The sequence below is a fragment of the Chiloscyllium plagiosum genome, unplaced genomic scaffold (assembly GCF_037043375.1).
Source record: "Chiloscyllium plagiosum isolate Xiang-an unplaced genomic scaffold, Cpla_swu_hap1 HiC_scaffold_30, whole genome shotgun sequence".
NCBI lineage: Eukaryota > Metazoa > Chordata > Chondrichthyes > Orectolobiformes > Hemiscylliidae > Chiloscyllium > Chiloscyllium plagiosum.
In genome coordinates this window covers 56,415,104-56,559,282 of record NW_028270168.1, presented here as the reverse complement: position 1 = coordinate 56,559,282, position 144,179 = coordinate 56,415,104, and the positions used below count along the sequence as shown (strand labels likewise).

At 44.3% G+C, this 144,179-nt stretch overlaps 1 protein-coding gene and 1 long non-coding RNA gene across 5 annotated transcripts; both read right to left on the bottom strand.

Moving 5' to 3' along the window:
* Positions 1-30,891: 30,891 nt before the first annotated feature.
* LOC122563774 (uncharacterized) lies at positions 30,892-109,339 on the bottom strand. Of its 2 annotated transcripts, XM_087976968.1 has the most exons (4): positions 109,228-109,339; positions 106,802-106,934; positions 103,945-104,066; positions 30,892-31,522 (listed from the first exon to the last, which is right to left on the bottom strand). In XM_087976968.1, exons 1-4 carry the CDS (start codon positions 109,326-109,328, stop codon positions 31,417-31,419), a joined length of 462 nt encoding a protein of 153 aa, XP_087833094.1. In that variant the 5' UTR covers positions 109,329-109,339; the 3' UTR covers positions 30,892-31,416. The 2 variants fall into 2 exon arrangements, with proteins under 2 accessions (XP_087833094.1, XP_043573931.1); XM_043717996.2 differs by lacking the exons at positions 30,892-31,522; positions 103,945-104,066 and adding an exon at positions 89,229-90,829 and having other exon boundaries at positions 109,228-109,320.
* A 2,170-nt stretch (positions 109,340-111,509) lies between these two features.
* Positions 111,510-143,298, bottom strand: LOC148142206 (uncharacterized). 3 transcript variants are annotated; one of them, XR_015752191.1, is made up of 3 exons: positions 143,080-143,298; positions 117,166-117,263; positions 111,510-115,017 (listed from the first exon to the last, which is right to left on the bottom strand). It is a non-coding gene; the product is annotated as an uncharacterized LOC148142206 (long non-coding RNA). The 3 variants fall into 3 exon arrangements; XR_015752190.1 differs by lacking the exon at positions 143,080-143,298 and adding an exon at positions 128,038-128,064; XR_015752189.1 differs by lacking the exon at positions 143,080-143,298 and adding an exon at positions 127,853-128,015.
* Positions 143,299-144,179: the final 881 nt, after the last annotated feature.

The following is a 144,179-nucleotide window of genomic DNA, read 5'->3' as shown; positions in this document are numbered from 1 at the left end:
CGATCCAAATCCAGTGTGTAAACCTATCGCCCAATTTCTAAGGATCTATATCCCTCTGTTCCCCACCTACTCATGCATCTGTTCAGACGCATCTTAAATGAACCTACGGTGCCTGCCTCTACTACTTCTGCTGGCAATGCATTCCAGGCACCCATCACCATCTGTGTAAAGTATTTGCCCTTAAACTTTTCACCTCTCATCTTGAACATGTGACCTCTTGTTATTGAATCCATAACCCTGGGAAAAAGCTTATCTCTATCCATCCTGTCTCTACCGTTCATGATCTTGTAGCCCTCAATCAGGTTGACCTCAAACTCCTTTTTTGAATGAAAACAATCCTAACCTACTCAACCTCTCTTCATAGCTAGCACCTTTCATACCAGGCAACATCCTCGTAAACCTTCTCTGCACACTCTCCAAAGCGTCCACATCCTTTCGGTAATGTGTTGACCAGAACAGTACACAATAACCTAAGTGGGTGGCACGGTGGCACAGTGGTTAGTACTGCTGCCTCACAGCGCCAGAGACCCGGGTTCAATTTCCGCGTCAGGCAACTGTCTGTGTGGAGTTTGCATGTTCTCCCCGTGTCCGCGTGGGTTTCCTCCGGGTGCTCCGGTTTCCTCCCACAGTCCAAAGATGTGCTGATCGGGTGAATTGGCCATGCTAAATTGCCCGTAGTGTTAGGTAAGGGGTAAATGTAGGGGTATGGGTGGGTTGCGCTTCGGCGTGTCGGTGTGGACTTGTTGGGCCGAAGGGCCTGTTTCCACACTGTAATGTAATGTAATCTAATCTAATCATGTGGCTGAACTAGATTAGATTATACAATTATCTTGTATAAGTTTAACATGACCTGCCAGCTCTTATACTCTTACACCATCCGATGAAGGCAAGCATTCCATATGCCTTCTTGACCACTCTATCCATCTGTGCAGCCACCTTCAGGGTACAATGGACCTGAACTCCCAGATCTTTTTGCTCATCAACTTTTCCCAAGGCTGTTCCATTTGCAGTAAAGTTCGGTCTTGAATTAGACTTCCCAAAATGCATCACCTCACATTTGTCTGGATTGAACTCCATCTGCTAATTATCCACCCAACTCTCCAGTCTAACTATATTCTCCTGTATTCATTGACAGTCCCCTATGCTTTCTGCTACTCCACCAGTCTTCGTGTCATCTGTAAACTTGCTGATCAGACCAACAATGCCCTCTTCCAAATCATTTATGTATATCACAAACAACAGTGGCCGCTGTTGGAACTGATCGCTGTGGAACACCACTGTTCACCTTTCTCCATTTTGAGAAATTTCCTTCAACTCGTACTCTCTGTCTCCTATTGCTCAACCAGTTCTTTATCCACCTAGCTAGAACACCCCGCACACCCTGTGACTTCTCTTTCTTCATTAGTTTACAATGGGGAACATAATCAAGCGCCTTACTAAAGTCCATGTATATGACATCAACAGCCCTCCCTTCATCTATCAGCTTGGTCACTTCCTCAAAGAATTCTGTTGTAAGGCACGATCTCCCCCGCACAAAACCATGTTGCCTCTCACTGATAAGCCCATTCTTTTCCAAATATAAATAGATGTTATCCCTCAGTACCTTCTCCAGCAACTTTCCCACCACTGACATCAGGCTCACTGAACTGTGGTTACCTGGAATTACCTGGAAGGGTGGTTACCACTACCCTTCTTGTACAGGGGGACAACGTTAGCAACCCTCCAGTCCTCCAGCATTTCACCTGTATTTCAGGATGCTGCAAAGATATCTGTTCGGGCCCCAGCTATTTACCTGCCTCGCCTCCCTCAACTACCTGGGATAGATCCCATCCGGCCCTGGGTATTTGTCCACCTTAATATCCTTTAAGCTACCCAACACATCTTATGTCAATGTGATCCAGAGTAAACAAACTTCTATCTCTAATTTCACCATTCATCACCTCTCCTCAGTGAACACTGATGCAAAGTAACACTGATGGGTGCATTTTTGCAGGGTCGACTCATTTATATCTGTTTCTCTTTTACCAGAATTAAAAGCCTGTTTGCCTTTTGCACTGTGCTTCCACATTCCCTGTTTCTCGTCACCACTTCCTCCACCTTTGTCAAGGAATTAAAGAGCCCATTTTGGAATCCATTTCAGTTCTGAAGAAGTGTCGAGTTGAAACACTAACTCTGTTTCTCTGTCTCTGCAGATGCTGCCAAACCTGCTGAGTTTCTATAGAAATGAATAGGCATAGAACAAATTTTCAGTAAAACAAAGAACTGTGGAGACTGAAAATCTGTAAAATAAACAAAAAGTCATGGAGAATCTGGGAACAGTGAAGAAGGGTCAGTGAACCCAAAAGATTAACTCTGCTTTGACTCCACAGACCATTCTCCAGCAATGACTTCTCCAGCAATTTGAACAAGTTTTGAAGATATGTGTCCAAACTACTCAAATGCCCTGTCCAACATGGAGTACCATACACTGGGAAGTGAATGATACACGGTTCACAAATTCATTGGTTCTGAAACGTCATGAGAATAGCATCACTGGCACCACAGAGCTCTTACTCATGGTCAGGGATAGAAACAGAGGAAAACACATTCATTTTAAACACAGGTGATTGCATTACTGAAAGCGAAAAGATTCAGGTGAATATGTTAAAGATTTTAAGTAATGTAACAAATTATAGATGTGACCCTCAACAGAATGAGAATATTAAAATGTTAGTGTTACTACATTCGAAACCAGAGTTGGTCACTGAGGAAAAAAGTGATGAGTGAATGGGTCTCGGTGTGATTTGGGAACTGGCAGTTTAATTGAATTGCAGATATTGCAGCTCAAATGGAGCATTCCACAGCAGCAGTAGAAGCAAAATTTTATTCATCCACAACCTGTAATGTTTTGCCAAGGATAATCCCTCAATCTACCATTGCCATCAAGCTGAGTGCCAGTGTCAGAACCACATGTACCTAAAACTGATGACAAACCATTTAAGCTACCACACTGGAAAGCTTGCATTCCAAATAGCAGAACTTGCATCTGATAGAGAGGGTGAGATGATTTCAAACATTTCAGATCTAAGATCAGTCCTGCCACACTTAGTCATAAATGGTGATGGACGATTAAACAATGCACTGGCTGATAGGGCTCAACAAATATGTGTTTTTAATTCATTCACGGGATGAGGTTGCCACTGGCTAGGCCGGCATTTACTGGCCATCCCCAGTTGCTCAGAGGTTATGTAAGAGTAAACAACATTGCTGACAGTCTGGAATCACATACAGACCAGATTAAGTGACAATGGCAGTTTTTTTTAGGTAAAGGGCATTAGTGAGTCAAATGTGCTTTTCTGACAATCGATTCCTTAATTGCACTGTGGCAGGATTTGAACTCAGGTTCACAGAGTCTTAACACCCCAGCAATAATACCACTCAGCTATTTCTTTCCATGCTAAGTAATGGAACATTCCTGGAGACCAGTGCACCATCCACAACCAGAAATGTTGAGTGTTTGATGTCAACAGAATCACAGATGCCAGTCTTCATCCAATTCGATTCACTGCACGTGACATCAAGAAATAGCTAACACAGAGGATACAACAAAGGCAATGGACCCTGACACCATTCCTGCAATAGGACTGAAGACTTGTGCTGCACAACAAGCTAAGTTCATGGGGAAGCTGTTTCTTTCCAGTTCCAACTGAGATGTCTCCCTGACAATATGGAAAATTACTCAAATATGCCCAAACCCCACTTAGGGAATAATTACAACCTGGCCAAGTGGCCTCTCTCAGTCTCATTGCAATAGTCAAATTGATGGAGGAAGTTATTTTTGACAGAGCTGTCAAGCAGCACAGAAATATCCTGTTCAGTGTGGTTTCATTTAGGTCCCCATGTGGAGATGGTGCTGTTGTGGATATTACAAATCCAGAACAGGCTAATATTCTGGCAAGTGGGGGAGGTTTAAAAAACAACAAAAGATCAAGATCTCAAATCCGGTGTCAATAACTGACCTTGAAGCCAATGTGATTACAAACACCAATTTGTTTCACCAATGTACTGTCAGGAAGTAAATCTACAGTTCTTTCCTGGTCTGGCCTAAAAGTGGTTCCAGATACACAGACATGTGATAAACTCTTCAATGGTCTCTGAAATGGCACTCAATTGTATCAAACGGCTTCGATTTGTTAAAGGATAAAACCTGACAGAACACCTGGCACCAGCCTCGGTATCGGAAAAGGGAATAGGAGACACAATCCTGTCGACCCTACAGAGAATGCCTTCCTAACATCTGAAAGCTTGTGACAACATTTACAGAGCTTTCCCACAGAGACATCAGGAAAGGAGGAGGCCATTTCACTCATTGAGCCTCCCCGACTCTAGTTCATGGCTGAACATCTCCTCACTGCACCTTTCATTTACAAGGTGTGAAGTGGAGAAAGCGCAATAAGCGGGCAGGAGTTCTCAGCTTGCCTCAGAAACCCAACCTCCAGTCCTCGGCCTCACCTGATGCTGGTGACCGGGTGTTGAGACATCAGAAGCATTGTGCGAGGAGGCGGAAGCGCACTCAATGGGCAGGAGTTCTTGCTCGGTTAAACCGACCAGCTCTCCCATCCAATCTGCTCTCCAACGTCTGCTCCCTGGGCAATAAGTTCGACTGCATCTGACTATGGCAGGCTTCTCAGCATGATTTTAGAGACTGCTGTGTCCTTGTTTTCATGGAAACATGGCTGAGCAGCAGAGTTGCAGACACCGCCATCCAGCTAGACGGGCTCACCGTGCTTTGCACCTACAGAAATGCAGCTCTCTGTGGTAAGGCTCAGGGAATTGGGTGGGCAGGGGAGGTCTTTGTGTCTGCAACAACACGAAATGGTGCAAAAACTCCGTGTTAATCTCCAGTCACTGTTCATCACTGGCAGAGTTTGTGATTGTTAGATGCAGACCACTTTATTTGCCATGGGAATTTACTGCTATCTTATAATCAGGACGTATATTCCTCCCAGTTGCTAGTGCTAAGGAGGCATGCTGTAAATTGTATAGGACTATTAGCAGACTGCAGAATGCATACCACGATGGACTGTTTCTTGTTGCTGGAGATTTCAAACATGCCAATCTCAAGTCTGTGTTCCCTAAATTCCATCAGCAGTGTGGACTTTGTGATGAGTGGGGAGAATGTGCAGGATTTTTATACAAACATCTCTAATGCATACAAGGCAGAGCCCTAGCCCCACCTCAGCCACTCAAGCCACATCTCTGTTATGCTGATCCCGGCAGAAGACCTCTCATCAGACGTGTCAGACCGATTCTGAAGCAGGTGAAAACTTGGCTAGCAGGGACCATTTCTGCTCTTCAAGACTGCTTTGAGCACACTGACTGGTGCATGTTTAAGGAGATGGACACTGATAGCAACTCCATCAACTTAGAGGAGTTTATGATATCCTGTGATTTGTTACATTAGCAAGTGCATTGACAACATTATTGTGTCCAAGACCATCACTTCTTGCCCCAGTCAGAAGCAGTGGAGGACTGCAAAGGACCAGTGATTTTGCCCTCAAAGCAGATGACAAGGTGATTCTAATAACAACAAGGGCCTGTGGCACAGTGGCACTGTGGCACTGCTGCCTCACAGCGCCAGAGACCCGGGTTCAATTCCCACCTCAGGCGACTGACTGTGTGGAGTTTGCATGTTCTCCCCGTGTCTGCGTGGGTTTCCTCCGGGTTCTCCGGTTTCCTCCCACAGTCCAAAGATGTGCAGGTCAGGTGAATTGGCCATGCTAAATTGCCCGTAGTGTTAGGTTAGGGGTAAATGTACGGGTGGGTTACGCTTCGGCGGGGCAGTGTGGACTTGTTGGGCCAAAGGGCCTGTTTCCACACTGTAAGTAATATAATCTAATCTAATCTAATCTACCAACTACAGAACAGCATCACCTGCTTATGCTGGTGATGCCTCCCTCCCGGATGAGTTGAACAACTTCTATACATGGCTTGAGGCACAAAATGACATGGCAGCGAGGAAGTCCACCCCCATCCCAATGTGCAAGTGCTATGTCTTACCACTGCTGACCTGAGGAAGACTCTGTGCAGAGTTAACCCATGTAAGTCTGCTGTACCAGATAACTTTCCTAGCAGACTGCTCTGACGTGCTGGCGGATGTTCTCACGGACATTTTCAACATCTCACTGAGCTGCATCATAGTTCCAACATGCTTCAAGAGTGCTACCACTGTCCCCATGCCGAAGAAGTCTTCAGAGTCCTGTTTGAATGATTACTGCCCCGTTGCTCTAACACCCATCATCATGAAGTGTTTCAAGAGTTTTGTGATGAGGCATATTAAGACCCTGCTGTCCTCCTCACTGGACAGTTCATGTATCATCCTAAGCGCTCAACAGATGATGCCATCTCCAGCACCCTCCATCTGGCCCTCACCCACCTGGATAAGAAGGACACCCATGCAAAATTACTGTCCTTAGGCTTCAGTTCAGCATTTAACACAGCACCTGATTGGAAAGTTGATCTGCTGGGCTTGAATACCTCCCTCTGTAATTGGATACTGGATTTCTTTATTGGGACTGCTCAGTCAGTCCGGACTGAGAACAGAATCTATAGCACCATCCCACTGAGCATGGGGTCTCACCAGGGCTGTGTGCTCAGTCCACTGCTGCTCACCCTGCTGTTACACGACTGTGCAGCAATGCACAGCTTGAATCGTATCATTACAGTCGCCGATGACACGATGGTAGTGTCTCATAAGCAGAAAGATGAGTCGGCATAAAGAGAGGAGGTGCAATGGCTAACAGGCTGGTACAGAGCCAACAATCTGTCTCCAAACGTGGACAGACTAAAAGCAATGGTTGTTGACTTCAGGAGAGCATGGAGCGATCACTCTCTGCTGGACATCAATGGTCTCCCTGTGGAGATCGTGAAGACCACCAAATTTCTTGGTGTCCACCTGGTGGAGAATCTTACCTGGTCCCTCAGCACCATTCCTGATGAAGGGCTTTTTCCAGAAACGTCGATTTTCCTGCTCCTCAGATGTAGCTTGACCTGCTGTGCCTTTCCAGTACCACTCTAATCTTGACCCTCAATACTACCTCCATAGCCAGGAAAGCCCAGCAGCGTCTCTACTTTCTGCGTAGACTGAGGAAAGCCTATCTCTCAATTCACTTCCTCTTCACATTGGAGAGAAGGTACATTAAGTGTACACTGAGGAGCTGCATCACTGCCTGATTTGGGAATTACACAGTCTCGGATTGTAAGATCCAACAACGGATAGTGAGGGCAGCTGAGAAAAATATTAGGGTCTCTCTTCCCTTTATTAGAGACGTTTAAACCACACACTGCATCCGTGAGGCTAACAGCATTGTGGAAGATCCCACACATACTTTATTTAAATTCTTCTCACTCCTGTCATGTGGCAGAAGAAGCATTAAGGAGCATTCAATCTCTCATAGCCAGTCTGTGCAATAGTTTCTTCCCTCAGGCCGTTAGGCTCCTTAACACTCTATGAACAAATTCTATTCCATTTGCAATTTTCAAACGACTTTTGGAATTGCTGCTAAAACAATGTTTTATTAATGATCATTCACCGTTACATTGTAATTTGTCCACCACTATGTTTTGTCTTGTCAGGCATTACTGTGCTATTTTTTACTTTCCTATGCAGTTTATGTGTGACTGTACACTAATGTAGTCTGTGCGTTCACATTGCACCTTGCTTCTGGAGGAACACTATCTCCTTTTATGGGCGGCACGGTGGCACAGTGGTTAGCACTGCTGCCTCGCAGCGCCGGAGACCCGGGTTCAATTCCCGCCTCAGGCGACTGACTGTGTGGAGTTTGCATGTTCTCCCCGTGTCTGCGTGGGTTTCCTCCGGGTGCTCCGGTTTCCTCCCACAGTCCAAAGATGTGCAGGTCAGGTGAATTGGCCATGCTAAATTGCCCGTAGTGTTAGGTAAGGGGTAAATGTAGGGGTAGGGGTATGGGTGGGTTACGGTTCGGCGGGTCGGTGTGGACTTGTTGGGCCGAAGGGCCTGTTTCCACATTGTAAAGTAATCTAATCTAATCTTTTCATTGTACCAGCTGTATATGTAAAAACGACAAATAAATCTACTCTACTCTCTACAAGAATCATAGAATTCCCTTTGGCCCTTTGGCCCAACTGGTCCACACTGACCCTCTGAAGAGTAATCCTCCCCAACCTATTCCCCTACCATATTAATCTACATTTACCCCTGAATAATGTACCTAACCTACGCATTCCTGAACACTATGGGCAACTTGGCATGGCCAATTCACCTAATGTGCACATCTTTAGACTGTGGGAGGAAACTGGACCACCCAGAGGAAACCCACACAGATACGCGTGTAAGTGCAAACTCCACATTCGCCCGAGGCTGGAATCAAACCCGGATCCCTAGTGCTGTGTGGCTGCGGTGCTAACCACTGAGCCGCCTTCTATTCTTTACTCTCTACTTTCTACATGGTACCAGCCTGTTTTCCTTGTATACGGAGAGGCTCCTCTTATAGTGTGGGGACTTGAGTATGTAGGGGAAAGAAAAGAGCTCGGGTTATAGATGTGTAGCATTACCTGCTGTGCAAAAGGGTAGTTGACAGTTAATTTTACTGTCAAAGTAAGCCTTACTTAATTTCCTTTTGGTCCCTAAACTGACAGCTGCTGCTAACTGAATGGCTTTGATACTCTGTGAGATGCTGCACCGCTTTTCTGTCGGTGAAGGCAGTAAGGACAAGTTCTGTGAGATCAAGGCTAAGCAGGTATCCGACTCCTTTCATGAATTGGGCTGTCATTAGGGTATGGGGAGTATTCCCTGTGGATTGGGAAATGGTGTTTCATGCAATCATGAGAACAAATATTGTGTCCCAGGCTTCATTATATCGGTTGAAGGACCATTTTCCCATTGATCCCTTTTGGGGTTTGGTTCATCCTTTTCACGATCCGACTGGATTGAGTGTGGTATGCAATATGGAATTTCTGCTTGATATTCATCACATTCTGCATGAGTTAATGGGTTCCCTGATCTGATTAAATACTGCAGGATAGACTCTATCTGTTATATTAGGATCCATGAAGTTGATTTGGCTGTACTTGCTTTAATGGGAAAAGCTTCGACCCATCGACCCATTTTGTAAAAGTGTCTATGATGGCAGAGATGTAGGGTTATTCATTTTTAAATGATGGTAGGAGACCTATATAACCAATTCACAGGTATGTCCATGGCCCTTCCACTGGATGGTTGTGCCTCTGTTCTCCCTTTCGAACGTACCTGCCTGGATTATCTTGGGTGCACACCAGACACTGTATCTTTGTGTAACTCCGGACCACCAATACAGTCCTTTCAAGCTATCTGTATTGGCCTCTATTCACTAGTTTCCATGCCTGTCATAATATTGCAGTATAATCTGGTTCCTGTCTTGAGTCAGGACTACATAGGCACCTGCTTTGAGGGTTAACTCGTCCCATCCTTATAGGGAATGTTTCCATTTAGCACAGGCATCTGGATAGACACCTCCCATAACTTGTTTCAAGGAATCATCGCTCTGTTGTGCCTGCCTAACCTCCTCAGTGTTTGTCTGACTGACAATGATTGCATTGGCCTGCTTACCTATGGGTGGCTGCCAGAATTCTCTCACAAAACAACTTCTTGGTAATTAGATGAGCAGAGACATTTCGATTTCCATGTACATAGATCCCTGAAAGTTGCCACCCATGTTGATAGAGTTGTTAAGAAGGCATATGGTGTGTCAGCTTTTATTAGTTGGGGATTGAGTTTCTGAACCATGAGGTCATGCTGCAGCTGTACAAAACTCTAGTATGGTTGCACTTGGAGTATTGTGTACAGTCACGACATTATAGGAAAGATGTCAAAGCTTTGGAAAGGGTTCAGAGGAGATTTGCCAGAATGTTGCCTGGTATGGAGGTCTTATGAGGAAAGGCTGAGGGACTTGAAGTTGTTTTCGGTCGAGAGAAGGTTGAGAGGGTGACTTAATTGAGACATATAAGATAATGAGAGGATTAGATAGGGTGGACAGTGAAAGCCTTTTTCCTCGGATGGTGATAGCTAGTACAAGAGGGCATAGCTTTAAATTGAGGGGTGATCAATATAGCACAGATGTCAGAGGCAGTTTCCTTACTCAGAGAGTAGTAGGGGTGTGGAACGCGCTGCCTGCAATAGGAGTAGACACATCAAATTTTAGGACATTTAAATAGTCATTGAATAAACATATGAACAAAAATGGAATACTGTAGGTTTGGTAGGCTTCAGATAGGCTTTACAGTCGGTGCAACATCGAGGGCCGAAGGGCCTGTACTACACTGTAAAGTTCTATGTTCTAAGTTCCCAATGATCAATGGTTAAACACCATGAACCACCTGGTTTCCTGATTGGCCAAACTGGAGCAGCATTAGAGGAGGCTACAAACCGCAGCACTCCTTGCTGTAACAGAATGTCAATCACCTTGGTCACCTCACTCTCTGCTTGTCTGGGGAAACTGTATTGTCTTTGTGGTTTTTGGTTGGGCCCCTCAATTAACACCTCAGGAATTCTCTATTCCTGATTTAGGGCTTTTGCCCGAAATGTCAATTTTCCTGCTCCTCGGATGCTGCCTGACCTGCTATGCTTTTCCAGCACCACTCTGATCTAAACTCTGGTTTCCAGCATCTGCAGTCCTCACTTTTGCCTAGTAACCATTTGCAGGCATTTACTCGATCAAAGATAAGGTTGTACCGAGACATGTATTCGATCCCTGATGATGTGTTCTCCCCCAGGTGAAGGTGGAATAAGATAGCAGGTTGCCGGCATGTAATCTCATCTAGTTTAAAGTTTATAGGTTCAGTAACGTGCCCCTCCTGTAATGGCCAGTGTACTTACTTTAACAGTATTCACTGTGATGCTCCAGACTAGATCATTAAATTTCGAGGTGTTCAGGTTTGTGTGGGAACCTCCAGTGTTCTAAACGAATTCTACAGGACGGCGTCCTGCCTCGTCATTGATGAGTGGTTTAGAACATAAGAACTAGGAGCAGGAATAGGCCATTCGAGCTTGCGGCATCATTCAATAAGATCATGGTTAATCTTTTTGTGGATGCACCGCATCCCTTAATCCCTTTATTGTTCTAAACATATTTACCTTCGCTCTAAAAATGTTAACTGAAGTAGCGTCAACTATTTCACTGGGCAAGAAATTGCTTAGATTTACAATCCTCTAGGTGAGGAAGTTCCTTCTCAATTCAGTCCTAAGTCTGTTCCCTCTAATCATGAGGCCATGCCCTCTTGTTCTTGCTTCACCTGTCAGTAGAAACACCTCTATTTCTAACTTATCTATTCCCTTCGTAATTTATATGTTTCTTTAAGATCTCCCCCTCATATTTCTGAATCCCAATGAATATAATCCCAATCTAGTCAGACTGCTCTCATAAATCAATCCCCTCAATTGCAGAATCATCCTCTGCAACTCCTCCAGTGTAAGTAAATCCTTTCTCAAATAAGGAGACTAAAACTAAGCACAGTACTCCAGGTGTGACTTCACCAGTGCCTTGTACAGCTGCAACATAACGTCCCTGCTTTTAAACTCAATCCCTTTAGAAATTCCATTTCATTTTTCAGAATTCCATTTGCCTTCTGAATTAATTATTGTACTCGCAGTACCTTCTGTGATTCATGCACAACGACACTCAAGTCCCTCTGCATAGCCACATATCTTTCAAGTAATAACCTCTTTTACTATTACTTCTACCAAAATGGATGACTTCACATTTATTTACATTGTATTTGATGCCAGATCTTTGCCGACTCATTCAATGCATCTATGTTCCTCTGCAAAGTTTCGCAGTCTTCTGCACACTTTGCTCTGCCACTGATCTTCATGTCATCTGCAAACTTTGACACCTGACACATCGTCACCAACTCTAAAACATCTATATAAATTGTAAATAATTCTGGTCCCAATACCGATCCCTGAGGCACGCCACTCATCACTGACTGACAGCCAGAATAGCACTCATTTATCCCCATTCTTTGCTTCTTGTTAGTCAACCAATCCTCTATCCATGCTAATACTTTACCCATAAAACCATGCATCCTTATCTCATGCAGTAGTCTCTTGTGCAGCACCTTGTGGAAGGTCTTTTGGAAATCTAGGTACACCACATACACTGGGTCCCTATTGTCCAATCTGCTCATAATGTCTTCACAGAATTTGAAAAGATTTGTCAAGCACAACCTGCCCTTCATGAAACCATGCTGTGCCTGCCCAACAAAATAATTTCTATTTAGATGCCTTGCTACTTCTTCCTTGGTAATGGAATCAAGCATCTTCCCAACTATAGAGGTCAAGCTAATCGGTCTATAATTTCCCAGCTTCTGTCTGCCTCCTTTTTAAAACAGTGGTGTCTCATTTGCTATTTTCCAATCTGCTGGGACTGCCTGAGGGTCAGCAATTTTTGGAAGAATACCGCCAGTGCACCTGCTATTTCTCCCTCCATCTCTTTTAGTACCCTGGGATGCAGTCCATCAGTGTCAGGAGATGTCTCTCTCCTTAGCTCCATTAACTTGCCCACACTACCTCTTTCATAATCATAATTGTTTCCAGGTCCTTACCTACCTTCATCTCTTTGTCAATCACTGGCATGTTATTCGTGTCCTCCGCTGTGAAGACCGATACAAAATACCTGCTAATGTCTCGGCTATTTTATCATATACAGAACTAAATTCCCCTTCTCATCCTCTAAAGGACCAATGCTTGCTTTAGGCACTTTTTTTCATTTTACATATTTATGGAAACATTTGCTATCTGTCTTCATATTCTGTGCTGGTTTTTTTCCTCATGTTCCATCTTAGTTTTCTTTACAAGCTCTTTTTGTGGCTTTCTGTTAACCTTGAAAGTTTTCCCAGGCTTCTGGCTTCATGCTGTTTTTTTGCCACTTTGTACTCTTTCACTTTCAGTTTGATAGCCTCCCTTATTTCCTTAGACACTCATGGCAGATTACCCTTTTTTTTTACAGTCCTTCCTTTTTACTGGAATATACTTTTGCTGAGCACTTTGAAACATTGCTTTGAAAGTCCTCCATGATTCGTCAACTGTCCCACCATAAAATATTTGTTTCCAGTCTACTTAGTTTCCAGTCCCTCATTCTATTGTAGACTACAATGTTCCAGCATGGAACACTCATGTAGATTTTATGTTCATATTCTCCATCTGTATTCTAAATTTACCTGCTCTATTCTACTTCGTGTTGCAGAGGCCTGATGCAGTTATGCAGATTCTAGATTATAGTGATGCTGGAAAAGCACAGCAGGTCAGGCAGCATCTGAGGAGCAGGAAAATCAACGTTTCGGACAAAAACACTTCATCAGGAATAGAGGCAGGGTGCCTGCAGAGTGGAGAGATAAATGAGAGGTGGGGTGGGGGTGGGGAGAAAGTAGCATAGAGTAAGAGCTTTAGGGCAGAGGAGATGACCTTGGGTTGCTGTGAGAGAGAGACTCACTGAGTTATGCAGTAATGGAGATACCTCGTAGGTTAGGAGTGGGGGGAATGGGGACAGCAGGGAGGATGACCCAACTGACCACATCATCTCATGCAGTCAGCCATTGAAATGGGGGATGAGAAGAGAAATGTTGTTGTAATTGGGGATCGTATGTTGTGAGGCATAAATACTTTTCTCTGCGACCTGAATCAAGAATTGCAAAGGTTGAGCTGCCTGCCTGGTGATTGGTTTCAGGATATCTCAGCTGGGCTTCAGAGGAACTTGGAGTGTGAGGGTAAATATCCAGTGGTTGTGGTCCACATAGATAACAACGTCATGAATAAAACTAGGGCAGAAGTTCTGCTAAAGGAGTATGAACAGCTAAGAACTAAATTTTAAAAAAAGAACCAAAAAGGTATTAATTTCTGGATTACTACCTGGGCCACAAGCTAATTACTGCCAGGTCAATAAGATTAAGCAGGTGGGAGAAATGAATTCATGTGACATTAGAGGAAGGGGTCTGTTCCAATGCAATGGTCTTCATCTGAATCATGTTCGGACCAGAGTCCTAGCGAATCGCATAACTTCCAGGCAGTGTTTTAAATCAAATGGGGGCTGAGGGAGGGATCAGTTATAGAGGAAATTAGAAAACACAAATTAAAAGAGGAGGTAAGAGTGCAGAAATCAGAGTTTATTAAAATCTCCAGCACAGACACAAATAGGGTTTGGAAAGGGTTAGTATTCAAATGTCAAGCACACTGAATAAAGGAACAATATGAAGTGAGACTTTTATTAAAGAAGGTGTTATATCTGAATGCATACAGTATAAGGTATAAGGCAATTGAGCTCATGGGGCAGATTGAGATTGGCAGGTCTGATGTGGTGGACATTACAGATATGTGGCTGCAAGGGGATCAGAATTAGAAGAATATGCATCCTATCGAAAAGATAGGCAGGTAGGCAAACTTGGTGGGATGCCTTATCAGTAAAAAATGAAACAAAATCAATTATAAGAAACAAAGTAGCGTCAGATGGTGCAGAATCTATGTCAGTAGAATTTAGGAACTGCAAAGGTAAAAATAACATTTTTGGGGATTTGTATAGGCCTCTAAACAGTAGTCAGAGCTCGAATGCAACGTTCATCAAGCAATGGCAAAGATGCATAGGAATACATTGGTCATGGGGTATTTCAATATGCTGGTGGACTGGGGAACTTAGGTTGGAAGTATATTCCAAGAAAAATCGAGACAAAATGCTTATGTGGCCATACTTGGAGCATTGTGTATAGTTCTGGTCGCCACATTATAAGAAGGATGTGGAATCACTGGAATGGATGCAGAGGGAATATAACAGGATGTTGCCTGGAAGAGAGGGAAGGTAGAGGGGGATATGTTCTCATTACAGAGAAGAAAGTTAAGAGGTGACTTAGTAGAGACATACAAGATTATCAGAGGATTGGATCGGGTGAGAGTGAGAGCCCTTTTCCTCGGATGGTGATAGATAGCATGAGGGGACATAGAGAGGTGATAGATGTAGGACAGAAGTCAGAGGTAGTTTCTTTACTCAGAGGCTTGGAACACCCTGCCTGCAACAGTAATAGACTCGCCAAATTTAAGGTCATTTAAATGGTCATTGGAATAAACATATGGATGATAATGGAATAGTGTGGATTGAATGGGCTTCAGATTGGTTCCACAGGTTGGTGCAACATCGAGGACCGAAGGGCCTGTACTGCGCTGTAATGTTCTATTTTGTAAAAGGAATTTGTAGAATGTCTATGAGATGGCTTTTTGAAGCAGCTTGTGATGGAGCCCATTAGCTAATAGACAATGCTGGATTTAATGTACAATGAGACAGATTTAACCAGGGAGCTTAAGGTGAAGGAACACTTAGGAGGCAGTGATCCTAACATGACTGAATTTACTCTGCAGTTTGACAGGGAGAAGATAGAATCAGAAATAATGGTATTACAGCTGAATAAAGGCAACTACAGAGGCATGAGGGAGGAGCTGGGTAGAATTGACTCTATGACTCTAATTGGCTGGGAGAGGAGCACAGCAAGAGAGACAGTGGAACAGAAATGGTAAGAAATGGTAAATAATTCAGGAGACACATCAAAGACTTATCCTGAGGAAATGGAAGCATGGTACAAGGTAGGTGAGTCAACCATGGCTGACCAGGAAAGTCAGGAATAGCATAAAAGCAAAGCAGAAAGCTATAATATGGTGAAGGCAGTTGGAAACCAGAGGATTGGGAAGCTTACAAAGAGCAGCAGAAGGCAACAAAAAAAGGAAATAAAGAGGTAGAAGATTAAATATGAGGATAAACTAGCCAGTAATATAAAGAGAAAGTGAGGTCTGCAGATGCTAGAGATCAGAGCTGAAAATGTGTTGCTGAAAAAGTGCAGCAGGTCAGGCAGCATCCAGGGAACAGGAGAATCGACGTTTCGGGCATAAGCCCTTCTTCAGGAATGAGGAAAGTTTGTCCAGCAGGCTAAGATAAAAGGTAGGGAGGAGGGACTTGGGGGAGGGGCGTCGGAAATGTGATAGGTGGAAAGAGGTCAAGGTGAGGGTGATAGGTCAGACTGGGGTGGGGGCAGAGAGGTCAGGAAGAAGATTGCAGGTTAGGAAGGCAGTGCTGAATTCGATGGATTTGACTGAGACAAGGTGGGGGGAGGGGAAATGAGGAAACTGGTGAAATCCGAGTTCTTCCCTTGTGGTTGGAGGGTTCCTCGGCTCTTCCTCCAACCGTCGTGTTGTTGTGGTCTGGCGATGGAGGAATCCAAAGACCTGCATATCCTTTGTGGAGTGGGAGGGGGAGTTGAAGTGTTGAGCCACAGGGTGGTTGGGTTGGTTGGTCCGGGTGTCCCAGAGGTGTTCTCTGAAACGCTCCGCAAGTAGGCGGCCTGTCTCCCCAGTATAGAGGAGGCCACATCGGGTGCAGAGGATGCAATGTGTGGAGGTGCAGGTGAATCTGTGGCGGATATGGAAGTTTCCTTTGGGGCCTTGGAGGGAGGTGAGGGGGGAGGTGTGGGCGCAAGTCTTGCACCTCCTGCGGTTGCAGGGGAAGGTGCCGGGAGTGGAGGTTGGGTTGGTGGGGGGTGTGGATCTGACGAGGGAGTCACGGAGGGAGTGGTCTTTACGGAATGCTGATAGGTGAGGGGAGGGAAATATATCCTTGGTGGTGAGGTCCATTTGGAGGTGGCGGAAATGACGGCGGATGATGCGCTGTACATGGAGATTGGTGGGATGGTAGGTGAGGACCAGTGGGGTTCTGTCCTGGTGGCGGTTGGAGGGGCGGGGCTGAAGGACGGAGGAGCAGGAAGTGGAAGAGATGCGGTGGAGGGCATCGTCGACCACGTCGGTGGGGGGGGGGAAATTGCGGTCCTTGAAGAAGGAGGCCATCTGGGTTGTACGTTTTTGGAACTGGTCCTCCTGGGAGCAGATGCGGCGGAGTCGAAGGAATTAGGAGAATGGGATGGCGTTTTTACAGGGGGCAGGGTGGGAGGAGGTGTAGTCCAGGTAGCTGTGGGAGTCGGTCGATTTGTAGTAGATGTCCGTGTTGATTCGGTCGCCTGAGATAGAAATAGAAAGGTCGAGGAAGGGGAGGGAGGAATCTGAGACTGTCCAGGTGAATTTGAGGTCGGGGTGGAAGGTGTTGCTGAAGTGGATGAACTGTTCAACCTCCTTGTGGGAGCACGAGGCGGCGCCGATACAGTCATCGATGTAGCGGAGGAAAAGGTGGGGGGTGGGGCCAGTGTAGTTGCGGAAGATGGACTGTTCCACATATCCTACGAAGAGGCAGGCATAGCTGGGGCCCATGCGGGTGCCCATGGCTACTCCTTTCGTTTGGAGGAAGTGGGAGGATTGGAAAGAGAAGTTGTTCAGGGTGAGGACCAGTTCAGTCAGTCGAAGGAGGGTGTCAGTGGAAGGGTACTGGTCGGTACGGTGGGAAAGGAAGGAGCGGAGGGCTTTGAGTCCTTCGTGATGGGGGATGGAGGTGTACAGGGACTGGATGTCCATGGTGAAAATAAGGTGTTGGGGACCGGGGAAGCGAAAATCATGGAGCAGGTGGAGGGCATGTCTGTAGGCAGGTGCTGAGGGAGGAGATATGGCTGTGGTAGCGAGTCTGTTTGAGAATGTGGCTGAAGAGCTTCTGTGCAGAGGAGATGACCTGGGGGGTGCAGTGAGAGAGGGACTCACTGTAATATAAAGGAAGACTGCAAGAGTTTCTTTAGATATATAAAGGGCAAAAGACAGCAAAAGCGGGGGAGAAGTGGACATTGAGCCAATGGAAAATGACACTAGTAAGCTAGTAGTGGGGAACACGGAAATGGCTGATGAACAGAATAATTACTTTGCATAAGTCTTCACTTTGGAAGACACATTTCCGAAAAATTCACAGGAGTGAGGGGGCAGAGCTGAGTATTTTGGCCATACCAAGGTGAAAGTGCTAGAAAAGCTGAATGGCCTGAAGTTGGATTAATATCGCAGGCCAAATGGACTACTCCCCAGAACTCTAAGGGAGGTAGGTAAAGAGATGATGGAGGCATGAATGGGGATCATTCAACAGTAACCAGAATCAGAGAGGTTTCCAAAGGACTGCAAAATCGCTAACGCAACACCTCTGCTCAAAAAGGAAGGTACAAGATGGAAAATTACAAATGAGCCTAATCTTGATTGTGGATAAGATCCTAGAATTTATAGTGAAGCATAAGATTTCTGAATATTTAGAAGCGTAAGGTAACATAGAGCAAAGTCAGCATGATTTAACCAAGGGGAGGTCAAACCTGAAAAATCTGCTAGATCAAGGAAAGCCAATGAATGATATCAACCCGGACTTCAAGAAGGTCTTTGACAAGGTGCCACACAGGAGGCTATTGGATAAGCTAAGGGCCCATAATATTACAGGCAAGGTGCTGGCCTGGATAGAAACGTGGTTGTCTGGCACGCAAGAAGAGAATGAGGTTCTTCTCAGAATGGAAGTAGTGAGGAAAGAGATCATTCTGAGACTGGTACTGTTGAGAACAGAAGCGTCTCAAACAGTCAGGGCAAGCAGGGACAAAATAGGACTAATAAATTAAACTGCATTTACTTCAAAGCAAGGAGCCTAACAGGTATTAGACAGGATAGATCGAGTGAATCCTTAGAAGAGTACATAGAACATAGAACATAGAACAGTACAGCACAGAACAGGCCCTTCAGCCCACGATGTTGTGCCGACCACTGATCCTCATATATGCACCCTCAAATTTCTGTGACCATATGTATGTCGAGGAGTCTCTTAAATGTCCCCAATGACCCTGCCTCCACAACTGCTGCTGGCAACACATTGCATGCTCTCACAACTCTCTGTGTAAAGAACCCACCTTTCCTCCAACCAGCTTAAAACTATGACCCCTCGTGTTTGTCATTTCTGCCCTGGGAAATAGTCTCTGGCTATCGACTCTATCTATGCCTCTCATTATCTTGTATACCTCAATTAGGTCCCCTCTTCTCCTCCTTTTCTCCAATGAAAAAAGTCCGAGCTCAGTCAACCTCTCCTCATAAGATAAGCCCTCCAGTCCAGGCAGCATCCTGGTAAACCTCCTCTGAACCCGCTCCAAAGCATCCACATCTTTCTTATAATAGGATAACCAGAACTGGACGCAGTATTCCAAGTGCGGTCTAACCAAAGCTTTATAGAGCTGCAACAAGATCTCACGACTCTTAAACTCAATACCCCTGTTAATGAAATCCAAAACACCATATGCTTCCTTAACAACCCTGTCCACTTGGGTGGCCATTTTAAGGGATCTATGTACCTGCACCACAAGATCCCTCTGTTCCTCCACACTGCCAAGAATCCTATCCTTAATCCTGTACTCAGCTTTCAAATTCGACCTTCCAAAATGCATCACCTCGCATTTATCGAGGTTGAACTCCATCTGCCACCTCTCAGCCCATCTCTGCATCCTGTCAATGTCCCGCTGCAGCCTACAACAGCCCTCTATACTGTCAACGACACCTCCAACCTTTGTGTCATCTGCAAACTTGCTGACCCATCCTTCAATCCCCTCATCCAAGTCATTAATAAAAATTACAAACAATAGAGGCCCAAGGACAGAGCCCTGTGGAACACCACTCACCACAGACTTCCAGGTAGAATATTTTCCTTCTACTACCACTCGCTGTCTTCTGTTGGCCAGCTAATTCTGTATCCAGACAGCTATGTTCCCCTGAATCCCATTCCTCCTGACCTTTTGAATGAGCCTACCATGGGGAACCTTATCAAATGCCTTGCTGAAGTCCATATACACCACACCCACAGCTCGACCCTCATCAACTTTTCTAGTCACGTCCTCAAAGAACTCGATAAGGTTTGTGAGGCATGACCTGCCCCTCACAAAGCCGTGTTGACTGCATTTAATCAAGTCATGCTCTTCCAGATGGTCATAAATCCTATCCCTCAGAATCCTTTCTAACACCTTGCAGACGACAGACATGAGACTTACTGGTCTGTAATTGCTGGGGATTTCCCTATTTCCTTTCTTGAAGATAGGAATTACATTTGCCTCTCTCCAGTCCTCAGGTACGACTCTAGTGGAGAGCGAGGATGAAAAGATCTTCGCAAGTGGCGAAGCAATTGCATTTCTTGTTTCCCAAAGCAGCCGAGGACAAATCTGGTCAGGGCCTGGCGACTTGTCAATCTTAATGTTTGACAAAATTTTCAGCACATCAGCTTCCTCCATCTCTATCCATTTCAGCATGCACACTTGCTCTTCAAAGGTTTCCTTCACTACAAAGTTCGTTTCTTTCGTAAAGACAGAAGCAAAAAACTCATTTAGGACTTCCCCCACCTCCTCAGACTCCACACACAAATTCACTATGCTATCCCTGATCGGCCCTACTCTTTCTTTGACCATTCTCTTATTCCTCACATAAGTGTAAAATGCCTTTGTGTTCTCCCTAATCTGTTCTGCCAAGCCTTTCTCGTGCCCCCTCCTGGCTCTCCTCAGACCATTTTTAAGCTCCTTCCTTGCCTGCCTGTAATCCTGTAGAGCTGAGCTTGACCCTAGCTTCCTCCACCTTATGTAAGCTACCTTTTTCCTTTTGACGAGAAGCTCCACTGCTCTCGTCATCCAAGGTTGCTTTATCTTACCCCTTCTTGCCTGTCTCAGAGGGACATATTTATTCATCACTTGCAACAACTGTTCCTTAAACAGTCTCCACATGTCTATAGTGCCTTTACCATGGAACAATTGCTCCCAATCCATGCTCTTCCCCAATTAAATATCCTCCCATTTTGCCTAATCCTCTCCTTCTCCATAGCTATGTAGAATGTGAGGCAGTTGTGGTCACTATCACCAAAATGCTCTCCCACCACAAGATCTGATACCTGTCCCTGTTCATTGCCGAGCACCAAGTCTAGAATGGCCTCTCCCCTCGTCGGCCTGCCAACGTACTGAGTTAGGAAACCCTCCTGAACACACCTTACAAAAACAGCTCCATTCAAATCTTCTGCTCGAGGAGTATAAAGGAAGTAGGAGTATACTTAAGAGGGAAAGTTTTAAAAGAGATCTAAGGGACATACAGAGGGTGGTACGGGTATGGAATGAGCTGCCAGAGGAAGTGGTGGGGACTGGTACTATTGCAACATTTAAGAGGCGTTTGGATGGGTATATGAATAGGAAGGATTTGGAGGGATATGAGCTGGGTGCTGACAGGTGGGACATCTGGTCGGCATGGACGGGTTGGAGCAAAGATTCTGTTTCTATGCTGTACATCTCAATGACTCTATGAGAATGGCAGCCGGTTACAAGTGGTGCTCTGCAAGGCTCAGTGTTGGGACCACAACGTTTCACTTTATGCATTAACGATTGAGATGAAGGAACTGAGGGCATCCTGGCTGAGTTTGAAATGATACAAAGATATGTGGAGGGAAGATAGCAATGAGGAGGGTGCGACGCTGAAGAAGAATTTATACAAGTCAAGAGAGTGGAGAAAGAAGTGGCAGATGGAGTACAACATGGGAAACTGTCATGTGATGTACTTCAGTAGGCATGGACTATGTTCATAATGGGGCGAAAATTCAGAATTCTGAAGTGCAAAGAGACTTGGGAGTTCTAGTCCAATATTCTGTCAAGGCAAAGGTTGAGTCAGTAGTTAGGAAGGCAAATGGAATTATTTTGAGAGGACATAAAAACTAGGATGTAGTTCAGGAGGCTCTGGTCAGGCCACATTTGTAGTATAGTGCACAGATTTGGACCCCATATCTCAGGAAGAATGTATTGACACTGGAGCATGTTCAGAGGAGGTTCACGATAATGGTCCAATGAATGAACAGCTTAACAAATGAGGAATATTTGAGGGGTCAGAGTCTATACTTGTTGGCGTTTAGGACAATGAGGGGGTAACTAACTGAAGCATAGAGAATATTTTCTCAACATCCACACTGTCCATACCATTCAATAATGGTATGGACAGTGTGGATGTTGAGAAAATGCTTCCATTGGTAGGAGAGGATAGGACTTGAGGGCACAGAGTAAACGTAAGACCCTTTAGAACAGAGAAAAGGAGAACCTTCTTCAGTCAGAGAGCGGTTAACCTATGGAATTCACGGCCATCGAAGGTTGTGGAGGTCATGTCATTGAGTATATTTAAGATTAAGATAGGTATGCTCTAGTTTGTCATGCAGATCAAGGGCTATGGGGAGAAAGTGGGAGAAAGGGGATGAAAAAGTATCAGCCGTGATTGAATGATGAAGCAAATTGATGGGGTGAATGGCCAAACTTCTGCTCCTATGTTTTATGGTCTTATCTGTGTTGGCTAGTGTCCATGGTATGGACCACAATCTGATGAATTGGGCCTTCTAGCGGTAGTTGATAACTCTCTGCATCACCCCTTGGTCCCGCTGCAGTCAGTAGTCCTTATGTTGAATCAGATTTCAATTAGATTAGATTCCCGACAGTGTGGAAACAGGCCCTTCAGCCCAACAAGTCCACACCGACCCTCCGATCAATAACCCACCCTCCTCTGACTAATGCACCTAACACTATGGAAAATTCAGTGTGGATCAACTCACCTGACCTGCACACCTTTGGATTGTGGGAGGAAACCAGAGCACCCAGAGGGAACCCGCACAAAGATAAGGAGAACGTGCAAACTGCACACAGGCAATTACCCAAGGCTGGAATTAAACTGGGGACCCTGGTGCTGTGAGGCAGTAGTGCTAATCACTGAGCCACTGTGCCACCACAGCAGGGACCTGGGGAAGCAAACCCAACACTTAGAGAAAGATTCAAAAACAACCTTGAACTGAAAGATGTTGAGTCTTTATTAAAAGAAATACTACATGCAGGTTTTCTGGCTGAATAACATAAGAGAGAGAGACATCAAAGGATCCCAGCACTCTCGAAGTTTTGTTTGTGTGCCTTTACAAAGAAAACAGTAACATTATATACTTTAAAATATGGTGAGAAATTACAGATTATCATGAAATATACACCATCTGCAGCACTGAACCTTTGCATTATTCTTTTTTCAAAACATTACTCATTTGCGTGATTCCAAAATCTGTTTCTGTTGTACGATGTTTTGTTTATGCAAAAATGTGCAGTTTAAATATACAAGGAGCAATTAAGATGATTATTAAAGTTTCACCAATCTTGTAGGATGTGGTTACATTCAGACTGGCCCTGAAAGCTGTCTCCGACCTTTTTCTACAGTCCTGTTTAACTTGCTGATCTATAATTCAAGAGTTGACCATTTTTTCCCATCATGCAATATGAAATGCTCCGACCAAACCACACCTGAGGTTGTGCATGGGCTCTACATTCTCATGCATAGTGCCTTGTTCGCCCACAGTGGTAGCACCACGCTGGCTGCCACGTGCTCCCCTGCTGTGCCCTCAATCTCTCCCCATAGCTGTGTAAGTTGGAGCTGAGTTGCTTTGATAAGAGATCCCTCCGCCCCTGCATTCCTATATTCCTCCGCAACAGATCCTGGTTGGAGGTTTGGAAATAAAACATTTTTCCTCCTTTATTTATTTTGTTCTTGTTAGGTTCTTGGGATTCTTACTCCCATATCTGCGACATTTTCCACAGAATCCATGCCTCATTGTGGGTTGGCTTAGCAGGATCAAAATTCACACATGTCTTCCTGCTGTCTTCAGTGGCATGGGAAATTAAAGTCTGAACCCACTTAGCTGAGTTAGCCTTGGATAACTGACCCCTGTTTAAATCTCCGTAGACTCCTGAAAAGTGCGCCCATAAAAGACTGGCAAAGGAAGTTACGTGTTCCCCTATCCTTTGTCTCTTCTTGCTTAACCCATTTCCGGGGTCTCCATCTTTGTACACAACTGCTGTTAGGAATGACCTTTTCAGATTGGTGAGGGTTCTATCTCCTACATGTAGTGTGGCTGGGATTGCAGACTGACTTAGACACATTACGATGAGTTTTACTTCTTCGCTGTCACCTAACCCATAAAAAATAATTTATTTCTGATCCTTTCAAAGCATTTAAGTAGATCAACCAATGTCTCAAAATCATGAAACATTTTCACAATTTCTGCCTAACTCTTCTGCCATAAATGTGGTGTTGTATGCGATTGTGGGGGCTTTAGAATCCCAGACCAATCTCTCACTGGTCATCTGGTTCATTGTGGCAGGGGATATCCTCAGGACCACTGAAGGAGTAAATTCCTTGGGGAAGGGTGGCGGCAGACTCCAATCCTCCGTGCACATGGCATACTGCTGCACATCTCTGAGCTCATCCCAGTCTATATCTTCTCCATCTCCTTCCTTTCTAACTTAACCATACTTATATATTAGTCCATTGGGGATTGAGAGTTGGCCTTTCAATTTCTCGATCTCTTGGAGGCAAGTAGAATGATCTGCAGCTATCTGGTCCTTCTCCCTGTTTGCATGGTGCATTACTTTGACTGCTGATTGTAAATCTGCACATTTATTCTCAATTGACTCGCTTCCTTCTCAGTAACCTCTTTAGCTGACACTGTCTTGTGATAATTTTTCACACTGGGTTTGGAATTGACTTATGTGGAGCAGGTTTGCCGGTCTTCTCTTGTTCTGAGCTGGATTTCTTTTACCATTAACTGCGTGATTTCCGCTTTTTGCATCCTCCTGTTCCTTATGAATGATTTTTTTAAAAATCCTGCTATGTGTCTAATAATTGTCCTAGGCAGCATAGTATCACTGTGACCTTCTCAACTTTGGAAGCCCGCTTGCCATGAGTTTTCCTAAAATCATCCCAATATTTCTGTCCTCGGGATCCTGGTGAGGTTTCATCATTACAACAAATTTTTACATATATTTCTTACTAATATATTGCCTCACTAATATATTTTAACTTACTATCCAACTAAGAATACACACACACGACACACATAAAGGAAACAGTTGTTTGCTTGTTCAGGAATGAACACATAGAACATAGAACATAGAAGAATACAGCACAGTACAGGCCCTTCGGCCCTCGATGTTGCGCCGATCCAAGCCCACCTAACCTACATGAGCCCACTATCCTCCATATGCCTATCCAATGCCCGCTTAAATGCCCATAATGAGGGAGAGTCCACCACTGCTACTGGCAGGGCATTCCATGAACTCACGACTCGCTGAGTAAAGAACCTACCCCTAACATCTGTCCTATACCTACCCCCCCTTAATTTAAAGCTATGCCCCCTTGTAATAGCTGACTCCATACGTGGAAAAACATTCTCACTGTCAACACTATCTAAACCCCTAATCATCTTGTACACCTCTATCAAGTCACCCCTAAACCTTCTTTTCTCCAATGAAAACAACCCCAAGTGCCTCAGCCTTTCTTCATACGATCTTCCTACCATACCAGGCAATATCCTGGTAAACCTCCTCTGCACCCGTTCCAGTGCCTCCACATCCTTCCTATAGTATGGCGACCAAAACTGCACACAATACTCCAGATGTGGCCGCACCAGAGTCTTATACAACTGCAACATGACCTCAGGACTCCGGAACTCAATTCCTCTACCAATAAAAGCCAGTATGCCATATGCCTTCTTCACCGCACTATTTACCTGGGTGGCAACTTTCAAAGATCTGTGTACATGGACACCAAGATCCCTCTGCTCATCCACACTACCAAGTATCCAACCATTATCCCAGTACCCCATCTTTTTGTTACTCTTACCAAAGTGAATCACCTCACACTTAGCTACATTGAACTCCATTTGCCACCTTTCTGCCCAGCTCTGCAGCTTATCTATATCCCGCTGTAACCTGCCACATCCTTCCTCACTGTCTACAACTCCTCCGACTTTCGTATCATCCGCAAACTTGCTCACCCAACCTTCTAACCCCTCCTCCAGGTCATTTATAAAAATGACAAACAGCAATGGTCCCAAAACAGATCCTTGCGGAACACCGCTAGTGACGGCACTCCAAGATGAACCTTTGCCATCAACTACTACCCTCTGTCTTCTTCCAGCCAGCCAACTCCTAATCCAAACCTCCAACTCACCCTCAATGCCATACCTCCGTATTTTTTGCAGTAGTCTACCATGGGGAACCTTATCAAATGCCTTACTAAAATCCATATACACCACATCTACCACTTTCCCCTCGTCCACCTCCTTAGTCACCTTCTCAAAGAATTCAATAAGGTTTGTGAGGCACGACCTGCCCTTCACAAAACCATGCTGACTATCCTTGATCACATTATTCCTATCAGATGTTCATAAATCCTATCCCTTACAATTCTCTAAGACTTTGCCCACAACAGAAGTGAGACTCACCGGCCTATAGTTACGAGGGTTATCCCTACTCCCCTTCTTGAACAAAGAAACCACATTTGCGAGCCTCCAATCTTCTGGCACTACTCTTGTAGACAACGAGGACATAAAAATCAAGGCCAATGGCTCTGCAATCTCCTCCCTTGCTTCCCAGAGAATCCTAGGATAAATGCCATCAGGCCCAGGGGACTTATCTATTTTCACCCTTTCCAGAATTTCCAACACCTCTTCTCTACATACCTCAAAACCATCCATTCTACTTAATTGTGACTCAGTATTCACATCGACAACAATGTCCTGTTCCTGAGTGAATACTGACGAATAGTATTCATTCAGTGTCTCCCCAATCTCTTCAGCCTCCACACGCAGCTTCCCACTACTATCCTTTACTGGACCTATTCCTACCCTGGTCATTCTTTATTCCTGACATACCTATAGAAAGCCTTAGGGTTTTCCCTAATCCTACCAACTAAGGACCTTTCATGTCCCCTCCTTGCTGCTCTTAGCTCTCTCTTCAGGTCCTTCCTGGCTACCTTATAACTCTCAATCGCCCCAATTGAACCTTCACGCCTCATCTTTACATAGGCCGCCCTCTTCCATTTAACAAGGGATTCCAATTCCTTATTAAACCACAACTCCCTCACACGACCCTTTCCTCCCTGCCTGACGGGTACATACTTATCAAGGACACTCAATAGTTGCTCCTTGAACAAGCTCCACATATCAATTACGCCCTTGCCTTGAAGCTTACTTTTCCAAGTCACACATCCTAAATCATGCCTCACCGCATCATAATTTCCCTGCCCCCAGCTATAACTCTTGCCCTGTAGTGCACACTTATCCCTTTCCATCACTAGAGTAAAAAAGTCACCGAATTGTGGTCACTGTCCCCAAAGTGCTCACATAATTCTAACACCTGGCCTGGCTCATTACCCAGAACAAAATCCAGTATGGCCTCACCTCTTGTTGGCCTATCTACATATTGTGTCAGGAAACCCTCCTGCACACATTGGACAAACACTGACCCATCTAACGAACTTGAGCTATAGCTTTCCCAATCAATATCAGGAAAGTTAAAGTCCCCCATAACAACCACCCTATTACTTTCAGTCTTCTCTTGAATCATTCTCGCAATTCTTTCTTCTACGATTCTCGGACTATTAGGAGGCCTGTAAAAGACTCCTAACAGGGTGAGCTCACCTTTCCTATTCCTAACCTCAGCCCAAACTACCTCAGATGACGAGTCTTCATCCATCGTCCTTTCCACCGCTGTAATACTATCTTTGACAAGCAATGCCACACCTCCCCCTCTTTTACCCCCTCCTCTGACCCTACTAAAACATTTAAACCCTGGGACCTGCAACAGCCAATCCTGTCCCTGTTCTACCCATGTCTCCGTAATAGCCACAACATCGAAGTCCCAGGTACCAACCCACGCTGCAAGTTCACCTACCTTATTTCGTATACTTCTTGCATTGAAGTATACACACTTCAAGCCACTTTCCTGTTTACAGGCACCCTCCTTTGAAATTGATGCCATGTTCCTAACCTCCCTACACTCCAGGTCCTGCACCCTAAAGCTACAGTCTGGGTTCCCATGCCCCTGCAGAGTTAGTTTAAACCCCCCACCCCCCCAAGAGCACTAGCAAACCTCCCACCAAGGATACTGGTGCCCCTCAGGTTCAGGTGCAGACCATCCTGTTTATAGAGGTCCCACCTTCCCCAGAAAGAATCCCAGTTATCCAAATACCGGAATCCCTCCCTCCTGTACCATCCCTGTAGCCACGCATTTAACTGTTCTCTCTCCCTATTCCTCGACTCTCTATCACGTGGCACGGGTAACAAACCAGAGACAACAACTCTGTTCGTTCTAACTCTGAGCTTCCAACCTAGCTCCCTGAAAGCCTGCCTAACATCCTCAGCCCTCCTTCTACCTATGTCATTGGTGCCAATATGGACCACGACTTCGGGCTGCTCCCCCTCCCCCTTAAGGACCCGGAAAACACGATCAGAGACATCATGTACCCTTGCACCTGGGAGGCAACATACCAAACGTGAGTCTCTCTCGTTCCCACAAACCCGCCTATCTGTGCCCCAAACTATCGAGTCCCCAATTACTACTGCTCTGCTCTTCTCCACTCTTCCCTTCTGAGTAACGGGGACAGGCTCTGTGCCAGAGGCCTGAGCCCCGTTACTTACCCCTGGTAAGTCATACCCCCCACAAGTATCCAAAACGGTATACTTGTTCTTGAGGGGAACGGCCACAGGGGGTCACCCATCTATCTGCCATCTTTGGAGTTACTACTTCCCTAAAGCTCCGATCTATGACTCCCTCTGCCTCTCGAATGATCCTAAGTTCATCCAACTCCAGCTCCAGTTCCCTAACACGGTCTTGGAGGAGCTAGAGATGGGTGCACTTCCTGCAAGTGTAATCAGCAGGGACGTCCATGGCATCCCTCACCTCAAACATATGCAAGAGGAACATTGCACTGCCTTCACTGCCATCCCTCTGAAAGTAACCTTTTTTTTAAAGAAAACTGGGTCTAAAGAATACAACAAGCAAAATGCAGCACTTACCTACTTATCACAACGGGTCTTATTATTTAGGTTAGAGGAGGAGGGCGGATGAGAGACACTACCTCTGTAGTGCCTTAGTTTCTTCTCCTGCGCGCTTTTAAAGGGAAAAAACCTACCCTGGCAAGCTTACGCTCTACCTGCTTCCGGGTCCCGGCTGGCCCTCTGGTCTTCGTCACTTCCCCCTGCTGCTCCCGCTCTTTCTGTGAAGAGAAAAAAAAACACTGCCCGCTACCGGTAAGTAATTTTAAAACAAACTGTCTTACCTTAGCTGCTGCTCGAACTCAAACACCTTTATCTTTTAAATAACAGGTCACTTTAGACCTTTCTATTGCCTTTGATTTTCTTGAATTCCTGGCCTTTGCATGGGACAGATGTCCTCTTAGCAACCGGCTCAGGTAAGACCTGACGAAATATTAGGTTCCATAGGCTTCAGTCTCAGTGTGACACCCTGTCAGGGGTGCCAATTTGTTATGCCTGCCACACAATGTATTTTAACTCATATGTCTAGCAAAGAAACTATGAGTCAACTTCCTCACTTCTTCGTCCAGACAGTCCTCCACTGCATCACCTCCATTCCCCGCACCACAATTCTAAACCACGCCCCCATAGCAATAAAGATGGAGTCCCCCTGTCCTCACCTACCAGCCGACCAGTCTCCACATCCAATGTATCATCTTCAAATATGTCCATCAACTTCAAATAGACCCCCCCACCAAGAACAGTTTCCCCTCCCCAACCAGCTCTGCTTTCTGTGAGGACTGTTCCGTCTGACAGTCTCGCCAACGAATCCCCCACGTACCTTCCCCTGCAACCAGAAAAAATGCAAAACCTGGTGATAAACAACCCCTATCACCTTCATCTAGGACCCGAAACAGTCCTTCCAGGTGAGACAGAGGTTCACCTGCCTCTCTGCACCAGGTGCTCTTGATGTGGTCTTCTCTACATTGGGGAGACCAAACGTAAACTTTGGGAATGGTTGACTGACCATTGCAGCCAGGTCTGCCAGTGCCAACTGGACCACCCAGCCACTGCTCATTTCAATTATCCTAACCATTCCCTGTCTGACATGACCATCCTTGGCCTCCTCCACTGCCAAAACAAACTTCAGCCGCTATTGGAGGAACAACACCTTATCTTCCAAATGGACACTCTACAACCCAGAGGACTCAATATTGAGTTCTTCAATTTCAAATAACCTCCCTCCTCATCCCCCAACTCCCTTCCCAAGCCTCCACCTCCCTTCCACTGCTCCCTGCCACCAATCGGATACATCCATCCCATTAACCAGCCAGGTCGTACCATCTACCTATCTTCACTATCCCCTACCCTCATCACCCCCTTTATCTGCAGCTCCCCCACACACACCCCTAGTCCTGAAGAAAGGTTACACCCGAAACGTCGACTTCTTCACCTCCTGATACTGCCTGGCTTGCTGTGTTCTTCCAGCCTCTGGCTTGTCTACTTTGGATTCCAGCATCTGTAGATTTTTTTATCTCTTTTCACAATCAGATCAGTTAACCAGCCTTTCATCAATGTGGCCCAGATGGTGCCTCAGCAGCTGGGACAGAAATTAAACCCCATATACAGAGCAGGTTAACAGTTTCTGCCCGGTGTGAGTCCTATGGTGGTTATGAAACATTGATGACAATGTAAATTCTTTCCCCCATATGGGACAGATGAACAGCTTCTCTCTGGTGTGACTGCGTTGGTGAATCTTCAGCTGGGATTGGTCATTGAATCCCTTCCCATTGTTCTCACAATTCCACTGTTTCTCCATGATGTCCATGGTCTTGTCTTTCTCTAGGTTGGACAATCAGTTGAATCCTTGTCGACATACAGAACACATGTCTGAGTTCGCCAACTGGAGCACTATCACTCAGGCTATGACTTAGACAAAACACTTTTCATAGACAGTTCACAGACAATCACTCTCATTGTGTATGTCTCAGTGCTTTTCCACTCACTTGTCTCTCCACATTCTTGAAAAAGAACTATCTAATATTAGAGACATTTAAGAGACTCAACACACTGTTTATGTAAATGAAAGGTATTCTATCTGACATGCAGAATATACACAGTCATTCTTGAGTTTATTAACATCAGCAGCAACAGAGCCCCTTGAACATGATTGAGGCCTGGATATGATGAACAGCAAAATTCAATCTTTGCATTTACTGGTGAACTTGCTGGTGTGTCAGCAGGTTGGATGAGCAAATGAAATCCCTTCCCACTCTCAGAGTAGTTAAACAACCTCTCCCCACTGAACTCGCTGGTGTGTTGGGATTACTGAGCGAATCCCTGCATACATTCAGTAAAGATGAATCAACTCTCACCAGTGTGAACCCGCTGATGTTTGAATTGGGTGGATGAGTAAATCCCTGCCCACATTGAGGGCACATGAATGGTCTCTCTCCAGTATCCCAGCACAATTATTGGTAAGCTCAGATGGGTAATGGAATCTCTTCCCACAGTCCAGACATTTCCATGGTTTCTCCCTATTGTGACTGCATTTGTGTCTCAGCAGGCCTGATGATTGACTCAAGTATCATCCAAACACAGAACACGTGTGGTTTCTCTTCATTGTGAACAATGCTTTTTCCATCCATGTTCAAAAGCTGATGAAACTCAGCCCCTCAGAATCGAGCATTGTTGACAGTTCTTGATGTGATGCTTGATTTGAACTTCTTCTCTGTAAATCACAGCATTCCAATTGTCTGGAAAATAAATTTAAAATAGGACAAAATTGAATGAAAGTTGTTGGATTGTGATAAAATAATCATAACCTGTAATTGGGTAAATATGAATGACATCAAGTTATAGTCCAATAGGTTTATTTGGAAGTACACATTTTTGGAGCACTGCTCCTTTGCCAGGCAGCTACCTGATGAAGGAGCAGTGCTCCGAAAGCTTGGACTTCCAAATAAACCTGTTGGAATATAACTGGTGTTTTGTGATTTTTAAATTAAAGCAGATATATCTAAACTTTTTTTTATCTCAGAGAGTTGAAAGAAATTCAAACACATTCGTGCCCTACGTAGACACAAACTGATCCATAGGGCTCAGAACTCTGGGCGGACGTGCCCAATGGACGACAGTGACCTGAATTTCAGAACTGGCTTTAACTTGGAACATCACATCCGAAAAGATCACTTCAAGTTATTGGAATACAAATGTTACTTTCCAGACTGCCAAAAGGCCTTTGCAATGAAGGAGAGTCTTAACCGTCATCTTGTGCTGCATGATCCTGACCGGAAAAAACTAAATATCAATCATGAATGTAGACAAAAATGGCATCCAGGCCAGAGGAACCTGGTGATCGAGGAGAAACTGACCAGACTCTTCAATGAGAAGCAAATTTTCAGAACAAAAAGTAAAATAGAGTGTGACCTCTCTGGTCTCTTTAATGAGCGTAAAATTACACATCCTGTGAATCTTTAATTTTTTTTAAGGCCGATGCAGATGGATTCTTGATTATCATGGATATGCAGGCACAGAGTTGAGCTTGAAATCTGATTCTAATCCACGATCTTAATAAGGGCCAAGTAACTTACTCCTGCTCCTCAGTCAAATGATCGAATAAACCAGTGAACAAAGAAACTCAAATCTTGCCTGATTACTGCACATGCAAAGGATATTTGAGCTATCACTTCACCTTCCTGATGGACATAGTTCCTCTCTATCTCCTCGACAAGCTTCAATTAACATCTGGAAAATTTGAATCACATCAGAACATAGAACATAGAACAATACAGTGCAGAACAGGCCCTTTGGCCCTCAATGAACTATTCTCAGCTCATCCCTCTACACTGTCCCATCATCATCGATGTTCTCATCCAAGGATTGTTTAAATCTCCTGAATGTGGCTGAGTTAACTACATTGGCAGGTAGGGCATTCCATGCCCTTACCACTCTCTGCGTAAAGACCCTGCCTCTGACATTTGTCTTAAATCTATCATCCCTCAATCTGTAGTTATGCCTCCTCGTCATCATCCTAGGAAAAAGACTTTCAAAGTCTACCCTATCTAATCCTCTGATCATCTTGTATGTCTCTATCAAATCCCCTCTTCTTCCTTGTAATGAGAACAGACCCAAGTCTCAGCCTTTCCTCCAGATCAGGCAACATCCTTGTAAATCTCCTCTGCACCATTTCCAATACTTCCACATTGTTCCCAAAATATAGGGACCAGAACTGTACACAATATTCCAAGTGTGGCCATACTAAAGCTTTGCATAGTTGCAGCATAATATTGCAGCTCCGGTATTCAATCCTCTATAAATGAAACCTAACATACGGTATGCCTTCTTAACAGCACAATCAACCTGGGTGGCAACGTTCAGGGATCTATGTACATGGACCCCAAGATCCCTCTGCACATCCACACTACCAAGAATCTTTCCATTGACCCAGTACTCAGCCCTCCTGTTATTCTTCCTAAAGTTCATCACCTCACATTTAGCTTCATTGAACTCTCAGCCCAATCCTGCAGCTTATCTAAGTCCCTCTGCAATCTGTAACATTCTTCCACACTGTCCACTACTCCATTGACTTTAGTGTCATCTGCAAATTTACTAATCCATCCACCTATGCATGCGTCTAAGTCTTTTATAAAAATGACAAACAGTAGTGGTCCAAAAACAGATCCACTAGTAACCGGACTCCAGGCTGAATATTCAACCACCACTCACTACCTTCTTTCAGAAAGCCAGTTTCTAATCCAAACTGCTAAATCACCCTCAATCCCATGCCTCTGCATTTTCACCAACAACCTACCATGTGGAGCCGTATCAAAGGCTTTACTGAAGTCCATGTATACCACGTCAACTGCCCTACCCTCATCCAAATGCTTGGTCACCTTCTCAAAAAACTCAACGAGGTTTGCCTTTCGTCAACCTGCCCTTGACGAAACCACGTTGACTAACTGAAATCAAATTGTTGTTTGCTAGATGATTATAGACCCCATTCCTTATAATTCTTTCCAAAACCTTTCCGACAACAAAAGTAAGGCTCACTGGTCTATAATTACCTGGGTCATCTCTACTGACCTTCTTGAACAAGGGCACAACATTTGCAATCCTCCAGTCCTCTGGTACCAAACCTGTAGACAATGACGACTCAAATATCAAAGCCAAAGGCTCTGCTGTCTCCTCCTTAGCTTCCCAGAGAATCCTCGGATATATCCCATCCGACTCAGGGGACTTGTCTACTTTCACTCCTTCTAGAATTGATAACACCTGTTCGTTACTAACCTCAATCCTTTCTAGTCTAATATCTCATACCTCATTCTTCTCCTTTACAATATTCTCCTTTTCCTGAGTGAACACCAATGAGAAATGTTCATTTAGCACCTCTCTGATCTCCACAGGGTCTACGTTCAACTTCCCACTTCTGTCTTTGGCCCTATTCCGACCCTAGTCATCCTCTTATTCCTCACATACCAATAGAAAGCTTTAGAGTTCTCCTTTATTTTATTTACTAAAGACTGCTTGTGTACTCTCTTTGCTCTTCTTAACTCGCTCTTTAAATCCTTCCGAGCTAATCTGTAACTTTCCATCGCCAAATATGAAACATCTTGCCTCATCAACACGTAAGCCTCCTTCTGCTTAACAAGGGAATCAATTTCTGTAGTAAACCACGGTTCCCTTACCTTATCACTTCCTCCCTGCCTGACAGGGACATACCTATAAACCAGCTCCACATTTCTATTGTCTGCATCCCCAGCATTTTGCATCCTAATTCTTGCCTAATCGCATTATAATTGTCCTTGCCCCATCGATAACTCTTGACCTGCGGCATGTACCTATCCCTTTCTATCACTAAACTAAATGTAACTGAATTACAGTCACTCTCTCCAAAGTGCTCACCTAACTAAATCAAACACTTGGCCTGGTTCATTACCAAGCACCAGATCCAGTGTAGCCTCCCCTCTTGTCAGCCCTTCGACATACTGTGTCAGGAAACCCTCCTGTACACATTGGACAAAAACTGATCCATCCAACATACAGAGCTACAGCATTTCTAGTCAATGTTGGGGAAGTTAAAGTCCCCCATAATGACCAGCCTGTTCCTTTCACTCCTACCCAGAATAATTTTGCTAATCCTCTCTTCCACCTCCCCGGAGACCTATAAAAAACTCCAAACAGTGTGACCTCTCTTCTCCTCTCCTGTTTCTAACTTCAACCCACACTACCTCAGTAGATGAGTCCTCGTCAAAAGTTCTTTCAGCCACTGTTATATTATCCTTGACTAACAAGGCCACACCTCCCCCTTTTTTACCGCCTTGCCTGTTCTTAATGAAAGATCTAAACCCTGGGACCTGCAACATTCATTCCTCACCCTGCTCTATCCATGTCTCTGAAATGGCCACAACATCGAAGTCCCAGGTACATATCAATGCTGCAAGCTCACTTACCTTATTTCGGAAACTTCTGGCGTTGGATCAGACATAATTCAAACCAGCTTACTGTCTGCTAGCACATTCCTGTGAACCTGAAATGCTATCCCTGTCCTCCCTACTCTCAATCCCCTCTGCACTGCAACTATACCTCCGGTTCCCATCAACCTGCAGAGCTAGTTTAAACTCACCTGGGTGGCACGGTGGGCGGCACGGTGGCACAGTGATTAGCACTGCTGCCTCACAGCGCCTGAGACCCAGGTTCAATTCCCGCCTCAGGCGACTGACTGTGTGGAGTTTGCACGTTCTCCCCGTGTCTGCGTGGGTTTCCTCCGGGTGCTCCGGTTTCCTCCCACAGTCCAAAGATGTGCAGGTCAGGTGAATTGGCCATGCTAAATTGCCCATAGTGTTAGGTAAGGAGTAAATGTAGGGGTATGGGTGGGTTGCGCTTCGGCGGGGCGGTGTGGACTTGTTGGGCCGAAGGGCCTGTTTCCACACTGTAATCTAATCTAATCTAATCTAATCACCTGAATAACACCAGAAAATTTCCCACCTAGGATATTAATACCCCTCTGGTTCAAGTGAAGACTGCCCTGTTTGTACAAGTCTCACCTTCTCCAGAATGAGCCCCAATTATCCAAGTACCTGAAACCCTCCCTCCTGCACCATCCTTGCAGCCATGTGTTCAGCTGATATCTCTCCCTATTCCTTGCCACGCTATCACGTGCTGAAAATGTGTTGCTGGAAAAGTGCAGCAGGTCAGGCAGCATCGAAGGAACAGGAGAATCGATGTTTTGGGCTTCCTGAAGAAGGGCTTATGCCCGAAACGTCGAATCTCCTGTTCCTTGGATGCTGCCTGACCTGCTGCGCTTTTCCAGCAACACGTTTTCAGCTCTGATTTCCAGCATCTGCAGTCCTCACTTTCTCCTCGCTATCACGTGGCACAGGTAACAATCCAGAGACAACAATTCTGTTTTTTCTAGCTCTCAGCTTCCACCCTAGCTCCCTGAAATCCTGCCTTACATCCCTGTCCCTCTTTCTACCTATGTCATTGGTACCTACATGGACCGCGACTTGAGGTTGGTCACCCTCTCCCTTCAGGACCCCAAAGGTACAAGACGTCACGGACCCTGGCACCATGGAGGCAACACACCAACTGTGAGTCTCACTCGTTCCCAACAAACCTTTTATCTGATCCTCTAACTACTGAGTCCCCAATGACTAACACTGTCCTCCTTTTCCTCCTTCCGTTCTGTGCAACATGGACAGGCTCTGTGCCAGAGACCTGGGCCCCACTGCATACCCCTGGTAAGTCATCCCCCTCAACAGTGTCCAAAATGTTATACATATTTTTTCAGAGGAACGACCACAGGGGATCCCTCCACTGACTGTTTTCTCCCCACTTGAACAGTCACCCAGCTTTCTTCATGCCTTGGAGTAACTACTTCTCTGTAACTCTTATCTATCACAATCTTAGCCTCCTGAATGATGCTACATTCATCCAGCTCTCACTCCAGTTCTCTAACAGGGTCTTGGAGGAGCGAGAATTGGGTGCACCTCCTGCAGATGTACATGGATGGCTCACCAATCGTGTCCCTCACCTCAAAGATCATGCAGGAGGAACATTGCTCTACCTGCACTGCCATCCCCGCTCGTCCCCTTATCACAAAGTAAAAAAGAAGAAACACTTACTTAATGTGTCCCTAGTCATTAAGGTTAGAGGAACTGGTTGGGTAGGAGGCACTACAAAGGTAGGGTCTCGGGATTAGAAAATACTGATTAATATAGCTGAACGGAAAGAAAAGGAAGAAGTCCCTCCTTTCCCAGAAACCTCTGCTCTCTGATTTCAAATATAAAAGCTCAAATCAGTAACTCATCGATCCCGGCAGGCCTCTGGTCCAAGCTCCCACCCTTTTAGTTGCTGTTCCCGCTGAAAAAACAGTCCTTAATCTTCTAAATTCCATGGAATACAACATTCCTAGTGAGGTGTGTTTTTGTAGAAGGTGTAGTGAACATATGAAATAGGAACGGTAGTAGTCACATTTGGCCTCTTCAACTTTTAGTCTTCAACTCCATATTTCTACTTGGCCTTGAATATGTTTAATTCACTCATGGGATATGGGCATCACTGGCTGGGCCAACACATATTTCCTGTCCTGAGCTGCCTTTGAGAATGTGGTGTTGAGCTGTCCTTTTGAACCCCTGCAATCCATGAGCTGTAGGTAGACTCACAATTGTGTTGGGGTGGGATTCAGGATTTTGATCTAAGCATTGAAAGAACAGTGATATATTTCCAAGTCAGGATGGTGAGTGACTTCAAGGGAATTCATTCCTAAACAAAAGTCTACAGCACAGAAAAACAGCACTGCAATCCATCACACTGGTCCAGTCAGCTAACCATTCTAATCTGATTTTCCAGCATCTGCCACATAACCTTCTATGCCTTTGAATCAAAAGTGCACATCTAAATACTTCTGAAATTTTCTGAGAGTTTCTTCCTCTCCCAACCTTGCAAGTAGTGAGTTCCAGATTCTCAACACCCTCTGGGTGAACAAAGTTTATCCTCATACCTCTTCAAAACATTCAGTCACCAATCTAAGCCCCTGGTCATTATTCCATCCATCAAGCAGATAGGTTTCTTCCTTTCTACCCTTATTCATTTTCCTCATTATTATATACATTATGCCCCATCTCAATCTTCTCTGCTCTGAAGAAACACCCCCAGTCTGTCCGGTGTCTCTTCATAACTGACAGTCTCGAATTTGGGCGACATCCAGGTCAATCTGCTTTGCACCCTCTCACCTGCTCACATTCCCCCAATAATGTGCAAAACTTGGAGATGTGACATGCGTATCTTGATCTAAATCAGTTTTCTCATGAAAGCTGGGCCCCAAGCTATCCCTGATTCCTGCAGAAGTCCATTATTCACTGCCTGCCACTTAGAAAAAGACTTCTTTGTCACGAAGTTATGTACATTACTCTTGAAGTCGAAGTCAGGAAGCTAGAATTTGTTTGCAAATGTGATACAAGGGAAGAGACCATGGTTTCTTTACAAGATTATATGCTTTTCAAAGCTTGGAGATTTTAAAAAAAGTGTCTGCAAGGAGCTGCAGAAGACACTCAGTTCTAAAGTTGAACATATGTATCAATTGACTTTGTGATTGGCATCCTAAGCTTATTTTGATGTTAAGACAACCAGCTTGAATATTAGTCAATTAAGGTAAACCAGGCCTTAATAACAACACCCAATTAATTTTAAATCTGTTGGTTTTGACTACCAATTGACCACAAATTAATATGTCATCACTGGTATAAAGAAGAGGGCGTTTGCAAGTTAGAGAGAGCCAACTGCTATCTGAAGAGACAGCAAGCCCACCATTGGAGAAGTAAATACTGGGCTCTCACAGGAAATCTCCACACTCTCTAAAAACAGCACCATCTATTGATAAAATGTAGCACATCACGTTTGCTAACATTCAAGACAGCAGAAATCACGGACAGAACAGTCCTGTCACAAGAATTTGATGGAGAGATGCATTTCAGAAAGAGGATCAGCATAGAACAAGAGGAGCATTTTGGAACTTTGAGAGACTGAGTTTTAATTTATTGTTTTCTTATTGCTTGTGCTCATATAAGTGGGACCTGTGTTATTGAAACAACATTCCAATAGAATTTAGCTTAGTTATGGAATGGGATGTATTTAGGGAGCAATTGTTCAGTTAATTTGTTCACTGTTAGGGTTAAATAAATAAATTGTTACTTGTAACTCCGAAAGTAAACATCAAGGATTCCTTTCATTTAACCATTCTTTGAACATGGTGTTTCTTTGGGTGCTTCAGGTTTCATTACTGCAAGGGAACCTTTACTCTCACCATAGCAAATTGGGGTGGTGTTTCGTTTTAATTATCAGAGGGCTTAAACCTTTGCCGGTTTGTAACACCATTCTTCTGAGACTATTTGCTGGTTGCCGACCAGTTCTCGATCCATGTCAGTTCTTGATCACGATCTCCAGTCTCCCATAGTGCATGCTGAGCTATTACATGCGACCTCATTGATAGCTTTCTGAATGTCCAAGTAAACCACATCTACTGGCTCAGTCTTATCAACTCCACTCGTTACATCCTCAAAATATTCCAGCACATTTTTTAAGCATGACTTCCCCTTTGTATATCCATGCTGACTCTGTTTGATCTTGTCACTATTTTCCAAATAGCTGAAAAATGTGTTGCTGGAAAAGCACAGCAGGTCAGGCGGCATCCAAGGAGCAGGAGAATCGACATTCTGCTCCTTGGATGCTGCCCGATTTGCTGCGCTTTTCCAGTAACACATTTTTCAGCTCTGATCTCCAGCATCTGCAGTCCTCACTTTCTCCTAACTATCTTCCAAATAGTATGATATTACGTCTTTTATTATGGATTCCTCCAACCAATAATATCATGCTCATTCCTTGGTAAATACTAAGATTATGTTAGCTACTGTCCAATCCAGAGGAACTTTTCCAGAGTCTACAGAATTTTGGAAGCTAACCACCATTGTTATCTCTAAGGCCAATTTCTAAGTTCCTCAGATGAATATTAGTCTTCCAGATTCTCAATACTTTCAATCATCTCCTCCTCATCCTCAGCTGCCCCATCTGCTGCTCGCTCTGCAAGCCGGCGCTTTCTTGCTGGCCGTTCTTCATCCTCATCATCACTCTCATATAGGAGATCTATTCTCATACGGCCTTGGCGTAAACCCTCAGCATGGTCTCTCGTTCGCATTTGCCTCTCAGCTTCTGCTCGTTGGCTAGCAGTGATCTCCTGGGGATTTATCTGACTTTAATCCCTTTTTTTTCAAGTTCGTTTCCCGAATGATTTCTTTCAATTCATCCTTTACATTAGACTCCATGATTCCCTAACATTTGTGATGCTATTTGTGTCATTCTTTGTGAAGACAAACCTAAAGTACATATTTATTTGGTCTACCATCTGTTTCTGACTATATATTCATCTTTACTAACCTTTTTTCCTCACAAACTTATGGATATTTTTGCTATCAATCTAGATTCAAGAGTCCAATGATGATCATTAAACCGTTATCGATCGTCAAGGTAAGCGCAACTAGTTCACTAATATCCTTTAGGGAAGGAAACCATCATGTTTCCTCAGTCTGGCCTACAGGTGACTCCAGCTCACAGCAATGCAATTGGCTCTTACAAGCCCTCTGGACAATTAGGAATGTGCAATAATTTCTGGCCTAGCCTGTGACACCGACATTCTGTGAGCGAACATTTTTTAAAAATTGATTGTATTGTCATTGCAAGCTTATTCCTGTATTCTATTTCCCCCCTCTTCAGCAATCCCTTTGCTGAAATCTAAACTGTTCCAAATCTTCAGGTCTGTTTCTTTATAATGCCAATTTGTATGCTTTTTTCATGGATTTAACACTAACTGTCATTTCCCTCTTTTTGTCTGGTTTGACTATGTTTCCTTTTTTTAAAGCCAGTCTGGGATGAATTACTTTTGTAGGTTGTCTATGCACTCTTTAAATGTTTGTCATTTAATGTTATCTCCCAACATCCATTTAAATACTGATCCACATTTATCGCAACTAGTTCATATCTCATGCCATTACAATTTACTTCCTTTTCTGGACTTCGTCTCCAAAAAAAACATCACTCTCTGTCTTAATGCAGGATTCTAACCTATTGCGGTCACCCTTCCTTAAGAGCCATGCTAAACATGATTGTCAATTATTCCTTTCTCAATACCTAATACCCAGTTGCTTCCTCAATTTATTGATTCATAAAACAATTCTGTAGGAACTCCATGAACTCCTCCTCTATCATATTGCTACCAATTTGATTTGCCCAATTTATATGCAGATTACAGTCGCCCATAAGTACAGCTGTATCGCTATTATTTGCATATATATATGTTGCAAATAATATATATATGTTGCTATAACTGCCTCAAAAATATGCACTCTTCCTGATCTGTTAAACGAGAGTGTGGTAATTTGTGGGATACATGGACAGAAATTTCACATTCCCCTATGTAAGGTCAGGTTGGAGTGCCAACTCAAGTCCAGAGAAGTTACAGTGGGAGTGATTGACAGTGTATCAGTTCCAGGAATGTAGTTTGTCCTTGGAAATGATTTGGCAGGATCCAAGGTGAGAGTGACATCCCTTTTATGGAGATCCCAAGGAAGACCAAGAAACTGAGGACTTAAGACAGAATTATCCTGGTATTTTCCCAAACTGTGTGGTAACCAGATCCCACTACTATAAGCCACAACATGAAGCAAAAAGTAAAGAGAAATTTGAAGGAGTTGAGATTCAGTTAGCGGATATCCTGTTTGACATAATGGTGCAGGAAAAATCTGAACAGAAACAGGGTCAGGCAGATGTGTTTAGTCCTGAATGTCTAAGAGACTTGCAACAGCAAGGCAAGACAATAAAAGATATATGTGGATGCGTATTCTGAAAAGAAGGCACAGAATACTCAGGAGGGTAATTATCTGAAAGACAGAATCCTGAAGTGGAAATGGAGACCATAGCAGGTTAGTGCAGAGGGGAAATGGACTGAAGTGCACCAGATTGTGTATATGGTGCACCGGGTAGCATGTAGGCAGAAGGTGTTATGGGCAGCACATAAACTGCCTGTAGGAGGTCACCTAAGGGAATGAAAGACTCAGGCTAAGGTACAAAAACATTTTTATTGGTCTGGAATTCACAAGGATGTAATTAACTTTTGTTGTACGCATCATACATGCAAAATGGTAGGTAAGCAATAGACCAATAATAAAACCAGCACCTTTGTTGCCAATTCCCACATCTGAAGAACCTCTCTTGCGGATTATCATTGATTGTGTAGGTAACCTCCTGAGAACCAGAAGTGGGAACCAGTACTTGTTAACCATAATGGATGTGTCTACCAGGTTTCTGGAGGCAATTCCATTACAGAGTATCAAGGCAAAAAAGGTAGTTGAGGAGTTAGTAGCTTTCTTCACATGGTATGGGCTACCCAGAGAGATTAAGTTGGATCAAGGGTCAAATTTTACTGCCAGGCTATTTAAGGAGGTTATGAATAGCTTAAGTATGCAGCACTTTAAATCCATGCATATCATCCTGAATATCAGGGAGCTTTAGAAAGATGGCATCAGATCTTGAAGACCATGAGGAGAGCATACCGTCAGGACTACCCAAATGATTGAGATAAAGGTATCCCATTTCTATTGTTTGCCATTAGAGTTGCCCTAAATAAATCTACTCAGTTCACTCCCTTTGAATTAATATTCTGTCATGAAGTGAGAGGCCCTTCGAATTTATTAAAAGAAAATTGACAGGACCAAAGTTGGAGATCTCACATTTTGACTATGAATCCGAGGTGAGGGAGAGATTACATTGAGTAGGTGAGTTAGCTAAGCAGCACCTAAAGAGGACACAGTATAGAATGAAACAAGTGGCAGATAAAAGCTCTGAGACTCAAATGTTTTCCCGAGGAGATAACGTGTTAGTACTGTAACCAGTGATAGGAGATCCATTTAAAGTCAAGTTTAGAGGTCACTATCAAATTGAGAAAAAGTTGAGTCAGGTGAACTATCTTGTAAATATGCCAGTTAGAAAAAAAAGTATTTAGTATGTCATGTGAATATGTTGAAACCGTATTATACTAGAGAGAAAGAACTGGAGAAACAGGTGTTAGTTACTGCCTCACAGAGTGAGGATTCAAATCCAGATGATATGAATTTTGATTTGCCTCAAAACAGATTTAAAAAAAAGAAGTGCTTGAGGAATGGGATAAATAAGCAAGCTATCTGTCTCAGGAGCATGGAATGCAGTTGAAAAATTTGTTACTGCAGTACAATGACAGATGTAAGAATCAGAAGGGGAGGACTGATGCTATTGTACATGAAGAAGCCGTAGGAAATATCGTTCTGATAAAACAGCACGCCTATCGGCTTAATCCTTTCAAACCAGACAGGTCCAGATAGAGGTGGAGACCATGCTTAATGAGGACATCATTGAACCAAGAAGAGTGAGTGGAGTTTGCTGATCATCTTAGATCCCACAGGATCCCACAATTCTACGTGGATTATTGGAAGGTCAATGCCGTTACAAAATCAGACTCATATATAATTCCTTGATTGGAGGACAGTATCGCTAAGTTATATCACTAAGTTGGACTTAATGTGTGGTTACTGCAGGTACCTTTATCAGAGTTGGCGAAAGAGATTTCCATATTTGTAACCCCAAATGAGCTAAATTAGCTTAACATGATGCCCTTTGGAATGATGAACGCACCCGCCACATTTCAAAGACTCATGAACAGAATTGTGGCTGGGTTTACAAACTGTGCAGTTTATTTGGGCGACGTAGTGATCTTTAGTAAGTCCTGATCACATGGTACAGTTGGCAGAGCTCTTTGAATGACCAGAGAAGCAAAACTGGTGATAAACTTAAATAAAATGAAATTTGCGAAAGCAGAGGTGACGTTCTTGGACCATAACATTGATCATGGAAGGTTGACCCCACGGAACGCAAAGACAAAAGCCATCAAGAAATATCCATGATCGACCTTGAAGAAAGAGGTGCTTTGATTCTTAGGACTCAGTGGATTCTATTGGAATTTTGTTCCAAACTTCAGCAGTGTAGTGGCACCATTAACTGATTTGCTGACGTTTGGGTGAACAGAACAATGTCAGGAGGCATTTGACCATTTGAAAGTCATATTAACCACCAAGCTAGCTTTAGCTAGAGCAAATATTTCAAAACCTTTTAAAGGAAAATGAGGGTGGGATCAAACTGCCAGTTGGTTACTTTCAAAAAAGGTCAACCTCCACCAAAGGAAATACTCCACAATCGAAAAATAACTATTGAGTTTGGTACTGGCCTTACAACATTTTAAGGTGTATGTCACAAACAATGTGCTGGAGACGGTTGTGTACATTGACCACAGTCCACTTACATTCTTAGAACCCTTTAAAGATAAGCATATGAGACTTTTTCATTGGAGTCTTATGTTACACACTTTTAATTTAAAAATCGTACATGTTGCAGATCGGAAAAATGGAATCACAGATGCATATCATGGATTAAACTGAGAGCTTAGATTAGATTTGTTTTTGTTTAATGTTATATATACAGGCATATGGCAAGAAGTTAAGGTGAACTTATATTAAAGCTATCTGCATGTGAGGTTAAGGTGTTTAAAAAGTAGAGAAAAAATGAAGCCATCTTTTCATTATGATGGTTCTTTTTTTTTTAAAGAAGGGACGTATTCTGAAGATGTGGGTGTACTGTACCTTTAAGAGAGTAAAAGGAAGCAGTGACAGCAACAAGTGTTCTCAATAAGATACATTGTAACATGTGCTCCAGAGTAGCTGGTATCCTGGAAATAACAAAACAGATTCAAATTAGGCCAATCAAACATAAGTCACCTCTTAACCTTCTTCTCTCTAACTAAAAGAGCCTCAAGTCCTTCAGCCTTTCCTCATTAGTGGGCGGCACGGTGGCACAGTGGTTAGCACTGCTGCCTCACAGCGCCAGAGACCCGGGTTCAATTCCCGCCTCAGGCGACTGACTGTCTGGATTTTCCACGTTCTCCCCGTGTCTGCGTGGGTTTCCTCCGGATGCTCCGGTTTCCTCCCACAGTCACAAAGATGTGCAGGGCCAGGTGAATTGGCCATACTAAATTGTCCGTAGTATTAGGTAAGGGGTAAATGTAGGGGTATGGGTGGGTTTCGCTTCGGCGGGTCGGTGTGGACTTGTTGGCCCGAAGGGCCTGTTTCCACACTGTAATGTAATCTAATAAAAAATCTAATCTAATAAAAAAGACCTTCCCTCCATACTGGGAAAATCCTGGTGAATCTCCTCTGCACTCTTTCCAATGCTTCCACATCCTTCCTATAACGCAGCAACCAGAACTGTACTCAATACTCCAAGTGCAGCTGCAACAGAGTTTTGTATAGCTGCAATGTCATCTCATGGCTCCAAAAGTCAATCCCTCTACCAATAAAAGCTAACACACCATACGCCTTCTTCACAACCCTATCAACCTCAGTGCAACATTCAGGGATCTATGCACATGAACACTGAAATCTCTCTGTCATCCACACTATTACCATTAGCCCAGTACTCTGTACTCCTGCTCCTCGTTCCAAGGTAAATTACCTCACATTTAGAATCCTTACAGTGTGGAAACAGGCACTTTGGCCGAACAAGATCACACCCACCCTCAGAAGAGTAACCCACCCAGACCCATTCCAGTACATTTATCCCTGATTAATGCAAGTAACCTGCACATCCCTGAACACTACGGGCAATGTTCATAGCCAATTCACCTGAACTACACATCTTAAGATTATGGGAAGAAACAGGAGCACCTGGAAGAAACCCAGGCAGACACGGAGAGAATGTTCAAACCTCGCCCAAGGCTGGAATCGAACCCAGGTCACCCAACTCCATTTGCCACCTCTCAGCCCAGCTCTGAAGCTTATCTATGTCCCTCTGTAACCTGCAACATCCTTCTGCACTGTCCGCAAATCCACCAACTTGAGTGCCATCCGCAAATTTACTAAACCATCTTTCTACGTCCTCATCTAAGTCATTTATAAAACTGACAAACAGCAGTGGCCCCAAAACAGACCCTTGCAGAACACCACTAGTAACTGAACTCCAGGATGAACATTTTCCATCAACCACCACTTTACAGCTTCTTTCAGGTGGCCAATTTCTGATTCAAACCACTAAGTCCCCCTCAATCCCATGCTTCCATATTTTTTGCAACAGCTTACTGTAGGGAACCTTATCACGCGCTTTATTGAATCCATATATACCACATCAACTGCTTTACCCTCATCCACCTGTTTGGTCATCTTCTGAAAGAACTCAATTAGGTTTGTGAGGCATGACCTACCCTTCATAAAACTGGTTTAACTATCTCTAATCAAATTAAACCTTTCTGAATGGTTATGAATCATATCTCTTATAATCCTTTCCAAAGATTTGCCCACAACAGAAGTAAGAATCACTGGACTTTAATTACCAGGACTGTCTCTACTGCCATCCTTGAAGAAGGGGCCAACATTTGCTATTCTCCAGTCTTCTGGCACTATTCCTGTAGACAGAGATGACATAAAGATCAAAGCCAAAGATTCTGCAATTGCCTCCCTACATTCCCATACAATCCTAGGATAAATCCCATTTGGCCCAGGGACTTATCTATTTTCACTTTCTCCAGAATTGCTAACACCTCCTCTTTGTGAACCTTAATCCCATCAATCATAATAGCTTGTATCTCAGTATTCTCCTTGACAACATTGTCTTCTTCCCAAAGAAATACTGACAAAAAATATTCAATTAGCGTCTCTCATACCTCTTCGAATCCATGCACAACTCCAAGGGCACTACTGTCCTTGACTGGCCCTAATCTTACCCCAGACATTCGTTTATTCCTAACATAACTACAGAAAGTTTGAGCATTTCCCTTGATCCTATCTGCCAACGACTTCTCATGTCCCCTCCTGGTTCTTCTTAGCCCTCTCTTTAGGTCCTTCTTGGCGAATGTGTAACTCTCAAGCACCCATCTATGCCTTCATGTCTCACCTTTACATAACCTCCTTCTTCCTCTTGACAAGAGACTCAACTTCCTTAGTAGGCCACAGTTCTCTCACTCAATCATTTCCTTCCTGCCTGACAGGCATATACTTATCAAGGACCCCCTGTCGCTGTTCTTTGAACAAGCTGCACATTGTCAATTGTGCCCATTCCCTGCAATTTCCTTCCCCATCCGAGACAGCCCAAATCTTGCTTAATCGCATCATAATTGCCTTTGCTCCCGCTATAACTTTTGCCCTGTGGTATATCCCTTCCCATTGCTAAAGGAAACATAACCGAATTGTGGTCACATCACCAAACTGCTCACCTTCCTCCAAATCCAACACCTGGTCTGGTTCATTAGCCAGTACCAAATCCAACATTGCCCCTTGTTGGCCTATCTATAGATTGTGTCAAGAAACCATCTGCATATATTGGACAGTAACTTCTGATTTTGTTTCTGATTTACAACATCTGCAATTCTTTTGTTTTTTTTAATCTAAATCAATCGAGTAGTTTGAAGGTCCCGATGGTGAGACTGGGGCAACAGTAACCGCAGCAACCTAGACTGAGCAGAGTCAATGTGAAAGTAAGTGCCAAATTGTGCAGTGCATCAGTGAAGTGGAAGGAGGAATTTAAAGGAAGGTTTGTGGTTGGGTGGGGGGAGAAAAATCTATGGGAACAGATGGGTTTGAATTCTGAAGCATCAAATGCACTCATCTGAAAGAGTGGTGTTTTGTACAAAGCCATTGCCTCCCAGAATTTCAATTCCTTTCCAGCTTAGTTTTAGCTCATGCCACAAAGAATAAAACATGAAAACATTCACTACTGTTCCTGTGCTTCAATTCAAGATACCTTCAACCACAAAAAGATCACTGTGTCCCCCAACAAACAAACCTCACAAAGCATAGTAAGTACTGTGGGAGAAGCTATTTTAGGAATAGAGCCAGTTACACATCAGGAATACATGCCAAACACTGCACTGATATATGGGGACCAACCTTTAGTTTCGACGATCCCAGAGGCTGTGAAAATTCCACCATTGAGTATGCTGAATACTGAGATTGATAGGTATTTAAAACCATCAAAGGCTCAAGGGATAGTGCATAATATTTTCATGTAAAAATTGATTCATTCCTGGCCACCTGGCCAGGTCACTAATCTTTCAGAAGGAGAGCATTTTGGAAACAGTGATCACAACTCCTTCAGTCTTAAGATAGTTATAAACAAGGATAAGTGAGGACGTTGTGGGAGGTCAAATTATGTCAGCATTATACAGAAGCTAGGGAGTATTAATTGGGAGGGGTTGTCACCAAGCAATTACACATTTGACATTCGGGGACTGCTTAAAGACCTGCTGATGAGAGTTCAAGTATGGCTAGCTCCATTAAGGAGGAAGGACATGGATGGGAGGTTGTGACTTTAGTCAAAAGGGATAAATAAGAAGTTAAAATTGGACAACGCCCATATAAAAAGCAGGAAAGAAGGAAAGCAGTGAATTAGGAGGGCAAGAAAGGGCCAGGAAATGACCTTGGCAAGTAGGATTAAAAAGAATCCCAAGGCATTTTATGCACACATTTAAAACAGAAGGATAACTACATAGAAAGTAGGACTTTTCAAGTATAAACAATGGAACTTGTACTAGAAGACCGAGGATATGGGTAAAATCTTTAATGAGTAGTTTGTGCCAGCATGCACCCAGGAGATGGATATGATGAAAACTGAGATTTCTATGGAGCATGTTCATATGCAAGAACATTCTGAGATCACGAAAGAAGTGGTGTTAGGTCTCTTGAAGAGCTTAAGTTGGCTACATCCCCAGCGTCCAGTGGTATCTAACTCAGATTGTTGAGAGAGGCAGGGGAGGAGATTGCTTGGACCTTGAACAAGATCTTTCTACCTTCAATAGCAACTGAACAGGCCTGGAGGACTGGCAAGGAACTAATGTTGTTCCTCTGTTCAAGAATGAAGGCAGGGACAATCCAGGAAACTATAGACCAGTGAGTCTCAGATTGGTGGTTGAGAAGCCATTGGAGACTATTCTTAAGGATAGCGTTTACATGCATTTCCAAAAACAATGGCATAACTAGGGTCAGTCAGCATGGCTTTGTTCAGGAAAGATCATGTCTTACTAACTTCATTCATTTTTTTGGAGGAAGTGACGAAGGTGGTTGATGAGGGTAGAGCAGTGGATGTTGTCTCCATGGATTTTCGTAAATCTTTTGACAAGGTGCCTCATGGTAAGCACATTCAGAAGATTAAGATGAATGGGGACCACAGTGATTTGGCGGCATGGATTAAAAATTGTCTGAGGGTAGTGCTGGAAGTTTGTTATTTAGGCTGGATGTCCGTAACTCGTGGTGTTATGTGAGGATAGAAATAGGACTTCCGCTGCTTGTAATATGAAATGGACAAAAATGTAGGTGAGTGAGTTAGTAAGTTTGCAGATGATACAAAGATCAGTGGAATTGTAGGTAGTGTAGCAGATTCAAAGGATACAGCAGGTATGGACAGAGAAAAGGCAGATGGAGTTTAATACAAGTAAGTGTGAGGTGTTGCAGTTTAGGATATCACAAGCTAATGAAAAGTATGCAGTTATTGGCCGGCCCTGACTTCATTGAAAGACAGAGGGTTTTTGTGGTTAAAGTCAATAGCTCTCTGAATGTAGCCACACAAGTAGATCGGGTGCTAAAGAAGGCGTATGGCGTGCTTCCCTTTATTTGTCAGGGCATTGAGTACAAGTGTCAGGATGTCATGTTGCAGCTTTATTAGATTTTGGTTATGTCATACTTGGAGGTGTGAGGGGCAAGTTTTTTTGCAAAGAGAGTGGTAGAAGTCTGGAATGCACTGCCGGAATAGTTGTGAAGGCAGGTAAGATAGGGGTATTTTAGAGACTTTTAGATAATCTAACGAATATACAGGAAATGGAAGGAAATGGACCAAGGGCAGGCAGAAGGCATTAATTGAATTTGGCAGCATGTTCGGCACACCATCATGGGCCAAAGGCTTAGTTCATTGGCTGTACAGTTCTATGTTCTATTATAGATTAACTATTGAGTGAAAACTCCCCATGATTCAATTAAGTCCCATAACCTCTCTGCCTGTCTGCATCACCTCAATGAATTGCATTTGTCGTTGATTATATGCCTTAAAATGGAAAAAGGTAAGATAGGAATTGTTCTAATTATCTTATACTTCATTTTGTACTTTCTATGGAAATTTCAAGTGAGAATGCTAATCAAGAAGCAGCGAAAATTGTAGCAGTTGAATAGTCAACTTGAGTATTGTAGAATTTAGTCATATGACACTATCTGGTCATTTCACAAGAAATAGCAAAACAACGGATAAGCAACATTTTTACTGTATTCAGAGAGAGTGAGCATTTTAGTGGCAAGTGGACTGTTCGCACCAAGAAGATTGCCACATTACTTACAATAATTAACTGTCAATCATTGATTATAATTGGCTTTATTTTGATGTGCTCCTCTTGAGCTACATAGCAGATTATAGAAGCTTCAGTTGTCCTTCTCTCATACCTTTGCATGAAATTTGTCCAACTGCAGCCACTGGCGACCTGCAGCTTGGAATGGAACTGAGGGTCAATTGACTGTGGAGCATCCACGTTGCTGAGCAAGTTGTTGCTAAATGGTGAGTAAGATGATCATATCACAGGTAGGAAGAACATGGGTAGCAGCCAGACACAGTAGAAGGAAGCAAGAAGCTCTGGAAGCTTAATTATTGCAGGGAAAAAAGCAACAAGAGAAAAATTCATGGCATCATGGGTGGGCCTGCAATGCAGAAAGGAGAAAAACTTGCAGCAGGCTGATTTTGGCAGGGGCTTCATATTTAACAGGAACAGTCAGGTGTTTCTGCATTTGCAAATGAGACTCTGGCATAGTATGTTACATACAAAAACAGCAAGTCTGTTAGCATCTGTGAAGAAAAATCAGAGTTAATACTTTGGGTCCAGTGAGCCATCCTCAGAACTGAAGGTAACTAGGGAAATGTCGGTTTATATGCAGAAGAAAGCGTGGGACAGGGGTAAGGTGTAAATCATAGGTGGGCATAGAGCCAAAGAGAGAGAAGAATAGTTCGACAGACAAAAGACATGAATGCAATCTGGCTAGGTGGTGGGTAGCTGTTAATGGAGACTATTAGTGATTAACAATGGACAGTGTGTCATGGTAGGTTTTTTGATAATTACAAATCCAAAGACTGTCACAGCTACCTGGATTACAAATCCTCACACTCTGCTTCCTGTAAAGACTCTATTCCATTCTCTCAGTCCCTCTGTCTCCGTCATGTATATTCCAAAGAGGACAACTTCAACAAGGGAGCCTCTGCAATATCCACCTTCTTCCTCAAACGAGGATTTCACAGTACTATTATTGACAGGTCGCCTGGGCCATATCCGACCCATCTCCCGCATGTCCACCCTCAACTCCTATTTTCTCTCTCGCAAAAGCAATGGGGTTCCCCTTGACCTTACCATCCAACCAACGTCTACAACCAGAAGATCATCAGCCACTATTTATGCCACCTCCAGCGAGATACCACCACCAGATTCATATTACGCTCCCCTCCCTATCCACCTTCCATAGGGACCGTTCTGTCCTGAGACCCTTGTCTACTCTTCTTTCGTTCCCAACATACCCCATGTCCCATGGCACTTTCCCTGCAACTGCTGAAGGTGTAGCACTTGCCTATTTACCTTCACCCTTCCCAGTATCCAAGGGCCCAAACATACTTTCCAGGTGCAACAGCACTTTATCTGCACTTCTCACAACCTATTCTACTGCTTTCGCTGCTCACAATGTAATCTCCTCCAAATTGGTGAAATGAAGCGTACCCTAGGTGACCGCTTTGCAGAACATGTATGCTCTGCCTGCAAGAAAGGCCCTAAGCTTCCAGTTGCTGCAACTATAACACACCGTCCTGTTCCCTGGCCAACATCTCTGGAGCTATGAGGGAGGAGCTGGCCAAAGTTCAATGGTGCAATACCTTAGCAGGGATGACAGTGGAGGAACAATGGCAGATATTTCTGTGCATAATGCAGAAGTTGCAGGATCAGTTCATTCCAAAAGGAAGAAAGATCCTAGGAGGAGGCATGGGTGGCCGTGGCTGACGAGGGAAGTTAAGAAACATATAAAGTTAAAAGACAAAAAGTATAACATAGCAAAGATAAGTGGGAAAACGGAGGACTGGGAAGCTTTTAAAGAACAACAGAGGATTACTAAGAAGGAAATACGCAGAGAAAAAATGAGGTATGAAGGTAAACTGGCCAAAAATATAAAGGAGGATAGTAAAAGCTTTTTTAGGTATGTGAAAGGCAAAAAAAATGGTTAAGACTAAGATTGGGCCCTGGAAGACAGAAACAGGGGAATATATTACTAGGAACAAAGAAATGGCAGAAGAATTGAATTGGTACTTTAGATCTGTATTCACTGGGGAAGACACAAGCAATCTCCTTGAGGTTACAGTGGCTGAAGGACCCAACTGAAGGGAATTTATATTTGCCAGGAATTGGTGTTGGAGAGACTGTTAGGTCTGAAGGTTAAGTCCCCAGGGCCTGATGGTCAACATCCCAGGGTACTGAAGGAGGTGGCTCGAGAAATCGTGGATGCGTTGGTGATTATTTTCCAGAGTTCGATAGATTTGGGATCAGTTCCTGTGGATTGGAGGGTGGCTAATGTTGTACCACTTTTTAAGAAAGGTGGGAGAGAGAAAACAGGAAATTATAGACCAGTTAGTCTGACCTCAGTGCTGGGGTCTGTTATAAAGGATGAAATTATGACACATCTGGATAGTAGTAACAGGATAGGTCAGAGTCAGCATGAATTTATGAAGAGGAAATCATGCTTGACTAATCTTCTGGAATTTTTTGAGGATGTAACTCTGAAGATAGATGAGGGAGATCCAGTAGATGTAGTGTACCTGGACTTTGAGAAAGCTTTTGATAAAGTCCCACATAGGAGGTTAGTGAGCAAAATTAGGGCGTATGATATTGGGGGCAAAGTACTAACTTGGAATGAAAATTGGTTGGCTGATAGGAAACAAAGAGTAGTGATAAACGGCTCCATTTCGAAATGGCAGACAGTGACTAGTGGGGGGTACTGCAGGGATCAGTACTGGGACTGCAGCTTTTTACAATATATGTTGATGACATAGAAGATGGTATTAGCAATAACATTAGCAAATTTGCTGATGATAATGGTGGTAGGGTGAATTGTGATGAGGATGTTAGAAGATTACAGGGTGACCTGGACACGCTAGGTGAGTGGTCAGATGCATGGCAGATGCAATTTAATGTGGATAAATGTATGGTTATCCACTTTGATGGCAAGAACAAGAAGGCAGATTACTACCTGAATGGAATCAATTTAGGTAAAGGGGCAGTACAGAGAGATCTGGGTGTTCTTGAACACCAGTCAATGAAGGTAAACATGCAGGTACGTCAGATAGTGAAGAAGGCTAATAGCATGCTGGCCTTCATAACAAGAGGGATTGAGTATAGAAGCAAAGAGGTTCTTCTGCAGCTGTACAGGGCCCTGGTGAGACCACACCTGCACTACTGTGTGCAGTTCTGGTCTCCAAATTTGAGGAAAGACATTCTGGCTATTGAGGGAGTGCAGCGTAGGTTCACGAGGTCAATTCCTGGAATGGCGGGACTACCTTACACTGAAAGACTGGAGCGACTGGGCTTGTATACCCTTGAGTTTAGTAGACTGAGAGGGGATCTGATTGAGACATATAAGATTATTATAGGATTGGACACTCTGGAGGAAGGAAACATGTTTCCACTGACGGGTGACTGCCGAACCAGAGGACACAGCTTAAAAATACGGGGTAGACCATTTAGGACAGAGATGAGGAGAAACTTCTTCACCCAGAGAGTGGTGGCTGTGTGGAATGCTCTGCCCCAGTCTCTGGATTCATTTAAGAAAGAGTTGGATAGAGCTCTCAAGGATAGTGGAATCAAGGGTTATGGAGATAAGGCAGGAACAGGATACTGATTAAGGATGATCAGCCATGATCATATTGAATGGTGGTGCAGGCTCAAAGGGCAGAATGGCCGACTCCTGCACCTATTGTCTCAGGCTTGCTGCAGTGTGCCAGCGAAGCTAAGTGCAAGCTGGAAGAACAACACTTCATTTTCCACTTGGGGACCCTGCAGCCCTCCGGACTCAATATCGAGGTCAATAACTTTATGGCCCGAATTCTCCCATGTCCTAGCCCCATACCCTACATGTCAGGCCTTGTTATCAAGTAGCCTGCCACTGCACACTACCTATTTTTAGCCACTAATAGTTTCCATTAACACTGTCCTAAACAGATCATTATCAACTCTTTTGCCTGTTCAACTGTTTTTCTCTCTTTTTGAGTTCTTTCCTCAGCTATTATTTACTGCCGAACTCCTCCCCCAACTCTATCATCTGCAAATTAACCATCAATTCTAAGGAAGGGTCACCAGACCCAAAACATTAACTCTGATTATTCTTCACAGATGCTACTAGATCTGCTGAGCATTTCCAGCAACTTCTGTTCTTGTAGACAGGTCGTGACAACATTGGTGAAAAGTAACGTTACATTCTAGACTGTCTAGGGTGAAGGAAAATAAAAAGCACCACTTGGAAGCTACCCTCAGGGTGAAGATTCACCTAGAAGAAGACCATGTGGCAACCCAAGAAGTCTAAGGATAAAATCTGCCCTGACCTGCAACTTCCTGTACTTTCATGGAAGATAGCCAGCCCCACATCATGGCGGTAGGAAGTTCCAACTGCCCAGCTCACACACATTGATCATTGTGGGCAATGTCCTTTATCAGCTGGAGAGAGTTAGATAGACAGCAAATATTGGAGGAATTTGGGAAATCTTCAGAGAGTGCTTCTAATATAGAATAGTTCGTCAATTAATTCGAGTTGAATCATAAACTAAATTCTGTTTTCCTTTGTTCACCTCACTGACAAGTCCGCTTGGGTAATGTGCTTTCATTACATGAACTGCTAGAAGTGTCCAAAGAACAGGAAACAGTCTGGAGTTAGGTGTGCAATGGCATACCACAGGGTTGAGTGTCAGTTTTCTGATTTCGAGATATTCAAAAATTATGTAGATGAGAAAGTCGGAGATGATCACAAAGTTTGTGGATGACACAAAGATTGTATGGCTGAATAACAGTGAAGAGAAAAATCTCGTGTTACAGGACGAAATGAAATAATTTTTCAGATGAGCCGAACAGTGACAGTATGAATTTAAAACTGTAATACCATAAGAAATAAGAACAATACTAGGCCATTCAGTCCAATGATCCTGCTCTGCCATTGAACATGACCATGGCTGCTCCGAAATTCTTCATGTACTGTTTGCTGTGTTTTCCCATAACCCTTGTTTCCTTTCTGATCGAGAATTTATCTATCTCAGCCTTAAATGGGCACAAGGACACTGCTCCCATTGCTCTCTGCAGCAAACTAAAGACTCACACCCTTCTGAGAGAAAAAATGTATCAGTCTTAAATTCAAATCCTTTATTCTGAGACTATTTCCTTTGGTACTAGACATTCCCATGAGGGGGGCCATCTCTTAGCATTTACCATGTCAAGCTCCTTATGAACCTCACTTGAGTCAGTGAGATCACTTGTCATTCTTCAAAACTCCTGTGAGTTGAATCCCAATCTGTTTATCCTTTGCTAATAGGACAATTCCTCCATTCTGTGAATCATTCCACTGAATATTCTCTGAACTGACCCCAAAGATAGCACGTTTCAGTAAAAAGTGATCAAAACTGCTCACAGTCCTTGCACGGCCACTCATTGACTGTCAATCCCATTGCAGCCTGGCATACATTTTATCAGGCCATTGTGATGTATGCATATTTCTGCACGCTCTCGTGCACAAGACACAATATCACCACTCAAACCACCGGTTTAACATTTTGGTTTTCTTTTCATTATGCTGCAGGTTTTAGTATTTCTCATTTGGACCATGTCAGATCTGCTGAAAATGAAGCCAGTACTTGAAAATGTAACCACGGGCCCAGCAGTGCCTTTACTGCTCCATCTTTTCCCATTGGATTAATTTCTGTCAAAAACACACACAAGAAATTATCTCCACTGAGCCTGACATCATGGATAAATTGAGAATCTTTGGTGGTTGATCCAGCCGCTGGCAGAGATGCATGCACCACCAACCGGTCTAGTGTTTGCCATTTACTATCCCATCATCGCAGCTATTGGTGTTCCAGGTAAAATATTTTAATTTATTTAAAACCTCAGAAGAGAAAAATGATTGACTGAGTTGAAACCCTTTTTTTTAAGAGTACTTTCTTCTCTTTAGCAGGAACATGTCTCCCTTTATTAAATCGTATTTTTTTGCAAATAGTACTCCAATTTGGTTGGATGTTTTCTTCGCTAGTGTATCCGTCTGTTGACAGAACATAGAACATAGAACACAGTGCAGTAACATTTGGCCCTTGATGTTGCGTTGACCTGTGAAATTAATCTGATGCCCATTACCCATATATACGTTCAATGCCATTTAAATGCCCTTAATGTCGGCGTGTCTGGGTCTCTGACAGCATCTGTGAAGAGAAATCAGAGCTTACATCCCTCAGACCTTTCCTCCTCTGATTTCTCTTCACAGATGCTGTCAGAGCCACTGAGCTTTCCAGTAACTTCTGTTTTTTTGTTGCTAGAATCCCTTTGTTTGAAACATATGTGCATAAATGATTTGGAGGAGACTGTAGGTGATCTGATTAATAGGTTTGCAGACAACAGGAAGATTAGGGAAACTACGGATGTGAGGAAGATTGTCAATGTGCACAGCAGAATATGGATAGGCTAGAGACTTGGGTAGAGAAATAGCAAATGTAACTTAATCCAGAAACTTAATCAATCACCTACCTTCTCCTCCAAATCATTTATATATGTATGTTACAAACAAAGGGATTCCAGCAACAAAAAACAGAAGTTACTGGAAAACCTCAGCGACTCTGACAACATCTGTGCAGAGAAATCACAGTTTCCATCCCTCAGACCTTTCTTTCTCTGATTTCCCTTCACAGATGCTGTCAGAGCCGCTGAGCTTTTCCAGTAACTTCTGTTTTTTTTGTTGCCAGTGCAGATACTGTAAGTCAGAAACAAAATCTGCAGTTTTTGGTAAAGCTCAGCAGGTCTGGCAGCATCTGTGAAGAAACATCAGAGGAGGAAAGGTCTGAAGGATGTAAACTCTGATGTTTCTTCACAGATGCTGCCAGACTGCAGAGCTTTCCCAGAAACTGCTGATTTTGTTTCTGACTTTCATCATCTGCAGTTCCTTTTCTTAATTTAGGGATCCAACACTGATCCCAGCAGAACACCATTGGTTGCAGATCTCCAGTCAGAAAAATATCATTCCAATACTAGTCTGTTTTCTGTGACCAAACCAGTCCTGGATCCATTGTACCAGCTCTCTGCAAACCCTATTTGGCTTCACTTTCAGTTTAAGAAAAATAAAAATATTCAAGCTGCACAAGCTTAAACGATTAATTTCAATAAATGCCATGATTGAACATGTTCTTTGACAGTGTTTTATAAAATGATTTTTTTTCTGGGATATAGCCTCTCTCCCACATATGCAGAAACAAATATACACAACATGCACGCATCTACATTCCAACAATACATACACATAAACACGCTTATATGTACAGATATACCTTCACATATAGATGCATACATAAACACAACATGCCACATATGGGACTTCAGCAGGAGTCCTTAATTGTTTCAAATCTTTCACTTTTTGTTTCAGCTAACTTGGCAGTGATAGTGATCTTGTCTAGAGGAACATGTGGTCTAGCCAGATGCATCACACATTATCTGGTGGTCATGGCAATGACAGATCTCCTGGTCATTATCACTGCTGTGATATTGAATAAGATCACTGGAGTGTATTCTCCATTCAGTTTTCTGTCCATCACACCAATTTGCACTCTGCGTACTGTCCTGAACTACGCAGCTGTAGACAGTTCTGCTTGGTTAACGGTGGCTTTTACTTTTGATCGATTTGTGGCTATTTGTTGCCAGAAGTTGAAAACAAATTATTGCAGAGAGAAGACAGCGGCACGCGTAATAGGAATCATGTGCATGTTTGGCTGTTCAAAGAATCTTTTCCTGTACTTTGTTTATGAACCTTTGTATACAATTAACAAATTACCATACTTCTGTGGCATAAGATCAATATTTTATATGTCACCAGCTTGGATTGCATATGATTGGATACATCATATTTTAAATCCTTGTCTTCCATTCAGTCTGATTTCATTGCTCAATGCTGTAACTATCAAACACATTGTAGTGGCCAGTAGAGCTCGCAGGAGACTTCGAAACTGTTGCAGTGGGAGGAATCAGAGCGACACGAAGTTGGAGAAGCGGAAGAAGTCGATTATTTTGCTCTTTTATGTCTCGGGAACCTTTTTAGTGTTCTATTTGCTCGATCTTGTAACTTTTCTTTATGTTCGAATTGCCAGTGTTAGCTATTTCTCAGGTTCGAATTATGTTGAGGAACTTTATTCTTGAGGAAAGCTCATTTATGCTTCAGCTATTAAGTTCTTGTGTCAACCCATTTATTTATGTCGGGAATCAAAAGAAGTTCAGACAGGAGTTAAAGAATGGAGTAAAATACCCACTGTATTTGATTGTTAAGTTATTTAAATGAGCAAAGTAGTAAAATCTGACATAAATTATACAAACCTTCTTTGTCATGTTAGATCAAGGTTCCACTCAATAGTGTATTGTCTTTTGCTAGGAGATCCTTCACAGATTGCATTACCAAGCAATGTAGTGTTCTAATATGTGCTCTGTTAGAATTCTCTTTTCCTTCATTTTAACATGTGATGGCTCAACCACATCATAAAATCCTAGAGTCATATAGGACAGAAGAGGCCTTTTGGCCCATCCAGTCTGTTGCACCAAACATTCCTGACCATCTACTTTAGTCTCACTTTCATGCACTAGGCATATTCCGGAATATTATGTCACTTCAAGTGTTCATTCAAGTGATTTTAAAAATGTTGTTGCATCTACTATCCCACCCAACCCTGCTGCCCTAACCCTAACCTGAACCACTCCCTCCCACCCCAGACATCCAGCTCACCAGGAAGGGTGCTTCAAATCATAGTGAGTAAGAGGTATTTTCCAAAATATCCTCGAAACATCTGTCTTTCATTTTAAAAGTGCATCATTATTCTTGACTCTTCAAACAAGTACAACAATTGCTTCTTATGTGCTCGAATATGCCCTTGATAATCTTACACACATCAGGTCTGCTGTCCCTGCTTCAACGAAATCAACTCACCATATCAAACCACTCTTCATAACTAAAATCTTCCATACCCAGGCAACTTCCTGGTGAATCTCCTCTGCCCATTTCCAGTGCAGTCACATCTCTTCTGTGAGATTAATGATGCCCACAACAGATTCCATAAATACAACTGGGAAATTTTGCAGCAAAAATCTGTACTCAGTCATGCAGCAGACCATGAATGGACAGAGACAGTACAAGAAGCCATAGATATTAGACAACAACAAACACAGATAATGAAAAATTAGACCTGCAGAAAAAATTAGACAAACTTACACAAAGTAATAACAACAATGACAACACAGAAGCATGGATAAAAAACTTATCTGACTGACCCTTAACAGACACTGAAAAAGCTGTCTTAGTAAGAGGATTAAATTACAACTGCCAGGATGTGGACATGAAAGATTTCTTAGCAGTATTAGAAACAATACTAAAAGACAACCAACTCACAGAAGAAACCCAAAAATCATCAGACAAGTAGTCACATCAACATTAAGCAGAAAAAAGGAAACATACTCAATACACAAGAAAGGAAAGCACTGGAAAGACTAAAAAAAGATAAAAACATTGTTACCCTACCTGCAGACAAAGGACACTTGACAGTCATTCTAAATCGAAGAGACTACATTGGAAAAGCAAACACACTACTTACAGATATCTTACCAACAAGTGGCAATAGACCTGACCCCACAACTAGAGAACCGAATCACAGCCCTAATCAAAACACTTCAGAAATCTGGACAAATAAATAAGACCGACTTCCAAAAAATGAATCCAGATGGATCCAACACACCACGCTTTTACGGATTACCCAAAATTCACAAACCAGGAGCCCCCCTCAGACCAATAGTCTCACTACATGGAACACCAACTTACAGATTGGCCAAGGAGCTACACAAAAGACTAAAACACTTAGAGAAGGCTCAAGCCACTCCATCCACTCCACCCAAGAATTTCTGAAGACCATCAAAGACACTAAGATAGAAGAGGATGAAATAATGGTCTTCTTTGATGTAACAGCCCTGTTTACTTCAATCAACATTAACCTGACCAAGGAAACACTGACTACACCATTAGAAGACCCAAAGACACATACACCAAACACCACTAACTTCATTAACAAGGGGAATGTCATCAAGCTAGTGGACCTATGCCTTACCACCCACTTCACCTTCAACAATAAAACTTGCAGACAAACAAATGGAAAATCCATGGAATCTCCGATATCAGTGTTCTTAGTGATATCGGAGTCTCGGCAGTAATGCAGAGACTTGAGCAAACAGCTCTGCCTAAACTCTGCGTCCACTACATGGATGATACCATTGTCATCACTAAATGAAACAAGTTACAGGAAACCTTCAAGACCATCAATAATACCCGTATTGGCATAAAATTGGCATAAAGTTCACAACAGAGGTGGAAAACAACAACAAACTGCCATTCCTAGGTGTTACAGTAGATCGAACAGCCAATGGGGAACTTCAAACCAGCATTTACAGAAAAACAACACATACAGACTAAATATTGAACTACAGAAGCAATCATCTCAACACCCACAAAGATCCATCAGAACATTATTTCAACGAGCCAACGCACACTGCAGCACAGAGGAACTACGCAGAGCAGAGAAAAATCACCTACACCATGTGTTCAAAAAGAATGGGTACCCAATGAACACAGTCCACCGATTTCTGAGCAACAAACCCAAACAAGCAGACAAAACACATCCAGAAACCCTAGCCGATCTCCCCTACATCAAAGTCAGAAATGACTGCCTGACTATTCAGATCCCTTGACATCATGGTAGCCCACAAACCCAACAACACACTAAAACAGCATCTAATGAACTTGAAAGTCCCTATACAGACAATGAGCAAAACTAATGTCATTTACAAAATACCGTGCAAGGACTGTAACAAATACTACATTGGACAAACAGGCAGAAAACTAGGCACCAGGATACATGAACACCAACTAGCCACAAAAAGACATGACCCTTTCTCACTAGTATCCTCACATATGTATGAGGAAGGACACCACTTCGACTGGGACAACGCATCCATCCTAGGACAAGCCAAACAAAGACATGCACGAGAATTCCTAGAAGCATGGCATGCGGTCCACTGAAGATGTTACCTACTAAGGTAACGAAATGTCTGAAACTGAACCTTTCAGCTCAGCGAGCAAACCTACATCCAAAACCTCAACCTGAGCTACAAATCTTCTCAATACTCACTAAGGGGTATTGTATTTTAGGTGGCTGTAAATTTCCAGGTATTTCAATCGGCTTTATGTCTGATTTCCCATACTCAGTTTTGGTGGTTACCCATAATTCAGAGCACATCATTGCCAACATGTGGTAAGGATACTCAGAATCTCATTCCCATTCAATTGTGGTGATACAGATCCTCTTAAGGAAGCTTGCAATCCTCGACCTTCCAAATTTAAACCATCAGTCAATTTTTGCCTTCTCATGCATTAATTATAGCTCCAAATTGGTTCAACAGGGCCTTTCCTAGTACACTACCTTCAGTATTTTTTCAGCAAACACTGCCAAATACAGAGCAGCTGGGCGACAGGCTGTTTCAAATATAGACATGTAACAATTGGCTGTTAAGTGATTACCTGAGCGTTGGTTGCTGTCATGACAACAATTCAAATCTGACCAACTGATTTTAACCAAACACTTAGCACTTCAAAGCCAATCAAATTTCAAATCTGATCATGTTGACAGCCTGAAACCAATCCAAGTATAAGAATTTCAGGTGTAATCAGGGGTACAAAAAGGAGCGTTTTTGAAAATCAGGCAAAGAGCAACTGCCACTGAAAGACAGTCAACAGCCCTGAACAGCTCTGAAAGATTTCTCAGAGAGCACCCTCTATTAAACGTACCAAGGAATTTTTTAAAAATCATAGAAGGGGCAGCATGGTGGCTCAGTGGTTAACACCGCTGCCTCACAGCACCAGGGACCCAGGCTCGCTTCCAGCCTCAGGCAACGGTCTGTATGGAGTTTGCACATTCTCCCCATGTCTGTGCGGGTTTCCCCCGGGTGCTCCAGTTTCCACCATATCCGTAATTCTGTCTTCTCCTGCTCACTCCAATTAATAGGAAAGTTGTTTTTTGCTCTGACCTTCTAGCAGTAGAAATGAGGTGAAGGTCACAGAGAAGGAGGAGAGGCCAGAGATGTGCAGGTTAATTGCCCCTAGTGACCAGGCATGTGGAGGTTAGGTGTATTAGTCACAGCTAAACTTAGATTAGATTACTTACAGTGTGGAAACAGGCCCTTCGGCCCAACAAGCCCACACCGCCCCGCCGAAGAGAGAAAGGAATCTTGCACAGCGGCACAACAGACACAAACTCCATCCGAGAATCCAGAGTCAATGATTAGGAGGTGATAAACAAATTAGGTGAGTGGGAAACAGTGAGAAAAACCCAAAACAGAAAACCTAGCCAAGCTCCCACAGACTCACAGCAACACAATGGGAAGTGGTACCTGCATAATGGTCACAGGAGCAGTTCCTCTGACGAATGGGACTTACAGAGGGAGGTCACCAGTAAACAAAGAGGATCAAAACCATGGCAGAGAAGGTGAGGAGCATTCCCCAGCCCAAAAATAGCTGACATCGTGAAAGGCCCAGTGAAAATCAACGCTCCACTGTCGCCAACTAAAGGTGTTCCTCCATGTCACAGCTCTGGGCAACTCCAATTTGAGGGGGTAGATGGTTGTGGGGTGGGGGTGTAGGTGACGATAAACTGGATGCCAAGTCCAAATTCCTGATGGAAATGATTAAAGACACCAGGCTGCACGTCTTCAGCACCCCTGCAGACGGAGCTCAGCATAGATACATTTTGGTCGCAACTTGATGGGTCTATGCACTCAAGGCTAGATTTCCTGTTTGTGTCCCGAGCATTCACTGTCAGATCCACCAATGTCAAGTCGGTATTCCTCTCTGCCTACTGCCTCCTGCTGGCTGACTGTCACAAGCAGGATGACCAGCAGTCTTGCAAGGGAGTTTGGAAGCTTAACGTGACGTTAGAAAAATTGAGGATTATTATGATTGTAGAACCATAAATCCTTGATTTGAGTCTCAGTGGACTGGTGGGAAACAGACAAAGGGAACATCAAGGGGTTCTTCATCCACAAAGGTGTTCAGAGGGTGAGGGAGAGGTAAGAAACTATGTCCAAAGTATGGAAAGTCACGCAGAACCTACTCCTGATGCAGACAATGTAGGTCGATGTCACAGACGATCTCTCGGAGGTGAAGAACCAGCAAGCCTCGCTCTTTGCCTCAGATGTCTCCAAGATAATCTTCCGATCTAGAGTTTGCTCCATGGAGCAACAGGAGACGTGTTCATGTTTCTTCTTCCGGAAGGTACACAAGGCTGCGCTGTGCTTAGCAGCCTGAAGGAGGAAGATGGTTCAGTGACGTCGTCTCAAGTCTGACATCCTCAAGATCAGCAAATCATTTTTATGCCATACCGTATGACACAAAGCCCATTGACAGCACAGTCTCCCGATCATTCATGTCCTCTGTCACCGAGGTCTTAGACGGCAGCGCGCATGAGAGGCTGGACCAGCTGCTATCTCTAGATTAACTGACCAAGGCATTCGAGTCCTTTGAAAAGAATAAAGCTCCCAGAAATGATGGTTTACTGGCAGACTTGTATTCGGCTCTGTGAGACTTGATTGGCCAGGACTTGCTGGAGATATATGCTTCTGCCAGGTACCACGTGCGGATTTATGAGGAAAGGCATCATCACCCTCATCTGCAAGCAGAATTGGAAATTGATGACCAATTTCACTGTTGAATGTGGGTTACAAAATCTTGTCTAGGGTCATCGCCATTCGGGTCATGTCTGTTCTGGGATCGGTGATTCGCCTTAACCAAACCTATGCTGCAGTGGGCAGCCAAAATCTCCGAGAGCTTCATGCTTCACAGGGTTATAATTGCCGAAATGAAAGACAGGTACATGGACAACTGCCCAATCAGCCTGGACCAGGAGAACGCCTTCGACAGGATATTGCACACCACCAGGTTGGATGTAGTATCCAAGATGGGCTTTGGGGAGGAAACCTGCAATTGGATCTGATGTTCTATACCAATATTATTCATTTAGTCTCAATCAATGGATGGGAATCAGGAAGCTTCCCGGTCAGATTCAGAGTCAGGCAGGGCTGCTCACTGACTCTCCTACCTTGTTTGGGTGATGTGTCGAACCTTTTGCCGAATCCATCAGGAATGATGTGAACTTGAGAGGGGTGACAATCCTCAGCAGCAGGGGCCTACAGGTTGAAGCCTCCCTACACTTAGATGACATCAACATTTTCTGCTCGGATCTGCTCTCATTGTGCACTGTCATGAGTATCTGCTTACTAATTTCGCCAAGAAAGACAAGTGGTGAAAATCTACTCATAGGGAATTTTGAGAAGATTTGTAGCTCAGGTTGAGGGTTGGGATTTAAGTTTGCTCACTGAGCTAGAAGGTTCATTTCCAGACATTTCGTCGCCCTACTAGGTAACATCTTCAGTGGACCTCCAGGTGAAGTACTGTTGCTGATTCCTGCTTTCTATTTATACGTCACCAACCCATATAAATAGAAAGCAGGAATCAGCAGCAGTGTTTTGCCTGGAGGCCCACTGAAGATGTTACCTAGTAGTGTGATGAAACATCTGGAAATGAAACTTCAGCTCAGCAAGCAAACCTACATCCAAAATCTACTCGTTCTGAGGTCACTGTCCAGCTCTCTCTTACTGCACATTCAGAGCTTAATTTCAATGTTATCATCTCACTCCTGGTGCATGCTGCACCTTCCTACCAACACTGTCCCCAATTATCCCCACGTGATGTCCGAATTTTAAAAAAGTCGCCCACTAGCTTTACCTAATTGCAAACAGCATTTCAGAAGAGTTTGCGAAGATGAGGCTATGAAAGTATTCAATCATTTTGATTTTAGTTTTGATAGTGATGTGGATGTCTTGGATCAATGAGAGATTTTGAGAACACTGTGATCCAGGAAAAGATTTAAGGCACATGTTTTTTCACCAGCGTGCAAGAGCAAATGGAATCAATCAGTGTATATGTGACTGACTTGAGAAAATAAAGCGAAGGATTGTGAGATTCAACAAATTACCAATTCACTGATGTGGGACATAATTGCGTGTGGTATGAGGAATGACTAAATCAAAGTTGTATTATTCAGAAAGCCAATTCTCACATTAGTAAATCCAATAGACATTTGCAGAGCTAGCAAAATGAGCCAGCGTTAAATAAAAGTGTTACATCAAAATGCAGAACTGCCTGTCCAGAAAGCGCGCAAACTGGAAAAACAATGAGAAATGTCTATTGGATTTACTAATGTGAGAATTAGTTTCTGAATAATATACCTCTGATTTAGTCATTCCTCATACCACACGCAATTGTGTCTCACATCAGTGAATTGGTAATTTGATGAGAAAACAAAGAAACGACAGTACTAATTGGATAACAGCACGTGAAAACATGGAACAAACTAATGTTTAATTATGGAATATCACCTTGCAATAATAATTGCGACTCTTTATTGTTCTATAGACACTGTGGACTTTCCAGTACTTGGATTGTGCTCTGTTCAGGGACTGGTACAACATTGCTGCCTTTTCTGGTCCTTATTGTACTTGATGCCTCAGTGAGTACTTAATGTTTCATAATGCTTCTGCTTTGCCAGGTTGTTTTTTTGCAGACATAAGCCAGTCTGCTTATCATTGTTGTCAGCAGTGGTTATTCAATGGGCTGGACTGTCAGGCACTTGGAACAGCATCTAAAGCAACAAACACATTGAATGTACTTCAACCAAATAGCCATGTCACAGTTCAGGGAACTAGTCCCCAGTCAGGACAAGGGTGACAGAGGCAGTCAGGAGGTCCTGGCACAGTTCATTGAGGACATAATTCAATATCAGTCCAGTGGCTTTGACACTGTCAGTCAGCCACTTGAGGCAATCAAGATCAGGGAATCCACATCACTACAGTCATAGAGGAAGGCACACAAACTACTAGCTATATCTTCAAAATGCTGCAGTACATTTCTCAAGCCTGAATTCCCTTTCATAAATCCATGCTGACCCTGTCTGGTCCTGGGAAATCAGTTTGACAAAATTATCAAGGAAATCAAAGTTTGTGAGAAGATTTGTAGCTCGGGTGCTCGTTGTTGTGGTTCTGTTCGCCGAGCTGGGAATTTGTTTTGCAGACGTTTCATCCCGTCTAGGTGACATCCTCAGTGTTTGGGAGCCTCCTGTGAAGCCCTTCTGTGTTGTTTCCTCCTGCATTTATAGTGGTTTGTCTCTGTCGCTTCCGGTTGTCAGCTCCAGCTGTCCGCTGCAGTGGCCGGTATAATGGGTCCGGGTCGATGTGTTTGTTGATAGAATCTGTGGATGAGTGCCACGCCTCTAGGAATTCCCTGGCTGTTCTCTGTTTGGCTTGCCCTATAATAGTAGTGTTGTCCCAGACGAACTCATGTTGCTTGTCATCTGCATGTGTGGCTACTAAGGGTAGCTGGTCGTGTCGTTTCGTGGCTAGTTGGTGTTCATGGTATCGTTAGCTGTCTTCCTGTTTGTCCTATGTAGTGTTTTGTGCAGTCCTTGCATGGGATTTCAACCCAAATTCTGGGTCAGATATGTGGATGACACCTTTGTAATCATTAAAAACACAGAAATAGAAAACACACACCAGATCATCAATGCCACACTCACAGGAATTAGATTCACGAGAGAGGAAGAAAAGGACAACCAACTCCCACTCCTAGACATGAGAAGTGAGCAAGAAATGTGTAAATGATGGAAAAGTCAACATATTAGTGTATCAGAGGAGGTGGATACACCTACAGAAGTGAGCGTTATCATCGTTCACTGCCAGCCCAGTTTAGATGTGGGGATACTATGATGGTAAGCATGGGAAAGCTGGAGGGCTGGGGCTGAGTACGATGGATAATGTTGTGAGGTAAAGTTTGGAAATGAAAGAGCTGTGTGGGAAAGTGCAGAAGCTCATGAACTAGACACAGAGTGCAAGGAAGAATGGAATATGGAGATTCAGAGGGGTCCCTCGACTACCAGAGACCCACGTCTCCCTCTGCTATACCTGACCTTTGTTGCCTTAAATTCTCATATGAACCATAAATGCAACCTGGAAATGGAAAAAGGCAGGGACTACAATCTGATCGGGAGCATTTAGTTTGCTTTTCTGCCAGAGCACTTACAGAACCTATATGTGATCCATGTGTCTTCTAGTGGCACATAATTGATCAGGGACTTCTGTAGAATAAACTGACGTCGTGGGTGGCACAGTGTCACAGTGGTTAGCACTGCTACCTCACAGTGCCAGAGACCCAGGTTCAATTCCCGCCTCAGGCGACTGACTGTGTGGAGTTTGCACATTCTCCCTGTGTCTGTGTGAGTTTTCTCTGGGTGCTCTGGTTTCCTCCCACAGTCCAAAGATTTGCAGGTTTGGTGAATTGGCTGTGCCAAATTTCCCATAATGTTAGGTGTAGGGGAATGGGTCTGGGTGGGTTACGGGTCGGTGTGGACTTGTTGGGCCGAAGGGCCTGTTTCCACACTGTAAGTAATCTAAAAAACATAATAGGGACAGGCAGCATGGCTGTGTGCAGGGGAGGGGTGTGATGGTTCACATCTCACAAGTTGATTGCGTTTTTAGAGGAAGTGGCAAAGATGATTGGTGGCAAGAGGCTAGTGCGTACTGTTTGCATGGACTTTACTACAGCGTTTGACAAGGCCCTTCATAGTAGGCTGGTCCAGAAGATTAATTCACATTAGATCTATGGTAAGTTTGATTCAAAATTGGTTTGCTCATACTGGACACAAAGTAGTTGTGGATGGGTATTTTTCTGACTCCAGTTCTGTGACCCAGTGGTGTTCCACAAGTATCAGTGCTGGTATCTCTATTTTGTAAATATATAAACAAATAATTTGGATGTAACTGTAGATGGTCTGATTAGTAAATTGCAGATTACAAGAAATTGGGTGGAATTGTGAAAAATGAGGAAGGTTCTTAGATCAATTAGAATGTTGGCTGGAGAAATGACATTTGGAGTTTAGACAAGTGTGAGGTAATGCATTTTGAAGGTCAAAGTATACAGTGAACGGGAGGCACTTAAGGAGCACTGATAGACACAGAGATCTTAGGGTGCAAGTCCAAAGAACGCTGTGTGAAACCCATTTCAATGGTGAGGTCTCCCTGAGTGCAGTGAACAGTTTGAGTGATGGAGTCTCCCCAGAGAACTGTGAGCAGTTTTGGTGGTAAGGTCGCTGGCGCTGTACATTGGTGAGGTCACCCCTTGGAGTACAATGAGCAGTTTCAGAGGTGAGATCTCCTCGGAGTCCTGTGAGCAGTTTCAGGGGTGTGGTCTCTGGTGCAGTACTGTGAGCATTTTTACTGGTTAGGTCTCCTCGGAATACAGTGAACAGTTTCAGTGGTGAGGTTTCTGGCACAGTACAGTCAGCAGTTTCAGTGGAGAGGTTTCTGGCACAGTACAGTCAGCAGTTTCAGTTGTGATATCTCTATGGAGCATAGTGAGGCCTTCTGGGAGTACAGTGAGCAGTTACTGCAGTGAGGACTCTGGCGAAGTAAAGAGAGCAGTTTCAGTGGTGAAGTCTTCCACTCAGTACTCTGAACAGCTTCAGTGGTAAGGTCTCCTGCTGGTGTACAGTGAGCAGTTTCACTGGTTTGGTCTCCCCAGACCACAGTGAGCAGTTTCAGTGCTGAGGTCTCCCCCTGGAGTACAGTGAGCAGTTTCAGTCCTAAGGTCTCTGGCGCAGTACATTGAACAGTTTCAGTGGTGAGGTCTCCCCATGAGAACAGTAACAAGTTTCCACGGTGAATGCTCTGTTGCAATGGTGAGATCTCCTCGTAGCACAGTGAGCAGTTTCAGTGGTGAGGTCTCTGGTGCAGTACTGTGAGCATTTTTACTGGTGAGCTCTCCTGGAAGTACAGTGAGGAGTTCAGTGGTGAGGTCTCCCCGAGTGCAGTGAACAGTTTGAATGATGGAGTCTCCCCACAGAACTGTGAGCAGTTTCGGTGGTAAGGTCTCTGGTGCTGTTCAGTGAGCAGCTTCATTGGTGAAGTCTCCTCCTGGAGCACAATGAGTAGTTTCAGTGGTGAGGTTTCTGGCGCAGTGCCATGAGCAATTTCAGAGGTGAAGTCTCTGGCGCAGTACTGTGAGCAATTTTACTGGTAAGGTCTCCTCGGAATACAGTGAGCAGCTTCAGTGGTGAGCTCTCCTGGGAGTACAGTGAACAGTTTCAGTGGTGAGGTCTCTGGACAATACAGTCAGCAGCTTCAGTGGTGAGATATCCCTGGAGCACAGTGAGCAGTTTCATTTGCGAAGTCTCTGGCGAAGTACTGTGAGCAGTTTCAGTGGTGAGGGCTCTGGTGCAGTACTGTGAGCATTTTTACTGGTGAGGTCTTCTCGGAGTACAGCGAGGAGCTTCAATGGTGAGGTCTCCTGGGAGTACAGTGAACAGTTTCAGTGGTGAGGTCTCTGGCACAATACAGTGAGCAGTTTCAGTGGTGAGGTTTCTGGCACAATACTGTCAGCAGTTTCAGTGGTGAGGTCTCCTAGGAGTACAGCGAGCAGTTACTGCAGTGAGGTCTCTGGCACAATAAAGTCAGCAATTTCAGTGGTGTGATCTCCCCCTGCAGTACAGTGAGCAGTTTCAGAGGTGAGATCTCCCCGGAGCACAGTGAGCAGTTTCAGTGGTGAGGTCTCACCGGAGTACAATGAGCAATTAGTGTTGAGGTCTTCCAACACATCTCGTCCACATCCTGCCCCTCCGCCATCAAACCCCACCCCTCCAACCATAACAAGAACAGAACCCCCGGTATATATTTCCCTCCCCATCCATTTCCGCTTTCCACAAAGACCGTTCCCTCCGTGACAACCACGTTAGGTCCACGCCCCTCAACAATCTACCCTCCCCTCCTGGCACCTTCCTCTGCCACCGCAGGAATTGCAAAACCTGCGCCCACACCTCCTTCCTCACCTCCATCCAAGGCCCCAAAGGAGCCTTCCACATCCATCAAAGTTTTACCTGCACATCCACCAATATCATTTATTGTATCCGTTGCTCCCGATGCGGTCTCCTCTACATTGGAGAGACTGGACACCTCCTAGCAGAGTGCTTGAGGGAACATCTCCAGGACACCCGCACCAATCAACCCCACCATGCCGAGCCCAACATTTCAACTCCCCCTCCCACTCAGCCAAGGACCTGCAAGTCCTGGGCCTCCTCCACGCCACTCCCTCACCACCCGACACCTGGAGAAAGAACGCCTCATCTTCTGCCTCGGAACACTTCAACCCTACGGCATCAAATGTGGATTTCACCAGTTTCCTCATTTCCCCTTCCCCCACCTCACCCAAGCTCCAACCTTCCAGCTCAGCACTGCCCTCATGACCTGTTCTGCCTGCCTATCTTCCTTCCCACTTATCCACTCTACCCTCCTCTCTGACCTATCACCTCCATCCCCATTCCCCCATTGTACTCTTTGCTACTTTCTCCTCACCCCTACCCCCCTCTCATTTATCTCTTCACTCTGCAGGGACCCTACCTCTATTCCTGATGAAGGGCTTTTGCCCGAAACATCGATTTTCCTGCTGTTCGGACGCTGCCTGACCTGCTGTGCATTTCCAGCACCACTCTAACCCAGGTCTTCCACTCAGTACTCTGAACAGCTTCAGTGGTAAGGTCTCTCCCTGGAGTACAGTGAGCAGTTTCATTGGTTTGGTCTCCCCAGACCACAGTGAGCAGTTTCAATGGTGAGGTCTCCCTCAATAGCACAGTGAGCAGTTTCAGTGGTGAGGTCTCCGCATAGCACAGTGAGCAGTTTCAGTGGTGAGGTCTCCTCATAGCACAGTGAGCAGTTTCAGTGGTGAGACCTCCCCCTGCAGTACAGTGAGCAGTTTCAGTGGTGAGATCTCCTCATAGCACAGTGAGCAGTTTCAGTGGTGAGACCTCCCCCTGCAGTACAGTGAGCAGTTTCAGTGGTGAGGTTTCTGGCGCAGTACTGTGAGCATTTTTACTGGTTAGGTGTCCTCAGAGTACAGTGAGTAGCTTCAGTGGTGAGGTCTCCTGGGAGTACAGTGAGGAGCTTAAGTGGTGAGGTTTCTGGCACAATACAGTCAGCAGTTTCAGTGGTGAGGTCTCCTGGGAGTACAGTGAGCAGTTACTGCAGTGAGGTCTCTGGCGCAGTCCAGTGAGCAATTTCAGTGGTGAGATCTCATGCGGAGCACAGTGAGCAGTTTCAGAGGTGAGATCTCCTGCGGAGCACATTGAGCAGTTTCAGTTGCGAGGCCTCTGGCGATGGCAGTTTCAGTGGTGAGGTCTTCCACTCAGTACTGTGAACAGCTTCAGTCGTAAGGTCTCCTGCAGTGTACAGTGAGCAGTTTCACAGGTTTACTCTCCCCAGACCACAGTGAGCAGTTTCAGTGGTGAGGTCTCTGGCGCAGTACTGTGAGCAGTTTCAGTGGTGAGGTCTCGGAGTACAGTAGCAGTTTCAGTGGTGAGATCTCCCCGGAGTACAGTGAGCAGTTTCAGTGGTGAGGTTTCTGGCGCAGTACTGTGAGCAGTTTCAATGGTGAGGTCTCGGAGTACAGTGAGCAGTTTCAGTGGTGAGGTCTCGGAGTACAGTGAGCAGTTTCAGTGGTGAGGTCTTGGAGTACAGTGAGCAGTTTCAATGGTGAGGTTTCTGGCGCAGTACTGTGAGCAGTTTCAGTGGTGAGGTCTCCCCATAGTGTACAGTGAGATGTTGCACTGATTTGGACTCGCCGGAATACCGTGAGCAGTTTCAGTGGGGACGTGCCTGGCACAGTGCAGTGAGCAGTCTATTTTCCTCCCCAGAATACAGTGAGCAGTTTCAATGGTGAGGTCTCCTCGAGTGCAGTGAACAGTGTCAGTGGTTTGGTCTCCACGGAATAAAGTGAGCAGTTTCAGTGGTGAGGTCTCCTCCTGGAGTACAGTGAACAGTTTTAGCGGTGAGATCTCCCAGAGTAGTGAAAAGTTTCCGTGGTGGGTTCTCCACTGCATTACAGTGAGCAGTTTGCGTGGTGAGCTCTCTCCAGAGTACACTGAGCAGTTTCAGTGCTAAGGTCTCTAGCTCGGCACAGTGATCAGTTTCAGTGGTGAGGTCTCCTCCTGGAGTACAGTGAGCAGTTTTAGTGCTGAGATCTCCCTGGAGAACATTGAGCATTTTCAGTGGTGCATTCTCTGATGCAATACTGTGAGCACTTTCAGTGGTGAGGTCTTCCACTGCATACTGTGAAGAGTTTCAGTGGTGAGGTCTCCCCCTGGAATACAGTGAGCAGTTTCAGTAGTGAGGTCTCCTCAGAGCACAGCAGGCAGTTTCAGTGGTGAGGTCTCTAGTGCAATTCAGGGGTCAGTTTCAGTGGTGAGGTCTCCCCCTTGAGGACAGTGACCAGTTTCTGTGGTGAACGCTCTGTTGCAATACAGTGAGTACTTTCAGTGGTGAGGTCTCCCCTTGAGTGTAGTGAGCAATTTCAGTGGTGGGTGTCTGCCACAATACAGCGAGCAGTTTCAGTGGAGAGATCTCCCTGAGTGCCGTGAATAGTTTGAATGGTGAGGTCTCCCTGGAGTATGGAGATCAGTTTCAGTGGTAAGGTCTCTGGTGCAGTACAATGAACAGTTACAGTGGTGAGGTCTTCCCCTGAAGTACAGTGAGCAGTTTTAGTGGTGAGGCGTCCCCCTGAGTACAATGAGCAGTTTCAGTAGTAAGGTCTTCTCTTCGGAACAGTGAACAGTTTCCAATGACTTACCTAAACTTGGATTGAGCATATGTCACAAAGAATCCCTAGTTTGGGATTTTTGAGATGAAATTATGTAAATACGGCCTATCTCACGTGGAGGACACCATGGTGCAAATGGGGGTGACTAAGAAGCTGATTAGCATGCTTGCCTTCATTGCTCAGACTTTTGAGTATAGGAGTCGGGACGTTATGTTGAGGTTGTATAGGATGTTCGTGAGGTCTCTTTTGGAGTACTGTGTCTAGTTCTGATTGCTCTGTTACAGGTAGGATATTATTAAGATGGAAAAGATTCAGAAGAAACTCACCAGGTTGTTGCAGGGAATGGAAGGTTTGATTTGGAGGCTGATTTGCATGGGACATTTTTCACTGGAACATAGAAGCTTGAGGGGTTACTTTATACATAGAAATTTGGAAAATCATGAGGGCATAGATAAGGTAAAATCTAGCATGGGAGATTTCAAAACTAGGCGGCACATTTCTTTAAAAGATTTAAAAAGTGAGGCAATATTTTTACACAGAGAATGGTTCATGTGTGGAATGAACTTCCAGCAGAAGTGGTAGATGTAAGAATGGCTGCAATGCTTAAAAGACATTTGGATAAGTACATAAATAAGAAATAGTAGGAGGGATATGGGCGAAGGACAGGCAACTAGTTTAGTTTGGGAATATGGTCAGCATGGAATGTTTGGATCAAAGATTCCATTTCCACGATTCCTGGTCAGTGGGTGATTCGCTAAATCAGCAACAATGGGTGCTAAGCATTCATCACAATAGCAAGCAGAGCTGGAGGTGATCAATTGGTGAGGTTTCTGTCGAAGTATCTGACAGCCTGAGATACTGTCAGATAAACAGCCTGAGAATCCAAACATTTAGAGCTTGCACAGCCTTACCTTCAGGCACAAATCTGACTTTCTCTCGTCAATTTAGAGCTGCAGGACTAGGCTGTGATCTGTTCATTGCCTATCTTCATTTCAATATTGATCCTGAATAGTTTTCAATTTAAATTTGATGTATTTCAGACATTATGGTCTATTCAAACATATTGCTGAAAATGTGTTGCTGGAAAAGTGCAGCAGGTCAGGCAGCATCCAAGGAGCAGGAGAATCGACGTTTTGGGCATGAGCCTTTCTTCAGGAATGAGGAAAGTGTGTCCAGGTAGGGAGGAGTGACTTGGGGGAGGGGCGTTGGAAATGCGATAGGTGGAAGGAGGTCAAGGTGAGGGTGATAGGCCGAAGTGGGGTGGGGGTGGGGGCGGAGAGGTCAGGAAGAAGATTGCAGGTTAGGAAGGCGGTGCTGAGTTTGAGAAAAGGATTTGACTGAGACAAGGTGGGGGAGGGGAAATGAGGAAACTGGAGAAATCTGAGTTCATCCCTTGTGGTTGGAGGGTTCCTAGGCAGAAGATGAGGCGCTCTTCCTCCAACCGGAGTCCAAGGACCTGCATGTCCTTGGTGGAGTGGGAGGGGGAGTTGAAGTGTTGAGCCACGGAGTGGTTGGGTTGGTTGGTCCGGGTGTCCCAGAGGTGTTCTCTGAAATGTTCCACAAGTAGGCGGCCTGTCTCCCCAATGTATAGGAGGCCACATCGGGTGCAGCGGATGCAATAAATGATGTGTGTGGAGGTGCAGGTGAATTTGTGGCGGATCTGGAAGGATCCCTTGGGGCCTTGGAGGGAAGTAAGGGGGAAGGTGTGGGCGCAAGTTTTGCATTTCTTGTGGTTGCAGGGGAAGGTGTCGGGAGTGGAGGTTGGGTTGGTGGGGGGTGTGGACCTGACGAGGGAGTCACGGAGGGAGTGGTCTTTTCGGAATGCTGATAGGGGAGGGGAGGGAAATATATCCCTGGTGGTGGGGTCCGTTTGGAGGTGGCGGAAATGACGACGGGTGATACGATGTATATGGAGGTTGGTGGGGTGGTAAGTGAGGACCGGGGGGTTCTGTCCTGGTGGCGATTGGAGGGGTGGGGCTCAAGGGCGGAGTAGCAGCAAGTGGAGGAGATGCGGTGGAGGGCATCGTCGATCACATCTGGGCTCACATTCTTTGAAGAAGGAGACCATCTGGGTTGTACGGTATTAGAACTGGTCCTCCTGGGAGCAGATGCGGCGGAGACAAAGGAATTGGGAATATGGGATGGCGTTTTTACAGAGGGCAGGGTGGGAGGAGGTGCAGTCTTGGCAGCTGTGGGAGTCGGTCGGTTTATAATAAATGTCCGTGTTGATTCGGTCGCCTGAGATAGAAATGGAAAGGTCTAGGAAGGGGAGGGAGGAGTCTGAGACGGTCCAGGTGAATTTGAGGTCGGGGTGGAAGGTGTTGGTAAAGTGGATGAACTGTTCAACCTCCTCGTGGGAGCACGAGGCAGCGCCGATACAGTCATCGATGTAGCGGAGGAAAAGGTGGGGTTGGTGCCAGTGTAGCTGCGGAAGATGGACTGTTCCACATATCCTACGAAGAGGCAGGCATATCTGGGCCCATGCAGATGCCCATAGCTACTCCTTTGGTTTGGAGGAACTGGGAGGATTGGAAAGAGAAGTTGTTCAGGGTGAGGACCAGTTCAGTCAGTCGAAGGAGGGTGTCAGTGGAAGGGTACTGGTTGGTACGGCGGGAAAGGAAGAAGCGGAGGGCTTTGAGTCCTTCGTGTTGGGGGATGGAGGTGTACAGGGACTGGATGTCCATGGTGAAGATAAGGCGTTGGGCACCGAGGAAGCGAAAATCATGGAGGAGGTGGTGTCCCAAACGTAGGTGGGGAGTTCTTGGACTAAGGGGGACAGGACCGTATCGAGGTATGCAGAGATGAGTTCGGTGGGGCAGGAGCAGGCTGAGACAATGTCTGCGAATCCTATTCAAACATATTGACTGACATTGTGGTGACACCATTATTGAACAGGAAAATCTGAGATCAGGATCACACTCCCACTGACTTTGAGCGAAAATCTTTCAATCCTGGATATGATTAGCAGCAACAAAACAGCTGAATCCAACACTTGCTGTATCTGAGCAGGTAGGATGACTGAGTGAATTCTTTCCCACACACAAAGCAGGTGAATGGCCTCTCCTCAGTATGAACTTGCTGGTATACAGTGAAATCAGATGATTGCCTGAACCTAATTATACAGTGAGAGTATCTGGTATCCTCAGTGTGAATATGTTCACGTGACATCAGATCCTGAGAGTTTTTACAGCACACTCCCCACAATCCAGATACTATGACATGGGTAAAGCAACATCTCCAAGAACCACAGCAGGGAGTTCAAACTGGGGACAGATTTCATCTTTTTCCATGACTTTGACACGGATTACCATTCCTTCATCAATAGGAGTCAGACCCACATCCCTATGACAATGAGAAATTGCTGGGCCCATTTGGGTTCCAATGTCCTCAGGAATATACCAAGCAGCTTGTCCACTAACTCCACTCCAGCTCAAACTAACACAACAAAGGCTCTCAAAGAGAACAAAGAACAAAGAAAATTTACAGCCCAGGAACAGGCCCTTCAGCCTTCCAAGCCTGAGCCAATCCAAATGCACTGTCTAAACCTGTCGGTCAATTCCTAACCATCGGTATCCCTCTGCTCCCACCTACTCATGCATCTGTCCAAATGCATCCTAAATGAATCTACCGTGCCTGCCTCTACCACCTCTGCTGGCAACGCATTCCAGATGCCCACCACCCTCTGTGTGAAGTACTTACCACGTGCATCCCCCTTAAACTTTCCACCTCTCACCTTGAAAGCATGACCTCTCTTTATTGAATCCTGCACCCTGGAAAAAAGCTTGTCTCTATCCACCCTGTCTATACCCTTCATGATTTTGTAAACCTCAATTAGGTCCCCCCTCAATTTCCATTTTTCTAATGAAAATAGACCTAACCTACTCAAGCTTTCTTCATAGCTAGCACCTTCCGTACCAGGCAACATTCTCGTAAACCTTCTCTGCACCTTCTCCAAAGCGACCACATCCTTTTGGTAATGTGGCAACCAGAACTGCACACAATATTCTAAATGCGACCGAACCAATGTCTTGTACAATTTTAACATGACTTGCCAGCTCTTATACTCAATATCCTGTCCAATGAAGGCAAGCATACTGTATGTCTTCTTGACCACTCTATCCACCTGTGCAGCAAACTTTAGGGTACAATGGACCTGCACTCCCAGATCTCTCTGCACATCAACTGTTCCCAAGGCTCTTCTGTTCATTGTATAATTCGCTTTGGAATTAGTCTTGCCAAAATGCATCACCTCACATTTTTCTGGATTGAAAACCATCTGCCACTTTTCCGCCCAACTCTCCAGTCTATCTATATCCTCCTGTATTCTCTGACAGTCCCTTATGCTTTCTGATACTCCACCAATCTTTGTGTCATCTGCAAACTTGCTGATTATACCAACAGTGCCCTCTTCCAGATCATTTCTGCATATTACAAACAACAGTGGCCCCAAAACTGACCGCAGTGGAACATCACTGGTCACCTTTCTCCATTTCGAAAAACTCCCTTCAACTACTACTCTGATAAGCCCATCTTTTCTAAATATAAATAGATCCTATCCCTCAGTACCGTCTCCAGCAACTTTCCCATCACTGACATCAGGCTCACTGGTGTGTAGTTACCCAGAATATCCCTATAACCCTTTTTGTACAGGGGGACAACATGATCAACCTTCCAGTCCTCCGGCACCTCACCTGTATTTAAGGATGCTACAAAGGTATCTGTCAGGGCCCCAGCTATTTCCTCTCTCACCTCGCTCAGCAACCTGGGATAGATCCCGTCCAGTCCTGGGGATTTGTCCTCCTTAATAATGTCTAATCTACCCAACACATCTTCCCTATTTCTGTCAACGTATGTGATCCAGACTAATCAAACTTCTATCTCTAATCTCAACATTCATCATGTTCTTCTCCTCAGTGAACACTGATGGAAAGTAATCATTCAGAATCTCACCCATTCTCTCAGGTTCAACACACAGCCTTCCTTCATTATCTTTAAGTGGACCATTCCTTTCTCTAGTTACCTACTTGCTTCTTATATAAGAATAAAATGCCTTGAGGTTCTCCTCAATTCTGCTCGCTAAAGCTATTGCATGACCCCTTTTAGCCTTTTGATTCCTCATTTAAGACTTGTCCTACTCTTCCAATATTCCTCTAGGGCTCGTTCTGTTCTTAGCTGCCTGGACCTTATGTACACTTCCCTTTTCCTCTTGGCTAGTCGTACAATTTCTCCTGTCATCCACAGTTCATGAATCTTGCCCTTCCTATTCTTTGCCTTCAATGGGATGTGCTTATCCTGCAATATCTTGAACCTATCTTTGAAAGCCTCCCACATCTCAAATGTGGACTTCCCTTCACGTAGCTGTGTCCAATCAACATTTCCCAGCTCCTGCCTAATTTTGTTATAACTGGCCTTGGCATAGTTTAGTACTCTTCCCTGAGGACCACTTTCTTCTTTATCTACGAGTATTCTAAAACTTACAGAATTGTGAACACTGTTCCAAAAGAAATTCCTCACTGCAACTTCTACCACCTGGCCTGGCTCGTTCCCCAGTACCAGGTCCAATATGGCCCCTTCCCTCGTTGGACTATTGACATACAGCTCTAGAAAACTCTCCTGGATGCTTCTTACAAATTCTACCCCATCCAGACCTCTGACTCAAAGTGTATCCCAGTCAATGTTGGGAAAATTAAAATCTCCCACCACCACTACCCTATTGCCTCTGCATCTTTCCATAATCTGTTTACTTATTTGTTCTTCTACCTCACGCTCACTGTAATACAGCCCCAACAGTGTAACTGCACCTTTCTTATTTCTTAGCTCCACCCATTATGCCTCACTACCCAAGACCTCCACAGTGTGCTCCTTTAGCACAACCATGATATCGTCCTTGACCAGCAATACAACTCCACCACCCCCTTTTACTTCCCTCCCTGTCCTGTCTGAAGCATCTATATCCTCGAACATTTAATTACCAATCATCATGCCCTTCCTTCAACCAAGTCTCTGTGATTGCACCAATCCAAGCCCGAAGTTCATCTGCCTTACACACTATACTCCTTGCATTAAAGTAGATGCATTTCGGGCCACCAGTTTTTTTGCGCTCATCTGCTCTCTGCCTATTCTTCCCTTTATTAATGCTATCTTCATAATTCTTACAGTGTCCAGTCTCCACCTCTCTGCCTACTTGTTTTCTCTTCTGGTTCCCAGCCCCCTGCCACATTAGTTGAAAACCTCCCCAACAGTAGTTGGGTCAGCACGGTAGCTCAGTGATTAGCACTGCTGCCTCACAGCACCAGGGTGCCAGGTTCGATTCCAGTCTCGGTGACTGTCTGTGTGGAGTTTGCACATTCTCCCCATGTCTGCGTGGGTTTCCTCCGGGTGCTCCGGTTTCCTCCCACAGTCCAAACAGGTAAATTGGCTATGCTAAATTGCCCATAGTGTTAGGTGCATTAGTCAGAGGGGAATGGGTCTGGGTGGGCTGCTCTTCGGAGGGTCTGTGTGGACTGGTTGGGCCGAAGGGCCTGTTTTCACACTGTAGGGAATCTAATCCAACCAAGACTCCCCCAAGGACATTGGTTCCGGTCAGGTTCAGATCTAGACCGTACATCTTGTAATAGTCTCCCCTTCCCCAGAACCGGTCCCAATGTCCAACAAATCTGAACCCCACCATCTCTCAAGCCACATGTTCATCCTGCCTATTTTTTCATTTCTACGCTGGCTAGCACGTGGCACTGGTTGTAATCCCGAGATCACTACCTTTGAGGTCCTCCTCTTTAACTTATCTCCTAGCTCCCTGAATTCTTCTTTCAGGACCTCATCTCGTTTTCTACTTAAATTGTTGGTGCCTATATGCACCAAAACAACTTGCTGTTCACCCTCCCCTTTTAAAATGCTCTGCAGTCGATCGGTGCCATCCCTGACCCGAGCACCTTGGATGCAACATACCATCCGGGAGTCCCGTTTTTGGCCGCAGAACTGCCCATCTACTCCGCTCACAATAGAATCCTCTATCACAATGGTCCTGCAGGTCTTTTCCCTGCCCTTCTGAACAGCAGTGCCCGCCACGGTGCCATGGTCCTGACAACCGCTGCCCTCCCCTGGTAAGCCATCTCCCCCAACAGTTCCAGAACGGTATACCTGTTTTGGAGGGAGATGACCGCAGGGGACATCTGCACTAACTTCCTACTCTTTTTCTGTCTTTTGGTCACCCATTCACTGTCTCCCTCAGCTGCGGTGTGACCAGTTCACTAAACGTGCTATCCACGACCTCCTCAGCATCACGGATGCTCCACAGTGAGTCCATCCGCAGCTCCAGAGCTATCACTCGGTCAAACAATAGCTGCAGCTGGACACACTTCTTGCAAGTGTAAGAATCAGGAATGTCAGACACGTTCCTAAGCTCCCACATTATGCCCAGAAGGGAAAGGGGGAGAGGAGGAGAGCGCTAGTTACAGGAGACTGTATAGTTAGAGGGACAGGCAGGCGGTTCTGTGGACATGGGCGAGACTCTCAGATGGTTTGTTGCCTCCGGGTGCCAGGGTCCGAAACGTCTCGGACCGTGTCTTCAGAATCCTTAAGGGGGAAGGTGTGCAGCCAGAAGTCGTGGTGCACATTGACACTAACGACATAGGTAGGAAGAGGGGTGGGGAGGTCATTCAGGAGCTCAGGGAGTTAGGCTGGAAGTTAAAAGCCAGGATGGATAGAGTCGTCATCTCTGGGTTGTTGCCGGTGCCACGTGAGGCAAAGAATAGGGAGAGAGTGCAGTTGAACACATGGCTGCAAGGATGGTGTAGGAGGGAGGGCTTCAGGTATTTAGACAATTGGACTGCATTCTGTGGCAAGGTGGGACCTGTACAAGCAGGACGGGTTGACCCTGAACCAGAAGGCCACCAATATCCTGGGAGGTAGGTTTGCTAGCACTCTTTGGGGGGGGGTTAAACTAATTTGGCAGAGGGATGGGATCCAGGACTTGTAGTCCAGCAAGTAGGTTAGCTGTTTTTCAGGATGTCCAAGAATGTAGGGAGGCTGTGGAGAAGGTAGCACTGACAGGCAATACTTGCGGATACAGAGATGGGCTCAAGTGTGGATACTTCAACGCAAGGAGTATCAGAAATAAGGTAGGTGAACTTAAGGCGTGGATCGGTACTTGGTACTATGATATTGTGGCCATCACGGAAACGTGGATAGAAGAGGGATAGGAATGGTTGTTGCAAGTTCCTGGTTACAGATGTTTCAGTAAGATTAGGGAGGGTGGTAAAAAAGGAGGGGGGTGGCTTTGCTGATTAGAAATGGTATAACGCCTGCAGAAAGGCAGTTCGAGGGGGATCTGCCTTTGGAGGTAGGATGGGCTGAAGTCAGAAATAGGAAAGGAGCAGTCACCTTGTTGTGTGTTTACTATAGACCCCCCAATAGCAGCAGAGATGTGGAGAAACAGATTGGGAAACAGATTTTGGAAAGGTGCAGAAGCCACAGGGTAGTAGTCATGGTAGATTGAACGGTGCGGTGTTTGTGCAGTGTGTCCAGGAAGCTTTTCTAACTCAGTATGTAGATTGTCCGACCAGAGGGGAGGCCATATTGGATTTGGTACTTGGTAACAAACCGAGACAAGTGATGGGGTTGTTAGTGGGTGAGCATTTTGGGGATGGTGACCACAATTCTGTGACTTTCACCTTGGTTATGGAGAGAGATAGGTGCATGCAACAGGGCAGGTTTTACAACTGGGGGAAGGGTAAATACGATGCTGCAAGACAGGATCTGAGGAGCATAAATTGGGAGCATAGGCTATCAGGGAAGGATGTCATTGAAATGTGGAACTTTTTCAAGGAACAGATACGACGTGTCCTTGATATGTATGTACCTGTCAGGCAGGAAAGAGATGGTCGTGTGAGGGAACCTTGGTTGACGAGGGAGGTTGAATGTCTTGTAAGGAGGAAGAAGGAGGCTTACATAAGGTTGAGGAAACAAGGTTCAGACAGAGCATTGGATGGATACAGGATAGCCAGGAGGGAGCTGAAGAAAGGGATTAGGAGAGCTGAGAGAGGGCATGAAAAATCTTTGGCAGGTAGGATCAAGGATAACCCCAAGGCCTTTTATGCGTATGTGGAAAACAATGAGAATGACGAGAACGAGGGTAGGTCCGATCAAGGACAGTGTGGGAGATTGTGTATTGAGTCGGAAGAGATAGGAGAGGTCTTGAATGAGTACTTTTCTTCAGTATTTACAAATGAGAGGGACTGTATTGTTGAAGAGGAGAGTATGAAACGGACTGGTAAGCTAGAGGAGATACCTGTTAGGAAGGAAGATGTGTTGGGCATTTTGAAAAACCTGAGGATGGACAAGTCCCCTGGGCCTGACGGGATATAGAATATAGAACATAGAAAAATACAGCGCAGTACAGGCCCTTTGGCCCTTGATGTTGCGCCGATCCAAGCCCACCTAACCTACACTAGCCCACTAACCTCCATATGCCTATCCAATGCCCGTTTAAATGCCCATAAAGAGGGAGAGTCCACCACTGCTACTGGCAGGGCATTCCATGAACTCACGACTCGCTCAGTAAAGAATCTACCCCTAACATCTGTCCTATACCTACCACCCCTTAATTTAAAGCTATGCCCTCTCGTAATAGCTGATCCCATACGTGGAAAAAGGTTCTCATGGTCAACCCTATCTAAACCCCTAATCATCTTGTACACCTCTATCAAGTCACCCCTAAACCTTCTTTTCTCCAATGAAAACAGCCCCAGGTGCCTCAGCCTTTCCTCATACGATCTTCCTACCATACCAGGCAACATCCTGGTAAACCTCCTCTGCACCCGTTCCAGTGCCTCCACATACTTCCTATAGTATGGCGGCCAAAACTGCACACAATACTCCAGATGCGGCCGCACCAGAGTCTTATACAACTGCAACATGACCTCAGGGCTCTGGAACTCAATTCCTCTACCAATAAAAGCCAGTACGCCATATGCCTTCTTCACCGCACTATTTACCTGGGTGGCAACTTTCAGAGATCTGTGTACATGGATACCAAGATCACTCTGCTCATCCACACTACCAAGTATCCGACCATTAGCCCAGTACCCCGTCTTTTTGTTACTCTTACCAAAGTGAATCACCTCACACTTACCTACATTGAACTCCATTTGCCACCTTTCTGCCCAGCTCTGCAACTTATCTATATCCCGCTGTAACCTGACACATCCTTCCTCATTGTCAACAACTCCACTGACTTTCGTATCATCCGCAAACTTGCTCACCCAACCTTCAACCCCCTCCTCCAGTTCATTTATAAAAATGACAAACAATAGGAGGCAAACATATATCCTAGGATTATGTGGGAAGCAAGAGAGGAAATTGCAGAACCGTTGGCAATGATTTTTTCGTCTTCACTGTCAGTGGGGGTGGTGCCAGGGGACTGGAGAGTGGCGAATGTTATGCCCCTGTTCAAAAAAGGGAATAAGGATAACCCCGGGAATTATAGGCCAGTTAGTCTTACTTCGGTGGTAGGTAAAGAAATGGAAAGGTTACTGAGGGATAGGATTTATGAGTATCTGGAAAGATACTGCTTGATTAGGGACAGCCAGCACAGATTTGTAAGGGGTAGGTTTTGCCTTACAAGTCTTATTGAATTCTTTGAGGAGGTGACCAAGCATGTGGATGAGGGTAGAGCAGTGGATGTAGTGTACATTGATTTTAGTAAGGCATTTGATAAGGTTCCCCATGGTAGGCTAATGCGGAAAGTAAGGAGGCATGGGATAGTGGAAAGTTTGGCCAGTTGGATAGAGAACTGGCTAACTGGTCGAAGTCAGAGAGTGGTGGTAGATGGTAAATATTCAGCCTGGAGCCCAGTTACAAGTGGAGTTCCGCAGGGATCAGTTCTGGGTCCTCTGCTGTTTGTAATTTTTATTAATGACTTGGAAGAGGGAGACGAAGGGTGGGTCAGTAAATTTGCAGATGATACGAAGATTGGTGGAGTTGTGGATAGTGAGGAGGACTGTTGTCGGCTGCAAAGGGACTTAGATATGATACAGAGCTGGGCTGAGGAGTGGCAGATGGAGTTCAACCCTGTCAAGTGTGAGGTTGTCCATTTTGGAAGGACAATTAAGAATACGGAATACAGGGTTAACGGTAGGGTTCTTAGTAAGGTGGAGGAGCAGAGGGATCTTGGGGTCTATGTTCATAGATCTTTGAAAGTTGCCACTCAGGTGGATAGAGCTTGTAAGAAGGCCTATGTGTATTAGCACTCATTAGCAGAGGGATTGAATTCAAGAGTCGTGAGGTGATGTTGCAGCTGTAAAAGATCTTGGTAAGGCCACATTTGGAGTACTGTGTGCAGTTCTGGTCGCCTCACTTTAGGAAAGATGTGGAAGCTTTGGAGAGGGTGCAGAGAAGATTTACCAGGACGTTGCCTGGAATGGAGAATAGGTCGTACGAGGATAGGTTGAGAGTGCTAGGCCTTTTCTCATTGGAACGGTGAAGGATAAGGGGTGACTTGAGGGGATGAGGGGTTTATAAGATGATTGGGGAATAAATAGAGTAGACAGTCAGAGACTTTTTCCCCGGGTACAACAGAGTGTTACAAGGGGACATAAATTTAAGGTGAAGGGTGGAAGGTATAGGGGGGATGTCAGGGGCAGGTTCTTTACCCAGAGAGTATGGGGGCATGGAATGCGCTGCCTGTGGGAGTGGCAGAGTCAGAATCATTGATGACCTTTAAGCGGCAATTGGATAGGTACATGGATAGGTGCTTAAGCTAGGACAAATGTTCGACACAACATCGTGGGCCGAAGGGCCTGTTCTGTGCTGTATTGTTCTATGTTCTATCAAGCTAAAGGTACATGCCACGGGTCAGAGGTCCCCTGCCATTGTAAGCTTAGCTTTATATGAACTAACTAAAACCTAACAATGCACTTAAATATATGAAAAAGAAAGATAAAGACAAAACTAAAAGCCTTATCGAGTCTTTCTCTTCTGGTTGTGGAGGCAGGGGGGTGGGAGGGAGATACTACACGTGTAGTATCTCGGGTTTAGCCACTGCCCAAATATAAATTATTCAAAGTTTGAGAGAAGATTTGTAGCTCGGGTGCTCGCTGTTGTGGTTCTGTTCACCAAGCTGGGAATTTGTGTTGCAGACGTTTCGTCCCCTGTCTAGGTGAAATCATCAGTGCTTGGGAGCCTCCTGTGAAGTGCTTCTGTGATGTTTCCTCCAGCATTTATAGTGGTTTGTAAACGTCTGCAACACAAATTCCCAGCTTAGCGAATAGAACCACAATAAATTATTCACTTCATCTTCTCTCCTTGCCACTCTGTCAAAATGGAGGCCTGACTCCCGAGGTAAGTCCCTTTTTAAGTGGGAAAACTTACCCTTCCCGACAGCCCTCGCTTCACTACACCTTCAAGAGGAACTTGATAACTAGCTGAAGAGAAACACTGGGCTACAAAGAAAAGGGGAGTCGGAGGAACTGCAGTTGGATAGCACATGATGAGGAACAGAGAATCTGTTTGTGCAAACCATATCACCACACATTGTGATGGTTGGGAGAGACCCTGAGAGGGATACAGGAGATTTAGCACAATAGTTTGAGGAAATGCGGCATTCTGGTTGCATTGGTTGATATCAACAAATGGGTTTGTGGACTTTTATGCAAATGACCGATTGGTTCAGAGAAGGTAGGGACATAAAATGCAAATTTTAAATTATTGTAAAAAGTTTACAGAACAGAGATTTCAAATTTTGTAAAGAACTACAAAGTGGATGAAAGGAAGAGGTTTCATGCAGCAAGCAATTTCGAACTGGATCTGACTGCTTACAATCAAAAGTCTGATATCTCCAAGTCCTAATGAATTGAATGATTCTGTCAGAAATTGAATGGTTAGTAGGTTGGAATTTGCTGACAGCAGATCCTTTGGAAAATTCTGTCAAATGATTTTACAAAAGTCCATCCAGCATAAACCTTGTGAAAGACAGTTATTTCACTGGGTTTGAGCTGCTATGCACAAATCTTCCCCTTCCTATTTTGAAAGAATTTACAAAATCCATCACATCAGTCCAGAATAGAAAGATTACAAAAACAAGCCCAGGATAACTTTGCCACTGGCAGTGCAGGCAGTGCCTTAATTCCAGTATGACATTGAGTTTCTGACCTGTGTCTTCATGTGACTGAACAGAGCCACAGGACATTGGGCAGGACATCTCATGGGATAGTGGGATCTGAACAACGGAAATTGCTTCCTTCTATCATTTTTGCGTCATTAATTAGACTTGGGGTGTGAAAGGCTAATGGGTAGGTTTTCTCCATTCTGAACAATGAACAGTAAACTCTACCCAGTCATTCCAAACATTGCCTCTCTACAAAGATGGCAATATATTCTGTTGCCCAGTGTCCCCAATAAAGATGACAGACAGTTCCATTCAGTACAATTGGTGGAATCAGAAGTTCTTTTTTAGGATTTTGAGACTTATGCAATATATTTTCGAGGCCTCAGTTTCCTCCACTGAGACTACAGGTCAACATATCTGGATTAAGTAGAAAATGGAACAATCAGAGCATGGGCTTAGAGGTTAATGTGAAATGATAATACAGGAACACTGCTTGCATCTGAGCCAGAGATTGCTCTTCTGTTTTGCATAGTGTTCGTTCCACACTGTGCAGGCTTGCTGGGTAGGATGCTGGCTATTTCAACAGCAAATGACTGTTTTGTGTAATCCTTTTTTTCTATAATAGGGAACAAATTGGGTGGGAGCTGGCAAATAATGACATCCAAAAACAAATTTATACTCCTACTAGCTGGACCAGAGAATGCTGCAATAATATCTTCTCGTGTTGAGAATCATAGAACTATTACAGTGCTGAAGGAGACCCTTCAGTCTTTGAAGTTTATCAGATCCCCAAATGAGATTTCACTTGCCATTCTCCTGTATTCTCCCCATAACTGCGCATTTTTAATTTCCAATTTGGCTTCACCACCACAAAGTATTTCAGATCCTAACCAATTGCAACCTGAAAATGTTTATATTTTTCATATCACCTATGCTCGTTTTACTAACTTTATATATCTGCCCTCATATGCTTGATTATTCAAGAATGCAAAAATGTCCTCATTTTATTTTTCCATTCTCTCATGATTGGTTTAGTCGCCATCGATAACATCCCCAACTTTTCAAAACACTTCTCACAAATGAATTTTTATTCTTTGCAAGATAACCATCAACAATCACTTCTGCACTTTCCAATCCCTTCAAATCTACCACAAATGTAATGTTCAAAACTGTACATAATTTTCTGAGTATGAACTAGTATGCCCTTGACCTTACAATGTAAGTGCCTATTAAGAGAGGCAAGGATATTGTATGCTTTACGAAATTTCCTCTGGACCAACCTTGTCACATTGATGCACGTTTATATCCAGGTTGCTTTGGTCCCACACCCTTTTATTTTACGTTGCTCATATTAGGCCCCATTTAGAATACTGTGCCCAATTTTGGGCCCCACACCTCAGGAAGGAGCGTATCCAGTTGAGATTCCTGGAATGGTAGGCCTAAAATACGATGAATGGCTGAGAATCCTGGGATTACAGTTTAGAACGTTGGGGGAGATCTAAAAGAAACTTACAAGATAATACATGGCTTAGAAAGTGTGGACTCTAGGAAGTTGTTTCCATTAGGTGGGATACAAGGACCCGTGGACACAGCCTTAGAATTAAGGGGGTCAATTTATAACAGAAATGAGGAGACATTTCTTCAGTCAGAGAATGTTGGGCCTGTAGAGTTTATTGCCATGGAGCGCAGTGGGGGCCGGGATGTTAAATGTCTTCAAGGCAGAGATTGATAAATTCTTGATCACACAAGGAATTAAGAGGTACGGGGAGAGTGCGGATAAATGGAGTTGAAATGCCCAGCAGCCGTGATTAAATGGCGGAGTGGAGTCGATGGGCTGAATGGCTTTACTTCCACTCCTATGTCTTATGGTCTACATTCAACACACCAAAACATGTTACCCTGCATGCATCCATATTAAACTGCACCTGCTTTCTGTCAGTGTAATTGAATACAGAGAACATAGAACAATACAGCACAGAACAGGCCCTTCGGCCCACGATGCTATGCCGAACATTAGTCCTAGCTTAGGGAACATCCTGGTAAATTGCCTCTGCACCCTCTCCAAAGCTTCCACATCTTTCCTAAAGTGAGGTGACCAGAACTGCACACAGTACTCCAAATGTGGCCTTCCCAAGGTCCTGTACAGCTGCAACATCACCTCATGACTCTTGAATTCAATCCCTCTGCTAATGAACGCTAATACACCATAGGCCTTCTTACAAGCTCTATCCACCTGAGTGGCAATTTTCAAAGAGTTATGAACATATACCCCAAGATCCCTCTTTCCCTCCACCTTACTAAGAACCCTACCGTTAACCCTGTATTCCGCATTCTTATTTGTCTGTCCTTCCAAAATGGACAACCTCACACTTGACAGGGTTGAACTCCATCTGCCACTCCTCAGTCCAGCTCTGCATCATATCTAAGTCCCTTTGCAGCTGACAACAGTCCTCCTCACTATCCACAACTCCACCAATCTTCGTATCGTCTGCAAATTTACTGACCCACCCTTCGACTCCCTCTTCCAAGTCATTAATAAACATTACAAACAGCAGAGGACCCAGAACTGATCCCTGCGGAACTCCACTTGTAACTGGGCTCCAGGCTGAATATTTACCATCTACCACCACTCTCTGACTTCGACCGGTTCGACTTCGACTCTATCCAACTGGCCAAATTTCCCACTATCCCATGCCTCCTGACTTTCCGCATAAGCCTACCATGGGGAACCTTATCAAATGCCTTACTAAAATCAATGTATACTACATCCACTGCTCTACCCTCATCCACATGCTTGGTCACATCCTCAAAGAATTCAATAAGACTTGTAAGGCAAGACCTACCCCTCACAAATCTGTACTGGCTGTCCATAATCAAGCAGTGTCTTTCCAGATACTCATAAATCCTATCCCTCAATACCCTTTCCATTACTTTCCTATCACTGTCTGCTCTTCCATCCTGAGTGCAAGAACAAGTAAAGACAAGAAAAATATGCACTACAATGTGAGTGAAAAAGACAGGACAGTGACATTGATTGATTTCCGACTACCACAGGTACAATTCAAAGGAGGTACCACTGGTACACCCTTCCCTCATTTTAGCTCAGTATCTGTCCAATTCACTTACTGTTCACTTAGAATTCCAACCTGAGTGTTCAGGTTTAAAAATGGTATGTGAAGTAAAGTTGATCTCAGTCTGAGGAGAAACTGGTGTTTAATATTAATTCAATAGACTCATTTTGGTCATGTGAGTTTATTTTCCCTCCTGTTTCAAAAACCAATTCTGTGAAATAAGGGCTGAAATTTACTGACAGACCAAACAGGAGAAGCATTTAATGCTTTCACTGTCAGCTCTGCAGACATTCAGTCAGCAACAGAATTATTGCGTTTATGAGGACAGGTTCAGTTATTCATTATCTCTCAGGACGACAAAGAGCAAGTTGGGAAAGAGAGACAGCAGCAGCAGAAAGAGTGGGAGCATCAACACAGTGAGCAAACGATAAAATAAAGTAACCAGAGAAAGTCAGAATGTTTAGCAGCATTTATACAAAGACAAACAACTTAAAAATTCGATTCCAGTACCTCTTTGTCAAACAAACATTTTGACCCATATTTTCTGTGAATGAAATTTCCCAGAAAATCCCTTTTCACGCACTGGACAACCTTTATCTAGTGTGAATGTGTTTATGCAGTGATAATGTGATTATTTACAAAACCTACCCTACAGATATACAACTGTTATTAACATTTTATCGACAATATCAGTATCTTTAATTGAGCAGGGATTAATAACATCAGTTCCAACAGTATAAAGACCAGAATTCATTCCTTGGTGAGACGCGGAGCAAAACCTTTCTGCTGTTGTTCTTTGTGGATTTGCTGGTGTATTAACAGTTTGGATGATTGAGTAAATCCCTTCCCACACTCAGAACAGGCAAATGGCCTCACCCCAGTGTGAACACTCTGATGTCTCAGCAGGTTAGATGAGCAAGTGAATCCTTTTCCACACTCAGAGCAGGTGAATGGTCTCTCCCCAGAGTGAACTCGCTGGTGGATCAACAGGGAGTTTGAATCAGCAAAGCCTTTCTCACACACAAGACAGGTCAATGGTCTCTCTCCAGTGTGAACTCGCTGGTGCTTAAGCAGATTGGATGAGTAACTGAATCCTTTCCCACAATCAGAGCAGGTGAATGGTCTCTCCCCAGTGTGAACTCGCTGATGGATCAACAGGCTGGATGACTGAGTGAATCTTTTCCCACATTCAGAACAGGTGAATGGTCTCTCCCCAGTATGAACCCGCTGGTGTACATGCAAACTGAATGACTGAGCGAATCCTTTCCCACAAACAGAACAGGTGAATGGTCTCTCCCCAGTGTGAATTCGCTGGTGTTTAAGCAGGCCGGATGATTGAGTGAATCCTTTCCCACAATTGGAGCAGGTGAATGGTTTCTCTCCAGTGTGACTACGTTGATGTTCCAGCAGGTTGGATAATCGAGTGAATCCCTTCCCACAACGAGAGCAGGTGAATGGCTTCTCCCCAGTGTGACTGCGTTGGTGCATTTCCAGCTGGGATGGGTAAAGAAATCCCTTCCCACAATTCCCACATTTCCACAGTCTCTCCCCAGTGTGACTGTACTGACGTTTGGACATTTGAAATGAACCGTCACTGACTCTTCCACACACACAACCTGTGATTCTCCCCAGTGTGAGCAGTGCTTTTTCCTTTGACGTCCAAAATCCTGAGATAATAAAGTTATGGTAAACACAGCGACTGTCAGATCTGGATGCGATTCTGTTTCAATACGACAACTGCAAATCAACCTTTCAAACAGAAAACAAATGCAGTGAGCAAGAAACAAAAGAACACACAGAAAGTGAAACTTAGAGGAATTAATATTGAGCTGACATTTGGGGAAACTGCTGGATCATCATTAAAGCTGAACTCTTTCCCTTTCCTGAAGGACATTTATGAATGAGTCAAGAGCTTGCACAAAAATACAGAAAGAGATACAGTTGGGAGAGCTGAGGGTGGGGAAATCGCATTTTATCATTCGACAACTCAATCTTGTTCGTGCTTCTGCACCCAAACCCTTCAATCCTTCTGCAGGATGAACAACAAATACAGAAGCAAAATGGTAGAAATCTGAAGCAAAAACTGAAAATGCTGGAGGTCTGGCAGCATTGGAAATGGTGGTAAATGCAGGAACCATTGTAACCTTGAAGTGTTTAGATGATCATACAAAGCACTATAACACACAGATTGCCAGAAAATAGTAGACTAAACAGGCTCTTGATGACGAGCACAGATACAATGGGGCCATTGTTTTCAACGATTTTATATGAGATTCTCTGACTTAATTTTGTTCCGTGTTCTCTGTGACTCTCTTTTAGGAAGCAGGCAGGAATGGCAAGTAGTGAAGATTACAAATGATATATTGGCCTTCATCGCAAAAGGATATCGTTCTGCAAGGGCTTTGGTGACACCACACTGTGTGTACATTTGTTCTCCTGTCCCAAAGAAAGATGCACTGGCTATTGACAAAGAGCAAAGAAGGTTCGCTAGACTAATTCCTGGGATGTCAGGACTGATGTATGAAGAAGGACTCAATCCTCATTTAATCATTTGTTTTTGTCTTTCTGAGTCACCAACTACATCACTAATGTCCTACCTTCTGTTTATTAATCTAAAACTGACCCATCGAAGCCATTATTCCTGATGAAGGGCTTTTGCCCAAAACATCAACTCTCCTCCTCCTCAGGTCCTGCCCGACCTGTGTTTTTCCAGCACCACACTCTTGACTCTAGTCTCCAGCAGCTACAGTCCCCACTTTTGCCATCTAAGCTGGTTTCTATCCCCCTGCCATACTAGTTTAAAACCTCACCAATGAAACTGGTAAGAATCCCCACAAAGAGATTTGTCCTGGGTCTGCCCAGGGTCCTGGGTCAGGCTTGCATGGGTCCTACCTAATCAGGAAACTGCCTCAATGCCTGAAGAATCTAAATCCTTTTTCATCATTTCTCCAGCTGTACATTCATCTGATCTATGCTCTTATTCCTGCTTTTGCTAGTGCATGGCTTTGGGAATAGGCCTGATAATGCGACATTTGATGTCCTGCATTTTAGTGTATCTTCTTCCACCCATAGCTCCAGCTCTGAAAGGTAGTTAGCCATTAGCTGCAGATGGACACACTTGCTGACGTCTGTGGCCGGCAGGAACATTGGAAGTATCGCTTGTTTCCCACATTGTGCAAGAGTATACGAGAGCTCTGCGGTCTTCTGTCATAACCTTTGTCTAGATTAATCTAGTTACTCCATTTAAGAGAATTTAATTGAGCTGGGATATCCCTTTTTTTCAAACATTTCTATTATAATCGAAAACCCCTTTACAGAAGCTGATTTATTGTACTTTAAAAAATTGTAAGAAAATACTCCGCAGGTATCACAATTGGTTGTTTCCATTGGGACTGTCATTTTCTGAACCGCCTGAGCTGAGACTGAGCACTCAGTCTTTCAGCTTCAGCTTCTCTTTGTCTCACCTCACTGTTTTTACCCAATTCCAAAGCATTCTCAGTGAGCCAAACAGCACTCTCAGTGCAACCTTGTCATTTTCATTGTCTGCTCCCATCCACACTGACCTCAGCCTCCTGTACTGTTCCAGTGCTCAGTGGGAACTCAGGGAACAGCATCTCCTCTTTCAATTCTGCCCTTTCTAACCCTCCAGACTCAACAGTTTCATTCCCTAAGTCTCATCAGTCTCATTCCTGATGAAGGGCTTTTGCCCGAAACGTCGATTTCGAAGCTCCTTGGATGCTGCCTGAACTGCTGTGCTCTTCCAGCACCACTAATCCAGAATCAACAGTTTCATGTTCAACAGACTTGTCAGAAATGTTCCATGTGAAAGGAACTTTAAAACGAATTTCGTAGATATTTTAAAATGAAAAATTTCTAAGTTAAAAATCATTGCGTGTAATTGGGACTAAATATACAGTTCTTTCAAAAAGACTCAGTGTTATTTGGAAAAATCTATGCGCACCTCTTAGGGAAACATCTTCTTCCTCAGCTGCAGAGCCTAGATGTGAGCACAAACTCAAAGGGTGATCTAACTACGAATTTGAACATCTTGCTGCTTTTCAATTTACAAGTACATCAGGAGATATCTTCCCACAGACAGTACAGACAAACCTTTTTCTTTCCACAGTTAAATGCCAATGATATTTAGATCCTGATGTTTCTGCTGACTCTATTAGACTGAGGTCCCAGTCTGCAAAGTTTTCTCAATTAATATTCTGTTAAACAAACTTACAAAAAAAAATCGCTATCAGCTCAGGATAGAAATCTAGAAAAGACAAACATTTATCTTGGTTTCAGTTTGCTGTGTGTAAATCCTCCTCTTTAGCACATTCTCCCAGTGTCTGTGTGGGTTTCCTCCACATGCTCCAGTTTCCTCCCACAATCCAAATGTGCAGGTTAGATGAATTGGCCATGCTAAATTGCTCATAGTGTTCAGGAATGTGTAGGTTAGGTGGATTAGTCGGGGTAAATGTAGAGGAATGGGTTTGGTGGGATACTCTTCAGAGGATCGTTGTGGACTTGTAGAGCCGAAGGGCCTGTTTTCACGCTGTAGGAATTCTAATTCTAATTCTAAAACTCCGGGAAATAAATACTGATATTTTGAAAATAGGTCACGTTACAGAACAGGAAGTGCTGAGAATCTTACAAAATAGAGTGGATGAATCTCCAGGACTTGATCTAGTGTATCCTAGTACGTAAAGGAAGTGGGGGTGGAATTGTGGGGTCCCCTGCAGACATATTTGTATAATCTATCATTATGGATGAGGTGCTTGATGACTGGAGAGAGGTTAACGTTGCATTTTTGCTTAAGAAGGGACATAGGTGGACCCTGGAAACTATAGAACTGTGAGTTTGACTTCGATGTCGGAGGTGATACTGAAAGATTGGAGTTATATGCATTTGGAGAGGCAAACTTGATTGACTTTTTTGAGGTAGTAACTAAGAAGATTGATGAGGCAGAGTTGTAAACATTGTTTACTTGGACTTTAGTAAAGCCTTGGTCGAGGTTCCGCATGGTTGATTAATTTGTAAAGTTAGATCATATGGGATTCATGGCCAATTGGATACAAAATTATCTTAACAGAGAGTGATGGTGGAGGGTTGTTTTCCAGACTGAAGGCATGTGACAGCTGTGTTCCACAGGGATCGGTGCTGGGTCCACTTTTGTATATCATTTATATAAATGACTTGGATGAGAATATAGAAGGTATGATTAGTAAGTTTCTGGGTGCCACCAAAATTGATAGTATCGTGGACAGTGAAAATGTCCACTAAGATTACAAAGCGATCTTCATCAGTTGGGTCAATGGGCTAAAGAGGGCAGATGGAGTTCAAGTTGGATAAATGAGACATGTTATATTTTGGTAAATGTCACCAAGTTGGTGTGTAAAAATGTAAAATTGTAAATTTATAAAATGGGGGAAAGCCTTGCATCATCCATTTAAAAGACAATGTTCTTTTTGGTGCTTAGAGATTTAAAGATGAATGTTGTTAAGCAGCTGCAGGCGCTTGAATGGAAACATGGTATTAAAAAGTCGTTCAGTTAGCAGGCCCAAGCAGCATTTTTACCCAGACAACAGTTTAAAATTCAGCCAATTAATTTAAAAAGGGGCTTGGAGACTAAACACTATGTAAATTTAAATCTGACAATGTTAACAATCTTGAACCAATCCAGTTGTAAAGAAATTAATATGTCCACATGGATATAAAAATGGGGGTAACTGGACAGAGAGGGGAGAGCCAACTGACATCTGAAGAGACAAGAAATCATCATGCTCTCAAAAAAATACCAACCATTCATAAAGGTACACAGCATGTTTAGCAAATATCCCTGACACCAGAATTCGATGTTCAGAACAGAAGAATTACAGAGAAAACATCCCCGACAACGGAGAGGACAAGCAGCATTCCAGAAGACACATTCTCTGTGAATTTTGAGAGATAAATTTTAATTTATTGTTTTTTTATTAGCTGGATTTATGAGTGGGACTTGTATTATTAAAACAGCATACCAATAGAATTTAGTTCAATTAGGGAACAGGTAGTAATTATGAAGTAATTGTTCAGTTTGTTAGGAATTCTGTTAATTTGTTCACTATTGGAGTTAGATTAATAAATTGTTAATTGTAGAGTGAAAGGATTTAATTTTTTTTAACCACTCCTTTATAACAGATCATGGAAGTAATAGGTCAGTTATAACCCTCGTCACACTTTTTTCTCAGATTACGGGGCGAGGTGCTTCTCTCTGGGTGTTTCTGTTTTAATTATCAGAGAGAGATCAACCTCTCCTTCACAACAGTAAAACAAACAAGGGCAGGATTGATGCAATTAAAAGTTGGGCCTTGGGTAATGCTGTAGAACAGACAAACCTCGAAGTTCAGTTCTTAGAAATTTGTATCACATATAGATATGGTAGTTAAAATGTTTAGCACATTTGCCTTCATTGATCAGACCTTTGAACATAGGAGTTGGGTTGAGACGTTATGTTAAGGTTGTAGAGGACATTAGTGAGATCTTTTCTGGAGTACTGTGTCCATCCAGTCGCCCAGTTATAGGAAGCATACCAAACGCCGCCTTCACTATCCTAGCTACCTGCGATTCCAAGGTTTCTTTGTTCAGCAACACTCCCCAGGACATTACCATTAAGTGTATAAGTCCTGCTAAGATTTGCTTTCCCAAAATGCAGCACCTCGCATTTATCTGAATTAAATTCCATCTGCCACTTAGAACAATACAGCGCAGAACAGGCCCTTCGGCCCTCGATGTTGCACCGACCTGAGAACTATTCTCAGCTCGTCCCCCTACACTATTCCAAAATCATCCATATGCTTATCTAAGGATTGTTTAAATCTCCCTAATGCAGCTGAGTTGACTACATTAGCAAGTAGGGCTTTCCAAGCCCTTACCACTACGTGTAAAGAACCTGCCTTAAATCTGTCTTAAATCTATCACCGCTCAATTTGTAGTTATGCCCCCTTGTAAATGCTGACATCATCAACCTAGGAAAAAAACTTTCACTGTCTACCTTATCTCATCTGCTGATCATTTTGTGTGTCTCTATAATATCCCCTCTTCGCCTTCTTCTTGCCAATGAGAACAGGTTCAAGTCTCTCAGCCTTTCCTTGTAAGACCTTCCCTCAAGACCAGGTAACATCTTGGTAAATCTCCTCTGCACCGTTTCTAATGCTTTCACATCCTTCCCAAAATATGGGGACCAGAACTGCACACAATATTCCAAGTGTGGCCACACCAGCATTTTATATAGTTGCAGCATGAATATTACGGCTCCGGAACTCAATCCCTCTACGAATGAAACCTAACCAGGTGGATAGTGCTTTCTTCACAGCACTATCCACCTGGGTGGCAACTTTCAGGGATCTATGGACAAGGACTCCAAGATCCCTCTGCACATCCACACTATCAAGAATCTTTCCATCTACCCAGTACTCTGCCTTCCTGTTATTCTTCCTAAAGTGCATCACCTCACATTTAGCTGCATTGAACTCCACTTGCCACCTCTCAGCCTAATTCTGCAGTTTATCCAAGTCCCCTTGCAACCTGTAACATTCTTCCATACTGTCCATTATTCCGTCAACTTTAGTGTCATCTGCAAATTTACTAATCCATCCACCTGTGCCTGCATCAAAGTCATTTACAAAAATGACAAACAGCAGGGGTCCCAAAACAGATCCTTGTGGCACACCACTAGTAACCGGACTCCAGGCTGAATATTTTCCATCAACCACCACTGGCTGCTTTCTTTCAGTAAGCCAGTTTCTAATCCAAACTGCTAAATCACCCTCAATTCCATGTCTCTGCATTTTCTCCAACAGCCTACCATGTGGAACTTTATCAAAAGTTTTACTGAAGTCCATGTATACCATGATAACTGACCTACCCTCATCTACATGCTTGGTCACCTGCTCAAAAAATGCAATGAGGTTTGTGAGACAAACCTTGAGGAAATCATGTTGACTATCTGAAATCAAATTGTTGCTTGCTCGATGATTATAAATCTTACCTCTTACAATCCTTTCCAAAACCTTTCCTACAACAGAAGTAAGACTCACTGGTCTATAATTACCTGGGTCATCTCTACTGCCCTACTTGAACAAGGGCACAACATTTGCAATCCTCCAGTCCTCTGGTACCAAACCTGTAGACAACGACGACTCAAATATCAAAGCCAAAGGCTCTGCTATCTCCTCCCTAGCTTCCCAGAGAATCCTCAGATAAATCCCATCAGGCCCAGGGGACTTGTCTACTTTCACTCCTTCTAGAATTGATAACACCCGTTCATAACTAACCTTGATCCTTTCTAGTCTAATATCTCGTACCTCATTCTTCTCCTCAAGAATATTCGCCTTTTCCTGAGTGAAAACTGATGAGAAATGTTCATTTAGCACCTCTGCGATCTCCACAGGGTCCACACTCAACTTCCCACTTGTCTTTGATTTACCCTTTTCCTATCCTAGTCATCCTTTTATTCCTCACATACCTATGGAAAGCTTTAGGGTTCTCCTTTATTCTATTTGCTAAAGACTGCTCGTGTCCTCTCTATGCTCTTCCTAACGCGCTCTTTAAATCCTTCCGAGCTGATCTGTAACTCTCCATCGCCTCTGCATTTTGCTACCCCATTCTATGCATCCTAATTCTTGCCTAATCGCATTATAACTGCCCATGCCCCATCGATAACTCTTGACTTGTTCCACGTACACATCCCTTGCCATCGCTAAACTAAACATAACTGAATTATGGCTACTCTCTCCAAAGTGCTCACCAACAACTAAATCAAATACTTGGCCTGGTTCATTACCAAGCACCAGATCCAGTTCGGCCTCCCCTCTTGTCGGCCCTTCGACATACTGTATCAGGAAACCCTCCTGTACACACTGGACAAAAACTGCTCTATCCGAAGTACTGGAATTATAGCATTTCCAGTCAATGTTGGAGAAATTAAAGTCCCCCATAATGACCATCCTGTTTCATTCACTTCTACCCAGAATAATTTTGCTAATCCTCTCTTCCACCTCCCTGGAAATCTGCGGAGGCCTATAAAAAACTCCAAGCAGTGTGGTTTTTCCTCTCCTGTTTCTAACCTCAGCCCACACTACCTCAGTAGACGAGTCCTCATCAAAAGTTCTCTCAGCCACTGTTATACTATCCTTGACTAAGGCCACACCTCCCCCTCTTTTACCACCTTGCCTGCTCTTAATGAAAGAGCTAAACCCTGGAACCTGCAACATTCATTCCTCACCCTGCTCTATCCATGTCTCCGAAATAGGTAGTTGACCATGCTGCAGGCTCACCTACCTTACTTCAGATACTTCTGGCTTTGAAGTAGACAAACTTCAAACCAGTTTGCTGTTTGCCATCGCATTGCTGTGACCCTGAAATCCTGTCTCTGTCCTACCTACTCTCATCCTCCTGTGCACTGCAACTATACCTCCGGTTCCCATCCCCCTGCTGAGCTAGTTTAAATCCACCTGAATAGCACCAGCAAATTTCCCACCCAGGATATTAGTATCCCTCTGGTTCAAGTGAAGACCGTCCTGTTTGTACAAGTCCCACCTTCTCCAGAATGAACCCCAATTATCCAAGAACTTGAAACCCTCCCTCCTGCACCATCCTTGCAGCCACATGTTCAGCTGATATCTCTCCCTATTCCTTGCCTCGCTATCACGTGGCACGGGTAACAAACCAGAGATAGCAACTCTGTTCTAACTCTCAACTTACACCCTAGCTCCCTGAAATCCTGCCTTACATCCCTGTCCCTCTTTCTACCTATGTCATTGGTACGTACATGGGCAACGACTTGAGGTTGGTCACCCTCTCCCTTCAGGACCCCAAAGATACGATCCGAGACATCATGGACCCTGGCAGCTGGGAGGCAACACACCAACCATGAGTCTTGTTCGCCCCCAACAAACCTTCTATCTGACCGTCTAACTATTGAGTCCCCAATGACTAACACTCTCCTCTCTTCCCTCCTTCCCTTCTGTGCAACAGGGACAGGCTCTGTGCCAAAGACCTGGACCCCACTGCATACCCCTAGTAAGTCGTCTCCCTCAACAGTATCCAAAACGGTATACATGTTTTTCAGGGGAACGACCACAGGGGATCCCTCCACTGACTGTTTTTTCCCCCCTTCGAAGTTACCCAGCTTTCTTTGTGCCTAGGAGTAACTACTTCCCTGTAACTCCTATCTATCACTGCCTCTGCCTCCCGAACGATCCAAAGTTCATCCAGCTCCCGCTCCAGTTCCCTAACACGGTCTTAGAGGAGCGAGAATTGGGTGCGCTTCCTGCAGATGTACTTGGTTGGGACATGAACCTCACCTCACCTCAAACATCATGCAGGAGGAACACTGCTCTCCCTGCCCTGCCATCCCTGCTAAGTCCCCTTATCACAAAGTAAAAAAGAAGCAATGCTTACCTGATATCTTCTTGGTCTTTAAGGTTAGGGGAGGTGGTTGGGTGGGAGGCCCTACACAGGTAGGGTCTCAGGTTGACAAAACACTGACTTATATAGCTGGACGAAAATAAAAATAAGAACTCCCTCCTTTCCCAGAAACCTCTGCTCTCTGACTTCAAATTTAAATGCGCAAATCAGTGACTCACCGCTCCCGGCAGGCCCCTGGTACAAGCTCCTGACCTTTGTGTTACCGCTGCCGCTGAAAAAAGTCCTTCTGGTCAAGATCCAGTAGTAATCCGAGGTAGTTGAAACTTTATTGCTGGAACAGCACAGCAGGTCAGGCAGCATCCAGGGAACAGGAGATTCGACGTTTCGGGCACAGGCCCTTCTTCAGGAATGAAGAAGTTTCCTGAAGAAGGGCCTGTGCCCGAAACGTCGAATCTCCTGTTCCCTGGATGCTGCCTGACCTGCTGTGCTGTTCCAGCAATAAAGTTTCAACTTTGATCTCCAGCATCTGCAGACCTCACTTTCTCCTCGAAGTAATCCGAGGTAACCTTCTTCGCTGTTCACTACACTTCGAATTTTGGTGTCATCTGCAAACTTACTAACTGTACCTCTTATGCTCACATCCAAATCATTTATATAAATGACAAAAAGTACAGGACCCAGCACCAATTGTTGCAGCATTCCACTGATCACAGGCTTCCAGTCTGAAAAACAACCCTCCACCACTACCCTCTGTCTTCTACCTTTGAGCCAGTTCTGTATCCAAATAGCTGGTTCTCCCTGTATTCCGTGAGATCTAACCTTGCTAATCAGTCTCCCATGGGGAACCTTGCCGAATGCTTTACTGAAGTCCATATAGATCACATCTACCACTCTGCCTTCATCAATCCTCTTTGTTACTTCTTCAAAAAACTCAATCAAGTTTGCAAGACATGACTTCCCACGCACAAAGCCATGTTGACTATCCCTAATCAGTCCTTGCCTTTCCACGTACATACCGACCCTCAGGATTCCCTCCAACAACTTGCCCACCACTGAGGTCAGGCTCACTGGTCTATAGTTCCCTGGCTTGTCCTTACCACCCTTCTTAAACAGTGGCACCACGTTAACCAAACTCCAGTCGTCCGGCACGTCACCTATGACTATCAATGATATAAATATCTCAGCAAAAGGCTCAGCAATCACTTCCCACAGAGTTCTAGGGTACACCTGATCAGGTACTGGGGATTTATCCACCTTTATGCGTTTCAAGACATCCAGCCCTTCCTCTTCTGTAATATGGACATTTTGCAAGGTGTCACCACCTGTCCCTCCATTCTATCTTTCATGTCCTTTCCCACAGTAAATTTTGATGCAAAATACTCGTTTAGTATCTCTCCCATTTTCTGCAGCTCCACACAAGGCCGCCTTTATTTTTGAGGGGCCCTATTCTCTCCCTAGTTACCCTTTTGTCCTTAATGTATTTGTCAAAACCGTTTGGATTCTCCTTACCTCTATTTGCCAAAGCTATCTCATGTCCTCGTTTTGTCCTCCGGATTTCCCTCTTAAATATACTCCTACTGCCTTTATAATCTTCTAAGAATTCACTATCTATCCTGTCTATACGTTACATATGCTTCCTTCTATTTCTTAACCAACCCTTCAATTTCTTTCGTCATCCAGCATTCCCTATACCTACCAGCCTTTCCTTTCACCCAAGCAGGAATATACTTTCTCTGCACTTTTGTTATCTCATTTCTGATGCTTCCCATTTTCTAGCCGTCCCTTTACCTGCCAACATCACCTATTGCAGGTTGTTGCCGACTAGCATCAAAATTGGCCTTTCTCCAATTTAGAACTTCAACTTTTAGATCTGATTTATCCTTTTCCATCACTATTTTAAATTTAATAGAATTATGGTCGCTGGCCCCAAATCGCTCCCCCACTGACACCTCAGTCACCTGCCCTGCCTTATTTCCCAAGAGTAGGTCAGGTTTTGCACCTTCTTTAGTTGGTATATCCACATACTGAATCAGAAAATTTTCTTGCACACATTTAACAAATTCCTCTCCATCTAAACCCTTAACACTACGGCAGTCCCAGTCTACGTTTGGAAAGTTAAAATCCCCGACCATAACCACCCTATTATTCTTACAGATAGCTGAGATCTCCTTACAAGTTTGTTTCTCAATTTCCCGCTGACCTATTAGGGGGTCTACAACACAATCCCAATAAGGTGATCATCCCTTTCTTATTTCTCAGTTCCACCCAAATGACTTCCCTGGATTTATTTCCAGGAATATTCTCCCTCAGTACAGCTGTAATGCTATCCCTTATCAAAAATGCTACTCCTCTCCTCTCTTACCTCCCTTTCTGTCCTTCTTGTAGCATTTGTATCCTGGAACATTAAGCTGCCAGTCCTGCCCATCCCTGAGCCATGTTTCTGTAATTGCTATGATATCACAGTCCCATGTTCCTAACCATGCCCTGAGTTCATCTGCCTTCCCTGTTAGGCCCCTTGCATTGAAATAAATGGAGTTTAGTTTATTAGTCCTAACTTGTCCCTGCCTGCCTTGACTGTTTGACTCGCTTCTGTTCTCAACTGTACCAGTCTCAGATTGATCTCTTTCCTCACTACCTCCCCCCCCCCACCCGAGTCCTGCCCGTCTGACAAATGTAATGTTTGCTGCAGTTCTTGCAGGGTGTTTTGTATATGATGTTCGTTCTGCAGGCTGTTGGTATGGGGACCTTTAAATTTATAAGGAGCTCTTTCAGGGTGGTGGTAGGTTTGTGGGCTACCATGATGCCTCGGAGCCGTAGTAGTCTGGTCGTCATCTGAGATGTCTTTAATGTATGGCAGAATGGCTGGAGTCACTGGGAGTGTTGTGTCTTCTTGTTTAGGTCTGTAGTGTAGGAGTCAGAGGCCTGCGCTTATCAGGTACCCATTGTTCCTGAATACGTTGTATAAGTGTTTTTCCTCAACTTCATGTAGCGCCTGGGTGCTGCAGTGCGTTGTGGCTCGTTTAAATAATGTCCTGATGTAGCTCCATTTGTGGCTGTTAGGATGATCACTCCTGTAGTTGAGTCAGGCTTTCCTGTTAGATGCTGGTCTGCAGTTCTCCATTGGCTTTTCATTCTAATGTGATGTCTGTTATTCTCTTCTCTTCGGTGAGCTTTATACCAGTAAGGACATTGTTAATGTGTTTGTGGTTTTCTCCTAATTTGTTGTGTTTCGTGATGACAAAAGTATCATCCACATAGCAGACCCAAAGCTTGGGCTGGATCATGGGAAGGGCTGTTCATTCTAACCTCTGCATAACTGTTTCTACTAAGAGTCCTTACATTGGTGATCCCATAGGCGTCCTTTTGATTTGTTTGTAGATCTTATCGTTGAAGGTAAAGTGAGTTTTGAGGCACAGGTCGACTAGTTTGAGGACGCTGTCCTTGCTGATGGAGATGGTGCTGTCAGATGTTTGACAAGAAAAGCTGGCCAAGCTCATGCACAGCAATAACACGTACAATTCAGAGACTTGGATAAAGAACCTGCCAGACCGACCACTCAGACATTGAAAAAGCCATCCTAGTACAAGGGATAAACTTTAACCACAGGGGCGCAGACAAAAAGTTCCCAGCAGCACTAGAATCAACCCTGAGTTTCATACAAGTTCTGGCAATAACCTGTTTTTTACCAGATCAGAGAAAACCAAGATTAGATCTGATCAAGTTTATCAAAACTGCACAAAGTGTTGAAGATATAGGAAGGAGAACACATCTGTTGGTTTGCAAAGTAACTAACTGAAGTTTCTGCATTAATTTTAATTTATTTTCACTTGTACAATGTTGGTTATATTGAGGTCTTGTGGTGCATCGGGTAGCATGGCTGCCTCAGCATCTGAAAGCTCTGGATTTAAATTCCACCTCAGGACTTGATGATCAAGGAAAGTGCATTCATAGAACGTGCAAACAGGTTGATCATCAAACATGGAAAGTATTCCTAGCATGCCAGTGGCAAATGGTAGGAGTGGGATAGCTTTCTCATTAGCCATGTGCTGGAAATAAGTTTGGAGCATTCACTGTCACTTCTCAGCACCTGACTACATTATGTGGGTAAATGCATTCACTGCCCCTGCATTCGAAGTCTGCAGATTTCTTCCCTGCCCTAGTAATAAATGGCAAACCATTCTAATATTTGGTGATACCATCACATTAGCTTTCAATGATTTGTGTGCAAGGATGTGGAATATAATGGTTACTAACTTTTAAGTGTTGCAATAAAGGAGTACTTGACACAATAGTACAGGGCCCTGGGGAAACACAACACACACACACACACACACACACAGTTACTGAGGGACATGGAATAACAAAATAAGATTGGAAATTTATTAAGCTCCATGAAAAAAATTTCCCTGGGATGTCAGATGAGCACAGGACATTCACACACCTGGGTCGGACTCAAGACTCACCTCCCTGCAACACGGAGAGGCTCCTGTATCACACTCCAGATTGGAATCAAGCCGTATTTGGGAGCAGGGCATGGCACATGGGAGTAGGACGAGTGTTCACAGGAATGTTCAGAACCAGCATTCTAATAGGGAATCAGAACAAAACACAAAGAATCAAACTTGGTGTTGAATTTGTGGAGAAATTCCATTTGGTATGTATATGTCTGTGTGTCTGGGTGTGTGTTAAATGGGGAGAGCACAGTGAGAGTTTAAATCAGCATATCTCATCAGATTGTACCTGCCTTTAAAATTTTTGACTGTGATATCATCAAGGGAACTTTACTCTGTATCAAACCCAATGCTTTACCTGTCCAGGGAGTGGCAGATAGGGACAGTGTGGAGGGAAATTTACTCTGTAACTAACTCTGTGCTGTCCCTGCCCTGGGAGTGAATGATGGGGATACAGTAAAAATACATTTAACATGCATGTAACTCCTTAATGCACCTGTCCTGAGAGTGTTTGATGGAGACTGAGTAGTAGAATATTTATTTTGGAATATAGAAACAGGAGTAGGCCATTCAGCCCCTCGAGCCTGTTCCATCATTTAATGAAATCATGGCTGATCTGTAGCCTAACCTTACATTTCTCCCTTTGGTTCATATCTCTCAATACCTTCACTTAACAAAACTCCATCTCCCTCAGATTTAAATTGAACAACTGGTTAAGCAATCATTGCTGTTTGTAGAAGAGAGTTCCAAACTTCGCCCATCCCTTATGTGTCCAATTGCTTCCTAACATTTCTCCTGAGCTTAATTAGCCTTAATTCTCAGAGTCTGCTCCCTCTCGTGCTAAAATCTCGAACCACTGGGAATCGCTTATTTTGACCTACCCGGTCTCATCCTGTTAATATCTTGAAGACCTCGATCAGATTATCCCTTAACCTTCTCAGTGCCAGAGGAAACAGGCCACATTTGCATGACCTCTCCTTAGAATGCAACCCCTAAAGTCCATTATCATTCTTGCAAACGTCCATTGTACTCCCTCTATGTACTCCAACCTGATAACCTGCGCAGTTCTTGTCTCCCTGCTGTTGTGGGATGCTGTGGAGCTTGGAGCAAAGTTTAAGGAGATTTGCAGGCATGTTGCCAAGGTTGGTGGTTTTGGGATGTGGGGAGAGGCGGGGCAGTTTTATCTGGAGCATCGGAATCTGATTGATGACCTAGTAGAGGTTTGTGGGATCGTGGGGGCATGGTTGGAGTAAATGGATAATGTTTTTCCCAGGGATGGGAGGGTTCAGAATTAGAGGGCATAGATTTGGGGTGAGAGCAGTAGGATTTGGGGGAATCCTGGGGGGCGACTTGGAGGGTGGCATTTGTGTGGAACAGGAAGCTGGAGGAGGCTTCATCCCTCATTGCAGAATTAAGGGAGGCATCTGGATGGGCATATGAGTGAGAGGAGTTTGGAGCAATGTGGGCCAGATGCTGACAAATAGGATTTGATTAACTTAGGATATCAGGTCAGCATGAACGAATTGCAGCGAAGGCTCTATTTCTGTGCCATACATCTCCATGAGTCTATGGCCCTATTAGGAATATGTAAACACATCCAGATACACTAAGCAATTAGACAACCTTGCCACCACCTGGTCCAGAGTCTTTGAAAGGAAGCTGGCAATGCTTGACACGGCTATAAACTACTCAGTGTTACAAAAGTGGAGCTGTCTTTTGTACAGGCTTGACGGTAACCTGCCAGAATCCCCGAATAAATCAATCTTGGTGAGCGAGGCCTTTTTACCTACACTGTCAATCCATTTATCTTACTGCGATTTCAGATAAAAATCAGCCCTGATCACTGCATTAACGTTTAGTCAATGAAGATGACTGATATCCTGCTTGACCATGTACACAACTGGGGAGCTCCAGCTAATGCTGCTAGGCTCCATCAGTGGAGCTCCAGCATGTAGTTAATCTTCTGCCAAATTGAGCCAACTTTTCCAGGTGTAGCTGATAGGGATGTTGTTTATGGTAGAGCCTCTCTAACATCGACATCATGGTTGGTTCAGCTTGGCTTATATCTGCATAAGTCTTTAAATGCAGTGAGCAACCTTGTTAGGTCTGCTTGCCAGATAGTGAGGTATTCAGTATGGACCTCACCTACATCCACTTCTAATTTATCTCTGCTGCTACCTTTGTTTGCTAGCTTGGTGTCAATGGGGCAGATGGTTACCTGCATGTCTCCTTGTCAATAGTGTTGGCATGACACAGCCTTTGCTTTACTCCCCAGTCTGACATCCCAACAGTTAATTCACCTGCCTGAGCTTCTTAGATCCTCTATAGAAGCTACTGAAGTGTGCCCTTAAGAGTTCATCTGTTAACGGTGCAAATATTAACATGAAGTCTCCTAGTTGAAAGGTTCAAGCCATGGCATATTTGTTTGCCTGCTTTCTCATCATTGTCTGTGAGATTTTCAAGTGTTCTCAGGCTATTTAGCTTTGCGAGAATTGCTTTCAAAAGTCCATTACATACTATAACATGGAGACCTCCTCTTTCTGTTCTAAAAATCTCCTATAGTTTCAGAGACCTTGTATTTGGTGCATGTTCACTAATTCACATGGAGTAAAACCTTATTGGGTGAGCCTGACAGTGAACAGAAGAAAATGTTGTAATTTATCTCAGTAATATGGATTCTCGTTGCAGCATGCCCAGATCTATTAGGGTCCACTGGTGCGAGACAGGCCCTTGGGCCCAAACTGGTCCAAGCTGACCAAAATGGCTGTCCACGCGAAGCATATTTCCCTGCACTTGGCCCATATCCTTCTCATTCTTTCCTATCCATGTATTTGTCCAAATGCCTTTTAAATGTTGTTAATGTACGCACCTCAATCACTTCCGCTGGCAGTTCATTCCGTATGTGTACCACCCTCTGTGTGAAAAGGTTGACCCTCAGGTTCCCTTTTGTTCTTTCCCCTCTAACCTTGGGTTGATGCGCTGTAGTCCACGATTCCCCAACCCTGAAAAAAAGACAGTACATTCACCACAGCCATGCCTCTCATGATCTTATACACCCCCCTCCCTCCTGCCCTCCCCCTCTCTCCCATTTCCCCCCCCCCTTCCATTCCCCCTCCTCCCCGCAATCACGACTCTTGACATGATGGAAAACCATCCCATTCCCAAATGCCAGCTCGCTAGATGCCATCGAGTACCATCTAGTTCACCAGCAGTTTCCAACTGAATGAGGAAATGGCAAGTTTCAGCATGGGGGAACCACCTTATTGCATCTCTTGATTTTGTAAATGATGTGGAGAGATTTCACCCTTGACATGAAAACCCAAAGAATCTGGGGAATGGCATATTTTCAGGTATCCACTGAACCATTCACATGGTTATGAATGAAATCCCAACTACCTGGTTGCTCAGGATTTGGGTATCAAGTAGATTGCTTCAGTTATCATTAAGCTTATGTGAACAATAGTCCATTGTTTTATTTCAGTGGTGTTTAAATATTTAAAAAATCAGAACACTAGGTTATAGGAGGAAGTGAGGACTGCAGATGCTGGAGATCAGTCGAAGGAGAGGCACGGCCGGTCGGGTGGTGTCTGGGGGGTAGGGGAGCAACATTTTGAGCATGGGCTCTTCATCAGGAGGGGCTCGGGCTCGGAGTGTTGGTTGTCCTGCTCGTGTGCTGCCTAGCTGGCTGTGCTTTTCCAGCACCAGACTTTTCAACACCAGGTTATAGTCATTTGGAAGTACTAACTCTGGAGCGCTGATTCTTCATCAGTTATGGCACGGTAGCTCAGTGGTTAGCACTGCTACCTCAGAGTGCCAGGGACCTGGGATCTATTCCAGCCTCGAGCGACTGTGTGAAGTTTACACATTCTCCATGGGTTTCCTCTGGGTGCTCCGGTTTCCTCCCATACACCAAAGATGTGCAAGTTAGGTGAATTGGCCATGCTAAAATTGCCTGCCTTAGTGTTCAGGGACACATAGGTTAGGTGCATTAGTCAGGGATAAAATATAGGATAATAGGGGAGAGGAATGGGTTTGGGTGGGTTACTCTTTGGTGGGTCAGTGTGGACTTGTTGGGCCGAAGGGCCTGTTTCCGCACTGTAGGGAATTCTTTGACAACAGACTTACGGAAGAAATCCAGCAGGTCAGACAGACAGACGGTAGCACCAACACTAAGCAGAAAGAAAGAAGGGAACACCCTCAACACACTGGAAAGGAAAGCCCTGGAAAGACTCCGAAAAGACAGAAACCTTGTTATTCTACCAGCAGACATGGGAACATGACCATCACCCCGAACAGAATGCAATACATTGAAAAAACAAACACACTACTTGCAGATACTGACACCTACCAACAGGGGCATTAATCAGGGTAAGAGTATTAAGGTATGGGTGGGTTACTCTTCTGTGGGTCAGTGTGGACCTGTTGGGCCAAATTGCCTGCTTCCACACTGCAGGGATTATATAATTCTTTCCACTGCTTCATGTCAAACGTTCTTCAATATTTTTGTGAAATTATAAACACGACAAAAATACAAATTGTTATTGATTTAGACACATATTATTAACTCTTCGTCATCACTGCCAAGTGATTGTAAATTCATACCTAATTGCATTGTGGGAGCACATTCACCATACAAAATGCAGATGTGCGAGAAGCTCAAACTTCACTTTCTCCACAGACAACAGAGTTTGGTAACAATCGCTGGTATCGCGGAGGAAGAAACAGCATTACTATTTCAGGGAGTGCAAAATGAATTACAGGAAACGCAAACCGTGCAGAATTTGATGGTAAGAAATAGAAGAGAAATGGATTCTCATACTGGGAAAAAGAATTTCTGACTGCAAAAGCTATTGTGGAAAAATGAATCTGGTGAGACAGCAGCAGCACATGGTCAGGGATGGGCAGGAGTGAAAACTCAGTTATAAAAGATCTGTCACAGTAAAATGATGAACGGAACTAAACTACACCTATTATTAGAGACGGAGGAAGTCACATATTGACAGAGGCGATTGAGAGCAGAGGTCAACCAGAAGAAACAAACATTTGAATTTGCTGTGTAAATCCTCCTGTGCGACCTACTGACGTTCAACGCTGCGCATGCGTGCCGCGAATTATTGCCCCCAATAACGATGGTGGCGGGCCTGTCGCCATCTGAGACATTTTCCCGTTTACTACGAACACGGGACTAGGAGTTTCAAATCTGTGCTTTCCGACGTGCAACATTTTTTTTTGTAAAAAGCCTCAGTTTATACCAACCCAATTCCCCTCCCAATTACTCCTATTTCTGTTGTTTACCGTGTCCAGCAGCTACCACACACTCCCCCAGCCTTTCTCACGGCGATAACTGCGGCGTTAACGACGACCATCACGTGGTTTACTCCAGCCCTGCCCCTCATTCACTCCCAATGCTTGGAGGACCAGCCCGGTCCTCCAGCACCGCCCCCTGTCCTTCTATTGGGGCTGAGACGCAAAAATAAAACTGCAGAGCTGGAATCCAAAATGGACAGGCGGGAGGCTGGAAGAACACAGCAAGTCAGGCAGCATCAAGTGGTGGAGAAGTCGATGTTTTGGGGGTAACCCTTCTTCAGGACTGGGTGTGGGAGGAGAGGCAGATGCCCAATACACACATCTCTGCTACAAACTCTATTCATGTTCTGGTATGCTCCTTGTGTCTTCCACCGTGAAGTCCCAATTCTGTTTCTCCGCCATTTTCTTTTTTCTCCTCATGGCTACTTCTTCAGCTTCATTTTCCAGTGGTCTTATGTCCATTCTTGCCTCTCTTACTTTTTAAAAATCTCTTGCAATTTTTTTTTATGTCACTAGCCTGCTTGCTCCCTGATGAAGGGCTCCAGCCCGAAACATCGATTGTCCTGCACCTTGGATGCTGCCTGACCTGTTGTGCTCTTCCAGCAACACACACTCAGCTCTGATCTCCAGCATCTGCAGACCTCACTGCCTCTCAGCTTGCTCTCATACTTCATCATCGCTCTCTCCCACCCCCCATTACATTTTTATTTGTCCTCTGCTGGTTTTTAAAGGCCTCCCAATCCTCTGGTTTCCCACCAATTGTCACCACATTGTATGATTTTATGCTGTCCCAGACTTCCCTTGCCAGCCACCGTTGTCTTGCTCTTCTGTCAGTATGGTTCTTCTTCCTTGGGAGGGATTTCTTTTGTCTTTCCTGAATTACACCCAGAAATCCCTGCCATTGCTGCTTCACTCTGTCTTCCCTGCTAGACTCTCCTTCTAATTAACTCTGGCCAGCTCCTCCTTTTATCTTCTTTCAATTGTAATTCTATTACCTTCTCAAACTGCAGGATGAATTATATCATATTGAGATCACTGACCCCAAGAGACTGCTTTACCTCAAGCTTCCAAAACAAATCTGCTTCATTACACATCAAATCCAGAACTGCCTGTTCCCTCTTGGGCTCTACAACAAGCTACTCCAAAAAAAAAATCTTGTAGACATTTACAAATTTCTTCTCTTGATATTCGCTACCAACATGATTTTCCCAGTCTACCTGCATATAAAGTCCCGCATGATTATTGTAATAGTGTGTTTCTTGCATGCCTTTTGTATTTCCTGATTATTTTTCCCTCGCAACCTTACTACTGTTAGGAGACCAGTATATCTGAATGTCATTGGCCTTTGACTGTGGAAGATCTCTCTTTAGGAAAATAGTTCAGGTATGGGTCTGAGTGTTAAAGTACTGAGATGTTCAATATCATGGATTGAGTACTCCTGGAGTATGTATTCAGTATGGGCAGGTGAGGAAGGATAAACTGCCTTGGTTTTTCGGGGGATGTAGAGTAGATTTATCTGAATTATGAAGAATGGTTCATAAATGAATCAAATTCATTATAACTACAAGAGAGTCCATTTCACCTTCTAATTCCATGCCAGTGTACTATACAGCAATCCATCTGTGTCATTAACCACAAAAGTTGAAAGTGGGCCTTGGAAATCAAGGCCTAGATTAGTAACACATATCAGGAAGATGATTCATTCTAACAGTAATCCTAGATTAATTCCAGTGAAAACCTTCCTCTAGCCCAAAAGCAATCATTAATGAGTATCCTGTTTCCTTTTACTCCGACTATTTCAAATCCATGTTACTGGTGTCCCTTCAACTCCATAGGCACTAATGTTTGTGCACAAGTCTCTGATGTGTCACCTGATCAAGTTTGCCTGTTTCATTTCAATTCTGTATCTTCACTATCCATTCAACAAATGTATTTAGTGAAATACTAGTCAATGACAAAGCATTGCACAGCCAGTGTATTGATCTGTTGTGTCAACCTAGATTCAGTGGGACGTGTTTGGAGACAGGATGTCCCCAGTCCTTGGCACAGGGATTCTCGACGTGAATACAGGGTGGGATATGTTTGTAAGGATGTTCCAATTTGTCGGCACTGGGATTCTCAGCATGAATAGACTGGGATGTGTTTGAAATTGGGATGTACCACATTTAAAAGAACAAAGAAGGACCCAGCTAGTCAGGGTAACACTGAAGTACACATACAAATGCCATAGACATTGGAAAAAAAGCAAATGGTATAAGACCGCAGCTATTAGAAACTCAAAACAACAGCTTTCCAACTCAATTCCAACTTTAATTCAACTGCAGTAAGACAAGGGAACAAGGCAATCTTTTCATTAGCACAAAGCAGGATGAAGATGATGTAGACGGGTAGGTCAAACCAGGATTTCTTTTATTCATTTGACAGATGAGGGCACCGATGTCTTGGCCAGCATTTATTACCCATCCCTAACAGCCCAGAGAGCAGTTAAGAGTCGACCACATTGCTGTGGGTCTGGAGTCATATGTAGGCCAGACCAGGTAAGGATGACAGTTTCCTTCCCTAAAGGATATAGGTGAATCAGACGTTTTTTTCTGACAATCCACAATGGTTTTGTGAATATTAGAACACTTAATTCCAGATTTTTATTGAATTCAAATTTTACCAGCTACCATGGTGTGATTTGAACCCAGGTCCCCAGAACATTATCTGGGTCTCTAGATTAACAGTCTGGCAATAATACCACTAGACCATTGCCTCCCCAGAGATCAGATTAGGAGTCAGTGTTGGGACCAAACAATTAATGTTATACATTAACAATCTGGAAGAAGGAGCTGAGATCATTGAGCAAGGTCACAATACAAGATATAGACAATTCTTGTCTTTCAGAATCAGTGTCCACAGGAAAAGCTGATGGGTTTAATCTTACCATCATTGAGGTGAGTAACTCCTGTCACAATCAAACACTGGTCACTCAGAAAAAAGGCAAAATGGTTGAAATACTAGAAATCTGAAACAAACTTAGGAATGTTGGATCAGGAGTAACTGTGGAGATAACAACAGATAAAAGTTTCAAGTCTGGTATGGCTTCTTTTAAACTGAAATGTATTGGAAAACATGTGGAGCTGCCAGTGTTGGATTGAGGTGGACCAAGTTAAAAATCACAACATCAGGTTATAGTCCAACAGGTCTATTTGGAAGTACAAGCTTTCGGAGCACTACTCCTTCAGCAGGAAGCTTGTGCCTGATCAGAGGATACTGATCTTTTACTACAAAATGTAAGTGTCATACAACTGATATGTTGTATTGAACAAACCTAGATTCCTGCCAAGTCTTTAATCACTTAGGATGTTGCAAGTTTCGATTGATTAATATGTAAATCCTCGAAATTCTTTCAAGTCACATTCCCAAGATAACTTAAGGTTTCATTAAAAAGGTGGCATCTCAGCTCAGACAAGCATTACAAATGGTGAGGTTAGAGTCTGTCTGTATTCCAACCTTGAATCAGACTGGTTCTGTCTCCAAAGTAGGAATTTATTAAATGTCACATGGACTGACTGCTGACAGATTGTGTGCTTTTTGAACAAATTGAATGCATCTGCAAATACAAATGCAAATTCACCCCATAAACTTATACATTTGTATGCGAGGTAGAGAGAGTGTGAGTGCATGTGTGTGTAGTGGGGTTATTTGGGTCCATATCACACTACAAGATTCCAGTTGAGGCCATCCTCATGGGTACTGAACTTGGCTATCAGCCTCTGCTCAGCAACTCTAGGTTCTTGCATAGCCTAAGTCCAACTTAGAAGACAGTCACCCAAAGATGACGCCGAAGGTCCTTGACTGCTGAAGTGTTCCCCGACTGGGAGGGAACGGGGCGGCACGGTGGCTCAGTGGTTAGCACTGCTGCCTCACAGCAGCAGGGTCCCAGGTTCAATTCCAGCCTCAGGCGACTATCTGGGTGGAGTTTGCACATTCTCCCCGTGTCTGTGTGGATTTCCTCTGCATGCTCCGGTTTCCTCCCACAGTCCAAAGATGTGCAGGTTAGGTGAATTGGCCCAGCTAAATTTCCCATAGTGGTTGGGCCAAAGGGCCTGTTTCCACACTGTAGGTAATCTAATTTAATCAATTCCAACATCCCTGTTTGGTAGTTGTTGCATGGTGTCCAGTGTCATAGTGTCTACTTGGTAATGCCAATGTACCATGCCTCGGGGCTTCCTTGCCTATAGCGTATGAGATAGACAACAGTGTTTATATCATATGCAGCAGGCAAGGACGTCTGAGGCATCGTACATTGGCATTACTAAGCAGATGCTCCGACAACAGATGAATGGACACTGTGCGTCAATTGCCAGACAAGGATGTTCCCTCCCAGTCGGGGAACACTTCAGCGATTTAGGTGACTGTCCTCCAAGGCGAACTTTGGGATATGCAACAACGCACAGTTGCCGAGCAGCCAGGTTCGGATGGCCTCAACTGGGATCTCGGTTCATGTCACACAACAGGTGACCCCACTACACTATACACACGAATACAAACACACTCACGCTGAGCTTCTCTCATACATGCTCTCTGGGACACACACCCACACCCCCTCACAGGCATATACTCCGTCACACTCACTCAATCTCACATACACTCTCCCCTCTTGCACATGCGCGTATATACACACATACATACATGTCTATGGGGTGAACTTACGTTTGCATTTGCAGGTACATTCTATTTTGTTCAAATAGCACACAATCTACAGGCAGTCAGTCCATGTGACATTTTATAAATTCCTACTTTGGAAATAGAATCAGTCTGACTCAAGGTTGGAGTACAAACTCTAACTGCACACCTTTAATGCATTGTCTGAGCTGAGATGTCACACTTTTTTTTAAAATTGAAGCCTTAAATTATCTCAGGAATGTGACTTGAAAGAAGTTCTGGGATTACATATTAATGAATCGAAACCTGTAACCCATTCTAAGCGATTAAAGGTTTGTTCAACACATCACATCAGTTGTATGACACTTTGATCTTTTACTGTAAATTCTGTGTCCTATGATCCTGCCCCACTAGCTGCCTGACAAAGGAGCAGCTGTTGGACTATAACCTGCTGTTTTGTGATTTTTTTTTTTTAAACTGTATGGGAAACGTAAGTTCAAGGACACAAAACAACATTTTAAACTTCTCCTTCAAACCGACAGTAGAACAAGGAAGTATGAAGGAGACATAAATGCTAGAAATCTGATACAAAAAAAACAGAAGGATCAAAAATAGAAGTTGCTGGAAAACCTCAGCAGGTCTGGCAGCATCTGTGAAGAAAAATCATAGATAATGTGTCACCCTTGCTCAGAACTGAGTAACTAGGAAAGCGTTGGTTTATATGCAGAGCATGGGGGGGGGGGGGGGGGGAAAAGAGAGGTTTGGTGGTGGGGGGGCAGTGGTAAAGAGTAAATGATAGACCCCAAATGGAGCTAAAGACAGCTGGATAGACAAGCGACTTGGTAATGATCTGGCTGAGAGGATGGATAGCTGATAATTGAGACTGTTAGTGGCTAAGATTGGGTAGTGTGTAATGGCAAACTATCTGATAACAATGCCTGGTGAGTGGGTTAAAGGAGGCTAGACATGGGAAGAGTTCAGGCCCTCAAATTATTGAACTTGATAGAGTCTCAAGAGCTACAGGGTCCCAAAGTGGAATATGAGGTGTTGTTCTTCCAGCTTGCCCTGAGCTTCACTGGAACACTGCAGCAAGCACTTGCTAGTGAAACTCAGCTTGTCCAGCAACATCTGCAGAGAGAAAACAGAGTTAAGATTTTCAGTTCATTCCACTGGATTTTCTCCAGCAATTTCTGTTTTTGTTTACAAAAGGTGTGTGTATCTGAATCTTTTGTTACATGGCTGGGAGATATTGAGGTAAGATATCTGACTCAACACGTATTACAGTACAGGGAAGTTTAGTCTGAGTTAGAAACTCAAACAGCGCTTCCCTGCACCCAAGTCGCCATGGCAACAGTAAAATAATTCCATTGCACAGAATCACTTCATTATAAATTTGACTCAGATTGGGAAAAAGAACATGCTTTTCCTGTTACTAAACACAATACAAAACTTCAACCAGAGTGAGAAAACTGATTAGATTCTAACGTGTGAATTTTATACCTATTATTGTGAAATTATCAAAAATAACAGAATTAACAGCAGACAGGAGAATGTAGGGCAAATGAGAAAATGACTTAAGAAAGATTACTGCTGTGAACCATGGAATGTGGGTTTGAGAATCACAGACAGGAGAAATTCCAGCTGTCTTTTCCTTACTTCCTGCCGACACCCAACACAGAACATAGAATAATCAAGGGATAGAGCTGGTCACTGCAGGATATAAACATGAGCGGATATTGTTGTAAGGGGACAGTCGGGACGGGAGACACCAGGGATCAAGTTCAGGGCAGCGAGATTCCATCCAGCAGCTGACCCCATGTAAGTGACTGTGGACAAACAGGGCTTGTTTACTCTGATTGATGGATCAGTGTAAGATACAGTAGAGGAGAGACGATCTGTTCAACTTCTATTTCTCAATAAGGCATGAAAGTTGCTGATTCTCTCTCTCTCAAAGTTGGTAAATAATAAGACTAGAATCTTCCATCTGTTTATGGTTTGATTGCTCTGCACCTTCTCCATCATTTCTGCAAATTTCTTTTTCCAATTTAGGAAATCTCTGTTTTTACTTTTGTGTTTAATTTCACCAGATTTATTACCATACCATTCGAATTATAGAATGCCGACAGGTGAACAATTCCTGATGAAGGGCTTACATCCAAAACATCAATTCTCCTGCTCCTCGGATGCTGCCTGACCTTCTGTGCTTTTCCAGTGCCATACTTTTTGACTCTGATCTCCAGCATCTGCAAACCTCACTTTCTCCTACGGGTGGACAAGGCTTGATGTGAGATTGCAGAAAGACAGCAGTGCTTTGGATGACCTCAAGTTTATAAGGAGGTTGAATCAGGAGGCTGACCAGAAATGTGTTACAATAGTGAAGTCCAGAGGTAACAAATCATCGGATGAGCATTTCAGCAGCAGATGAGCTGAGACTGCGGTGGAGTTGGGTGATGTTACTGAGGTGGAAATAGGAGATCTTGGTGATGATGGGTGAAATATTTCCTCATAGTTGACCAAGACTTTTCAGAACCTTGGATAATTATCAGTGAGACAGATGGAGTTGGCGGTGAGGGAGTGGAATGGAGATTGGGGATAATGATTTCAGGCTTCCAGATATTTAATTGGAGGAAATTTCTGCTCACCCAGTACTGGATACCAGACAAGTCAGGACAGGAAATGACTGGGAGGGAAGGTGTTCACCTGGCCCTTCCAGTTGGCAGAGGTTGGTGTTTGGGAAATGTTATCAAAGATCTGGTTAACATAAACACTTTCTCTCCTTCATCCCTTGCACCTCTTACATCACCCCTACTCTGTCTTTCCATTGAGACCATTGTCTTGTGCAGGTCCAGATCATGTGGTATCTTCAATCATGAACTAGCTGGGTTTTATTACAATCCAGCTGCTGTCATTGTCTAAGCTTCAGCTCCACAAATTGCTCAATTCTTTCAGCTCAGCTGTACAACCTGCCATTATGTTTTTGTGGGCTCTGTTTGACTACCTTCTGTTCTATTTTACAGGATATTGGAAGAGGCAGATTTGCCGTCAGGAAACTGAAATTAAACATTAGGGAGGTGATGGCTTAGTGGTATTATTATTGCTCAACTATTAATCCAGAAACCCAGAATAATGTTCTGGTACCTGGATTCGAATTCCACCATGGCAGATGGTGGAATTTGAGTTCAATTTAAAAAAATTCTGGAATTAAGAGTCAACTGATTACCATGAAACCATTGTCAATTGTCGGAAAAACATATCTAGTTCATTAATGTCCTTTACCTGGTCTGGCCTATATGTAACTCCAGAATCACAGCAACGTAGTTGACTCTCAACTGCCCTCTGAAATGGTCTAGTAAGCCACTCCGTTATCTCAATTGCTAGAAAGTCACAAGAAAAAAATGAAACTGGATGGACCACCTGGCATCAACCTTGGAACTGGAAAAGACAACAGCATAAACACAAACAGCCCTGTCGACCATGCAAAGTCCACGTCACCAACGTCTGGGGGATAGTGCTGAAATTGGGAGAGTTGCCTCACAGCCTAGTCAAGCATCAGCCTGACAGTCATTCTTGCAGAATCATACCTTACAGATAGTACTCCAGACACACCACCAGCAGGACAGACACAGCAGAGATGGTAGTACAGTGCTATGCAGTCGGGAGGGAGTTGACCTGAAAGTCCTTGACATGGACTCCGGACCCCATGAAGTCTCATGGCTTCAGGTTAAACATGGTCAAGGAAACCTCTTACTGGCTAGCAAGTACCATCCTCCATCAGCTGATGAATCAGTACTCCTTCATGTTGAACATCACTTGGAGGAAGCTCTGAGGGTGGCAAGGGCGCAAAATGTACACTGGGTGGAGGATTTCAATGTCAGAGTGGCTCGGCAGCAGCATTACTGATCAATGGTCAAGTCCTAAAGAATATAAATGCTAGTCTGGGTCTGCGGCAGGTGGTGAAGGAATCAACAAGAGGAACAAACAAACTTGACTCATCTTACTAATCTGCCAGCTACAGAAGCATCAGTCCATGACAGTATAGGCAGAAACGACCACAACACTGTTGTGGTCCATTGTGTTCTGTGGCATTATCACTATGCTAAATGGGACAGACTTCAAACCGATCTAGCAGCTCAAAAATGGGCATCCATGAGGTGCTGCGGGCCATCAACAACAAAACAGTACTCCAGCAAAATCTCATGGCCTGGCATATCCCCAACTCAACCGTTACCATCAAGTCTGGTGATTAACCCTGGTTCAATGGAGAGTGTAGGAGCACCATCAGGCATACCTAAAAATGAGGGGTCAACCTGATAAAGCTACCAAACAGGACTACTTACTTGCTAAATGGCATAAACAGCAAGTGATAGACAGAGGTAAGCAATCCCACAACCAACGGATCAGATTTTAAGTTCTGCAGTCCTTCCATATCCAGTCATGAATGGTGGTGGATAATTAAACAACACACTGGAAGAAGCAGCTCCACAAATATCCCCATCCTCAATGATGGAGGAGCCCAGCACATCATTGCAAAAGATAAGGCTGATGCATTCGCAACAATCTTCAGTCAGAAGTGCAGAGTGGATGATCTATCTCGGGCTCCTCCAGTTGTCCCCAGCAATCACAAATACCAGTCTCCAGCCAATTTGATTCACTCCACATGATATTAAGACATGGTTGGACGCACTGTATGTGCAAAGGCAATGGGCCCCGATAGCATTCTGGCAGAAGTATTGAAGACGTGTGCTCCAGAACTTGCTGCTCCCTTAGTCAAGCTCTTCCAGTACAATTACAACACTGGCATCCACCTGACAATGTGGAAACTTGCCCAGCTACGTCCTGTATATAAAAAAGCAAGACAAATCCAACCTGGCCAATTACCACCCAATTAGTCTACTCTCGATCATCAGTAAGGTGATGGAAGAGGTCATCAACAGTGCTATCAAGCAGCACCTGCTCAGCAATGCACAGTTTGGGTTCGCCAGGGTCACTCAGCTCCTGATCTCATTACAGCCTTAATTTAAACACGGACAAAAGATCTGAATTCCAGAGGTGAGGCGGTAGTGACAGCCCTTGACATCAAGTCCGCATTTGACAGAGTATGGTATCAAGGAGCCTTGGCAAAATTGAAATCAATAGGTATCGGGGGCAAACACTCTGCTGGTTAGAGTCAGACCCAGCTCAAAGGAAGATGATTTGACAGTCAGTCATCTCAGTTCCAGGTCATCTCTGCAGGAGTCCCTCAGGGTGGGGTCCTAGGCCCAACAATCTTCAGCTGCATCATCAACAACCTTCCCTCTGTCATAAGATCAGAAGTGGGAATGTTCACTGATGATTGCCTGGTGTTCAGCACTATTCGCAGCTCCTCAGATACTGAAGCAGTCCGTGCTCAAATGCAACAAGATCTGGACAACATCCAGTCTTGGGCCAACAAGTGGCAAGTAACATTTGCGCTACACAATGACCATCACTAATAAGAGACACTCTAACCACTGCTCCTTGACATCCCACATCCTTGGGGTTACCACTGACCAGAAACTCAACTGGGCTCACCATATAAACACAGTGGCTACAAGAGCAAGTCAGAAACAAGGGACACTGCGGTGAGTAACTCACCTCCTGACACCCCAAAGTCTATCCACCACCTACAAGGTACAAGTCAGGAGTGTGATGGAATACTTCCCACTTGTCTGGATGGGTGCAGCTCCAACAACACTCAAGAAGCTCGACACCACCCAGGTCAAAGCAACCTGCTTGATTGGCGCCACATCCACAAACATTCAATCCCTCCACCACTGGCGCTCAATAGCAGCAGTGTGTACAATCTACAAGACATACTACAGAAATTCACCAAAGATTCTTAGACAGCACCTTCCAAACTCATGGCCACTTCCATCTAGAAGACAAGAGCAACAGGTACTTGGGAACACCAGCACCTGCAAATTCCCCTCCAAGCCACTCACCACCCTGACTTGGAAATATACTGTTGTTCCTTCACAGTCGTTGGGTCAAAATCCTGGAATTCCCTCCCTTCCAGCATTGTGGGTCAACCGACAGCAAGTGGACTGCAGCTATTCAAGAAGGTAGCTCACCACCATCTCCTCAAGGGCAAATAGGGATGGGCTATCAATGCTGGCCAGCCAGCGCCACCCAGGTCTCACAAGCGAATAAAACAAAAATCACCTCAATATCTGTCAGAGCTGCCCATTTTCACGTAACTAAATTATCATCTGATTTTGAGTGGAAGGAAAACACTGTTTCCAGTAGGGAGAAACCACACGTGTGGGTGAACAAGAATTCAGCCGACCATCAGACCTGTCAAAATACACAAGCAGCTGAAAATGAGTTGCTGGAAAAGCGCAGGTCAGGCAGCATCCAAGGAACAGGAGAATCGACGTTTCGGGCATAAGCCCTTCTTCAGGAATGAGGAAAGTGTGTCCAGCAGGCTAAGATAAAACATAGGGAGGAGGGACTTGAGGGAGAGGCGTTGGAAATGCGATAGGTGGAAGGAGGTCAAGGTGAGGGTGATAGGCCGGAGTGGGGTGGGGGCGGAAAGGTCAGGAAGAAGATTGCAGGTTAGGAAGGCGGTGCTGAGTTCGAGGGATTTGACTGAGACAAGGTGGGGGGGGGGGGGGGGGAGGGGAATGAGGAAACTGGAGAAATCCGAGTTCATCCCTTGTGGTTGGAGGGTTCCTAGACGGAAGATGAGGCACACTTCCTCCAACCGTCATGTTGCTATGGTCTGGCGATGGAGGAGTCCAAGGACCTGCATGTCTTTGGTGGAGTGGGAGGGGGAGTTGAAGTGTTGAGCCACGGGGTGGTTGGGTTGGTTGGTCCGGGTGTCCCAGAGGTGTTCTCTGAAACATTCCGTAAGTAGGCGGCCTGTCTCCCCAATATAGAGGAGGCCACATCGGGTGCAGCGGATGCAATACATGATGTGTGTGGAGGTGCAGGTGAATTTGTAGCGGATATGGAAGTATCCCTTGGCCTTGGTAAGGGGGGGGGGGGTGTGGGTGCAAGTTTTGCATTTCTTGCGGTTGCAGGGGAAGGTGCCGGGAGTGGAGGTTGGGTTGGCGGGGGGTGTGGACCTGACGAGGGAGTCACGGAGGGAGTGGTCTTTTCGGAACGCTGATAGGGGAGGGGAGGGAAATATATCCCTGGTGGTGGGGTCCGTTTGGAGGCAGCGGAAATGACGGCGGATGATACACTGTACATAGAGGTTGGTGGGGTGATAGGTGAGGACCAGTGGGGTTCTGTCCTGGTGGCGGTTGGAGGGGCGGGGCTCAACAGCAGAGGAGCGGGAAGTGGAAGAGATACGGTGGAGAGCATCATCGACCACATCTGGGGGAAATTGCGGTCCTTGAAGGAGGAGGCCATCTGGGTTGTACGGATTTGGAACTGGTCCTCCTGGGAGCAGATGCGGCGGAGACGAAGGAATTGGGAATATGGGATGGCGTTTTCAAGCAGTCATCAACCAGAGAATCTATAGAAATGTGGGGACTGTGGGAAGGAATGTGTTTCCCACTGAAGCTGGAAACTCATATTCACATTGTGGAAAGGCCATTCATCTGCTGTGTGGGGAAAGAGATTCACACAGTCATCCAGCCTGATGGTACACCAGCATATTCACAATGAGGAGGCACAATTCAAATACCGTCACTGCGGCACTGGGTTCAAGGATTCATCTCACCTCATTATCAACCCGAGAGTTCACACTGGGGGAAGCAGCCATTCAACTGCTCAGTGTGTGGGAATTTTTTAAAAGTTTTACCCCCACACCAGTAGTGGTAGTGTGGGGGTAAAATTTAAAAAAAATCCCCACACACTGAGCAGTTTGAATGGCTGCTTCCACCAGTGTGATCTCTCAGGTGGATAATGAGGTAAGAGGAGTCCTTGAACTCCGTGCAACAGTGGCAGTGGTAGTGCTTATTTCTTTACCTCAGTCCCCATGTCATGTGTGCGCAGGCATGAGGCACATTTAAAAAGAATAAGTGTATAAACCTTAATTCATTTTCCACCACCAGAAAGGAAGAATACACCCAAGTGGGCAGTGACAAGCAGTGCCCTTCTCAAAGGACAATGCTGCGTGATCAAAAAGTGAAAGCGGAGGGCAGGGACAAAATCAACATTGAGTTAGGGAGCAAATTAAACACTCTGCACCCTGCAGTTTTCCCCTCTCCCTGAAAATCTCAAGGATGTTGGTAGACACCACGTGCTCCTGCTCCAAGGACACCCAGACATGGACATAACCACCAAAGAGGGGCAGGAAATGAGCCATAACGACCCCCTCCATGGCCCGCTGCCTGGACCTGTTTATGGCCAGTTGGTCAGGCCCAGGAGGAGTCCTCTGACCTGCCCTCCCCTACTCTGTACCAGATGCCCAAAGATCAGTAACATGGGGCTGAAGTGCGACCAAAAGCAGAAGAGAAGGATTTTCAGAAAACTAAAAAGGGAGTGCAAACAGCCACACCCAATATTAAAAAAGGTCCACGGACTCCACAGCACCACAGAACAAGCAGTTGGGCTGCGAGTCTGTGAACCACCACAATCTGAAGTTGCAGGGGACTGCTGTGTGCAACACCCTCCACCTCAGATCTGAGAAATAGGAGGAGGACTCCCAGATAGTCCTCCCCACCACCCGGTGGCAAATGGGCATGCCAAAGTGTGTCCGGGCAGTGAATAAGGGAGAAGAGGTGGACTGTGTACAGCAACAATCGATAGAAGGCCTGTCATTTTACATTCCTGAAGAGGACAAAACTAAAATTCTGGAGGTGGCTCAGGTTATGGGGCACAGGCTCCCAAGGGAAATATGGGACCTTGGGGCCAGTGTGAAATTCCGAGCAGGCAGGGGTATGCATAGATGGGATTCCACCGCACATCTGAGCACCCTCCAACTGGTGCATTATGTCAGATCCAAGCACTGCCATTTTAAGGTGTCAAGTGGCAGTGGCCAAGAACCAAACGTCTACCGCTCCTTGCTCACTATACCCTGTGGCAACATCCAACCCAGACCCCCGCCACCCAGCACATCCCTAACCCTGGTCACCCACGCTGCCACAGCTCTCTCCTCCAACAACTACTCGAACCCACGAGTACGGACGTGCAGATTTCTGAGCAACAGCTCCAACGACAGCTGCTACTCCTGCCAGAGGGTAGGTGCGACACGATTCAACCATGTTCCAGACAATAATCAGGCTCTCGTAAAAGACAGGCAGCATCCTGAGGGTGACCTCCAAACTGACACACCCAATAAACAGGAGCTGCGTGTCATAGTTGAGGTTAAGCACCTGGCAAAGAAAACACAATCACCAGGGCGCACCACCTAGAAGGCTCAACGTAAAGGTTGCCTTTACATTGAAGGCTCACCTCCAAGGTCTGAAGGTGGAAATTCGCCCTGGATGCACATCGACTGACGGCCCTCCAAAAGCATTTTTTATGAACTGCCACAGATAGATTGTCACCGTGGAAAATAGCAAGTTTGCTTGCTACTGTAAGAAAATCTTAATGACTCCATTCCCACCATGACCCCAACCAAAAAGCAGACTTCTTTCACATGACTCCAAGAGTTGATCTCAATTCCCTTCAACAATTTTGAAATAGCTAGTGGTTAAATGGACAGCAATACGTCAAACAACATCGACAGTTGAAATCTAAATCTCGAACTCCAAGCAATGATGATGAAGCCTCTTGTCTGTAAACAGTAGCAGGAAATCTGTACAACAGCTTCATACAAACAATCAACATCCTTTCACCAAACAAGTGAAATAGAATGTATATTTCAGCAATATTTCCCAGATGACATTGAAGGGAATTGTAATGGGAAGAAACTGTCTACTTATCCACACCCACAAAACAATTCCAGACTGAACCCCAGTTTTGCACTTTTGGACACGACATTAAAAGCACAGACATTTTGGAACTGATGGTCTTGCAAATTGAATAATGTTTCCTTCTTATAGATTTGCATTTCTTGCATATTTATCAGTGCGCCTTCATTGCAAACAGTTCCTGAAGCATCTAAGAATGTGTTGAATGAACTATGTTGTTGCAGTCCTGATTAAGTCAATGCATACTGAGTGATGGGAGAATTAAAAGCAGTCTCTTCAACATTTCACGACTGGAGATTTTAAACATCTGCATATCCAGAAAATTAAACTCCAACCCAGCAACAGGCATCATTACATCAGTAAAAACGTAACGTCCAAGGCCCAGATTCTTAGTGCCAAACCAACTATACAGGGAGAATTCGTGGCACTCTGAATCTACCCTTCAATTTTGTCCATTCATATGCTCCACTGTCAGTCCAAAGTCAGTGAAATCAACTGGAAATTAGACAAATGGCCCAAGAACACTGGAAGAGATCACCAGTTCCTGAGGTGGCCTGGGGATGACAGCCTGCTTTGGGTTTCAGCGCTGGGACCAAAAATTAAGTGGAGCAATAAACTAAAAATCATGCTCCATCACTCACCCCACCATTCTTCCTACCCATATTCACCCTCATCCATGGAGGATCATTTACTCATCACCTACTATTCACCCATTCTAAATTCCTGTGCAATTGATATCAAACAGAAAAAAGGGAATGAGACAGAACCTACAAAAACACAAAGGCAAGTTGTGAAATTGAGCTGAATGAATCTTGAAAAGTGTGAGATTGACATTTAGAAAAAGTAACCACAGAAGCCGCTGGATCATCACAATGTCCAACTGGGGCACTGCCATTCAACATGGACAGGGCCCTGGTCTGGGAAACTGCCACTGCCCCCCCCCCCCCCCCCCGTCTCTCTCTGGTAAATGTCAAGGCTGAATCATACTGGCAAGACAGTTCAAAGACAAGCATCCAACCCATAACTCCATCACCATGAAGACTATTTGCACTTCAGTAACTTCACCCAACTCCACTTTAGTCTCAGCTTATCTGCTGCTGAAACTCTCATCCATTCCTTTGTTACTGCTAGACTTAATAATCATAACACGCTCCTGGCTCGCCTCCCACATTTAACTGCTGTATAACCTTGAAATCATACAAATCCATGCTCCATCAGTGCTTCAGCCTTACCTCTTGCACTGTTTTGCTGGGTAGCTTCAACATTCAGGATGGGGATATTTGTGGAGCCTGAACTGAGCTGTTTAAATTGTCCACCACCATTCACGACTAGATGTGACTGGTCTGAAGAGCTCAGATCTCTTTTGTTGGTTGTGGGACAGCTTAGCTGTATCAATGTGTTGCTGCTAATGCTGTTTGGAATGTTAATACCTGGCTTTGTCACTTAAATAGACTGACACCTCATTTTTAGGTATGCTCAATGTTGTTCCTGGAATACCCTCCTGCACTTATGGCAAGTCCTTGATTTGATTTATTATTGTCACATGTATTGAGATATAGTGAAAAGTATTGTGTGTGAAACAGTCAAATCTTACATAAGTACATATACGTGACAGAACAGAATGCAGAAGAGTTACAGCTATAGAAAAGATGCAGAGAAAGATCAACTCAAACATATGAGTTCCCCAATGATAGTCTGATATCAGTGGGGAAGAAGCTGTTCTTAAATCTATTGGTACATGTTTTTAAACTTTTCTACCTGCACTTTCACAACAGCACCATTGATACAGACAGGAATGTGTCCTCCATTCCACTTCCTGAATTAATGACTAGCTCTTTCGATTTGCTGACAGAAGGAAAGATTGTTGTTCTGACAGCTATCTAACTCCTTCCTGTACTCTGTCTCATTGTTTGAGATCCATCCCATCAAGGTGGTGTCACCAACAAATTTGTAAGTGGAATTAGAGCTAAATTTGGCCACACAGCTGTATGTGTATAAGGAGTAAAGTAAAGGGGTCAGTATGCAGAGCACTGGTGTTGAGAATTAGTATGGAGGTGTTGTCACTTATCCTTACTGATTGCGGTCTGTGGGTCAGGAAATCGAGGATCCTGTTGCACATGGGGGAGTAGACTCCTAGGTCTCGGAGTTTGGAAATGGGTTTTGTTGGTATTAGGTTGTTGAAGGTAGAGCTAAAGTCAATAAGTAGGATTCTGATGTGGGTAACAAGGAGAACTACATGTTCCAGGGATGAGCGTGGGGCCAGTGAGATGACGTCTGCAGTGGACCTACTGTGACGGTAGGCGAATTGTAGCAGATCAATGCAATCTGGGAAGCTTGAATTGTCTGTCCACAGAGCCATAGAAACAGACCCATTGGTCCAACTTATCCATGCTGACCAAATATCCTAACCTAATCTAGTCCCATTTACCAGCACCTGGCCCACATCCCTCTGAACCCTTCCTATTCAAATACCCATTCAGAGCCTTTTAAATGCTCTGATTGTACCAGCCTCCACCATTTCATCATTCCATACACACACCACCCTCTGCGTGAGAACGTTGCCCCTTAGGTCACTTTTATATCTTCCCCTCTCACCCTAAACCTATGCCCTCTAGATATGGACTCCCACACCCTAGGGAAAAGATTTTGTCTATTTATCCTATCCATGCCCCTCATAAACTGCACAGCGGGTCCCAGGTTCAAGTCCCACCTCGGGCCACTGTCTGTGTAGAGTTTGCACATTCTCCCCATGTCAGGTGAATTGGCCATGCTAAATTGTCCATAGTGTTAGGTCCATTAGTTAGGAGTAAATGTAGAATAGGTTTGGGTGGGTTACTCTTCAGAGGGTTAGTGTGGACTGGTTGGGCCAAATGGCCTGTTTCCACGCTGTGGGGAATCTAATCTGTTGGGAATCTAATAAGATCACCCCTCTGCCTCCGACGCTAGAGGGAAAACCACCCCAACTTCTTCAGCCTCTCCCTATAGCTCAAATTCCCCTGACCCTGGCAACATCCTTGTAAATCTTTTCTAAACTCTTTCACGTTTCACAACTATGAATCCGCACTCCAAGGTCTCCTTGTTAAGCAACACTCACCAGGATCTATCCATGAAGTGTATAACTCCTGCTCTGATTTGCTTTTGCTAAATGCAGCACCTCCCATTTATCTAAGTTAAACTCCATCTGCCACTCCTCATCCTATTGGCCCATCTAGTCCAGATCCCATTGTACTCTGATGTAACCTAATCCGCTGTCCATTACACCTCCAATTTTGGTGTCATCTGCAAACTTACTGATTATACCTCCTACGTACACATCCAAATCATTTACATAAATGACAAAAAGTAGTGGACCCAGCACCGATCCTTGTGGCACACCACTGGTCTAAAAAGCAACCCTCCACCTCCACCCCCACCCTCTCTCTTCTACCTTCAAGCCAGTTCTGTACCCAAACATTTCTCCATGTATTCCAAGAGATCTAACCTTACTAACCAGTCTCCCATGAGGAACCTTGTCGAGTGCCTTACTGAAGTCCAGCACATCATAATAATGGATGTCAGAGCCACATTACCTGTCTCACTGGATTACTAGCCCAGTGATAATACATGACGACCTCTGGCTTGATTCAGCTATTTCAGAAAATATACCTGACGAAGGAGCAACACTCCAAAGCTAGTAACATCCAAATAAACCTGTTGGACTATAACCTGGTGTAGTGTGATTTTTAAAAATTGGTCCACCCCAGTCCAAGACCAGCACCTCCACGTCATTTCCAAAAATCTCATTCTTCCCTCTATTGCTGTAAGTGGGGCAATACTGACGCTTCCTATCCAGCCTTCAGATTATAACAAAAAAGTATTTTTAATCAACCTGTTCAGAGCTGTTAACACACATATCTGGAGCAGGTGGGACTTGAACCCAGGCCTCTAGGGGTAGGGACACTGTCACTTCAACACAAAAGGTGCCTCCGTATATACTACATGCGTGGGATCGTTCGAATAATGCTCTACAAAGATTCCTAGTTCAGTAATTCCTCAATTTGTAAATTCACAGTCTTGTTTTCTAATCCCGTCACGATTTTGCATTCTCGATAGCTACGTGTAAATGAATTCGTTTCTTCCAGAGAAACGGAGAAACAAACCAGAATCTTCTGCACAGAAAATGTCAATGATATTCGAATCCAGTGATCCCAATGAGATGCGTTTTTGACGAACCGGAATATTTACATTTTGAGATCTAACTGAAACAGGATATTTATAAAACCTGTCAGTCAATAATAAATCAATCAATCTCTCAACTGTTCGACCTTGCGTCGTCCTCACTTACCCAGTCCGTCCGCTCTAGGGGATGGTCACGTGTTATAGTGACCCCCCCCCCATTCACTCCCATTAGTTAGTTGCAGGACAGACCCGCCCCTCTGCCGTTCCGTCATAAGTCACATGACCCCAGCTGACAGTCCATCAGGTTTATTTAAAATCACATGTTTTCCGAAGTAAGCAACCCTCAAACCTATCAGCGTGACTCGGTTTTGTACTCAGCTGGTCTTTAAACTGTATAATTTAGAAATCATAATCACTTAAGGGATCAATGCACTATAATAGATCCGAGCTAAACAACTGAGAAACAGAGAACAGGAGGGAAATCCAGATGAAGTGAAGACTTTTACAGAAAATGCCCAGAAAGTTATTTCAGAGATTCTAAACGATTTTGTAGACTATCAGCTTTTTCTAGGTGAAAGCATGAACAGTGATGACGTGACTGGATTGTTAAACTATCGTGAAGATGGTATTACTCCATACATGCTTGTTTTCAAGGATGGTTTGGAAATTGAAAAATGCAAACACTGCTATCTGCAGTTCATCATGTTGAATTCATCGATCATAATGGCTCATCATTTCCCTGTAATAATGTTGGACTTATATCACCGGGCTGATTAATGAACAGAAGTAGAAGCATTGTTTTAAAACTTAGATTGTAATAAAATGCATTAATCACCTAAAAAATAAATAAATCAGAGCTCCTTTGACAGCACATTCCAAACTGGGATCTTGGCGCAGGTCGGACTGGCCGACTTCTTCTTCAGGCCACAAACCGGGGACGGTCCGCCGCCCCGTAAAGGTTCGAAGTCTCCACTGGTCTCCGCTTGCAGCAGTGAAGGGACAAGCCGGCGGCTGCTCTCCCTGCCCGGTCCCAACACGGCCCAAAGCATCCAACCCTCGCCCTCGAGAAGGGTTACAACCTAAACGTCAACTTCTCCACATCCTCATGCTGCCTGGCTTGCTGTGTTAGTCCAGACCCTTGCCTGTCAATTTTGGATTCCGGCATCTGCAGTTTTTTTTGTCCCTGCCCACAGTATCGTCCTTGCATTATACATATCAACTCTGGAAAAAAGATTATATGCTTGTCATAATTTTATAGACTTCCATCAAGTCTCCCCTCAGCCTCCAACGCTCCAGAGAAAATAACCCGGGGTTTTCTAGCCTCGCTTTATAAGCTCATACCTCGAAACCTGGCAACATCTTGCTAAACCTCTTCTGCACCCTCTCCAAAACCTCCACATCCTTCCAATGTGGTGACCAGAATTGAATGCAATACTCTTAATTGTGGTCGAACCAACGTGTTATAAAGCTGCAACATGATATCTTGTCTCTTGTACTCAATTCTCTGACCAAATGAAGACAAAGATCCCTTCTAAGATCTTGTAAACTTCCTCTGGCCTTGGAGGCGGCACAACACATCGTTCCTCAGGTATGGGGTCCAAAACTGGACCGGACTCCGGTGAATGGCCGAGTCCGCACCAGCAGCAATGCTGTGGCCCGTCCCTCTACTCAGAAGGGTGAGCTACGCTCACCTGGTCACACCAGTGAAAGGTGAGCTGCTTGGGGCTGACTTGTACTCCAGCACCAGCCAGAAGAGCAGCCACTCTACATCCATCAATGGTGTACAGATCTCAGTGGTAAGATGGCAGTGGGTGGCGTGCTGTCTGCCGAGAGGTCCCAGAAATAGGAGTCAAATGCTGATAAATGACACTAGACTTTTTTAGGATATTGGGTCCATTACGACATGGGGTAAACACTCCTGCTTAATTTAAAGCAGCAACGAAGAAATGATTTATCCCGTGCAGTAATCTGGAAAATTCAAGAGGCAAAGAACTGTTTAAAGTAAAAATTATCAACTTTAATTCTTAAAGTATATCGACGAATAATTAACTATTTACAATTCCTTCCTCTAACCTATCTTTTACCTTCCCCCTTCTACAATACTAGTCCGATAAAACCCCCGATTAAGATTTACAAAACTAAACTTATCTCAAAACTAGGCAGCTTTTGGTTCTTCTCTGTATGCTGGTCTTCGTTTCTTCTTCTTGGGGATTCTGCTTTAACAGTTCACTGATCGATAAAGGTACCTTGAAGAGATCTATTTTTTCATGCAGTTTTTACATGCTGGTAGCTTGGTAGTTCTCCTCTCAACTGTTCAATCTTCTGTGGTGTTATACTCCCAAAGCATCAGATTGTGTCATTGGCTTTTAAGCTTGTCAATATACTCAATTCAAACTTGATTGAAATTTGGTATTTTTCAGTGTATAATTTAACTGATAAACAAACTGAAATTTGGTCATTGTCTCAAAGCAACTCAGCCAGTGCTATCTGTTCTGAACCAAATGTTACATTGTACTCAGTGTGCTCGCCAAGTCCTTCACTCTCTTAAAGGTATAGTACACTTCTACTCCTTCATAACAGGTCAGTATGGACAAGTTGGACTAAAGGGACTATTTCTGTGCTGTACATCTCTAAGACTCTACTTCTCCTACCTAAAAGGACAATAGCAGCAAACACATGGGAGTTTCATCCTATGTGAACTCTCCTTTAAATCTCACACTAGCCTTATTTGTAATTGCATCAACATTCCTTTAGTCAATGTCCTGGAGCATCTTCCCAATAGAATATGCGTATTCCTACAACGTGCAACATTTCAAGAAGGTACTTCAACATCACGGCACGGTGGCACAGTGGTTAGCACTGCTGCCTCACAGCACCTGAGACCCGGGTTCAATTCCTGCCTCAGGCTGACTGTGTGGAGTTTGCATGTTCTCCCCGTGTCTGTGTGGGTTTCCTCCGGGTGCTCCGGTTTCCTCCCACAGTCCAAAGATGTGCAGGTCACGTGAATTGGCCATGCTAAATTGCCCGTAGTGTTAGATAAGGGATAAATGTAGGGAAAAGGGTGGGTTGCGCTTAGGCGGGGAGGTGTGGACTTGTTGGGCCGAAGGGCCTGTTTCCACACTAAGTAATCTAATCTAATCTAATCACCTTCAGCAGAGCAACTAGGGATGAGCAATAAATGCTGCTTCAACCACTGGCAGATGACATGAGTGATGGAATTAAAAATCTGCATTCAATCCAATATCTTATAACTCTTAACTATATCCTAAAGTGGGTCCCAGGATTAAAAACAATACTGCAGCTCAGGTTGTGTGTTTTACAATTTCAACACAAGTCAAAAATTGGGCAAGAGACCCAAAGGTTGAAATAAAACACACACGTGAAAATACAAGCTAATTTTAAAAAGGTAGAAATTAATGGTCACCATTTTGGGTAGAGGTGAGGCAAGAAAATGCAGCTTGGGAGAATAAAAGAGCAAAGAATATTCCACACTACTAAGAATCACCTACTCTAAATTTCTATTCTTTAATTTCAGTTAAGTGTTGGAAGGAGCTCTGAGTTCAATCTCCACCCTGCTCCAGAGGTGTGTAATAACATAGGTGAACAGATTGCTCAGAAAAATGCGTGGGCGGCACGGTGGCACAGTGGCTAGCACTGCTGCCTCACAGCGCCCGAGACCCGGGTTCAATTCCCGCCTCAGGTGACCGACTGTGTGGAGTTTGCACGTTCTCCCAGTGTCTGCGTGGGTTTCCTCCGGGTGCTCCGGTTTCCTCCCACACTCCAAAAGATGTGCAGGGTCAGGTGAATTGGCCATGCTAAATTGCCCGTAGTGTTAGGTAAGGGGTAAATGTAGGGGTATGGGTGGGTTTCGCTTCGGCGGGTCGGTGTGGACTTGTTGGGCCGAAGGGCCTGTTTCTACACTGTAATGTAATCTAATCTAATCTAAAAAAAGGTAGTGAAAAGTTAGCTTTTGTGGTTCAGTGGCAATGCCCTTAGCTCTTATTCAATGAGTGAATGCGAACACTTTTTTCTATCTTATTTCAACATATGATAAATGTTATACACAATGAAAACTCTCTTTGATATTCTTTATGGAATTCATACTGATAAATCTCCTCTGTCCCTTCACAAGAATCTTCACATTCTTCTTGGTTATTGTGGCCAGAAGTGAACACAATCGAGTTTTGGCCTAAGCAGACATTTCTAAATGCTCAGTTTAGTCTCCCTGCTCTTATTCTCAAAACCACTGTTTAGGAAGCTTATGATCTAGCTTGCTTTACAAGCAACTCCCTTAATCTATCCTATCACGCATGTGAAGCATTGAGGAAATGCTTACCGAGAGGTGCAAGGGAGGAGCGAAGGACTTCTGGGAAGGCGAGTCTAGCGGTTTAAAAACCTTAGTTCAGGCATCGGGCCCTCCATTTGCCGAGAAGTGCAAGGGAGGAGTGAAGGACTTCTGAGGAGTTTTTAAGTGGGTGAGGTTTCTTTTTTTTTCCTTCTCTTTCTGTGTGGGCTTTCAGAGTAGTGGGATATGGATGTCAGGGCAGTTGCATGTTACATCTGCGGGAAGTGCACCAACTCCAGCTCCTCGAAAACAGAGTTAGGGAACTGGAGCTGGAGTTGGATGAACTATGGATCATCTGGGAGGCTGAGGGGGAAATTGAGAGGATGTACAGGGAGGTGGTCACTCCCCAGACACAGGATAAGGACAGCTGGGTTACTGTCAGGGGGACGAAAGGGAACCGACAGTCAGAGCAGGGCTCCCCTGTGTTTGTTCCCCTCAGCAATAAGTATACCATTTTGGATATTGCTGCGGGGGCAGCCTACCGGGGAAAGCCATAGTTGTCACATCTCTGGCACTGGCTCAGAAGGGAGGGGGGGGGGGGAAGAATAGAAAAGTGCTAATGGTAGGGGACTCAATAGTTAGATGGATTGACAGGAGATGTGGTCAGGAACGGTACTCTCGGAAGGTACGTTGCCTCCCTGGTGCCAGGGTCTGGGACGTTGCCGATCGGGTTTACAAGAGTCTGAAGGGGGAGGGGGAGGAGCCAGAAATCATGGTACATATTGGCACCAATAATATAGCCAGGAAAGGGATTGAGGATCTGAAAAGTGACTACAGAGAGTTAGGTTGGAAACTGAAGAGCAGGACAAGTAGAGTAGTGATCTCAGGTTTGCTACCGGTGCCACGAGATAGTGAGATGAGGAACAGTCAGCGAATGCAGCTTAACATGTGGCTGCGAGGCTGGTGCAGGAGGGAGGGCTTCAGATACCTAGACCGTTGGGATGCCTTCTGGGGAAGGTGGGACCTGTATATAAAGGACAGGTTGCACCTGAACTGGAAGGGTACAAATGTCCTGGGTGGGAAATTTGCTTGTGTGATTCTGGAAGGCTTAAACTGGTTAGGCAGGGGGGTGGGAATTGGAGCCACATGTCTGAGAGGGGGTCAGTTGCAGACAGGTCAGTGACAGGATGTAGTGAATCTATCAGGAAGGTTTCTCACATGGTGAAGCAAAGGGATCGGATAAAGGTGTCTGCTTTAATGCAAGGAGTGTCCGGAATAAGAGTGATGAACTTAGAGCATGGATCAGTACTTGGGGCTATGATGCTGTGGCCATAACGGAGACGTGGGTTTCACAGGGGCAGGAATGGTTGCTCGATATCCCAGGGTTTAGAACATTTAAAAAGAACAGGGAGGGTGGAAAAAGAGGAGGGGGTGTAGCATTGCTCATCAGAGAGTGCATCACAGGTACAGAAACGAAGGTTGTCGAGGAAGGTTTGTCTACTGAGTCAGTATGGGTAGGAGTTAGGAACAGCAAGGTAACAGCCACCGCATTGGGGGTTTTCTACAGACCACCTAATAGCAGGAGAGAGATTGAAGATCTCATAGGAAAAACGCAAAGTAGCAGGGTTGTTGTTATGGGTGATTTCAACTTTCCCAATTTCAACTGAAATCTCCCAAGTGCAGATGGTTTGGAAGGAGCCGTTTTTGTCAGGGGTGTTCAGGAGGGTTTCCTTACTCAGTATATAGACTGACCAATGAGGGGAGAAGACATTTTGGATTTGGTGCTCAGCAATGAGCCAGGACAGGTGTTAGATCTCACGGTGGGAGAACACTTCGGTGAAAGTGATCACAACTGCCTCACATTTAACATAGCTTTGGAGAGTGAAAGGTACAGTTACTGAGAGAAGATATTTAATTGGGGAAAAGGAAATTATGACGCTATCAGACAGGACTTGTACAGACTGGGAGCAATTGTTCCACAGAAAGGGCACAGCAGACATGTGGAGACTATTTAATGAGTGATGCACGAATTTGTTCCTTTGAGACAGATAAGAGGAGGTAAGATTAAGGAACCTTGGATGACAAGAACAGAGGAGCTTCTCATCAAAAGGAAGAAGTTAGCTTATGTAAGGTTGAGGAAGCAAGGATCTAGCACAGCTTTAGAGGATTACAGCTGAAAAATGTGTTGCTGGAAAAGTGCAGCAGGTCAGGCAACATCCAAGGAGCTCCTTGGATGCTGCCTGACCTGCTGCGCTTTTCCAGCAACACATTTTTCAGCTCTGATCCCCAGCATCTGCAGTCCTCACTTTCTCCTGGAGAGGATTACAGGCTTGCTAGAAAGAAGCTCAGAGATGGACTGAGGAGAGCCAAGAGGGAGCACGAAAAAGGCTTGGCAAGGAGGATTAGGGAGAACCCAAAGGCATTTTACTCATACGCGAGGAGTAAGAGTGATCAGGGAGAAGGTAGGGCCGATCAGGGATAGCGGAGGGACCTTGTGCGTGGAGTCTGAGCAGATAGGGGAAGCCCTAAATGAGTTTTTTGCTTCGGTTTTCATCGAGGAAAGGGAACTTGTTGTGAATGAAAACTTTGAGGAGCTGGGATACAGTCTTGACTAGATCAACTTTGATGAAGCTGATGTGCTAGAAATTTTGGAAAGAAGATTGATAAGTCGCCAGGGCCAGACCAGATTTATCCCAGGCTGCTCTGGGAAGCAAAAGAAGTTGCGAAGCTGCTTGCGAGGATCTTTGCCTCCTCACTCTCCACGGAAGTCGTACCGGAGGATTGGAAGGAGGTGAATGTTGTTCCACTTTTCAAGAAGGGTAATAGGGAAATCCCTGGCAATTACAGACCAGTCAGTCTCATGTCTGTGGTCAGCAAACTTGTGGAAAGAATTCTGAGGGATAGGATTTATGACTATTTGAAAAAGCATAGTGTGATTAAAGGCAGTCAGCATGGTTTTGTTTGTGAGGTCATGCCTCACAAATCTTAAAGTTCTTTGAGGAGGTTTCAAGACAGGTCGATGACGGTCGAACAGTGGATGTGGTGTATATGGACTTCAGCAAGGCATTTGATAGGGTTCTTTGAAGAGAAAGTGAGGTCTGCAGATGCTGGAGATCAGAGCTGAAAATGTGTTGCTGGAAAAGTGCAGCAGGTTAGGCAGCATCCAGGGAACAGGGATGGAAAGTATTCTGCCTGGAAGACAGTATTGAGTGGGGTCACATAGGGCTCTGTTCTTGGGCCTCTGCTCTCCGTAATTTTTATAATTGACTTGGAGGAGGAGGTTGAGGGGTGGGTTAGTAAACTTGCAGATGACTCAAAGGTTGGAGGTGTCGTCAATAGTATAGACGGCTACTGCAGGCTGCAGCGCGACATAGGCAGGATGTAGAGCTGGGCTGAGAAATGGCAGATGGTGTTCAGCTGAATAAATCTGAAGTGATGCATTTTGGAAGGTCGAACTCGAATGCTGAACATAGGATTAAAGACAGGATTCTTGGCAGTGCGGAGGAACAGAGGGATCTGGGTGTGCAAGTACATAGATCCCTCAAAGTTGCCACCCAAGTGGATAGGGTTGTTAAGAAAGCATATAGTGTTTTGGCTTTCATTAACAGAGGGATCGAGTTTAAGAGCCACGAGGTTTTGCTGCAGCTCTACAAGTCCCTGGTGAGACCACACTTGGAATATTGTGTCCAGTTCTGGTCGCCCTATTATAGGAAAGATACAGAGGCTTTGGAGAGGATGCAAAGACGATTTACCAGGATACTGCCTGGACTGGAGGGCTTGTCTTATGAAGAAAGGTTGAATAGGCTCAGACTTTTCTCTCTGGAGAGAAGGAGAAAGAGAGGAGACCTGATCGAGATGTACAAAATAATGAGAGGAATAGATAAGGTCAATAGCCAGAGACTTTTCCCCAGGGCAGGATTGACTGGTACAAGAAGTCATTATTTGAAGATATTAGGAGGAAGGTATAAAGGAGACATCAGAGGTAGGTTCTTTATGCAGAGAGTTGTGAATGCATGGAATGCGTTGCCAGCTGAGGTGGTGGAAGCAAAGTCATTGGGGATATTTAAGCGACTGCTGGACATGCACATGGATAGCAGTGAGAGTTGAGGGGTGCGTAGGTTAAGTTACTATATTTTACATTAGGATTAAGTCTCGGCACAACATCGTGGATCTAAGAGCCTGTTCTGTGCTGTACTTTTCTATGTCTATGCCTATGTTTTTAGCATTAAAGATTGTACATACTTGTTTATCATTGTTATTGATCTTGGCTGTGGGATGAAACCTTTGCAACCCCAACTGAAGTCCAATATAAAGAGAAAATGCTGGTGAAACTCAGGAGGTCATAGAGTTATATCAGATACAGAATTATTACTTTGCTTCTGTCTCCATGAATATTTCCAGACCTGTTGAGTTTCTCCAGCATTTCCTTCATCAAGAATATTTTATCTTCCATCAATTTGAAATCAATATGTGTAGCGCCATCAGGGAGAAAATTTCCACCTGCTGATTATGGAAGGGCATTCTTACACATCCTGTCAACTGAAAAAGCAGCAGTGACTATTCTGGTATTTTATATTAGTGAAAGCATTACATTTCCCAGCTCCAAATCCACCAACTGGGAAAGTTAAACTCATTGAATGCACAATGTGTGTTTTCCCAACGGAGAGTTTTTCTTTGAAGAGTTGTGTGTTTGCAGCAATTCCCTCATTCATGCCAAACCCTGGGAAGCTGTAATTTCATAAAGGATTCCAGATTTTGGATTCTGTTCTGTTGAAAATGTTTGATTCTACATTAGTTCTGCTTCTTCTGTATTGCCCATGCAGTTGGTTAGCAGTATAATTTATTTGCTTTTTTTTATTTGCATGTCTCACAATTCTTTACTCAAAACTAGCACCAAACAGACGCATGGCAGAGTGAATGCCCAGCATTCGCCATGGTTATGTGCATCCCCTATCCACAGAATAGAACCGTAGAGTCATAGAGATGTACAGCATGGAAACAGACCCTTTGGTCCAACCCGTCCATGCCGACCAGATATCCCAACCCAATCTAGTCCCACCTACTAGCACCCAGCCCATATCCCTCCAAATCCTTCCTGTTCATATACCCATCCAAATGCCTCTTAAATGTTGCAATTGTACCAGCCTCCACCACATCCTCTGGCAGCTCATTCCATACACGTACTACCCTCTGTGTGAAAACGTTGTCCCTTAGGTCTCTTTTATATCTTTCCCCTCTCACCCTAAACCTATGCCCTCTAGTTCTGGACTCCCCAACCTCAGGGAAAAGACTTTGTCTATTTATCCTATCTATGCCCCTCATAATTTTGTAAACTTCTATAAAAGGTCACCCCTCAGCCTCCGATGCTCCAGGGAAAACAGCCCCAGCCTGTTCAGCCTCTCCCTGTAGCTCAGATCCTCCAACCCGAGCAACATCCTTGTAAATCTTTTCAGAACCCTTTCAAGTTTCACAACATCTTTCCGATAGGAAGCAGACTAGAATTGCACGCAATATTCCAACAGTGGCCTAACCAATGTCCTGTACAGCCGCAACATGACTTCCCAACTCCAACTCAATACTCTGACCAATAAAGGAAAGCATACCAAACACTTTCTTCACTATCCTATCTACCTGCCACTCCACTGTAGTATGTAAGTTCAGTGTTGATCATTGTATGGAGCATGCGGTCAAAGGATGGTGATGGGATATTTTCTTGGATCCACAATCAGTGAGAATGAAGAGGGGCAGAGGGAAGAATGGGAAGGCTTTGTGGTCATCTTGTGTAAACCAAAAGCCTCAAATAAGAACCTCCCTATCCCCTTTGCACCAAACAGGCTCTAGGCTTCATCTCAGCGGTAGGCCCCAGAAAACATTTGCCATTTCTATTAGGGGTATGGAGCAGCAGGAGACATTCACAACTTCCATCTTTGCAAGGTGCAATAATTGGGATGACAAAAGGAGCTTGCGGTTCATTGTTCAGAATGGAGACAACTTTTCCATGAATCTATACATCTTATTGATCAGGCAGAACAGATATCTGACACTTCCGAGGTTCCATGCTCCGACTGACAATAAAATTAAATTAAAGCAAAGAACTCTGGTTTCTGGAGACCTCCGAAACAAAACTATAAAATGCTGGAGAAAATCAGTAAATCCGGCTTGATTCATAGAGAGAAAAAGAGTTAGTGTATCAATTCTAGTGAACATTTGTCATAATGCTTTTATAACTTTCTCTTCATCCAGCCACTGTTTGATTCTTATTATCCTCCAGGTTTATATGTTTGTGTTTATGTCCTAAAACAGGGAGTTTGTGTCACAGACTTTATTGATGTGCGCTCTCATTGTGGCTACTAGAAGTTCCACTAAATGTCCCTTTCCACAATTCAATCATTACCAGACAGTCTTCTGTACCCTTATCAATGTAAACTTACAGAATACTGAATGGCCTGGATAAAGTGAATGTTGGGAAGTTATTTCCATTGGCAGGAGAGACGAGGCTCCGAGGGCAGAGACTTAGAGTAAAGGGAAGACCCTTTGGAATGGAGATAAAGAGAAACTTCTTTGGCCTGAGAGTGGTGAATCTGTGGAATTCATTGCCAGCAAGGTCATTGAGTATATTTAAAACAGAGTTCTTGACTGCCAAGGGGATCAAAGGTTACAGGGAGAAAGCAACAAAATGGGGTTGAAAAACCTGTCAGCCATGATTGAATGGTGGAACAAATGGCCTAATTTCTGCTCCTGTGTGTTATGATCTTATGCCTAGATGGCTTTGGAAAGGGAGCAAGCAGTGTGCACCTTTATGAATAGTCTCTTCTACACCAATGAGTAATTAAAATGACAAAGTTTTATCTCAACATGGTCAAAAATCAAATAACACCAGATTATAGTCCAACAGGTTTATTTGAATTTGCAGGATTTCAGAGCTCCACTCCTTCTGCAATTTCAAATAAACCTGTTGGACAATAACCTGATGTCATTTGATTTTTGATCTTGTGTACCACAATCCAAGTCCAGCATCCCCACATCATATAAACATGAGGAATAATTTTCTGCTACAGCTAGAAATATTCCCTTTGCTTTTCTTATCGATTCTCATTCCTTTTAGTTGGAATTCGCCATGCATTTGGGGAAATCAACAATATTTCTTCCAACAAAATAAAAATTCTGAATATCTGTCCTGTACTGTCAATGATAACTTTCTGAACTTCATTTTTCAGGGAGTTAATTTGCAGATGGGAAACTTAAATCAAATATCACATCAAGATCTGACAGAGATACTCAGTTCATCAAGAACAGAATATCATCAGCCTTTGATGGTGGAAGGAGAAATGATTATCTGTTCTGTCTCAAAGGAAGAAAAAAAATCAAATATTATTATGACAAGACACAGTCACACCTGAGTCAGTGTGTTCCAGTGAACTGACTGTGGGAACAACTTAAAGCCATGTGGACAGAGTCAATAAAAATAGTCCTATTAACAGCAGGGGGAAAAATGTTTGCCCATGTTCTGTGTTTGTTTAAGGTTTCAATTGATGTCCAATCTGAAGGGACACAAGGATACCCTCACTATGGAGAAGCCTTGGAAATGTGGGGAGTGTGGGAAGGGATTCAGTTAACCATCCCTGCTGGAAATTCATTGGCTTGGGAATACAGGAGAAAGGCCATTCATCTGCTCCATGTCTGGGAAAGGATTCACACTGGGTGACTAACCCAATGTGCTGACACACCAGCACGTTTACATTGTTTGGAGGCTATTCATCTGTTGTGTGTGGGGGAAGGGAATCATTCAGTCACGCAGTCTGCTGAAACACCAGCCAGTTCACATTGCTGAGAGGCTGTTTCATCAGTTGGACAATGAAGACCGTTTTTAAAACGCTGTGGATCTGATTGAGCCCTAGACTGATAGACACTTAGTTGTTCTTACTCTGGGAGACTGTTGAAACAGTATACGCTTTCATTGAACATGAACACATTCACACTGGAGAGAGGCTGTTCATCCACATTATCTGTGGAAGGATTCACACAGTCATCACATCTTACTGCACATTTTACATGTTCACTCTGATAAAAAGACCTTTCGGATCATCTAGATGTGAGAAGAATATAAAATCAGGAATGAACTCCTAAGACATCAGCTAGTTCACACAGGAAAAAGGTGGTTCACCTGATCATTGTGTGGAGAAAAGCTTCTCTCGATCATTCAACCTCTTCAACACCAACTTGTTCACTGTGATGAAAGACCTTTCAAATGTTCTGAATGTGAGAAATGTTATAATACCATAAGTGATGTGCTGAACACCACAGGTTCAACATCAGGAGAGGTCATTTAAATGCTCCCATGTGCCAGAAGGAATTCATTCTATCATCTACCCTAGTGACACACCAGCAAGTTCACACTCAGGACAGGCCATTTACCTGCTGTGTGTGTGGAAAGTGCTTCATTCAGTCCTCCAAGCTTCTGACACGTTAACGGGTTCACACAGGGGAAAGACCATTCACTTGCTCTCAATGTCGAAAGGCATTCAATCACTCATCACACATTTTGAGACACAAGCTAGTTCACAAGTGACGATTGATGTTAGATTCTGCTGCGTTCGTTGCTGTCAGTCCCACACAAGACTGAGCTTTGCTCATGCTGACAACGTCAGCTTGTTCGTTATGATGCTAATAATCCAATAAGTGAGCTGATGTTTAATATGAGGCTACGTGTCAAAGGAATTGAGTTTGTTTCAGACACTTGATTGGGACCTTAATATCCTCAAGAAAAGACACAAATTGATATCCCATTAACATTTGCTCCACTTTGAATCTTTCTAAATTTCTAATGATAGATCATTTCATTTCTCTTAGCTTTTTTTGGATGAGTTAACTATTCTTCTGCATTATTCGGGTTGTTTAGTTAATGTATTTCTTCCCATTAGAAAATAGCTTGCTCATCGCCAATACCTGTTTATCACTGGTTATCTTAGCTAGCGAAAATGGCTTCTGAAATCAAAATGGTTTCCCCTTCTCCCATACCTATCCTGGATAAAAGGTTAAGGAACATGTATTATCATTGAATCATAAAAGTTCTGAATCCATTGTATTGTCTCTGTACTCAGATTGGGTATCTCTGTGTTGTCTTTATTACAGAGTTGTTCACAAAGTCAGCAAATGGCAACTGTTTTTTGAGTTTGGTTGTTTAGTGTCCCAAACCAAAGATTCAAAATTTAAAACCAACAAGGAAACATATCGAGGCCCCATCATCCAGCTTGATATTTGCCAGTCTGTTATCTAAAACAGTTTGGTGGACTGAGTAGAAGAGGGTTCCTTTTTTTTTCCAAATCATTTGTAAGTCTCTTTCAAATATGAACAGGATAGAACTGTCAGTGTTCACTACACTTAAGCAAATGGGAGGTGAGACAGCAGTTGTTCTTGATCTCTAAAGAAGAAAACACTGGTTAGACCACAGTGAGACATCTGAGTACAGTTCAGTTACTGCATGACAGGAAGGATCTGATTGCACTAGAGGGGGCACAGTGGAAATTGTCAGGAATTTACCAGCAGTGAAAAGGTTTAACAATCCAGAAAATTTGGATAGTCTTTGGCTGATAGGTCTAGAATAGAGGTGGTGATAAAATTATAAAGGCCACAGAACGCGAGGAAAACAATAGTCTATTTCATTGAGAGAGAGGCCAGTCACCAGGATGCAGAGATTTGAAGTAATTGGAAGGATTAGAGAGAAACTGAGGAATCACTTCAGCCAGAGGGTGTTTGGTTCTGGAACTCACTGCCAGAAATGGAGGTCGAGGCAGAAGCACATGTCACATTTAAAAATTACTCCAATCTACAGTGAGCTGCTTTAACTCTCAGCGTTACAAGACCAATAGCTGGAAACTGGCATTATACTGCAGAGCTCACTTTCAGCCAGTACAGATATTATGGTATGAACCACCTCCTCTGCTATGATTCAATGATAATACATGTTCTTCAACCTTTTATCCAGGATAGGTATGGGAGAAGGGGAAACCATTTTGATTTCAGAAGTCATTTTCGCTAGCTAAGAAGGGACATGCCCTCAATACCAGTGATAAACAGGTATTGGCGACGAACAAGCCATTTTCTAATTGGAAGGACAACATGAACTAAACAACCCACTAATGGGATTCTCTCACTGACAATGACACTGCACCTCCGTACCCATTTAACCGGAGCCCCAAGGATTTTCCTCTCTATGGGGAATCCTAGCTATAACAATACCCCCACAGACAAGATTTCTCCAAACTACTTAATACTGATTATCACAGACAAGAGTCACGATGCACAGGTTGCAACTGATTGTTCAACTAATCAAGACTGTCAGACCAGTTGTATTGTTATCCCTTTTTAATATTGTTAAAAATTAGTTAGACCTGTATTGTTCTGTCATCAACAATCAACCAGTTGCAGCCCTTTATAAACTGCATATGCCTGGAACTGAGTGGAGAGGCTATGCAGAGCGGCCATTTTGTCCCTGAGCGGCTGTTGACCCCTTCCCACGATATTGTGAAATAAACAAGCGTATCAATTTCACAAAGTCTGCGTACGAGCTTTATTTTAAATTGGAAATTGTCCGACAGTTTGGCGTTAGTCGGCAGGTCCTCTTGCCTATAAAGGGGGATCCAGACTGGATGTAAATTTTAAAAATTCGGTATATTGCGTGAACCTGACCTGAGTCAGGGACGGTCCTGAAAAGGACAGGCGCTGGGCAAGATGGAAGACTGGAAAGATCACCACTTTAAATCTCAAGTTCACAGTAGGGAAACCTTGGGAAATTGACTAGGCCACCTGTGCTTATCTTGTTCGTTTGTCCAGTGTTCTGTACTGTCAGTGTGTCCTACCTGCTTGTCCTGTCTGTGTTCGTCGTGGTGTGGCCTGTTCTTTGTTTCCAGTTCAACTACTCACAGGTAAATGTAGCTGCAGAATTCGACACGTTTCGGAGAAGGACTGCTCCCGGGGACGAGTCTGACTTTTCCTATCGAGACGGGTGGTCCGCCGCCACTGACACTCTTGAGGAAAATGCAAAAACGCCATGGTAAATACATGTGCTGCAAGAACAAGGTTACACGAGGGTCACTGGCTGACACTGTATGGAAGAAAACGGGGGACAATAGATATATAAACCCCATTTACTACCGATTGCTATGATTGGCCCCATGGGAATTGGCCATATGAGGACTCCTTTAAACTAGAGAAAATTGACTAGTGGAGAACGCATATTGCGGGTGGGGACGGTGACCCCCTCTTGGGACAGACTTCAGTGCCTGGATAAATTTAAGGAGGTCGCGAAAGGACACCAGCGCCCTAAAATTAAAGATCGCCATCAACTTTCAGACATCCCGGCATCTTCTGATCTAACGCCCACTGTCCCGCCACCATGTACACCTCAGGACCCTAATGTTCCCCTCCTGACCCTAGAGCTGGACCTGTTAGTAAATGAGGTCACTGCATTTGTTGTCACACAATCTCTTCCCCACCCCCCCCACCCCACCCCACCCCACTCGCCCCACCCCCCCCCGACCCCACCCCCCACCCCACCCCCACCCCCCCCCCCCACCCCCCACCCCACCCACCCCCCCCCACCCCCCACCCCTGCTTCGGCAGGGCGGTGTGGACTTGTTGGGCTGAAGGGCCTGTTTCCACACTGTAAGTAATCTAATTTAAAAACCTCAGGTAGTAATCTCAGGATTTCTACCAGTGCCATGCATTAGTCAGAGTAGGAATGATAGAATAAGCAGGATGAATGAGAGATGGTGCAGGACGGAGGGTTCAGATTTTTGGGACATTGGAACTGGTTCTGGGGGAGGTGAGATGACTACAAATTGGACAGTCTACACCTGGGATGGACTGGAGCCTTGCAGGTGCTTTTGCTAATGCTGTTGGGGAGGGTTTAAACTAATGTGGCACTAATGTGGCAGGGGATGAGAACCAAATGAAGAGGTTAGTGGACAGTAAGGAGATAGTAACTAAAGCCTGTAAGGAGCTAGATAATGAAGTCAGTGTGA

Coding starts and splice junctions, on each gene's coding strand:
- LOC122563774 (XM_043717996.2), bottom strand. CDS start 90,658: ATGTCCAAACGTCAGTACAGTCACACTGGGGAGAGACTGTGGAAATGT.